Source organism: Dryas octopetala, chromosome 6 (assembly GCF_963921425.1).
Source record: "Dryas octopetala chromosome 6, drDryOcto1.1, whole genome shotgun sequence".
NCBI classification, from domain to species: Eukaryota; Viridiplantae; Streptophyta; class Magnoliopsida; order Rosales; family Rosaceae; genus Dryas; species Dryas octopetala.
The window spans coordinates 1,373,563-1,494,017 of NC_141371.1; the positions used below are offsets into that span (position 1 = coordinate 1,373,563).

Consider the following 120,455-nt stretch of genomic DNA (forward strand, 5'->3'; position numbering starts at 1 on the left):
AGATTATGTTTAAATGAAGAGATCCACCACCCAATCAAGAAAAATAAATTGTTGGATTCTGTTTAAATGAGGTGGAATGGCTGAGATCTTGACTAATCGCATCTTGATAACAGCGACAAGAATCCCGCTTGAAACTCTTTCTGTATATGTATATATAATGAAAATGTTTTAAGTGCAGGTTGGAAAATGAGTGTTTGAACACTTAACGAAAATAAAACTACATGATAAGAGGATGTGGAACACTACTAGTATTCTTGGTCAACTAATCATAGCAGCCTAATACCTAAAAATGCATTAACAATCTTATATTGATTTAGTACAAGTAATCACTTAGTGTAGGCATAGCTATCATGGGTTTTGATTTGTTTCTCCTGATCAGATTTTGCATTGGCTATTTTGCTTTGATTATCAATAGCTTTCTGAGCATGTTCATGGGTTGGTAGTGACTTGTGAACATGGGAGGCAGGCATGAGGTCTTGTTGGTGGGGTGAGATGTGGCGATGATTAATTTGGTTGACAAGTAGAGCAGCAGACAGTAAACGAACTGAAAAGTTTCTCACACTGCCATAGAATATAGTTGAGCAACATCTGAAAAGAAGAAAACAATGATTCAAGCTTGTAAAATACTAGACTTGAATTAATGGTTAAAGAATAAAAACAGAACTTTTATTACTCTGTTATTTAATTTATCATTGTTTTGTACAATCAGTTGGCTTGAAGGAGACCACCATTTTTTCTAGGTCATAACCAATCAAGAAATTTGACTGAGCAAAGTTTCCATAAACACCACCATCATCATCAGTCACATTTTGCATTGCAAAGCAGAAAACCTCATCTTTTGGTGGAATGAAGGTTTGTGTAGGTGTTAACTTAACATTAGCACCACCCTTAAAATGTACTGTCAATACTGGCCCTTTGAGATTAGTTTTGCTTTTGTAGCAAAGCTGAGTTCCCAGACTTGGGTCATTCTCAATGGGTGCCATTGGAATCTGCTTCTTTACTTCTTCCACCAAGCGATCATAAAAATCTTGTGGTATAAGTGTTGGTGGTGTTCCTGAGTCCATGAACATGTTGCCTTCTGAAACTGCCCCTGATGAACTAAAAGGCACAAGCTTATGTCCAACACTAATTCCTTTTACTGTGACAAAATATGGGGTTTGGTCTTCTTTGGACACCAAAGGTGTTGACACCACACCATCACCCCATACTTCACTGTCATTGCCAAAACTGATCTTGCTTTCAATACTAGGATCAGTATGAAATGGCACCAAACAGAAGGAGAACTTTCTGCCGCCAACCAAGGAACCCACTTGAGAAACAAGTGATAGAGGCCCTCCTCCAAGGCCAATTATTCCCATTTCATTTTCATTAAAAGTCCCAGCATTGTTATGTCCACAACCAAACACAATATTTTTCAGGGGAATAGCTTCTCCTGAGGTGGATGTTAAGATGATTGTCTCTTTAGCCAATACCCCTTTGGTCAATGAATCATCTCCATACCCGTAATCGTAGCTGCATACTTGTTGTGGTGAACAAGAATCAGTGGCAATTGTAAGACATTCTTCTGCATCACAAGGAAGGTCACTATATGTTGAAGACTTTTTTGGATCAAACTTTGGATTAATCTGCTCATAGCAGCCATCACATGGCACACATTGTGTCCACAATAAGTCACTGCCTGTATCAGCAATGCCATAAATATCAACTGGTGGATTTCCAATTGAAAGCTTCATTAGATACTCGCCATTGTCAGATCTTATTTCTGATTGTAGAGTGTTTGGAATGAATGGTCTCATATAACGGTGAAAGGCTTTGTTTGAAGGAGTTTTGATATGATCATAAAATGGTGAATTTGGGGAGTCTCGATGGATGAGTTTGATACTGAACCCACCATTGCCTGCGGATGTAGCTGAATGACTTACAAGACTAATGAAAAGAATAGTCACTACACAAAAGTGTGAATGACAAAAGGTAGTGTCTGTGGCTGCCATAAGAGAGAGACCAGAGAGTTACAATAAGAAAAGTGCAAAGAGTAGTTTGCTTAATGGATGGATGCAATTTAAGGCATGAGATATGAAAAGAGAGTACACAAAGCCATATATATATATATATATATATATAGAGGAAATTACAGATTTGGTCCACTTATTTTATACCTAGTTCAATTTTGGTCCATAATCTTTTTTAAGTTCTGTTTTGGTCCACTAATTGTTTCATTTGTTCAGTAAAGGTCCAGATTTGTGACTTTAAATCCTTTGGGTTGTGTTTTCTTCAATTATAATTGAACTATAAGTTATATTTCATCATTTCTTAGTCATAAAAACAAATTTGGAGTATTATAATCTAAAAGAATTGAGATTGGGTGAAGTTTGAAAAATTGGCAGTTTCGGGTACCCTACTTTGGGGTCAATTATCTTGAGTTTTAGAACTCCAATTTGAATGATTTTTATATGGTTGTAAAGAAGAAATACATAGCTTTAAAACAAGTATATGTTCGCTGAATTTGGGTGAGATTTGATAGGATAAAAAGCATGCCAAATTTGAGAAAACAAATATGGACCTTTACTGAACAAGTGGAACATTTAGTGGACCAAAACAGAACTTAAAAAAGATTGTGGACCAAAATTGAACTAGGTATAAAATAACTGGACTAAATCTGTAATTTCCTCATATATATATATATATATATAGAGATAGAAGGTGCAGGTAGGTTTGCATTAATGGCTAAACCTATAGAGATTAGAGAATCAAGTAGTGACAGGAAAATATGGTCACCTACAATGGTTCTGTTAATCTGTGACACAAAGTGACATTGTATTATTACCTACCCAGATTGGAGAAATTCCACTCATCAAAAAAGAAAAAAACAGATTATAGAAAATTCAATTCCGTGCTTCACGTGGGAAATCCTGTAGTCACACATGATTTAACATCACGCCAAATATCTACAAGTTACACACTTACACATGAGGAAATCCTTTCAACTATATTATATTATAACTTACGTACTAAAAAATTAAAGAAATTTATCAGTATTTGATTCACATAGCAATATGATATATGGATTTTAGTGGATGCAACACCATGAAAAATTAGTCATAGCATAAGAATGCCCGCATATTATGTGATTATGTTTAAATGAAGAGAAATCCACCGCCCAATCAACAAAAATCTACTGCAGGGTTCTGTTTCAATGAACTCGAATAGATGAGATTTACAGAAAATAAGAGGAACAATTTACTCAGCACTTCTAAAGTTTGCAATTTTACCCCTATCATTAATTTTTAATGGTAATTCTTTAAAGCTTAAAAATTGAAAAAAAAAAAAAAAAGAGTAGATAGGGCGGCCATCACCTCTTGACTTTAAAGATAAAAATAAAATAGTACTATGAATTACAGTATCCTTTTTCTTTGTTATTTTTTTTATTTTTATACCAGTAATGCTACACTTACCACATTTTTATATCACAATTTCATACCATCTTACATGATATTCATATATTGGACACTAAAAATTAAAAAATAAAATCTAAAAAAAAAAAAAGGAAATACCCTTCCAATAAAGTAATGACACATTAAGTGAGATACAAATATGAAAAAAAAAATGTGGGACAAGCATTATTGTTCTTAAAATGGGTAGTCTAAATAAGTAAGAATTAGTTTGGTAGTGTAACAATATAAATATCGTTGGCCAACTACCATAGCAGCCTAATACCTAATACCTAATACCTAAAAATACAAATATAAGATCATACCGGACGTTGATATATAGTTTCAGACCTCTTGTTACCGTGTGGCTCCGAAACATGATTTTGTCCATCTCTTTTGAGTGACTTGTTTTGCTACTTGCATGCGCCTCTAACATAGTTAAATGGGTTTTAATTTGTTTCTCCTTATTAGCTTTTGCATTGGCTCCTTGGAGATTGCATATTTCTGAGCATGTTCATGGGTTGGTTGTGAAGGATTGATTAATTTGGAGCATGGGAGGCTGGAATGGGGTACTTGCATTGTGGTTGTGTGAGATGTGAATGTGATGATGATTTGTTTGAGCAGCAGACTGTAATTGCACCAGTCACAGTTTCTCACACACTGCCATAGAATGTAGTCATGTATTCAATATTTCAATGGTAAAAGAACTTTTATTCGTATGTTATTTAACTTCGCTTTGTTTTGTGCAATCAGTTGGCTTGAAGGAGACCACCATTTTATCACTTAGTGTAGGCATATAGCTATCATGGGTTTTGATTTGTTTCTCCTGATCAGCTTTTGCATTGGCTCCTTGGTCATTGGCTATTTTTCTTTGATTATCAATAGCTTTCTGAGCATGTTCATGGGTTGGTAGTGACTTGTGAGTGACTTGAGAACATGGGAGGCAGGCATGGGGTCTTGTTGGCGGTGTGAGATGTGATGATGATTAATTTGGTTGACAAGTAGAGCAGCAGCCAGTAAACGAACTGAAAGGTTTCTACACTGCCATAGATATGGTTGAGCAACATCTGAAAACTGTCAAAACTAATGTTTTGGGGTAATTCTGTGTTATTATTTTTCTCTTCATGGGAGGTTTATATAGGAGAAACTCAACAATTCTTAGCTGTATAAATAGCTATGTAGCTCACACAAAGTCAAGAATCTGCCTTAATTACAAATCTCTGTTTTAATTGCAAATCTATGACCTTGAGTTAACTCTGACGCCTTGAGCAGCTAACTCTGACTTTAACAAAAAGAAGAAAACAGTGATTTAAGCTTGTAAAATACTAGACTTGAATTAATGGTAAAAAAAATATTATATTACTCTGTTATTGTATGACATTCTTCTGCAGCACAAGGAAGGTCAGTATATGTTGAAGACTTTTTTGGATCAAACTTTGGATTAATCTGCTTATAGCAGCCATCACATGGCACACATTGTGTCCACAATAAGTCACTTCCTGTATCAGCAATGCCATGAATATCAAATGGTGGATTTCCAATTGAAAGCCTGGAGACAAAGTGACATTGTATTATTATGATAGGAGAAGAATGCCTGCAGATTATGTGATTATGTATAAATGAAGAGAAATCCACCACCCAATCAAGAAAAATCTACTCAGGATTCTTTATCAATGAACTCGAATAGACGAGATTTACAGAAAATGAGAGGAACAATCTACTCAGCACAACTAATTCTTAAATTGTTTTTTCTAAAGTTTGCAATTTTATCCCTCTCATTAATTTTTAATGTTAATTCTTTAAAGCTTACAAATCAAAAATTGAAAAAAAAAAAAAAAAAAAGGTAGATAGGGTGGCCATCACCTCTTGAGTCTCTTGACTTTAAAGTAAAAATAAAATAGTACTATGAATTAAAGTATAAACTTAAAAAAATAACAAATTAATTTTTTTAAATTTTTTTTTGGTTAAGAAGAAAGAAAATTTGATTAAATGTTATTTCTAAAAATGGGTAGTCTTAATAAGTAAGAATTATTTTGGTAGTGTAACAATATTAATATTGTTGGGTGTTGGCCAACTACCATAGCAGCCTAATACCTAAAAATACAAATATAAGATAAGATCATATCGGACGTTGATATAGTTTCAGACCTCTTGTTTACCGTGTGGCTCCGAAACATGATGTTGTCCATCTCTTTGGAGTGACTTGTTTTTCTATTTGCTCGCTGCTCTGACATAGTAACATGGGTTTTAAATTGTCTCTCCTTATTAGCTTTTGCATTGGCTCCTTGGAGATTGCATATTTCTGAGCATGTTCATGGGTTGGTAGTGAAGGATTGATTAATTTGGAGCATGGGAGGCTGGAATGGGGTACTTGGTGGTGGTGTGAGATGTGAATGTGATGATGATTTATTTAAGCAGCAGACTGTAATTGCACCAGTAACAGTTTCTCACACACTCATAGAATGTAGTCATGCATTCAATGGTAAAAAGAACTTTTATTCATATGTTATTTAACTTAGCTTTATTTTGTGCAATCAGTTGGCTTGAAGGAGACCACCATTTTATCTAGGTCATAACCAATTAAGAAATTTGACTGAGCAAAGTTTCCATAAGTGCCATCACCAGTCACATTATGCATTGCAAAGCACAAAAAATCATCATCTTGTGGTGGAATGAAGGTTTGTGTTGGTGTTAGCTGCACATTAGCGCCACCCTCAAAATGCACTGTCAATATTGGTCCTCTGAGATTAGTTTTGCTTTTGTAGCAAAGCAGACTTCCCAAACTTGGGTCATTCTCAATGGGTGTCAAGGGAATCTGCTTCTTAACTTCTGCTACCAACCGAACATAAAAATCTTGTGGTAATTGTGTTATTGGTGTTCCTGAGTCCATCAACATGTTGCCTTTTGAAACTGCCCCCAATGAACTAAAGGGCACAAGCTTATCTCCAACACTAATTCCTTCCACCGTCACGTAATATAGGGTCTCATATTTTTTGGATACCAAAGGTGTTGACACTACACCTTCACCCAATACTTCACTACCACCCCCAAAACTGATATGGCTTTCAATACTAGGATCAGTATTGAATGGCATCAAACACAAGGAGAACTTTCTCCCACCAAACAAGGAACCAATTTGAGAAATAAGTGATAGAGGCCCTCCTCCAAGGCCAACTATTCCCATGTCATTTTCATCAAAAACCCCAGTATTGTTATGTCCACAACCGAACACAATATTTTTTAGGGAAATAGCCTCCCCTGAGGTAGATGTTAAGGTAATTGTCTCTTTAGCCAATACCCCTTTGGTCACTGAATGATCAGCATACTCATAATCGTAACTGCAGACATTTTGAGGTGAACAAGACATTGTGCCAAATGTATCCTGACATTCTTCTGCAGCACAAGGAAGGTCAATGTATGTTGAGGAATTTTTCGGATTGAACTTTGGATTAATCTGCTGATAGCAGCCATCACATGGTACACATTGTGTCCACAATAGGTCACTGCCTGAATCAGCAATGCCATAAATATCGAATGGCGGATTTCCAATTGAAAGCTTCATAAGATACTCGCCATTATTTTCAGCTCTTACTTCTGACTGTGGACTATTTGGATGGGAACTCTTTAAAGGAGTTTTATTAGGATTATAAAAAGGTGAATTTGGGGAGTCTCGATGGATAAGTTTGACACTGAACCCACCATTAATATTGCCTGCTGCTGATGTAGCTGAATGAGATACAAGACAAATGAAAAGAATAGTCATTACACCAAAGTGTGAATGACAAAAGGTAGTGTCTGTGGCTGCCATATATAAGAGAGAGACCAGAGAGTTACAAGAAGAAAAGTGCAAAGAGTTTGCTTAATGCATACATGCAATTTGAGGCATGAGATATAGGATGAGAGTACACAAAATCTTAAATAGAAGGTGCAGGCAGGTTTGCATTTGCCATTTGGCTATATCTATAGAGAATCAAGTAGGGACAGATTGAATATGGTCACCTACAATGCTTCTGTAATATGGCCGCCTACATTATTCTATAGACAATCAAGAGTTGCATTGTATACCTACCCAGATTAGAGAAATTGCAATGAATACAAAGTTAACTAATTCTTCAATTTCATGCATATTATGGAAACTTCACGCAAGAAATCCAGTAGCTAGTCACACATGATGGAAATTTTGTCAGTTATGAACTTATGATTCTCATTGAGTGATATATATGTAGGATTGATTTTTCAGATTTTCCTTGTTCGACTTGAACTATTGTGTAAATGCTGCGTGCCATCTGCATAAAGGTCATCCATTGTGTAAATGCAGAGGACTGCATTGCATAAACTGTATGATAGGGGAGCGCTGTCCCATAAATGATATACATATTGGATACTATTCTGCTTGATTGATGTATACAGAAATGTAGATTGTGGACTTTTATACAATGCAGAGAAGTAAAACAAGCAATCATATAACAGTAAATGGTAAATTGAGAGGGATTTTCCCTTGACAACACCAACAAGAAATCTTCACTGATGGTATTAATAGTTAATAACACCAACAAAAGGCAATTATAGGATTCACACAATTCAAGAAAACAAATATATATATATATATGGGATCCCAAAGTGGGGCTCACTCTACATTGTATTTCAACGATCCGAACCGTCTATTTTTTAAGACTATATTCAAAGATCATCCTTACAAAAAATTAAGCAAATCGCAAAACATTGAGCTATCAAACTTTGATCAAATAAATAGACAACAAAATATTTTCAAATAATTACAAGGACCAATATTAGAACATGTGGAACAATATTAATATTCTTGGTCAATCAAGCAGCCTAATGCCTAAAATGCATACATTAGAACTTTATTGCGTAGCTAACAGAAGGAACCCACCAAGTACAGAGAGTGAGAGAGAACAGATGATGAACAGACTTAGCTTATAAGCTTAATAGTAACTTTGCCACGCATACTATAGGAAGATCAATTCACCATCAGTACCAGAATTCATGAAGTCTTTCACAAATCACTCAAGTTCGAGGCTACCCGGTTAATTTCTCCTGCTTACTCTGCTTTAAAACTCTTCATGCTTCGAATACTTGTCACCTTTCTGATCCTAGTCTTGGCACGTTTAATATAATCTGAAAATGTATCTTTCGTATGATCATCTTCATTCTTTGTAGCATGTGCATCATCTACTTTGGAGTTGGAGGCACTCTTATTCCCACCGACACCAACATTTGTTATAGTTCTGATCTTAATCTTTGCACGGTTAATGTAGTCAGAAAATCCGTCGTTGATATCTTGCTCTGATTTCTGACCCTCTTGCTTACCACCATGTGGTTTGGAAACATGATGTTGTCTGTTTTCAGTGACTTCTTTGGCCCCGTTGTGATTGGCTATTTTGTTTTGATTATGATCATTAACTTTCTGAGAATGATCATGGGTTGGCAGTGAAGGATTTTGAGCATGGGAGGCAGGCATGGGGTCTTGGTAGCGGTGTGAGATGTGATGATGGTCATTTGTTTGACGAGTAGAGGAGCAGCAAGTGAAAGCACTGAAAATTTTCTCACACACTGCCATGGAGTTTGAATGACTGACTAATTAGGACTCTTTCCCTTTGTTATGTTAAAGGGAAAGTTGGTGACTTTCAAGTATGGAAGGAGGACACAACTGAGAGGAGAAAAGATAAAATTCCAGTTTTCTTTGGGGGGGGTTAAATGGAGTGTTAGATGAAAGAAACTAGAGAAAAATCTGGCCAAGATTCCTTATAAAGTAGACTTTTTCATATTTTCCAACTGATATTATGTTTGGGATCATATTCCCACTCAATGCGCCCTTATTTTCTTCACAAAATGGAATCTAACAAGCACACTTCATACAGCACAAACAACCTTAAGAGACTTTATATGCTCTCCCACAGTTTTACACAACCTCAAAGATTAGTTTTAGGGGAAGAAAGGCCATATGACTTCAGGAAAGCATCTATGCTTTCTCCCTGTAGTTTATTAATTATTAGTCGATAAGCCAGCTAATAGTAAGAGGCAGGAATCTGCAGTATTCCTATGCTACCGACGCGAAGAAAACGTGATTCTTTTTTTTTGGCCAGCGAAGAAAATGTGATTCACTTATCATAAATAATTGAAAAGTTTGAAAGGATCATTACTTTCTAGTGGCAAACAATTCTGGGAGAACCTTAAACTAGCTAATAACCAATAACAACTAATACTAAAATTCTTAATCATTTTGTTTCAAAATGTTTATATGGAAACGGCAACATGTTAAAATGATTCTGAAACCACCTATTACATTGTGTCCTGCTCAATTTACCCCTCCAACATGTGATGAACAGGATAATTTGATGCAGGAAGGGTTGGGTATGTGGAATAGGATCTAGCTTTACTGTGATTACTGAGAGACAAGTATACAACACTAAGATGATCAATCATAAAGAGAGATTCCAGCATTTTGAACTACAAGACTTTAGAAGAAGATGATCAATCAAGCAATTACATGCCTACTGAGATTGAAAGAAAACACTTTGTCTGCATAAGAGAGGCAGAGGTGGATATAACTTTTCCTTTGTTAACCTCCAACACCTAGAAAACTGATATAGTGGCAAAACTTACACTATGTGTTAACTTTGAATATGAGGCTTAAATGGCATCAGGACTATGTTGAGTGAAGGCATAGAAACCAACATAGCCTCGAACCTCTAATATCTAGCCATCAAGTGTTTAGTACAAAGATTAATTGAGGCATAACAAACAAATGAACCATATTATTTAGAGGGAGAACATAAATTAAGAACATTGATACAACTTAAACATTCAAACAAACAAGGAAATTTAATTACTGACAATCATCAAGACTTCGACCATAACCTCAGGCATTATGAACACTGTTATTGTACATTATCTATATAAAGCTTCCTTATTAATTTGCACTCTCTTTACTCTCGTTTGAAGGAGAAAATCTTTCTGCTTCCAATACTTGATGTCTTTCTGATCCTCATCTTTGCACGATTAATATAATCTGAAAATATATCTTTGGAGTTATCTTCTTTCTTTGTATCATGAACATCATCTGTTGATTTGGAGGCAATCTTTTCAATGCCAACATTTGACATAGCTCTGATCCTAAGCTTTGCGTGATTAATGTAGTCAGAAAATGCATCATTGTAAGCCAGACTTCTTGTCCTGTTTCCTTTTGTAAGTTGTGCCTCTAATTTAGGCATTTTCTTCTCCTCAACTTTTAAATTAGCCTTGGCATGACTCGGCTCAGCAAGAGCCTTTGTTGGTGGAGCCATCTTCATCTTAGGCTTGTGTTTCTCCTGCACTGAAACATGAGTTGGTGCCGATTTACAAATTGGGCAGGTAATGCCGAAGATTTTCTTGAACAAACAAGTGGAGTTTGAGCTATGCTGACTCTTTGCCATTGATATGTAAGATATTGAAATGAGCAAGATTGTTGTAAGTTTAGCAGATGGAGTAAGATAGTTTAAAAACTAAGAAGGGCTGGAGAGGGAACTACTTAATTATCTTTGGCCGGAATGGAAAGAAGAGAGACCCTTCAACCTTTTGTAAGATGGGTTAATTAAAAAATCTTCAGAGCATGTCCTTGTGATCCTTGGTCGAAAACTAAAAAATATATGCAGAAGTGAAGGGAGAATTTTGGTTTAAATTCCTCATAAAGTAGACTTTATGATTTTCTCCAAATTAAGTGCTATATGGGATCATATTCCCAGTTTCTCTGCCCCTATTTTCTTAATGAAGTGGATCCCAACAAGCACACCCCATTACAGGACAAGTCGATCATTCAAAATTCTCTAGGTATTATTATACAGAACATGATAGCTTAATTTGTTTTGGAAAGAAACAAAACTATAGTAATAGTAATAAGTAATTACTATCATTATGGTGAATCATCTATATTTTAGAAGTTTTTGATTTATCTGAATCGAGCCAACCTACATCTGTAGTTTAGGTAGGATTTAGCATTTTTTGTGATTCTTCTGTTTCAATAAGCAGTAGGAAAATAAAGATGTAGAAGCACTTTAGAGTTGGTTTTGTTTGAATATATATCTTGTTCTCAGCTGAGTAACTGGAAAGTTTATAAGCATTTATGGCTGGCTTGCTCAGGGAATCATTTGACATTGCAGCCAACAAGAATCATATATGGACCTACAGTTTGCTACTACACGCAAAGCATGCAAGGGAAGGACTTCGTTCCTAATTAGATTTGTCTTGTTACACGTGGCTTCCATTAAGAAATTGGATACTTAAAAATGCTCATATTTTTAAAGCCACGTGTAACACTGTCAGGATCCCATTCAGGGCGTGTATTTTTATCATTGATGCAGGAAACTGGTTTTGTTGCCTCATGCTGCAGCTTTATACAACATTGTGTAGTGGTGTCCATCCTAGTATATATGTCTCTATCTTAATCAAGTCTTTCCTTTTTCCCAAAAGTAATTTTGGGCTATCTTCCTCTTTTCTTAGAAGTTAAAAATGATGTTTGAAGTCACATTTTTAGCAAGTCTCAACTTCAGTCAAATAATGCAGTCACGTTTTCCTGAATCACCTGATTTACATGGATACAAGATATATTTCAAGTGGTAAATTATTAGGTCTTCTTCAATCTAGCATTATAATTAGAACAGATATATATATATATACATACTTGTAATAGTCCATGGTCAGGAAACACAATGCATTAAAAACAAGAATGACTTGGTACAATTGACTTGGGAAGACTATACAGAAGAATTAATATGTCACAAACCTGTATAATACCAGAGTACCAGGGCAGAAATATGAGACACAAATAGAAGGGATAACACAATCCATGAACAGGCAGGGAAAAGGTAAATAGCTTGTCCATGCAACAATACAGAAATTGTTGTGAAATATGTAGAAATCTAGGGTTTGTGGAAGAGAGGAGGCAGAGAGAATATGATCAGTCTCTTTCATTCATGTTATAAATATCCTTATATAGAGGTAGGGTTTACTAGGTTTTAAATATTTACTAGTATACCCCTACCACTAATTACAGGAATAGCTACTTAATTATAACAATATATTTACAACACTCCCCCTTGGATATTCCATGTCATTAGTGTTGTCTCTGCTATGCGCTTCTAAGTTGCCTCGTTAAAACCTTGCCAAGTAATAAAAACTCTGTGGGAACAAAAACAACCTTGGTCGAAGGAAAAAGAGTGCAACGCGCTTGAGTGTGGAGTAGTCACATCAGAACCTCGAAAGTAGGTGAAGTCATATCTTCTGGATCATAGGCGAATAGTATGTCAATGGGAGCGGGGTGCATTAGAGTTGCTACACCAAAACCTTGCCCGGTAAACCCAATGGGAAAAACCCGTGGTCGAAGGGAAAAGATGAGCAAATGCATATATATCAGATCAACACATCTTCAGGATGTAGTATAAGTAGGGTGACCATGCCAAGATGTGCCTCATTAAAACCTTGCCAGGTAACAAAACCCAGTGGGACAAAATAACCCTGGACGAAGGACAAAAGAGTACACGATGGTCAAGTGAGTATGCTTCGGGATACTCCCCCTGATGTCGACTCCCCCTGAAGGTTACATACTAGGTAAATCAGCCAATCTACGCAAACCAATACCTCGAACATGCATCAAGAACGTGGACTTTGGCAGTGACTTGGTAAAGAGGTCTGCATGGTTGTCTTGAGATCGGATCTGCTTGACTTCAATCATCTGATGCTCTTGTTGCTGTTGATTGAAGAAGAACTTCGGTACAATATGCTTGGTGTTGTCTCCTTTGATGAAATCTGTCTTCATCTGCTGGATGCAAGCGGCATTATCCTCATAGATAATCGTTGGTTCATCAGTGGTGGAATTCAGCCCACACGTAGTTCGAACATGCTTGGAAACTGCTCTTAGCCATATACATTCACGAACTGCTTCGTGAAGGGCTAGAATCTCAGCATGATTCGAAGAGGTAGCAACAAGGGTCTGTTTCGTTGACCTCCAAGATATTGTTGTATTCCCAATGGTAAAGACGTAACCAGTTTGAGAACGCGCCTTGTGCGGGTCTGATAGATACCCTGCGTCAGCATATCCAACAAGGCGGGCATCGTTCTGAGGATCGAGGGGGTTCGATCCATTCCTTGATGCATAGGGATAGAATAAGCCCATATCTGTCGTACCTCTAAGGTAGCGGAAAATGTCTTTTATGCCATTCCAGTGGCGGCGTGTTGGCGCAGAGCTATATCTAGCTAACAAGTTCACAGCGAATGAAATGTCCGGTCTAGTACATTGAGCCAAGTACAATAATGCGCCTATTGCACTTAGATATGGGACTTCTGGTGCCAATATCTCCTCGTTATCATCTGCTGGATGAAACGGATCCTTCTTAGGATTTAGACTACGGACGATCATGGGCGTGCTAGAAGGCTTCGCTTTATCCTCATTAAAGCGCCTTAACATCTTCTGGATGTAATTCGATTGATGGACTAGAATTCCATCTGCACGGTGCTCGAGCTCCAGGCCGAGACAGAAATTCGTTCTCCCAAGATCTTTCATCTCGAATTCCAACTTCAGGTGTTTAGTTGTTTCCTTGATCTCTTCAGGAGTACCAATTGGATTCATGTCATCGACATAAACAACTACAATAGCAAAGCCGGAACTTGTTCTTAATAAACACGCAAGGGCATAGAACATTATTCACATATCTCATCCCGATCAAATACTCACTTAGACGGTTATACCACCTCCGTCCGGATTGTTTCAATCCATAAAGTGAACGCCTCAAACTAATGGAGAGCGTGTTCCGTGGTCTGGAACTATTTGCATCGGGTGTCTTAAGTTCTTCGGGAACTTTCATATATATCTCTGTATCAAAATCCCCATAGAGATAAGCAGTGACCACATCCATAAGCTGCATACTCAGTTTTTCGGAAACTACCAAACTGATAAGGTAGTGGAACGTTATGACGTCCATTACGGGGGAATACTCTTCCTCGTAATCAATCCCAGGGCGTTGAGAAAATCCTTGCGCCACTAGACGAGCCTTGTATCTCACAATCTCGTTTTTCTCATTACGCTTCCTTACAAATACCCATTTAAATTCTACAGGTTTAACATGGGGAAGGTGTAGGAACGACAGGCCCAAACACCTTTCTCTTTGTCAAGGAATCTAATTCGACATGGACTGCTTCTTTCCATTTTGGCCAGTCGTCTCGACGTTGACATTCATCAACGGAGTGAGGTTCGATGTCATCGCTAGTTATGATTTCGGTAGCTACCGCGAATACAAATATATCATCGATGATAATCTCGTTTCGATTCCAGAGCTCACTTAAGCATGCATAATTTATAGAGATCTCTATGTTCTCGGGAGTGGGTTCTAAAGTTGGAGCGTCCCCCAACGCCGTCTCTTCTGGGACGGACCCATAATCCGGAACTATTTTGTGAGATGGATCGATTGAGATCGCGATGTCAAGGGGACTCGTTTGTGCCAAATGTATCCTCTTCCAGGGATAAGAGTCTATCGAACCTAGTGGTCAATCTCACTTCTGGGCAGGGACATATGACTGGTTAGCCACTATTGTTGTACCTCGTCCATCTGGGACGACACGTCCTCCTAGGACGACACGTCCTTCGGGGACGGATATCCTTGCAGGCACATTTGCAGCAGGTATATGTGATCTCGTCACTTTAGCTAGATCAGAGAATGCGTCTGGCATATTATGAGTTATACTCTGTAGATCTAGAATTCTCCGCACATCACTATCACATTGTGCGGTTCGGGGATCGAGATGAGACATAGTGGGGACATTCCACGTCAATTCACGTCGTTCTTCAGGAACGGTGACGTTCTTATCTCCCCCTAACGGCGGGAAGACTGTCTCATCAAAGTGACAATCCGCAAATCTAGCGGTAAAGAGATCGCCTGTCAAGGGCTCTAAAAAGCGTATAATGGATGGGGATTCATAATCGACATATATGCCCATCGTTCGTTGAGAACCCATTTTGGTACGTTGTAGCGGCGCAACTGGCACGTAAACTGCATACCCAAATACGCGTAAGTACGAAACGTCAGGTTCGTACCCAGTCACCAGCTGTAACGCGGAGTAAGGTTGGGTAGCAGTGGACCTCAACCGGACCAACATGGCTGCATGCAAGATTACATAGCCCCACGCAGAAATTGGAAGCTTGGTGCGCATAACCAAGGTTCGTGAGATCATTTGTAATCTTTTAATGAACGCTCTGCGAGACCATTCTGGGTGTGAACATGGGGAACTCGATGTTCAATATTAATCCCAAGGGGCATGCAATAATCATCGAAAGTTTTCGATGTAAACTCTCCGGCATTATCAAATCTTCTGGACTTTATAGGATAATCCGTGTGGTGAGCCTTCTGGGCGAGAAGTTTAGCAAAAGCAGCGTTTCTTGTGGACAATAGTGTAACATGTGATCACTTTGCCGATGCATCAACCAAAACCATGAAATATTTAAATGGTCCGCATGGTGGTTGGATAAGTCCACAAATATTCCCTTGTATCATTTGCAGGAAAAAGGATGGAGTCTTTACCAGTCTTTGCATATGATGGTCTAGTATTCAACTTTCTGAGCGAGCAAGTTTGGCATAATGTGTCACTAAACACAAGATCCTTATTAGTAAGGGGATGCTCGTGTGATGAATTGAGGATACGGCGCATCATACTTTGACCTGGGTATCCCAACCGGTCATGCCATAGAAAGAAACTGCTCAAATTGGTTAACTTCTGGTTAACTATGTGATTTGCCTCAATCGATCTAATGGTGGTCATATAGAGACCGCTCGATAGGCATTTCAATTTCTCCAATGTACGCTTCTGGCCATACAAATTGGAGGTTATGCAAAGATATTCCACTCCATTTTCCTCAGTGGTTTCAACGTGATAACCGTTGGCTCGAATATCCTTATAACTCAACAACGTTCTTCTGGAACTTGGAGAATATAAGGCCTCATTAATGGTAATTCAGTACCATTGGACAACATAAAAATGGGCTTTGCCATGGCCCTCTATCAGGTTGGATTGGCCTGATATGGTTGTCACAGAGGTATGAGTAAGCAATAAGTTTGAAAAATACTTCCGATCTTGAAGTATGGTGTGCGTAGTAGCACTGTTTGCCAGACAACAAACTTCCCCACTAAACATGCTTATTCATAAATTTAATTCAATAGATCACATGTATGAAAATAACTTAATTGAATTAAATAATATTCGAGCATAACCAAATTTCCAAAACAAATAATCCAAATCATAAATCACCAAAATAATCTGAATAAGAAAAACATTATTCAGAAAATAAATACGGCACAAGCGCCGATCATATCCATGTCATCGAGTTTCTAGTCCTCGAAGTGTCCAGTAGCAGTCTGGAAATCAGTGACCTCTAAGGTGGTATCCATAGGAAATGATCCCTCAACGAGATTGGTCTCTCGAGTTCCGCGACTGGCGTGATACTCATTTACAGCTTGCGCTGATGCACGGCAGGTGCGGGACCAGTGATCAGTTCCTCCACATCGGTAACAGAGATCATTCTGATTCTGATTCTGGTCGCGACGGGCTGGACCAGTGTTCCTCTCATTTCGAGTTCTTAGGGCCGAGGGACCGTGGTTTCTACCACGTGGGCCATGGCCACATTGGCCTCCGTCATACAGGCCATTCCTCTGAGAACCTTTCCTTCCATATCTCGGGCGGTCAGACTTTGTGCCCTTTCCATGACCTCGGTATCCTCTTTCGCGGTTTGAATCGCGATAAGTAACAGCGTTTGCTTCAGGCAATGGTGCTGCTTTAGTACCGACAGGTCGGGCTTGATCATTTCTCATTAATAAGTTGTTGTTCTTTTCAGCGAACAATAAAATAGTGATCAATGCCGAGAACTTAGTAAAATTCATCTCCCTGTATTGTTACTGCAGGACCAAACAGGAGGTAGGGAAGGTGGAGAAAGTCTTCTCCAATAGGTCAGCTTCAGTGAGCTTCTCCCCACAAAATTTAGGGAGTGACCGGATCCGGCAGATCTCCGAATTATACTCATTCACGGATTTGAAATCCTGGAAACGGATGTTCTGCCAATCATATCTTGCTTCAGGCAAGAAAATGGTCTTCTGATGGTCAAACCGCTCTTCCAGAGCAACCCAAAGAGCTCGTGGATCCTCTTCAGCGAGGTACTCAACTTGGAGTGCTTCCTTCATATGTTTCCTAATGAAGATCATGGCACTTTCCTTAAGGGACTCTGCGACAACATTGTCAGCATTAATTGTCGACCTCATCTCCTTGGCAGTCAAATGAAGCTTAACATATTGAGTCCACTTTAGATAGTTTCTTCCGGAAACTTCCAAAACCACAAAATCAAGCTTATTGAGATTTGACATTCTTTGGTTGAAAGGAACAAATAACCATAATTAATGCTTTGGGCAATAACATCCATAAGCAACAAATAAGAACTTCAAGTTCTATAACATGGTATAGACATGTAAAATCTACTGGTTTTATCATGTATGGTGAATTTTATAAAGGAAACTTCAGGTTCCTTATATGGCATTATTGAAGCTACAGGTTCAATATTTATGTATGAACTACTGGTTCATTAATTACCTGCAATTTCTACACATATACTCTAGTGCGAAAATTAAACAAGTAAAATATTCATATACTCAAGAAGAACACAAAATATCACAAAATTGTTTGAACAAAATTGTTTGAATATTTAAAATATAAAAATATTCGTGGGGGTGACGTGGCTGCCTGCGTGGCAGCTAGGTGGCTGCCTGCGTGGCAGCAAGGTGGCTGCCTGCGTGGCAGCAAGGTGGCTGCCTGCGTGGCGGGCCTACTGGGCTGCCACCGTGGCGGGCCTGCTGGGCTGCTGGCCAATTGGGCCTTGTGCGCTGCGCTGCTCGGCTGCAGCAAAGCTGGACCTGCTGCGAGGCTGCTGGCTGCTGGCTGGCTGCTGGCAGCATGCGAGGTGGTGTGCTACGCGCGCGAGGGGCTGCTGCAGGAGGGGCTGCTGGCCTGGTGGGCTGCCTGCTGGGCAGCGAAGCTGCTGTTGGCAGCGAAGCTTGCCCTGCTGCTGGCAGGGTGCAGCGAGAGGCTGCTGCAAGGCGCTGGCAGCGCGCAAGGCAGCGGGGCTGCTGCTGCTGCTGGGAGGCGCTGGCAGCAAGGTGTTGCGCGAGGAGGAGCTGCTGCTGGCAGCGAGGCAGCAAGGCTGCGCGAGGGCTGCTGCAGGCAGCATGGCAGCGAGGCGCTGCTGCGCGCGCGAGAGCTGCTGCTGGCAGCGAGGGGCTGCTGCAGGCAGCGCGCGTGGGTGTGGGGGCTGCGAGGTGCAAGGCTGCAGCGGGGCGAGGCGCGCGAGGGGGGTTGCTGCTGCAGGTAGCGATGCGTGACTGCTGCTGGCAGCGCAAGGCAGCGGGGCTGCTGCTCGGGGTGGTTTTTCGATCACCCAAAAACTCTTCCTCTTTTTAATCATTCAATTCAAGGAAGCATGTATAAAATATATAAACCCAAATAAATCAATCTCATAAATTTAGGGTTCATGCTTCATGGAGGATTTTTCAATCAATCAAAGGTTTTAAAACATAAAATTATTTTATAAAACCTACTTGGTTGAAGAACAAATTGAAGGATGATTCTCTTTCATTTATCGATCCACAATCCACAATCCAAAGAGCTTCTCGTGCTTGATTGATTGAAGAACGGATTGAATGATGATCCTCTTTTGTTTGGCGATCCACAATCCAAAGAGCTTTTCGTACTGATAACGTGTTGTGAAATATGTAGAAATCTAGGGTTTGTGGAAGAGAGGAGGCAGAGAGAATATGATCAGTCTCTTTCATTCATGTTATAAATATCCTTATATAGAGGTAGGGTTTACTAGGTTTTAAATATTTACTAGTATACCCCTACCACTAATTACAGGAATAGCCACTTAATTATAACAATATATTTACAACAGAAATCATTTATTGGCAATCACCATCGCGCTATTATTCATCAAGACCGTAGATGGCTGCTGACCTGCAGTCTCCTACTTCTTAAAGGAGAAATTCTTTCTGCTTCCAATGCTGGATGCCTTTCTAATCTTAATCTTAGTGCGATTAACAAAATCTGAGAACATATCTATAGAATTGTCTTCTTTCCTTGTTCCATAAACATCTTCTGTTCTGGAGGCAACCTTCTCAATGCCAACATTGGAGGGCATAGCTGTGATCTTGATTTTGGTCCGGTCAATGTAATCAGAAAATGCATCATTGCTATCCAGACTTAATGTCTTATTAACTCTCTTAACTTGTGGTTCCATGCTCACCTCTGCCTTGGGCATTTTTGCCATTCCAGTCTGCGCAGCTTCAGCTCCAGACCCATTTGCTAGTTTGATCTGCACATAATTAGAATAGCCAGTATGATCATGAGTTGGTGGTGAAGTGTTTGGGGCAGCAGAGGCAGGGATTGGGTCTTGTTTGTGGTGTGCATGATGATTTGGTTGAGAAGTTGGGCAGAGAATGCTGAAGATCTTCTCACACACACCCTTGGAGTTTGAGTCATCATGACTATTATCCATTGATGTGTAAGAAAACTGGAAGAGGGAAAACTCTGGGAATATGAGTGACAGAATAAAAAGACAGTTTATGGGGTTAACTTGTGACTTGTGAGGGCTGGAGAGGTCACACTATTTATAGTCTGCATGAACGAAGCTAGGGAGAAGTTTGGTTTAGATTCCTAATGAATTGAAGGAAGAACCTTCTCATTTTCTCCAATAATATTCCCACTTTTTCTTCACAAATTTTCTTCGGAAATTAAGGCCTTACAAGCACACCTAATACAGCACTAGCAATTGAAAATGTTATATCTCCAGCTATTTTACATAATATTAAGCTTAATTAGCTTCCAAAAGCAATGAGAAGTACAGGCAGAAGACTTCAGCAACAGAATCTAGCTTTGGAATCAGGTTGAATAATTCAACTTGACATATAAAAAGACCTCTGCTCTTTTATGTAGGTGATCTTAGGTCCTTAACCACAGAGATTATGAATGATAATCCGCCGCTTTATAGTTAAAAGTTTACAAAGAATCATGGCTGTTCTGGTGGAAAACCAGAAAAACGAAATTTTACTCCTTGCAGAAGACCACGCTTAACGAATAATTCTCTTGAGTGGTTAATCGCATTTTTTGTGCGAATTTAAAATTCTGATTAAATGGCTAGGACAAGGTGGATCAATTGACAATTTTAGGGTGTAAGATCGGTTTTGAAATTTAGGCTTTTTTACAAGTTATTCGTATGAATTATGATTCCATTTGCACTTGAGTATTCAAATTAAAAATTGAATAAATATATCAATTTAATTTTAAAAAATTTACAATGTCACATCTTCATCCAATTTGGTCAACTTTTCCGTAAAAAAAGACCATGCGAGATGCCGGTGTCTCTTATAATTCATCTACTAAATTCTATGGTCTAGTACAAAGGGAAAAATGTAAGGAAAAAAGGTATTCCAACTAGAATTTACTGAAAACCTTTACTGGTTAGAAAGATGCTTCCCAAGTTATACCTAATGTCAAAAACGTGAACACCTATTCCATAGCTATTTACATGCATGGAACCTAAAAACTAATCATGAGAGATTCGTTCGTATATTACTGTCTCACCTGGGGTAGTGATGCACTTCCTACAACAATTACTAGCTCACCTGATTTGATTCTACTGATTTGTGTCATTCTAATCTGCATGTATGGTCTGGCATGGTATGGCGCCCCATAGGTTCCCAACATAAACCACTTACCTTTGCAGCCAAAGTATTCCCTATCATTTCTGTCCAGCGATTTTTGTCAACTACTGTTGTCCACAAGGTTAGCCAATTCCATCTAGTTTTTCAACCTTCGCAACTGGAAAGACAATTTTTTTTTTCTAAAAAAAAAGGTTTAAGAAGCCGGTGAATGATCATCTCCAGCGAAGCCTAAAAGTGGATTAATTTCAACAGAATTGAACCACTGAAAGACCCATGTATCATTTCTTTAATTTCAACAGAAATGGGAGACGGGGTGTTACAGATTCAAATATGTGGACTTCAACACAAAGGTAGGCTCTCTCATTTGCATCATTTTCGACTAGGTACGCTCCTAAACGCACCAACAGGAAAACAATAACACAATGATCGAGGGCCTCAAGTTGATGCCCATTTTCAAGCCGAATTACAAAATAAATGCATGTCCATGAAATGAGGGAAATTCCGAGAGTGAATTGGCTCAACCCTATGGTTAGCCTAATGAACACAACAAATCTGACATTTAACTAGTTCAAAATCAAAGTTTGATAATTAAAAGCAAAGTATAGCGATACAGCTGCCCTAAAGAAACTATTCTGTCATTGATCAAGTCACAACATAACGATTTGGATCTCGAGGTTGACAAACCAAATTGAGGTTCCCTATCTAGTACCCATAATGTGTGCCATAGACTGAGCCATAGCCTCCAGTATGTCCTGCATGTCCTTGGTTGGATGGGGGAGATGCATACACAGAACCATGAGCTGCATAGGAATTATAGCCTTGATCTGCAGAGCCAGCATTTTGAGTCTGCTGCGGTGGTGGTGCTCCAGCATCAGCCATGAAATTCTGCAAACAAACAAAGAAAGCACTGTCAAGTCCCGTATTATCAAACTAAACAAGAACTTTTAGGCTAATAGAAATTTACTAGTGTGTATCAACAATTCCTATTATGACCTCAGAAAAATCTAACAAGCTATAAAAAAGCATTGATTAAGATAGAAGAATCAAATGCCAGGACAAGGAGCATTGCCTGTATCAGTTGCTGAGCTGCTTGGACTTGGGAAGCACTTCCACTGATTTCAACAGTCATCTCCCCAGGGACACCCCTAGTCTCTTGTATCGTAACAGTTGCCCCACTAGCTCGTCGAATATAGCTTATACTTGCACCAGCTGTGCCAATAACAGCATCAGCATATGACAGCGGAATTTGCATTTGCTGTGTGATCTGCAAAACAAGAAAAACCAACATCTACATATTTGGACTACTACAAAGAACGAGGACTCATTCTTTCATGGAAACAACCAAAGGTTATGTAATAAGATTTAAACTGATTAAGTCGGGTACATTATTGAAGCATGAGTGAGGTCAGAGTCAGGTTTCAAACCCCGAGTAACGTTTAGACTGAGTTCAAAACAGCTATTTCTCATCTCAAGGCCTGGAAACATATGCCCAACCTGATACTCAATGTATAAATGTCTTCACTACAACTCTATGAGACACAGTCCATGTAAATGATTTCTCTAAAATATGCAACTTCCTCTAACCTCTCCAAGATTTTTTTTTTAAGACGAAAAAGAAGACACAATTTATTGCTGAAAAACAATAAAAGTACAGAGAGCATATACCTTATCACCCTAATTTTGAATAGCTTCATCAATTAATTTTCAATACATTAAAGAAACATAAAAATAACCTGTGTGACCATTGATGGTGCCGACTGTGCATTTGATGATGCATGGACACCCATTGGAGCTTCTCTTCCATAAGCTGATATACCATGATGAGGCTGCTTCTCCATAGGTGGGGGCAAGTCAGCTGGTTGATAGTAATTGTCAATTTGCCGAGGAGGTGGCATGTACTGGGGATTAGGTGGCCCAAATCCAGGACCCCCACCAGCATTGTGGGGAAGACCTTGAGGTGGACCCCATGATTGATGAGGTGGCATGTGCTCCATCTGGGGATTTGCCATTTGCATCTGGCACAAAAATTATGATCACCCCATGCTTCATCCAACACAAATGTTGAGAGTAGGTTTGAATTATTGCAAATGAGAAAGAAAAGAAAACTTACATGCATTTCAAATATTGGAATTATACTGCGGTCAACTAAGAACTTCCTAAGATGAGATGCAATCAGTTCAATTGCTTTGTGCACACCAACTGGCTCACCCACTACTTCAACAACTCTGTCATCTTGAAGAGCAAAAATTGGAAGGTCTTCTGCAGCAAATCATTCAACAAAGTCAGGCAATAAAGCAGATGGGAAACTATGCAAAGGCACAGAAAACAATATATCCAGCTGAACATAGGAATGCAAGACTAAGAGATGGTAAACATTCAACAAAAACACTTTAATTTTCAGTATACGTAAACTATGTAAGATTAGTATCCCACAAATAAAACAATGAATGCTGCCCTCAGAAAATGCTAAATAGCAATATTTGTGCTACAAAACTTCAGTACAGCCACCAAAAATCTAATCTTATATCCATTAAGTAAAATTAACCCTTTAGGTTATACTGAAGAAACACAAGACCAAGGACGTTATAAGATCAGCAACTAAATCTAACAAGACATGCAGCCATGTAGTCTGTGATGACTTTTTTCAGAACTCGCAATAAAATGCTCATCTAATGTACATTTAGAAGTATTTTTGGAAACTAGAAGATATAAGAGATTCAAAATATAATGAAGATAACCTGCTCCAAGAACTCTAACTATGCAGTTAGATGCTTCTTGAATGGATTTAACAGTTCCTCCCTGTTTTCCGATCAAGCTTCCTGCCTGTGAGGCTGCCACCAGCAGCCTTGTGGAGACTTTGCCACCCATGCCTGGAGGAGCATGAGAAGAATCACCATCCAAACCATCAATAATGCGCTTGTGAACCCTCAAAAGGCCATCCATTGCAGGAGGAAGAGAAGAATCAGGCTCCTCCTTGGCAGAAACCATTACCTAACCAAAGCAATAAAAAGCACTATCAGCATATAATAAACAATTTCTTCTACTAAAAATTCATGGTACCTATATAATAGACAAACAGAAATTGTGTGGTGTAGTGGGAACTCTTATAAAATAATACCAGATCAACAATTCTTTGGAACCCCTGTAAAACTGAACTTTGACAAAACAAGAACCACGTGACAAAGTATCATATCCTACAAAAGATAAGTTTCGAAAATTTACAGGGGAATAAAAAACAGATGTACACGCATACACAAGCTTTTAGGTCTAACTCATTCACTCATATTGATTAATTCATTGTGGTTACTTTCACTGCTTAATTATTTTCAGCATATGTATGACAATTTCATAAGCCACTTTAGATTTAACAGTAGTTTACAGCATCACGTTATTAAGGATTAATGATTTCTTTTATGGAGTACACCATCTGCGGCAAGACATCAATCATCCAGGTTCTGAAGTTACCAGAGATAATGCAGAGCTTCGTGGTACAATTGTTCGAATAGTGTATGTGTTTATTCAGATCAACTTTTCAGCACATTGTAATGCTCAATGCTGATCCCTGCAATCTGGACCTTTGGTTCTTCAAGTTTGGAATCTTATTGATGATTGAGTCGTTGCCTTAAAATTTGCACGGAAAAACCTGCACACATTCATTGTTGTTATTACAATAAATGGAACTGTATTCATATTTTGGGGATTTTTGTGATGTTGCTTCCTTTATGTCTTCTTTTTCTTAAACTTTTTTATAAAAAGAATTCCAGGATTTAGTATTTAAGAGTGTCTGACCTAAATTTGTTGTTTATCTCCTTGCACTTTTTTCATAATTCTCATGGATTTTTTCACTCTTCAAAAGAGCAGTGCTAGATATTACTGAAAACTTATATAGTGAATTCTTTTTATTTGAACAAAATTTTCTCCCCCTAAAAATCTTCACAGTTCACAATTTAACAAGAAAAAATCGCATCTATGGATATAAATGAACAAGAAACTAGAATTTTAGAAGAAACGGCAACTATAATCCTTGTCAGACCAATCAAGGATCTCCAATGCAAGATGAAGAATACTTTAATGTGTTGTTGATCTAACATTATGCGTTATGTCTCATTACCTCTTTTCCACATTTTCTAAGACAATTACTACATACTTTTTTCTTTGTCTCAATATTTTTCCGCATTATTCTTTCCTCAAGTCGTTTCAACATTGATATCACCATATGACTGGCATAACTGGTGCACACGTCACTCTGTAATAGTCATGATCATACTACGATGATCAATAAACAATCTCAACCATCCAACATTTATAGCCAACAAGGAACCTTCCCTCAACTACGATCTTACTATCTACCCTCAACAGAATATTAAGCACACTAGTTAAACTATGAATTAAAAATGGCTAAATATAGTCCAAAGCAAAATCATATTATAGAGAATGACATAAACCAATTGATCAAAAACAGGCAGGTATGCAAAATTCATTGAAGGTGGAGCCAATAAAACAACTAACAGTAGCAAGTGCTGCTCTACTACATCCCATTCACACATGTTCAGTAGAAACTTACAGCTCTTTCAGTTGTTCCTGGAGGACCGTCAAGAATTTTAATGCGAGCTCTCGTCTCCTCAACTATCTTTTTAATGAACTCTCCTTTGCGCCCAATTATACTACCAACCTTCTGGGCAGGAACCAACATCCGGAAAACGCTCTCCCCAGGCCATCCAGGCCACTTCTTCTCGCCTCCGCCAGTCGCAGCATCTTCATGGTGCTCTTGGTTCTGTTCATGCTGTGGCTCCTCCTCTTCTACCTGTGCTTGTGCCAGTGCCAGTTCCTGTGCCTCTGCCTGTTCCTGTGCCAGTGCCAGTTCATGTGCCTCTGCTTGTTCCTGTGCCTCTGCCAGTGCTTGTGCCTCTGCCTCTGCCTCTGCCAGTGCCAGTGCTTGTTCTTGTTCCTGTTCCTGTGCCTCTGCTAGTGCCTGTGCCTCTGCTAGTGCCAGTGCATGTTCCTGTTGATGCTCCTGTTCTTGCTCTTGTTCCTGTTCTTGTGCATTCTCAGTCTCAGTCTCAGCTATTTGATCTTCACCATCTTCACCAAAGATTTTATCAACTTCAGCCATAAATAATTGTCTGCATTATTAAACATACACCAACATAATTAATTACATTTATTACTCAACTGCAAGAATAGACAAATCATACTTTCCTATCTTAACACTTAATTCAAAAAAGAAGAAAGAATTTCAAAAAAAGATTTATAACCACCCAAATAAAGAAGGGGCTACAACTAAAATTAAAAAATATCTCACAATATAATACCCAAACACGTCATGAATAAAAAATAAGAACAACAACCACCTTCTTTCAATAGAAAAAACAGCCCTAGAATCCGAAAACAAAGAAAACCCAATGCTAGACCAACGTGAACCATTAATTTACAGAAATAAATCAAGCAAATACCACTCTAAAACGATAGAAAAGTATAAAGAAGAATACAGAAAAAAAAAAAAAACCATATGCATATTTACATGGGTAACGAGGAGAACTAACTGTAGCAGAGTGAACCCCAAAATCTGAAACTGAAGAGTCGAATTGTGGAATAGGGCGAGGGGGATTTGATTAGGGTTTCGAAGGGGTTTAGGAAGAGAATGATTCAGACCGGCAAAGAAAAAAACAAAGAGAGAGAGTGATTTATCTGATTCGTGTGACGGTGTGAGCGTTGGCAAGTAAGTACGGGTACGGTATTCGATTTTGTGGTTTTAATTTCTACGCCCACGCATCTGCTTTTTGGGTCCGAAAAAGTATAGTTCCTATTTGGCTATTTGCAATTTTGCACAGTAATTTTTAAATTGTTTAGATCACCTTTTTTTTCTTTTTTTTTTCCGGCCCGCACCTATTTATTTTATTCTTTTTTCTTTTTCTTTTGGCCAAGACTATTTATTCTATTCTAATTCATTGTGTGGCATAAATTGTCTAGTAACAATAAATAACTTCTAAGAACAAAAATAATATTTTTTATTAGAAACAAGTCATGATAAAAATAAGATTGCAACTGCACGAAATGGGGTTCAATTTGTCATTCTCATCTCTACCCGTAAGATTAACAAGGGTGAAGGGTCCTAGAAATATTTCGTTTTTAATTCCTCGTAAATACATTGTATAATTCAATTGAAATATATTAACACGTACTATATTATAACATAAAATCATAAATTTGCATTTAAAATAATTGGGAAAATTCAAACTCAATGGAAACTAACTATAAAAAATAATATGTGTAATATATTTATTACACATATGAGGGAGATGAGTCCAAAACTCCAAAATTTGGTGCAAATAGAAGCTTTACTTTTCTCTCAAAATCAAATTTTGTAATTTATACACCACATAGTCTCAAAAACAACTTGGGCTTGTAAATTTAAATTTTATGCTTCGGTTATGGTTGTCTGCCATTCTTGGGCCACAGCCCATAATTTATCGTTTTGGGTGGGTTGGCTGTGGGATATACTTAATGTAGCATGAGCCATGAGCGCATGATCGTGGATTGGAGCACAAAATAAAATTACTGACAAAAAATTATCAATCTAATGAATATTGCCTCATCTCAAAATAATAAAAAAAAATATCCTTAAAGATATTATGGCAATGAAAAAATTGTAAAAATTGTGAGTGTAAGGAGAAAAGAAGTTCCCCGACATGTAGGACTCTCATACAGTCAAATTACCAAAATAGACGGTCAGACCGACTCAGACTTGAGTTCATAATGTGCTTTAGAAAAATGAGAAATCTATTATTGTGCTGAATATGAATAAAAATCAATTATTAATGAAAAACAAAATATGTGGTGTCAAACTGTCAATGCAGTATTTGGGTTCTATTCAAATACAAGACTTGTACAGTGTACTTGCTCAACTATAGTCAAGTAACAGTTCAACTCCAGTCCATCCTTGGACTGGAAAATCAACACAAATGAAGCAATTACCCAAGTTAAAAAGTTAATGCATAAAGATCAAGATAAACTACAATTAGATTTTACAGAGAATTCAGAAAAGCATTGAATACACCTCTATAAAGACATACATAATTGTAAGTGACTGCACCAGATTCAATTTTTGACATCAAAAAGGTGGTTCTAATAGAGGTATAAAACCTAACTTTGCAAACAAACTCTAAAATGCATGTATAATCTGCCACGGGTCATAGTTATTCTATCTCTCTTCCTTTTTTGGAGGTTGACATTTGTATTCAGAACGAGAAATTAGTTCAAAACAGTTTAAAAGGCAGACAAAAACATTTTTAAAAAGGGTATCATGTATTGTTCTGAATTTGCTTGTAAGAGCTCCAAAATACAGAGAAAAAGGTGACCCTTCTTTGGTGACCTTTAGATGGATGCATCTGTTTCACAGGTTTATAGCATTGTGCTTCCAACTATCAATAATCTCAGGAAAAGAGTGCTACTATCTGTTGCATAGTTTTTAACTTGTGTAGAAGTGAGGTCTTTCGAGGCTTCTTTTTCTTGGGTTGCCCATGCCAAGGGAAGGTGAACCAGAAGAGGTAGGCAGCCCTCGTTATCGATAGACAGCCATATGACTCAGCCGGAGGGGGAGGGGGAGGGGGTAGCTCCTGCTTTTCCTTATGAGGTTAAGAGAGTGTTAGCGTATCCTTAATAAAGTCCTACGGGCATAATAGAAGGGCTAAAAACGTTAGTTTAAGGAGCCTAAGGTATCTCCCTATTTCAGTGCTATTAAGAAGGGACCTTCGGCCTATAGTCTTTAGCACCCTTAAATTGAAAATACCAAAGTGCACATTCCGAAGAGTATAAAGTCTGCTAATAAAACCAGAAGGTCCATTTTCTAAGTCTAAAACACAAAGAGTAAGAGTAGCAAGGTATTTTTGGTTGCATCTAAGTGTTGTTATTCCTTGGCTCAAAACTTATCAAGCCAACAGAAAAAGAAGTGGTGTTGTAACATTCTGTGAAAGTTTGCAAGAAATCTGACGGCTGAATTTCCTTGTAAACCTCAGTCATCTGTCATTTAAAGTTTGACCTTGTGCTGAGTAGAGACAAGTTAAAACTGATATAATTGGTTGATGAGGGGTACTTAGAACAATAGGCCCTAACTTTCTCTATAATGGTAAATGCCAACAAGCAACAAGCAAAACACACTTTCTTGTTCTTGCAGAATCTGGCATGCAACAAATGACATGGTCACACACACACACATATGTAAGCTCACCACATTAATAACAGAAAATACATGAAAACAAGAAAGTATACCATAAAAGTGGTTCATTCGGATTAACATCAGATGCATACAATCTTAGGACTGTTCAGGCATAAACATATAGCGGATATGGCATAACATCATGGTTATCTAAAAAGTTCAGAAAGCAATGTGTGACACTATGGGCAGCTTCCATCATAAAACTTATTAGGTATAATGGCAACTCCAGATCTAATGGCAAAATGCAGATCTAGTGAAAACTTCAGATCTAATGGCAAAATGCAGATCTAGTGAAAACTTCAGATCTAGTGGCAACTGCAGAATCCATGCTGCTTAAAAAGCGATGCATTAATACTAATACATCTTATAAATGTCATCCAATTTTATAACCCAAGACCACATTAGATACCGCCGTAATCAAGAAAGAAAAGGCTAACAGCAGTCTAAAACAAACAAAATAATCCCAGGTTCAAACAATAATATATCACAAGAGAGCTAATATTTTGTTCACTAAATTCAGATCTATCATCATTTTAGACATGACTAAACAAAGATCAAGATGATATTAGATAAAGAGAAAAAAAAAAAACAAACACTAGCAAGACAATATTTTATCCTTGATGTAAAGCAAATACACAAAGGAAGAACATTGACAATGGCGTAATGGCTAACAAAGATCAAGATTTAACGATACCTAAAGAGATCCTCCGAAGACATTGTGGAACTTCACAGATGGATAAATCCCTATGGTTTTGATAAAAGCCCTAGGAATCGTCAATGGTGGCCAAGCAGTCCAAAGAGAAAAATCTAGTCAATTCTTACTCAGAACCTCAAAATGCCAGTTACCTCTGAACTCTCAAGCGAGAAAACCCAAGTTATAAAACAATGAAAGGACTTCAATGCCAAATTATCTAGAATCTGGCCCATTAGGAAACGACAAACAAAATTTATGAGTGCGGTTCTGGAAATTTGTCTGTGCATGATCCGAGTAAAGGACTTGCCAAAATTGCACTTTACTCAAGAAAACCGCACCCGGTTTTCAAAGTTGGACCAAGTTTTAAAGTCTCCCTGTTTTGCTAAATAGAATCAACTAGTTTATTTTGATTACATTGGAAGGGATCGAACCCTTGACCTATTTTAATCCTAACTCATTTCCTCACCCTCCAAAACTGAGGTTATAAGTAGTGTATAAATTGATATTCCTCAATTTTACACAAAGGAAATTCTAAAATCTAAACAGAAAAACTAAAGATTGCAGAGAATCACACATTTCTTTTTACCACAAGCATCTATTGAGGGTTTTAAATAAGATGAAATTTGACAAATAAAACATTACATCCCATTGTGACTATACAGTCATACATGACAAAATATTGGCACCGTCCAATATGGTAAAACCCATTTATTAACAAACGTCATATTGCTTCAACAAACTCCTGTGTTAAAGAAATATATCTCAATGACATAAGTACAAGTCTCCACCTAAGCCAACCTGCCTAGTCCACTCACTACATTCATATACTTCCCAAAACTTGAATATCATAACATATAAGATGTCAAGGAATGAAATTAGAATGAACTATCTAAGTTCAGCATGCATGTCACTATGTCAGTACAGATATTCAAAGTAATTACCTTATTATGTAATGAATTAAGTGGAATGTCATCCATATGCTCTACCACAAATTAGAAGAGAAATAAAATAAGCAACAAAACATATGAGGATCACAATGAATTTACCTTTAAAGTGTTGCCCTAAAAGTGCTTCTCTATGGAGGATAAGCTAAGCTACTATAAGAGATGATATCAATATGTATATATGTACATGAAGATCAGAATGAATGATATCAAAACAGAGCCAAGCTAGCTTCTACCTGATAATTTATTAGGCTGTATTCAAGCAATCTTTATACCTTATAAAATCTTTTGATGAAACCTGAGTACCTTACTCATCCACTCTATAGGTAATAGTAAACTTAAATCTATGACGAGACCTTTCTACTTCTTTGAAACTTTTGTCGAGGAAAAAACTGCTTGGCATTTACAAACTGAACATGAATGCAATTGTGACTGTCAAACCCATCATGAAATCCTTTTTAATTACCTTTGTAATTCGGTGAGATCTCAGACTGAGAAAACTTAGAAGTTTCAGATCACAAGAGCACAATCTTGTAAGCAAGAAACAAAGAAACCCTTTTTTCATAATTCATATAGATGCTAAGACCTAATTTGAGATTTTTTTTTTTTAAGAAAAGAAAATAAGCCATCACAAATCAAGCAGGCAGATCTGAGAAATAGGGTCAGTATAATTTTTTCCTAATTGGCCATTCAATCATCAACATTTTGTGTGGTATGATGAAAACATTACAAATCCAGAAGGAAACAGTAAGATAACAGAGAAGATCTTTACAATTCTCTGCGGAAGTATGAAATTAAAGAGTAGCGTATCACTGCAACCTCTCTGCACTGCCATCTCATTTATGATAATTGTTTTCTCTACTCTCGTTACTATTTCGTACTAGCAACTTCAAAAGAATCATCTACCTACTATCCTACTTATCTCTACTCAGGCAGAGAGTAAAAAGAATGTGAATATTAAACTACAGCAATGCACCGTAGGAAGCATCTACTGTTTGTTGTCATTTTCTCCCTCAGCGACTGACTCTGGAGCAACTGCAGCAGCACTCATTATAGAGTCAAATTTTTCAGACTTCCCCAGCACAATCTCAATCTAAAATTTAAAAAAAAAATGTATATCAGAAGCCAAATGGAAAGGTCACATGAAATGCTTAATCCAACTTAAAAACCCTAAACTAAAGAAACCCACCTTAGCCTTCTGCACGAAACGACCCTTGTTCTCATCTTTCATGCCAACAGTAGATGTGGACACCCCTGTTCAGTCCCACATACAAAGATAATCAAATCAGCTACCACCATAATTTTGTTACATGCTTGTTGAAATTAAGAGGAATTTCTTACTCTTCTCAATAGCCAGTCCATTGTTCTTCAAAATCTCAGTGATAGTAACAACTGTAGTGATTGCTGTTATAACATAAGTGCAGAATATTAGAAGGACATAATCACAGCTTCCGAACAACAAAAAAGGCAATTAGGAGCAGTTAAAGTTCATTGTCAAATGTTTTCCGTTGGCTGGCAGAAATTTCAGTAGCTCCATTTAGTACTTCAGTGGACACGGTCAAGACTCAAACCATTGTCAATTACAAAATGTTTAGAGCTTCCGGTCACTGTTACCTTTTCAATTAAAAGTAAGTAGGGAGTTCATCATGAAATTACACTGAGGTAATCAAAATAATCAGCCTCCATTTAGTTTCTTAAACAATGCAGGAAAAGAACATAAATTAGAATTTTTATCTTAGTTATCTCTAAGGATTTTTTTTTTTTAAAAAAAAAGGCAACAAAAGTACATTCCACCATGCCCGATTCAACTAGTTAGACTAAGCACACTGCATTATAAAATGAATTCTCTTCTTTTGTGTTACTTTCTTGGCAACCCAAACAAGATTATATAGATACTTCAAAAAAAAAAATATACTGAGAAATTATCTTCAAAAAATGTACCCATTCCCAAGGCAGAGAGCTCAACCTCATTGTGCTGCTCTATATACCTCTGCATCAAATGAAAAACAATGTAAACAAGAAATATAGATCCAAAACACATGAAATACAAGCTCTCCCATCTTGAAATTTACTGGAATCATCCAAATAAATATTAAAGAAAATCTTATTTTCCTTCTATCGCTTCCAAAAGACCATAATCTTTTCCAAAGAACCGATCAATCCTATGGTTTCATAATTCTGATCCGTACATTTCCATAAATTAACTATTGTACTAAATTTTTTTCTTTTGTTAAATAAATTAAGTTCCTAACCAATCCCACATTTCCTACATTTTCTCAACAAGCAAAGAAAACAATAATTTCTTAATATCCCTACAAATTCCCATATTTGTGTTACTCACTCACTCAGAAAATTAACCAAAATAAAATTATGAAAGCAAATCAGCGAGAATAAAAAGAAAAGATTATATATTTACATACCTTAGCAAGATTGACGTAAAAGAAGAGCGGTTTCTTGGTATTGGAAACCTGAATTCTGTTCTTCTTCTGGGTCTCAACGGCTTGCGTGTGCGGTACTGCAGCAACTCTCTGCATTTGAGCTGTCGCCATTTTGCTCAACCTCTCTCAAACCGTCGAGGACGGAATAATTCATCAATTTGCTCGGAAAACGTAGCGGGATTCCGTTACCGGTGGGGGTTTATAATGGCGGGAGTATTGGTGGAGGTCCCAATTGGGAGAGAATACGTGGTGCTCGGTGATTGGCCCGTGGACGGAGTCAGTCTGACAGTTAGGATCCGAAGTAGCGGAGGCCGTTATATTTGGTAGTACATTGTGGGCCTGGTTTTAGGCTTTAGTCATTTTAGTCCCAAAGCTGTGGCGACCTTGTTCCAAAAGCTCAAAGCCCAAACCACAAGTTAGTCCAAACTCCAAGGACACAATTTGATGTTGGGCTAGAATAGAGAATACTTTTGGTTTGAGCTCTTCCCAAAGCCCACTCACCATGTAATTTGGTTGAATTAATCATATTTCCAAGTGTGGAAGATCTCTCAGATAAAATAAAAAAAATAATAAAAAATGAGGAAGACCTCTCTCCCTCTAGTAATGCTACATAATATTGTGTATTTATTGCATGATGTAGTTAATGATGTGATCGATAAATGTGGTACAAATAGTTTTATTTTTGCTTTGAATGTCTCTTAATGTTTTAAGGTTAAGACTTAATTAGAGAGAGTAGTAGTGTAGTACTCAATATACCAAATTGGTGAAAAATAACCAAGGAAATGAAGAAGAAGAAGAATATTTAAAAGTGGAAACCAAGACGTACTAGCTCGTCAACAAAAGAAGAAAACCGAAAGTCTAAGTGTCCATGGAGAAAGATGAGTGAAGTCTTAATAAAATATATGTACTTGGGTGAATGAGATTGACATAGATATATATATATATATATAGAGAGAGAGAGAGAGTTTAAGAAAATGATTTAAGTTTGGTTAAATTAATACATGGAGCCAAACAAGAAATTGTGACAACCATTAATTTTATTGTGAATGGTCATTTTCAAAAGTGGGATTGATGGAGAAGATATGGGGTAGTTTGAAAGGACCTCCTTATGCATGTATATATATATATATATATATAGTGTACTATTGCAATCCTTCATTACCCTTTCAAACGAACACTACTTGGGTCACCCTGAGATACCCCAAAGTTACTCCTTCTCCCAAAATCGTAATTTCAGTAATGTCAGTATATGATCGAAATTGTTCACTTTTTAAATTACTTATTTTAAATCATCTCTGTAAAAAATTAACTCAATCGGAAATCATTTGGTTATATAACTGTTGTTGCTTAAATATAAAAAATCAATGGTTTGGTCAAAAAATCACTTTTTAATTGAAAACCATCAATTTTTTATACTTAATTGACAACCGTTATATAATCAAACGATTTCTGATTGATTTGATTTTTTATAAAGATAATCTTTAATTGGTTATCTAAAAAGTGAAATGTTTCGATCATGCAGCATATTGCCGAAATCGAAATTTAAGAAAATAAGGTGACCTTGAAATACCCCTGGAAGTGACCCAAATATTGTCCTTTTCAAACCAGGCTCAACAATTTGAAATGACAGGCTTATTCATGTATCTTGTACTATTACAATGTGGGATATTCATATTCCTTATCATTCATTACCCTTTTCAAACAGAGAAAACATTTTTTGTTCTTCTACTACACCCCGGTGTAGAGTGATAAAAAAGTTTAATTATAAGATGATATACGTATATAAAATAAAATTAAACACAAATCATTTTAAAATTGGATTATTTTGTTACTCAACACTACCACCTAATAAAAACAACCAAACACAAATTCTTATTTATAAGTTAGAACTCAATGATTTACATATTCATTTATCATAGAAAAGTTTGGAAATTTAATTACCACCTTTTACGAAGACAAAATGCGAAAAGACTTGGAACTTACTAGTTTTTGATGCATGCTTAGCCTTTAGTTTAAGACTTCATATGATCATGATCGATTCATGAAGCTTCCTGGGAGATAGGGAGTGCAAATTCTTATGGTCCCCCATCTATAATGTAAAAGAGAACAAATTAAATTTGCCAAAGTAATGAACAAAAATCATCCATGAGGACCATGACTAGTCTCTGTATACAGAGATTGTTTGTCAACGACCGACAATCTCGACTAATCCTTAATTACTTTAATTTCTTTCATGACCCTCCTTGATCCTCATCATTAAAATTGTTATATTCTGGAAGAAAAGATTTGCAGAAGATTTCTAATAGAAGTTAATTAAGCATCATGATTCTATGTTGGGTCTCTATGTGTTTTATTTTTATTTAACTTTTAATTTTAATTTCAAGTAAAATAATAGTGGATTTACAATTTTTTTTAGTGTGTGTAGACTGTAGAATCAAATGTAAATACACAACTCACTTAATTCTAATGCACCCACAATCTATAAATTGGTTAAGTGGGATCAGTAATTGTTGATGTTACTGGTTCACTTTTTGATATTCATCCATCATTCGTTTGTGTCATAAGTGCCATCATTAATGTGTCCCATCTACTTGAAGTGTTTGAAACATAATGTATGGAACTCCAGGCAGCTCTTTCTTCAGTCTCACCCATAAAGAAACATCAATGCGTTAGCTTCTAAGTCTCTAACCTCTGTGTGTAGTTTATTGATGGCTGATCAGAAAGCAGCCCGATACACCCTAAATTTTATAAGGTTAAGTCTGAACTGAATGTGAAATAAATGGACGACGATGGTGATTTGACAAATTAGAATATACAATAACTATTTTTATGAAAGTCAATCTATTTCCTCATTGGTTTAAAGTTTCAAGTTTAAAGTCAATTTGAACCTTAATTCCATAACCCTCTTGTATATAATTTAAGCAATGAAGTCAAACTAATTATGCCCCCAATTAAGGCTATTGAATTTATCATGTTAACCTCATGATGTGAATGGGAGGAAGCTAGACTTGGCCTAACTATATTAATTAATCCTGAATTATTCTAAAGTCACCCATCAAAGCTAATTAGCTGGTTCACACTGAATTATAAAGCTTCTAGACTTCCCAAAAAATGTAAATTAATTTAATTTACACAACACACACATACACACACATATAGACACAACAGAAGCTATTACAACAACCCATGTAATTTCAGCCAATAAATTTTTAAAAGCAACTTAATTAGGCGAACGAAAAGCTGAAAGAGGTAGATGAAATTAATGTATTCTTCATTTTTTACTGGTTTTAGTATTATAATATAAATTTATAACAATTCTGTTTTATTATTGATCTGACCAAATAAATTAGATAATAAACAATCTGACCAAATAAAGAAGCTGTCGGTTGAAATTCTATAAATTCTATTCATACATGCCCCAGCTTGGGTTTGGTGGAGTCTTCAGGCCGGTTCTGATAATAAGTATACTATGTAATTAATATTTAGATTTTAGACCCACCTTTTTTAATTTCTTCCAAATAAATAAATTGTCAGGAAAGTAGCAAAAAAAAGTACATATAAATAAATACATCAAATTTTCCCCTTCACGTCAATTCCATGAACTAGGTGCGCCATAATTGGCTAGCTTCCTTTAGCAATATAGTTGATCGATATGAAGAAGACTAGCTATTAATGTGGCACATGCAATTGGTCATTGTTCTTATATTTAATTTCAGTACAATAAAATTGATCAAGATTCGGGACCTATATGATGAAATGGGTACAATTTTTTCTTTACAAATAAAAATAACTTAATAAAGTATACTGCTGCAGGTTGTATAGCATTAGTCAATTCTCAATTTCTTTGAAAGTAGGATTGCAAAAATTAAATTTGAATTCTAAAGGAAACAAACAAACATGTATGTTGAGCTTTTTGACTTTATATCTCGAGCCTTTGAAAAGAGGGGAACATTCAAAAGATTGAGCAAAAAGTTGATACGAGATTTGAAATTAAGGAGAGCTGGATTCAAAGTATGATTTAATTAAATTCTTTTTTCAGCCACTCTAATCAGCACCTCAGAAGCTAGCAACGTTGTTGGCTTGGCTTGTTGGCAGGTAGGTTGTTGCTGTCCTCTTGTACCTGTGAACTGAAGCAGCATGCAAAAAATGCCTCTTTATAGTTATATATTATTTGAATTCCTTCATTCCATAATGTTTTGGTCCATGCATTATCCCCTTAATTAGGTTAAAGGGTTTGTGCTAAAAAAGTGGTGCCGTGGCCCTCATTTCACCAGACCTATAAAGCCTAAAACCTTTATATTTTTATATATATAATTTAGCTGGTGAAAGCCAAAACCAAAATTACATGTCCCTACAGTTATATATATGTAAAGCAGTGAAAGCAAAAGTGGTTGGGGGGAAAAATAACAGTGATTCAGTACTGAATGAATTGATCGAAGCAGTTTTCATGACCAGTACGTACGTACGTTGTACGTCCATATATACTCATCAATCATCAATTAATACTAATAACAATGGCCGAAGTCTAAATTTGCTTGCTTTTGTTTTCCACCGCAGTCAACTGAGGCACTGACCACTCTTTGAAAAGCTAGTTAGTCTTCACTATAAGAATATGAAAAATATGATATCTTATATCAAGCTAGCCTAGCGAACTGCTAGTTTGACCAACATAGATACCATATATATATGCACACTTCAAAAATGTTCTTCAAATTCAAAATGAAAAGGGCGGGTTGATATTGGAGGGGACAAAATTTAAAAAGTTGATAAGTACATGGCAAAGGCACAAACTCATGATCGATGTGGGGAAATATGATGACAATGGAGAATTGGAGAGAGAGAAAGCTGCCTAGTGCCTAGATAGAGTACGTACCAAGTTGCATGCCAACCTCTGCTTAATATATCGCTAGCTTCAAATTTAAACACACACACACACACACATATATATATATAAACACATACAAAAAGCAGCAAAGCAAAATCCATCATCTTCTTTACTTAAAGTGACTAAGCTAGCTAAGGCGTATGCATAATGGTACCAACACCAATTAATTGCTACTGCTTTTTCACAAACATGGCATATATATTAAATTAAATCAATATATATGCACAATGTATATATATATATATATTATAGTACAGCTAGATCGAACCCATCACAAACCTCCCATATTTCAGAAATTTCATGTGAAATACATAAGTTGGATTGCAATTAATTTTTCACGGGCTTCCTTATGGATTATAGTACGTGTATTTACTATATATTTACTCTCAGTAGTACTATAAGAATCACATATATATATACTTTCTTCTTGGCTATGTACGTAGTATCGTTGAATTCAATTTTATATATATTCGTGTTTCACCTGCGCACTATTCAATACCTATTTAAGTGAGACCTAGATTTTAAGTAATATATGCTAGGGAAAAAAAATTATAGTAATGAGGGTGGGTCCGAAATATCAAACTCTATATATAAAGATGAAATATTATAGAATGAGAGTTGATCTAAAACAATGATGAGATATTCATTATCAAAACAACTAATTTGTCCTATAGTTCTCTCCAAAATGTTAGAGAAATTTTAAATTTGAATTATCCTCCTTCAGATGAACAAAACTCATCTAACCAAATATTTTTAATAATAATAATCTAGCAAAATAGTTTGAATGAGGGTTTATGTGAATTAAAAATTTATTACATGAACTTACATGTAATGAATATATACATTTATTCTTTCATAATTAATGTTTATATGATTAGCATGTGCATAACATGTTGTAAGAGTGTTGATGTATACACTTATTATATGTAAGTTTTTGTCAAAACATAAATATTAAAATACTAATGATGTATGATTATAATAGTGGATGATCGAAAGAGTATAATAGAAAGTATGTTATATACTTATATGTAAGGGCTTAGGGGCAATATTGTGAGTTCAAAAATAAATTGTCCCATTTGAGGAATCTCCGACAATTTAGCCTAAGAAAAAGATGAGGTCATTGTAACACGTTTTAGGCCTCTGACTCTGAGGTAGAGATAATCTTACAATTTCCTTTTTTTAGATACGATAATCTTGCAAATTACTAAATTACAATTTACAAAAATACAAACAAACATATTAAAATAAGGTAAAATAAATTATTTTCAACAAGATTCCACTTCCCTCCGCATAACGTTGAACGTTGAATGTTGGGCTCATTAGCCGCAGACATTACGGCTTCCACGTTCCCTCTATAGTTTTTTGTGCCCACAACGTCCGTTATAAACTATGCGGTAATAATTAGTTATTAGTTATTACCGTAGGAACTTAACGTATGAAAATTAGTTATTAAAAAAATTAAAGGAAGACTTCCATTTAAGTCTTTTAATTTTATAATATATCGAATAAAATTTTAAAACTTTTAAATTTTTAACTAAAATTTAATAATATTATAACAATTTCATGTTATACAATATTAGTCTATTATTTTTTATTTTTTTCATACATACAAGGCGCCGAGCAGTCGACGAGCAGTTTTTATTGTTCGACAGTACATTTTTATTTTTTTGTTAAGCCCTGGTTTGTTGACTTTATATTATGTTTTAAATATGAAATTTTGGGCTCTAAGAGTTGAAATTTAATTTGTAGCCTCCACAAACCTCATTATATACCTTAGGAATGTATGAGATTAACCCATACTCTATACTCTCAAAAAATAAAAAAATAATAACATATTTCTTTGACAAGGCAATGATCAAAGGATTGTATTTAGAAAAAAAAAGTCATAAGATTTTTTTCAAATAAAAAATGTTAGAAAGACTAAACTGTAATTCTTTCAAAAAATAAAAAAACTCAAAGTTTGTAATAAATTATGCGGTTAAAATTGCACAACTAGGATAGCTAAATAGGACTATCTTCAATCCACACATTAAAACTTAGAAACAAAGTGTATGTTTAGCAAGAATATGCATTGTCCAGTTAAGACAAATCAATTAAAAAAATTTTAATCTTATTTGTATCAGATTAAAACCGTATCAATGGTGTCATATCCAATTATGAGTTGAAATGTTGATACTATATTTCACTCATATCCTCGACTTACATATTAATTCCATCTTAGTCTTCTTTTTGTTGAATATCTTGTTTGTATACATCTTCCCATAAAACAAAGAGAAGATGTCTATGAAAAAAGCAAGTTATTTGTTTCTAGAATATACTCACTTGCAACATCAAAGTGTCCTCTTGAATAGGAATTATCCGAATTAAGTAGGTATGTTCAATTAATGATCACATCTACCTGCCCATAAAGAAGTTTCCCTCTTTATTTGGGAAATTTCCTCTTTCAACATTTTAAAGATTTGTTCTTTTATTCTCTCAACAAAATTCAAATAAATTGGAGTGATAAGTGATGGATGGTTGGCTTTGAATACCCAACCCAACTTTCTGTTTTTCCAGACACCAAAAATAGAACACTGCATTTACATGTCATACTCAATACCACATTTTTAAGGACTCCATCTTTCTTAGAGATTTTCAAACTCCTTTAAAAGTTAAATGTCACAAAAAAAGTAAAAACACAAAAAAAAAAAAAAAAAAAAAAAAAAACCAAAAGCACATCCACAGACATAAAGGCTTTAACGGCGTTTGAAACTAAATAGACCGGTCTATATATAGACAAACAAAGCAGCAGAAAAAACCAAAACAAAACAATAATAGCTTGGAGAGAATTGAGACCCTTCAACTTGAGAGTAAAAAGAGAAAAACAGAGAAAAATACATACGTTTTGCAAGAGAGGCAGGGGGTTGGAGATCTTGTCAGATCGGACCAGAAACTGTAAGATAAATCTCTCACATTCTCGGTATTGTTTTTGATGTGTTTGTTTTCTTGGATTTCTGCAATGTTGGTCTTGATCTCTATTGTTTTGGCTTTCAATTTGAGCTTTTTGGCGCAAAGCTTTGAGCTTGAGGGTCTCTCTTTCTCTTTTACTCATTAGTTTTTTGTTTTCCTTTGATGGTTGATTGGGTATTAGCTGTTTTGTCATTGTTAGCTGCAAAACGAAGCAAGCTTTGAGTTTGAGGTCTCTCTTTCTCTTTTACCCATTAGTTTTTTGTTTTCCTTTGATGGGTAATTGGGTATTTAGCTGTTTTGTCATTATTGGCTGCAAAACGAAGTTTTTCATTTTTGGGGGTATTTTCTTTTGTTATTTTAATGGGATCGTTGGCTCAGAAATGGGATATTTTTTCTTTTCCGACTGTGGGTTCAAATTATTGACCTTTTATTGTCTTCGTTTTTGTGTAGTGAATGTGAATACTAGCTTATTAGAAATATAAAAAAAAAAGCCTTTTTTGGCTATGCTTTTGTGCTTGTGGGTTGTTTTGCCCATATTTGTTTGGTCAATCAAGTTTAATTGCCTTTTTGGTTTTTCCTGCAAATTGAAGCCACCCTCCACCCCTCAAGATTCAATGAAGAAAATAACAATAATAATAGCTCCTCTGTTTATAAGTTTGAGGACCTTTTATTTTAGCTTTTATAATTGTCACTTTAGCCATATTAATTATTATTTTATTTATTTTTCTTGATGCTGGTTCAATTAAATTTAGATTTTTTTCCTTTATTTACGTAATTGCTTTCCTATTTGTCTTCATCAACGGGACTATACTTGAAGATGAATTAATTTACTCCTTTTTCCTTCTTTTTTTTCTTTTGCCATTCACATTTCTTTGGAGCTTCCGGGTGATTTGTACCCTTTTTACTTGTTTTTTTGTTTTTTTTTTCAATGTGAAAACAAAATGGAAAAGAATAGAGTTATGCAAAAATGTGATGATTTCTACGAACACATAACTTTATGTAAGACATTAATGCTTGAATGTTTAAGATTATCGATCCGCCCTGCTAGAATGGAAAATCCTAATTTACAGAGGAATCTCCAACATGAACCCCTCTCTCTCTCTCTCTTTCCAGATCTATACCTTTTGCATAACTTCTCTAGCACATCATTTTCCAGTTAGGCTATGCTTTATAATCTTGTAGTTGCTAGTCATTTTTAGGTTCACCACAGGATTATATTTTGTTTTTGGATCAATTTTTGGGTTGTTTAGGCCTCTCTTTTTTCTTCTTTCTTTTTTGGTTCATGTGTTTCTTGATAAACTTTTGAAGCTACAGGTTTGTAATTATGTTTCATGCAGTATGCTGAACATAGTAAAGTTAGCACCAAATAAAAAAAGTTGCAATGTTTTTTTTTTTAATGTATTATCGGTAAAAGATGTCTTTGGCACTATGACATGGATAGGGAGATGCTTATAGGTCTCAAAAATGTCGAAGTTTAATTTTACATGCTTGGCAGTTGTCAATTGTGTTTGCAAGAGATAAAAATCCATACACTTTTAATAGAAGAATTTGGGATCACTTTGAAGATACATGCAAATCAGTAAATCTGTTGGTTTTGTCATTTTATCTTAGCTCATCAAATATTCTTATTTGATTTTTGTGTCAATGGTAATGTAACTTTCCTATAGTCTCGTGATGCTCAGCCTGTCGTTTCTCATGCAGTGTCATGGGGAGGGAAATTAATGGTGTAAAGGTGGAGAGGAAGATTATTAATGGTGTTGTATTGACCTCAAGTGGTTTTGTTCCTGGTAAAGTTCCTGTTGCTCCCAAAATTTCAGAAGAAAGTATCGAATCCAAGGATCACAAGGTGAAGGACCATGTGGAAGAAAACAAAGTTGTGGGGGAATGTCTTGAGAAGCAAGACGTGCTGGCTGTTAAGAGCACAAATCTTGATGATGACTTGACTGAGGGTAAAAGCGAGAAACCTGGAACTCAGAAGTCGAGTGACAATAAAATATCAAGCTCACCTGCTTCAAAGTCTGCTGCTTTCGGAAATGGGCATTCAAATCAGACTGTTCCTCAGCCCATTGCTCTGGCAACTGAAAAGCCTGGTACATGTGCACAGACCGCTGAGGCTGAAACTACCACTTCAGCAAATTCCAGCGATGCACAGTCTCCTATTGCTACTAAGAGTTCACAGTCTCTTGATGCTACTAAGAGTCCACAGCATCCTGATGCTTCAATGAGTCCACAGTCTTCTAATGCTACTAAGAGTTCACAGGTAAAATTATCAACAAATGCTTTTTTGGTTCACTTTTTTGTTTGACTCACTTTGGCAGTTTCCGATTCAACCTTTGGTGGTTGCTCTGATTTCCAAATTCTTTGCATTTCATTTCAGTCAAATTCACCTCAGTCATCACAAAAGGGCTTGCAACTTGATAGTAAGAAGCATGCTGATGAAGAAGATAATTGGTCTGTTACTTCATCGTATCCTTTGTTGGCGTTTTAAATTTGAGTTTCTTTGATTATATCATCTGTTAGAATTGTTTTACATCCGGTTTGGATTATCCTTATCCAAGCATAGAACTGCTGCATCTGTGAGGACACCTAAATACAAGGTTACAGTTGGACAAGCTCCCTCATTTAGAATCTATGAACGTATTGAGAAAAGGAAGGAGGTATTAGCTTAATTAAACAAGTGACTGATGTGTATCTTGCGAACCAATCATATTGCATCTAACTTATTACTATTATGATTACCTTCATCTAGTTCTACATGAAGTTAGGGGAGAAACACCAAGCTTTGGAGGCAGAGAGAATGCAGTATGAAGCGAGGATCAAGGTACATCACATCATGTAGTATCATTTAATTTATTGTGCATTGTGTCGATTGTGTGTGGGTGTCTTAAGGATCTCTGTTTTCTTTTGGGTGTTTCTTGTTGTGCATATGATGAGAACTGTTTGAAAAATCATATTTTACGTTTTTTTTAATTACACTTTCAGGAAGAGCAAGAAGCAGCCCTCAAGCAGCTGAGGAAGTCCTTGGTGATCAAAGCAAAACCGGTTCCTAGTTTCTATTATGAGCCGCCTCCTCCTAAGCCTGAACGCAAGAAGGTAGGTATCCAAGTCGTGTTGATTTTGTCGACTCCTTTCAAGTTCTAAATTGTATTGAAATTAGCGAAAGAAACTTCTGATACACAGGTTGACTGAAAATAAAAGTAAAGAACGGGTACTTGGAATTAAATGTTTGACAATGCAATTAATCTGTATTCAAGGACTAGGAGTTACCTTTATCTATGGAGATAATCCTAGTCTGAGTGATGTATAGCATTGTGTTTTACACTTCAACTTAAATTTGGAGTTCAATTTGCAATTTAGCACCTGTAGCAATTCCTTGTTAATTCCTTTGTGTGTGAAAGAGAGAGAGTGTATTGAACTCTGCTTTTGTTTTGAGATGAAAACCTCTTATGCTTGTATCTGATGCCAGCTTCCACTTACTCGGCCAAAATCACCAAAACTAAACAGTCTAAGCCGGAGAAAGAGCTGCGGTGATTCCAATGTAGTACATTCGTCTCCAGAGGAAAAGGGAAGAATTTGTCCTCGGGCGCAGCGTCACAGTCTTGGTAGTCTGAAAGAAGAATGCACTGCATCCACGACTCCCAACAGTAAGGCTCAGTCCAATAGACGCCGCAGTACCAGTACTGGCAATAGCAGCAAAGTCAAAGACCAATCGAAACAAGAAAAGGAAGCAACAGAAACAGCCCCTACGAACGCTGAGCAGAGAAATATAAACCTCAGTTTAAATCATGAACTTGAAAGCCTTTTCTAATTTCAAGTGGGAAACGGTTTTGAATTTAGTGGTTACATTTGGATGTACTGAAGGGAAATGCCCTGTTTTCTTTCCTCAACAATGACTTGTTTACGTGGTTTGTGTTGTTGTGAATTGTATATGTTTTGTAAGTTAAACCGGAACTCGTACATATCGTGTTATATATAAAAAAAAGGTTAACCATTCTGGTATGTGCAAAAAATTTGTTTTCCATAGTTTGTGTGAAATAATAATGTCAAGAAAATGCGTTCTCAAACATGTTTCACATAGTTTTTTCATTTTTTGAGATTCCAATAGAAACAATCAAACCAACGAACTCCGTAATGAAATAAAAAATTAGTATTCTTCAGATATTACTAGACCAAAATGCCAATATGCTTAATTAGAAGATCTTATATATTTAATGTGTTTATTTTTCCATCGTGAATTCGTGACAAGAAAAATATATACAAAACATATAGCATTGCATTGTCTCATGAAAGTTTTTTTCGTAGTTAGTTGGTGTTACTATTTATAGTTAAGAGCTTGGCGATAGGGAAATGTTATCTATTCAAGTTTACCAATTTTATAAGATTACAATTTATACCAATTAGTTAAGAGAGTTTTGAAGATGGCTAAAGCCTAAACTGGGCCAAGTGAGCTTTACTCTACAATCTCAGTCTACACCTACCCATCCCTATTGTATAATCTCTCTCCCTCCAAAAACTCTTCCCAAACCAGGTAACCATGCTCTGCTACTTTCACTCTTCTCTCATCCTCCAACCCCTCAAAACCCATAAACCCTTAACTATAACCTTCTCTTCCCAACCCAAACCAACACCCAGAAAAAGTAGCCAAAGACCCACCTCCAGGAACCGAAAAAAATCATATGGTACCTCAAGAAGGTCAGTAATAAAGAAAACATTCAACCAAGAGCAGGTCACTTTCACCACTCCAATACCTGACGACCCCATTGTTGGTATAATTGGTGGAGGCATGGCTGGTCTCGCTTGTGCTCTCTATCTGGAGAAACGCGGCGTCCGCTCCACCGTCTTTGACACGGTTGGCCTCTTATTTCCTTCAAGTTTTTAGCTTTCTGTGATTAGCAACGTTTTACTTATTGTGGGTTTGCTGAAATTTTATCATTTTCGTTTGTGTTTAGTGGGGTTTTCTGAATTTTATCATTTTGGTGTGTGTGTGTGTGTGAATTTTGAGAACGTCAGTTTCTTGCATTGTAGAGAAGAATTCTAATATAATCCCAGATTAGCTTTATTTTTTTACTCTCATTTTCATTGGTGAGAAGCTTACTCCTTTTAGGCTTTTACTATGCTAGTTACTTTTTCTTCTAAAACAAGAGGGTCTTTATATAATAATTCTCTCAATTTCCGAGAACCCAATTGAGTGCTCCAAAATCAATGAATACATATTTAGTTATGATTACCACATTATAATTTTGAAAGTTGGATATGTGGTTCCAAACTTGCCACTAACAATGATTTGCTATCACAGGGGGTTCATGGTTTGGGAGGGAGAATGGGAACCAGGATAGTAGATCCTCAGCTTCTGATATTTGATCATGCAGCTCAGTTCTTTACTGTCAGTGATCCTCGGTTTGCTGAGATGGTTCAAGGTTGGTTGGAGCGAGGTCTGGTTCGAGAATGGCAGGGTACAATAGGAGAGCTTGAAGTGGGTGGTCATTTTGTTCCACTTCCATCTTCTCCTCCAAGATATATAGGTGTTAATGGAATGCGCCCCATTGCTGACTCGTTACTGTCTCAGGTAATTTAACCACCCTTCTAGTTTTCTTGTTTTCTTTTTGTATTTTTTGTTGGTATATTAATCATCATTTTTAGGCATAGAAATGGTATGATGATGGTTGAAACTCAAAGCTTCATATCTGTAAGCATAAAATTTAGTTGCTTCAATGGCATGGCTAGACTTGTTAAGATATGAGAATTTCATTTAGTTGCTTCAATGGCATAGTTGGACTTGTTAAGATATGATGAGTTTATTGATTAACAGCCATTACATTAGAGAAATATATCAGGACTACCTTCAGGAGTTAATACAATAGTCTAAAGTTAGTTATGGCTATAGGCTGAAACTTTATGCTATCGTCAGCCATAACACTTCTGTTAGCATTCTAACCATTCTGCTTTTAGTCCCTCAATTCCTCTTGATGTTCATCATAGCTAATTAAAATGTTGACACTTGGTGCAGACTGACATGATTAATGTGGTGAGACCTTCCTGGATAAGTAAACTTGAGCCGTTTAATGGGATGTGGCACCTGAGTGAGAATGGAAAACCTTGTGGGCAGTTTGATTCAATTGTTATTGCACATAATGGTAACATAGTGCCTTCATGATTACTTTTATGTTTAGTTTTCTGTTGCTACTGTATCTTCACATCATATGGAGACCATGAGTATGGTGGCTTTCCTTCATATTCCCAACATCCCTTGTCTATATTCTTGTGCATGCATATATACCCTTTTATTTTGTTTGAATTTTTAGTTCTCTGCCTCACCAACAGGTAAATGTGCAAACCGCTTGCTTGCAACATCGGGCTTACCCCTAATTGCTGGGCAAATGAAGGTATATCTAAAACCTATATGTTCAGTTCATTTGACACCACATATTCAAATTCAATCACTTTTTGTCATGATTGAATTGTCTTGAAGTGTATCCTTCTAACGTCCTTCTGGAACTTCTGTTATGCTGGTAGAGGCTGGAATTGAGTTCTATATGGGCCCTCCTTGCAGCATTTGAGGATCCTCTTCAAATTCCTGGCAATGGCACATTTCCTTTTGAAGGAGCTTTTGTAAAAGGGGTTGATTCCATATCATGGATGGCAAATAATACCAAAAAACTCCCGGGTTCCCATACTGATGGCCCTCACTGTTGGACCTTTCTCAGTACTGCAGCTTACGCAAAGCGGAACAAGGTTCCACAGGTTTGTTTCAACCCAAATAAAAGCACCTGTTCACTCAAGAGTGTGCATGTCTTGGACCATAACTTGAAATGAAATGAATGTCAGTTATATGGATTCCAATTTAGACCACAGAATTGCCACAGATCATACTTTGTTAGCTGACTGGTAGAACTACATTCGTTTGGAACTTTGGATGATATCAAACTTATTTAAACAACATTATTTCTTTTTGTTTTGATGGCGAGTACCTTGATATTGTGTACTTATAATTCAAATTAGTTTTTTGGTAGTAAATCCTGTAGAATAAGTCCATGAAGCATCATTAACTTAATAAACAAGGAAATATGTTGAAGAATAAGAAAAGAATGAGGATATATCTTTTTCTTTTGTGTGTTTATGTAAATGTGTCTAAATAACTTTTTTTTTTGCCTGCATCCATTATGTTTAGGTCTTTTTCTGGTTACATTTTTATAGAAATAATGTTGCACCAATTGTTGATTAACAGGAGAATATACCAAATGCCACAGCAGAGAAGGTGAAGGCAGCCATGCTTGCAGGTGTTGAAGATGCACTAGGATTACGTAAAGGATCACTTCAGAGACCCTTTTATACTCGAATTCAGCTATGGTGAGAAGCTATACTTTAGCGATATTTTTACTGGATACGTAGTTATCATGTTCAATTGGGTCTTGGTAACTTAATTGGAACCTTGAAGTAAGGCTGTAGAAAATTGTGTTAACTGAGGAATTGTCAAACATGTTAGATAGGTAGCCATGATTTTATTCACAGGATTGATACGTGGTGTTTAATAACCAGAAATATTTTCCAATTAAAACTCATGCTTTGGAACAGGTTATGTATACATACTTATAGGAACTGCTTGTATAATTCAGAATGTTGTGGGATATGCAGGGGTGCTGCTCTTCCAACTAATACACCTGGTATCCCCTGCATCTTTGATCCTCATGGAAGGGCTGGTATATGTGGTGACTGGTTACTGGGTTCAAACGTAGAGTCGGCAGCCTTAAGTGGAATGGCTCTTGCCAATCATGTAAGTGTGCCTCTTCGGTTTTATTTTATCTATTTTTAATTATGAATGAGAATCTCATTACAAGCAAGCTGCGAGTAACATATACATCAGAAATACAGAAAAAAAAAATCTTCTGGTATTGTTTGCATACATTATTATACATATCTTATGGTGACATTGCATACCAGATATACACACACTGCATGGCTTCTTGTTTAGCTGAGTTATGTGTTTCCAGAATGTTGAAGTTGTGATTTTAGCTTCATTCAATCTTGAGGTGGATTGGTTTTCTGAATACACAGATTGCAGACTATTTCCAAAGTAGTGGAGGCCGTCCAGAAGAGTTTGCAGTTGGTTTACAGAATGAGTTTCAACCACTTAAAGGCCACGATATTGGACAGTTCCCAGGGCTGGAGTCTGAAACACAGACAAATACACCACAAGCGCATCAACTTGTTACCACTTAAAAACACATCAGCCCATGTAGGTGGTAGGTTAGCCCATTTAGTGATGGGCCTGGTGGCAGATTCGAAGCCCAAATGAGACCATATGGAGATCAACTGCCATGTTCATGTTCTTCTTCCTCACAGTTTGTGCAGCTGAACGTGGATCTTATACAATGTCAATGTGTACCAAACACTAATCAATATGATTAACCATCACGTTTGAGTCTTCTCTTTGATTTTAAAGAATGTGAACGCCAATCTGGCAAGACTTTGATGTTGTTACTTGTAACATATTATATATATATATAATATGTGAAAAGCATTACTCATCATTCATCAGCCAATTTTGCCAGACTTTGATGTTGTTACTTATAAGTTGTAACATTATATATATATATATATATGATATGTGAAAAGCATTACTCATCATTCATCAACAATTAGCATCTTATCTAAACTCATATTACAAAGTCACCAAACAGCAACCAAGAAAGTTGTTAAAAAAAAAAAAAACTACAAACCCTGTGTCACACGCTATGCTTCTTGTCCATTCCCAGCCTACCCTCACAACCCAAACAAATTTACACAAACTGCCCCTGCCAAACAAGTTTCTCTCGGACACTCACTTCTTGGCCTTCTTCGGCTGAAGCTTCTTCTTCGCCGGTGATTTCACGCTCTTCGGCTTCTTCACAGCTCTCGCCAGCGTTGGCTTCTTCGCCTTCGTCGCCTCCACCTTCTTTCCCGGTGAAGTCCTCGTCGATGTTCTCGCCGCCTTAGCAGCAGGCTTAGCCGCCGCTGGCTTCGCTTTCGCCGTCGCCTTCGGCTTCACCACCGCTTTTGGCTTAGCAGCCGGCTTCTTAGCCTTGGGCTTCGCCGCAACCTTGGCCACCGTCTTGGGCTTAGCGACCGTCTTCGCCTTGGGCTTAGCAACTGTTTTGGGCTTGGGCTTGGCAACCGCCGGAGCTGAATTTTTGGGCTTGGAATCGGCCGGTTTCTCCTTGATCGGAGCGAGCTTGAAGGAGTTCTTGACCTTGACGAGCTTTCCAGAAGCGACAAGCTTCTTGAGGTGGAAGAGAAGAAGCTTCCGGAAGCTCTGAGGCAACTGCTTGTGCTTCTCCTCCACGAACTTGGTGATCGCGTACTGGCTCGACCCTGTCCTCTCCTTCAGCGCCACAATCGCCTCCGTAATCATCTAATTACCAACAAAACCACGCCAAGATTAGCGTCTCCAAACACAGAGCAGAGGGCAAAATGGTAAAAACAACAACAAAAACGAAAACCGATACGATATATATTTACTACCATACCTCGAGAAACGGAGGGTGAGCAGGCGGCGATCTCGGCTTCTTGGCCTTGGCGGCGGCTTTGGCATCGACGGCTGAAACCACGTCACTCTTAGCCATGGCGTAACTCAGCGACTCGAATCGGACCCGATATCTCGGAAGCGAAATGGCTCTTCTTGTTTTTCGTTTATCGGTGGAGCAGAGAAAATGGGATTATGGGGGAATAAACAGTTGGGAAGGTGGCTAATATAGTGAGAAGGTGAATGTAATGCTGAGCGCTGATTGGTCGAAAGCAGTCAGACGCGGATCGCCACCTCGGAAAATATTTAAATATGGGCCTTTGGATGCGAGGCTTATCTGCGGTTGACAATGATAGTTTGGACGAGGCTGGGATTAGGCTTTTGACCGCTTGAGGCTGCCGACGCTTTTGGGCTTGGAACTTTGTAAATGAGTTTTGGGTGTGTTTCTCACTCGATTTGTGATGGCTGTAACTTGGGCTGTAGTTGATGGATTTTAGTGAGGTTTCGAGGGTTGTGTAGGGTAGAACCTCAGCTTTCTAAGGAGTCGTTGTTTGGGGAATTTGGTGTTGGGCATTGGGAGAAATTTGCATTTGAAGCTAGATTGGTCAAAACTAGGGTTTCTTCGGAGTTTGCTCGAGTTTGAAAGGATTTTAAGAAAATCTTTTCAAGAGATTTGCTACTTTTTGGTGTTGAATCATTGTAGCTTCGTAAAAGAGTGAATTGGTTCAAAAATCATGAAATTTCGAAAAGAAATGAGTATTGAAATTTTAATTGAAAAGTCAAAAAAGTTGAACACATTTGAATAGTGTGATAGTTTGTGATGCTTAATTTTGAAATTAGCATATAGGATTTATAACATGACATGATTGAATTGGTTAAACACAAATCTAGACATGTTTGCACTTCTTCAAGTAGCATTTGGCTGTGAATTTAGTTAAAGAGAAAAGTACAAGTTTTGTCTATAAATTGAATATTTGTATGTATGATGTGCTAGACAAATCTGCATGACTCGGCAGGTAACAAATTAGATTCATTAAGTTGAATTAACTCAAATGATTTGGATGTTGAACTTGAATTTGTATATTTGAGGCCTTGACTAGTTTGTTCTTTCTGTAGTCTATTTTTTATTTTTTATTTTCCTTGGTCTGTTATGTTGTTCTGCTCTTTTTGCTGTTTTGTTCTTTCTTATGTTAATTTCCTTCAGTTGTATAATTTGTATTGTTTGTTTTTGCCCTTGTGGCTTTAATGAATTTTACCCATTGGCAACAAAAAAAAAAAGGAAATGGAAGTATATGTAATTATCATACAAGTATACAACCAAATAAATTATCACAGGCGATACAATTTTTATATATTAGTTAAGAAGGAAAGTTCTCTTTAATATAATATCTACATATATAGATTATGTAGACTATAGACCGGTAATTGTGTAAACTAAAGGTGAAGGATTGTATACATGACTTATCTCCAACTGGGAATTAAAAGGTTTATTTTTACATAAGAGGGAATGCAGCTTTGGATTTGTTATAATCCTAGCTTTTTATTATATACGATAGGCTTATATTCATATAAGATATACTTGAATCCTTTCATTAATGGATGAAAGCATCAATGGAAATTCATTAATTTCTCAAATATATCCTTTCATAATATCAAAGGTTCTAATAACTTTTTGTGTGTTTCTATTTCTCTCTTTGCCCATATCCTTCCATTTGTGGTTTGATCCACAATTATATGCAATTGCAAGTATATCTGATTTCGATAGAAAAAAAAAAAAAAGTATATCTGATAGGAATGTATACCTATGGTATGCATACATTATAAAAGCTTCGCTATACAATTATAAGATTAGTTTGATCTCTAATCTAATTTGTTATCAGTTTGACTTGATCCTCAAGTCATAAATTATACAATCTTTGAGGACTTGGGTAGGCCAGTTGGCCAAGCAGTTGTGCTGCCCCCACTTCACTAGGTTTTGAATCCCCGGTCCCCCTTCTAGGCCTCTTTCCTTGGCCTCCGATTGTAACAAAAAAAAAAAAAAGTATACAATCTTCGATAGATTGTAGATAGATAGTAAAATCAGTTCATAGATGGTTATTATTGAGATAAATTATTGATCGGTTAACTTCTAAAAAAATTATGCAATAACTTTTTTTTTTTTGGTATTATGGAGGCCTGAAAGCTTATAAGAACAAACATAACTATGAACAATCCTAAACTTATATAAAAGATAATGAATAGTGAATCATCTATTCATGCTTTATTTCGAATCATAAAAATTAATGAACATTTCGATGAGAATTGGTCTCATTCTCATTATACAAATCTCTAACTTCTGATCTTAATTAAAATCTCAATCTCATTATAATTATAAACAACTACTAATACTTCAATGAGAACTTCTTATTGTCTCATTCCAATTTCTTATCATTTTGATTTATTTTCATTTTGATTTCAAGTAAACATATCATAAGAAAAATATTAAGGTTATCTAATTGGAAATAATTTGGATCGTTTATTGCACATGTGAGCAAGCACTACACGTGAAATCCACATGTACATCACAAAAATAATAGGTTGGTCCAACTGGGCAAGCCCATTACCGACTCACCATGCCAACACCAGGCTTGGGCCAAAAGAGGGCCAGAACGGACTGATACGAATAGTTGGGCTGGACCCAGCTGCCACCAACAAATAACCCATTATCTCAATGACGTATATAACCTAACCACAAAAACCCTAATTTCCATACCTCTACTGCCCACTTCACCAGTCAGTCGCCGATTCTCTCTCTGCGAGTTAGGGTTTTTCTTCGTCTTCAGCAAAAATGGTGAGCTCAAGCCCTTTCTCTAATGACAGATTTTAATGAAGTTTTCTCCTTTTCAATTCTCTACTTTCTATGTATGTTTTTGTCGGGAAACAAACTGAATGCCTCTTGTGATGGTTTGTGGGTTAGGCGGATGTGGAAGCTGATGTTGCGGTGGCAGGAGTGCCGAAGAAGAGGACGTTCAAGAAGTTCAGCTTCAAAGGCGTCGATTTGGATGCTCTTCTTGACATGTCTACTGATGAGCTCGTTAAGCTCTTCCCTGCCAGGGCTCGTAGAAGGTACACTCAGATATGCATCTATGTCTTTTAACTCTTTATGCATTGGGTATTAATTATGATTAATCGAATTCTTTTTATGTGCGTGTGCTTAAAATATGTATGTGTGTGTAATTGATATGTGCATATGTATCGGTAAGGGTGTAGCATGTGTTCGTATCTCTTTATGTATGAGTATATGCAGTGGATGCTGGTTATGGCTAATGCAGTTTTATTTTTGTGGGTGATGGAATGGGTTCAGGTTTCAGAGGGGTTTGAAAAGGAAGCCAATGGCATTGATCAAGAAGCTGCGCAAAGCTGTAAGTACTCTTACCATGTGTGTGCGTGCTTGTGTTTTACCTTGTCTTTGGCTGAATTTCTGAGACATTGTTTGAGTTTTTTTAGTGTTTGGTATTTTTAATTATGGGTTTAAATTTGTAATAAATTAGATGTGTGTATTATCAACTTATCAATTATTGTACTTGCAACCTGGATTGCTGTGCTCCTGATGATTAATAAATTCATATAGAATTATTGTAGAAATGAGCAAGATTGGAGGTCAATTTTGTTGGTTTTGGTGGATGTTTGGAATAAATGAAAATAAGTCTTTTGTAGCTTTAGTGTTGAAGCAGATGCCTTTCTTTTGCATCAAGGGATGTAGGATACAAAATGTCTACATGTTCCACAGAAAGTTTCCGATTGGTCTTCATTTTAACTTGTTTTCCTGTTAGTATATGCAATAGAACCCTTATTTTAAGTAATTCATGTTCTAGCAAATATTGCTAACAAATTCAGTTTCTGTAATGATATACTTTTTTTCCCGAAAAATATTGAATATAACATCATTCATCTCTAAGACTGTTTTTTTCTATCTTCTTTGTTGCATTTCCATGTTATTTATTTTAAGAGTAAACTTCCCATACATTACATTTTTTCTCACATTTTAGAGAATATTTTCTTTCTAGTATAGAACTAATATAAGATTATTATATTTGTTTTCTACAACTGATTTTTCCATCATACTTTTTTCCTTGCTGCACATGAATATATCATGCTGTTTAATAAATGGGGGAGGGTGGAGGAACTTTATTTTTATTTTAAAAAGGTTTGATTGATTTGACTTTCTTGACTTGCCGGTTTTACTCTGGATTGTTGCATTTGTTGGTTCCTAGAAAGTGGATATTAATTGGTAAAAGAGTGGAGAGTCCTCCAGTGCATGACCCAAGTCAGCATTCTTGAGACGATTATTTATCCATTCCACTCCGAACCCTTGTTTTCTCGGCTGGGCCTCTGGGGCTTCTTGGGAGTTGTATGTGATGGTAGTGGTGAAATAGCATGAAATTGGTTGAGCTTCCATTGTTCCTTATTTCATTTCTATGGAGGGATAGCTACATAGGGACAATTCCAAATTTGGCGGTTTATGCTCTCTTTTTGAGTGGATGACTTCTGTTTTTGCTGTGCTTGACCTATTGACATTTTTGTAGTGATTTTACTTGTAGTTTTAAATTCTTCAAACTCTTAGTATTACTTCTTTGTCAATGTAACGACTTGTTTTATGAAATTACGCATGACTTGTTATTTAGTTTTAAATACGCATGACTTGTTTTAAAATATGTCTGTCGTTGCATGTGGATAATGTTCTGCTTTGAGAAGCATGCCGGTTTAGTGTCTGCATATATTTGTGAGTGCAAATTTGTATTTATTTTGGTTTTCCTGGTGATTAGAAAAGGGAGGCCCCACCTGGTGAGAAGCCGGAGCCAGTCAGAACTCACCTTCGGAACATGATCATTGTACCTGAAATGATTGGGAGCATTATTGGGGTTTACAATGGCAAGACATTCAATCAGGTTGAGATCAAGCCTGAAATGATTAGCCATTATCTTGCTGAGTTCTCCATAAGTTACAAGCCTGTCAAGCACGGAAGGCCTGGTATTGGTGCTACTCACTCTTCCAGGTTCATTCCTTTGAAGTGAAGTTCCTACTTCCCCCCTGATCACTTGTTCCTTTATCAGACGTTGAGAAGGCTTTTATTGAGTTTGGATTTGGATTTCCCTTCTTAGATATTTGTTGCTTGTTTTATTTTGTAAACAATGACAAAGTCAACCGGCTTGTAGGATTTTATTGAAAGTTTTTATTATCTTCAAGTTTATTATTAGTATCGGCATTTGTGCCATTAATTGATTGCTAAATTGGAGCAAGCACAGATATAATTATGACTAAAACTTGGGTAAAAATGACTAGTTCAATTGACATGTCTTTTTAAGCTCTACCAATTTGTAGATGTTTGAAAAGATACATAGCTATGGGAGGTTTTTTCGGTTTGATGGTGATGGGCCTGATGGCACTCTGGTTCATTTTATAAGTTATCGCTTGTGAGTGGTCCAAATTAATTGCATCTTGATATAAAAGATTTGGTACTCCGCAAAATTAAATTACTTCATCAGAAACCATTCCACGAAATGTAGATACCAATTACACAAATTATACACCGGTGCATTTCACATGAAAATACCAGTCGGGTTTGAGCAGTTGGAAGTTAAGTTTATAGTCATTACAAGATACCAAAGACACTCAGACTAATGGGCAGATTGTGAATGGCTATGCTCACCTTCGTAGGTGACTATGAGCATAGAAGGGTCTTCAAGGGATCTCTCAACATGTTTCCTTGCTGGGCAGCCTCTCATGCTGCTGCATTTATAGTACCCCCTACATTAAAACCCTAAACAATCAGATTGATGATTTCAATGATCAGAATTCAGGGTAATCTAGGCATCAAAGATTTTTTTTTGACCAAAAAAAAAAAAGATTTTCGAAAAGAAAAAAACCCATCAAAGAGCTAGACTTGTAAGGATAATTAGTGTTACCAACCTGCTCTTTCTATTGCGTAAACACTGATATTTCGGCAAGCGTAATCAGTTTAATAGATAACAGAAAGTAAATTTAAAAAAATTAATTAACGAAAGAGAGGCGGTAAACCAATTCTCATGGGCGGAAAAGTAAATTTGGAAAATAAATGACTGACCATTGGATTTAAGTCAAAACGATTTCAGTTATTTGAACCCGGAAATAATTCAAAAATCATTCTGTTTTATTATATAGATGTTTGAATATAGAAAATAAAAGTAGTACCTAGGATATGGGGAGCCTTTAATTGGTTTCTGCCCATATTTCCTCCACGAATACTCATCAGCAGGAATGTCTGCAATCTTGTCACTGATGGCAGGAACCTTAAAAGATCTTTTCACCCTCAGTTTCCTATTTACAAAAACAAGAGTAATTTCTTTAAACAAACAAAGAGCACCCACTTGAAAGCATAAATTTAGAATAAAAAACTGACCTCTTCTTTGAATGATGACATTTAACACTACTGCCACATTTTACACTCCCATTTTCCTCCATACCAGTGCACCTCCTTCTTTGTTGTGAGATCTGATCAGATGACTGAGGCACACCACCAATTAATTGGAAGGAATTGCTGTGAAGGTCAGCCACACCACCATCCATGCTCAAACATGATATGAATGATCTGGGGGATGCCATGGAGGTTGTGCAGCTAGGCCTGTCAAATGCAAGGTTTATGCTACTGTTTCTCCTGGAGTACATTATACCAGCCTGATATTTTAACTGTTGGTGCTGAAATTGTTGCAATCTTTGCATCTCTTGCTGATTATCATGCTGCTGTTCAAGAAACGGATATCGTTGTAATGGTTTTGTTTTGGCAATTTGGAGAGGAAACTTGATATTCATATCCAATACTGGGTTTCCAAGAACCACCTTCTGGTTCTGGCTGTGTGTATGCTGCAGATAACTTCCACACTTTGAATCCTTTTCTGTGGGTGGGTTTTCAGGAAACTTAGCTGGGAGCAGTTGGAGGGCTTTTGTTGAATTATCTGATCTGTAATTTGGGCCATCTAGGAAGATGTTTTGAGGCAAAGGTGACTTAAACCTCTTCAACTTTCTCACTCTTCCATGACCTAAACCACTGCTCAGAAGAGACACAACTCTTTTGAACTTGAACACAGCTTCCTTAGTCTGCACCACTAAACTTTTACAGTGAACCTGATCTTTAGGTTGACACAAGAGACTGAGAACTCCATGGCAGCTCTCAACGGCTGCTTTGTTAGCTGCTTCAACCTCCTCCATGTTCACCCAAGCCCAAAGAAATCAGTCCCTAAATCCTAAAAACCCTGTCAACCCAGATGAGAATATCCATTTGGATGGTTAGAAAGTAAGAAACCAAAAAAGTAGAGAAAACCGTGTACACTTGGGGCAGTGAAACCCAACGCTATCTAAAGGTGTGAAGGTGAAGACTTTGCTAGTGTTGCTTTGTCTTTGGGAATAAGTAGAAAATACATTAAAACAAAATCAAAGTGTTCCTAATCCTTCCCAGTCCCGATTGGCCCAAAAATGAAATCTTCTTCCTTTAACCACAAGTTTATATATATTTCAATGAAAAAATGTGTTATATATTTTATCAATGAATGACTGTTTCCAACAATAAAAAACCTGCAAGAAAGAGATGGTGCTCTACTGCTCTGTTCTGAGAAAAGTGTAAAACAGAAGACTTGAGGCAGGTCTGACGTCTGAGAAAGAAAAAAAGTAAACCAAGTCTCTGTCAAAGATCCTAAGAGAGGGGACCCACTTGATGACCTCGAATTTCTAGTTTGTTGCATTTTTCTTCGCTTGGGAATTTATCAAGTACAGTAATACCTCTATATTTTACTGAGTGAGTCACAGACGTCCATTCTGGTCTCTCTAGTGCAATCTCCAAGCAGCCGCTGCCGACTGGAAGAAGACAGAGATGTGGACACATGGAGGTAGAAAATGCACTCTGGCAAGAATGTGGGATACAAAATTTGTGGGACCCACATTGTTGACCTTGCATTCTTTTGGCCTTCCTTTTTCTGCTGCTGCTGAGAGTGCTGGAGGAAGATAAACATGGAAGTGGGATTTGGGAGGCTCCTCAATCCTCGATGCATTTGGGGTTAGGTAAGGATCTTCATCTTGGGTTCACTTTTATTCTTCATATACATAAGATTTTGTATATTAAATCCAATGGTTAGAATTGAACTGTTAGGTGTAACAATCCACAGTAACCCTCAATAAGAAAATCACAAAACGATGGGATTAGTAGTAGTTAATGGGTTTCTTTCATTTGGAATCCTCATACACTAGTTGTTAATCAATTGGCAAGTGAATGCATAATCTATGTGTTAGGCAAATGAACACTAGCCTACTAAATTATTGGTGATGAGAAAAGTCTCTCACCTTTTAATCTTTCGGTTTTCTTTGATGGATAAAGAGGAAATGATTTTTGAAATGACCTTGGTGAAGAGTTTTGTCATCCTGCACTAATGCCCGAAAAAGATGGATTTAATAATAAGGTTTTTGAGTTGAAAGCGTGGATAAATAGTTAAAAACATTAAAACACAACTACATGATGGTCCACAATATTAGGCTGGTTATATAATGAGTCTTTCAAAACGAAAAGCAAGTTTAGCATCTTGTATGTATGTCATTTGCTTAGTGGAGTATCATTGAAAGTTGCATATGTATAGATTGTCAAATGAAATATAAACAATTGGGCAAATAAGTACTAATGGAAGTGCCAATTTGACAACAAATCAAGGATTTGAGCACGTATTGATGTTCCAATGGGGTTTGTTGTTTGTCGCGTCACAGTTGATTCCTTTCTCAGACTTGTACACAACCCTTTCTAGTTTTAAGATGCCTTTTGCACGCCACCCATTACATTAAAGATGCTCTGAAAGCTCATGATTTTGATTTTTGAGTTTGATATATATATATATATATATATATATATTCATGCTGGTATAGCCTTAAACACTGTCAAAGTGAAGCATCTTTGAACTCTCTTCCTTTTTTACTGCAGTGCAGTGTGTTATCATACAACAGAATCAGATTTTATTTTGCAACCTGTTATATGTGTGGCAGTGTTCCCTGCTATATAATAGTAATGACCTGTATTAATTTTTTCAGTGAATCTTGACAGAGAGATGAGTAAGACAGAGAGATGAGTAAAACATAGAGAAACCAAACTATATATATGTGATATCAAGCTACATTAGAAGAAAGGCTATATATAATGTGAATATAAATTTGTTACCATATAGAACAGCAGGCATAATAAACTTGACTCTGTATGAACTTTGTTTTTGCTATAGAATCATAAGCCTGTCCAATATATAATAGATACAAGTAATATATAGGAAAAAATTAAGAGTAAACAAGTAACACATACAATGAAAGCATCAACCTCTGAAGTAGTTAATCTAATAAGCTGGTTTTATATGCTTGATTAATCCCATAGCTTACATTTACTGCAGCAAAATCATTAAGAGCGTTTCCCTCATCGGCCTTTTGGATTGACAATCTGCGAGAAGATTTCGGTGGTGTCATTTGCTGTGGTGCCGGCATTTGCGGCGGTGTCATTAACATCGCCCAAGTCACTGTCACTTCCAAGGCTGAGGTTGCTGTAATGTATTGCCATCATGTTCTGGTTGCTTAGACTGGCATCTTCTGAGTCCCTTCTCTCACGTCTTGAAGAACCCAAGCCTTCTGACTCGTCCTGCAACTGGAGAGCAAACTCAAGATTCCACAAGATATCATTCAAAGTGGGGCGGTCAACTCCTGCATCAGACAAGCACTTCTCAGCTGTATCTGCAAACTTCTTGACACTTTCCATGTTGACTTTGCCCTTGAGGTGAGGATCAATGATGTCCTCCAGAGTTCCTTTTCTTTGGCAAAGCAGAGCCCAATCTGCTAGACTAACCTGTTCCTTTGGCAGGCTAGGATTGAGAGCAGGCCTTGCACACAACGCCTCAAACAGGACAACCCCAAATGAGTAGACATCAGATTTTTCAGTCAGCTGTTGCCTCTTGAAGTATTCAGGATCCAAGTAGCCAAAGCTACCCTTCACCACTGTACTAACATGGCCAGCCTCCAAATTTGGACCAGTCTTTGAGAGCCCGAAATCTGAAACCTTGGCATCCCAACTCTCATCCAAGAGAATGTTTGTTGTCTTAACATCCCTATGAATGATGGTCCACCTAGCCCCTGTATGCAGGTAGTGCAATCCCTTTGCTGCTCCAATGCAAATCTCCAACCTTTTCTTCCATGACAGCTGACCTAGAGATTTGTTGCTCTTGAATAGATGCTCCCGTAGAGTCCCGCGTGACATGTAGTCATAAACCAAGCACATTTCATTGTCTTCCTCACAGAATCCAATCAGAGAGACCAAATGTTTATGCCTCAACTCTGAAAGCATCTCAATTTCAGTCTGGAATTCGTTAACTCCTTGTTCTGATTGTGGGTTAGACCTCTTGATGGCCACTTTGAGTCCTCCATCAATGACTCCCTTGTACACCTTTCCAAACCCTCCAACGCCAATCACATTAGATTCCTCGAAACTCTTAGTAGCCTCTTTCATCTCAGCAAAGGAGAAACGCCTGCAACGACCTTGAGCAGCCGACGAGAGGTGGCAACTACCATTACTCTTGCGTGAATTTGTTGATTTGCTGGCACTGGTATGGGAGTTGCCATAGAGTGGTAGCCAGCTAGACGTGTGTGATTCTGTTCCTGCGATTTTTTTCTTTCTTTGGTACATAGCAATGCACACTACAGCCATTATGCCAAAGGCTGCAGCTCCTCCAGCAGCACCACCAATCACATGACCTTTATTGGTTCCACTTTGCTTCTTCTCACTCTCAAAGCTTTTCGTCTCATGCTCATACTTTTCCATCATATCCGAAGGCCTAGGATTGGGACCTGCCAAGTTCTTACCCATTTCAAGCTTGAATATCTCCACCCCATTGAGGAATGCATCAAAGTACTCAGGATTGGCTCCTTTATATGGACTCAAAGTTAGCCAAAGCTCACCATTACTGGTCTCATTGACTAATATCACAAAATCTTTGTATGAAGGCACCCCCTTTCCTCCCGACAATAGAATAACATCCATATCAATCTGGGCAGTTTGGTTGTTGATGCTGGCAGTGAAAACTACCTGATTGGCCTTGGTGAAATAAAAGTCACACAAGTGTAACCTCACAAGGTACATGAATTTGGGATCAACCTGGTTGAACACCCATGTGAGATTGGTTTGCACGTTGATTGCCTTGTCATTCGCCATTGATCTCGAGGTTCTGTAGATATCAACAGGAGCAATATACTCTGGCACATTTCTGTAATCAATTTTAAAATCTTTGGGAGCCTCATTGTTGAGCCCAACGTTACCGCCAAATAGATAACCATAGTCATGATACCATGTCCTTGATAGGCCACCAGAGTCTTTGGTTGGTGGAATAAACTGTCCACCAACATTCACTCTATACATGGTCTGAAAATTTGAATCCCTGGTATCAAAAATGGGGTCTACTGCCCCAACCACTGAGGCCTGGTTGAACATTTCAACCGGCGTTGGAATCAGCTCAATCCCATTCACAAAGGCGAAACCCTTGGAAGGCGCAAAGGTGACCTCTAGAGAAGCAGAAGTCTGGGGCGCTAGGGAGTACTCTTTAATGATAAAACCTTGTGTAAGGGCCTTACAAGTGATTGCAGCACTGAAATTTTGCAAGAGAGTGATTCCATTCGCCACAACTGCAAAATAGGACTCTTCAGCGTTGTTGCTGCCATACACTGCCGGATAGAAATGGAGTCTAAGCATGTACCGACTCTTTGAATCCACAGGAAACTTGTATGTTGCATTGGAGGTAAAAATTCTGGCCTTCATGTATGGAACCGCAGAGAGAAGCGCAGGGTCCTGGTATCCGGCTTCAGACGAATTTGAATTCCCAGAAATGAACTTTGAGTCGGGTTTCCATGTCCTCCCATCTGCATCTTTGGCTTCATTGTCTTGGCCACAGCCAAGGATCAACGAATCCGAGCCCGGGTTTGCAGCATGGAGGCCATTCAACACCAACACAGACGCAAAAGCAAGAAAGAAAAAGATGTGGGTTTTGATGTACATGGCTAACTAATGAAAGGAAACAAAGAGAGAGAGAGAGAGAGAGAGAGAGAGAGAGAGAGAGAGAGAATGCTCTCTCTATGGCGTACAGGAAAACAGAGGATGCTGATCAATGAAGGAGAACAGTAAGTTTTCCTGTACGCCTGAAGAAGAAGCAGAAGAAGAAGGGTTTTGTTGTTTTTGTTTTTGTTTTTCTTCTTGGGTTTCTTTGTGTTCCTACGGGTCTCTTAACCTAAGCCATACCTAATCGAAATAATTAAAAGCGTTAACAGGTCTTACCTGGATGTCAAGGGACTAGACCAGGCAAGACAGAACAGAGAGAGACAGAGATGGTGGGTTTTGTGTTTTCTTTGCTGCTTTGTTTTGATTTCCATTTCTGGGGTCCATTGTTGACAACCGTTAAGGTTGTTGGAAACCAATGATGGTGAGCAACAATCGTAGATTGTAACATGTTTGGTTGGTTGTGACACGGTTTCATCAATGCCTATTAGCCGTAAAAGAATAGACTAAATATAGCATTTCTTTTGCTAAGTAATTTGCAGTTAATTGTTGAATCAGCCACTGAAATCGGATGGGAGCTAGAAACCCACCATTAATTCCTTGGACTTAGATGACTTGGGTCTGTTAATTTCTATATGCATGTCATACAGCCTAGACTTGTTACTTTGTTAGAGCTTGAGAAACAACCAACAAACAGAGTAGACGTACTCGTTTCAAAAGGTTCCTAGTAAACGTTGTTAATCAATATTTTTAATGACGTTATGGTTTTTATAATAATGTTAATTTTCAGGATTAGAGACAAATGTGCTTATCACTACATCATATATGCTTATGAGTTCAATGCATATCGATAATGCTCAATGCATGCCTAATTTTCTCAAGTATAGATAATGCTCAAATCAAACATTAAATTAAAATTTAAACTAAAAGAAGCAAAGAACCCCGCAAAGTACAGAATGAGCTTCAAGAGGAACAAACATGAGGTAAATTACTTAAAAAGAGCTAGCTTCTGATCAGTTCGTTAATTCAGAGCTAGATTTCGGCTGAAGTCAATGATAGCTAGACCACCAAATTAATTAATTGAGTACCGCATCATACACAATGGCAACTTGGCAAGACATGTATAGATCGATTAGGTCATGACGATTTTCTTCAAGAGTATCATCCTAAAGACACCAAAACCAAACCCAAAGTCAGTGTGACACTGTTAAACGTACTTGTTATATTAGGTAAAATATTATTATCAGTTTATTTATCACATTATAAGTATGTAATTAAGTGCACGATAAATTTGATCCACACGATCGATATGTATTCATACAAATTAACGCGAGAGGAGCTAGCTAGTTTAAAAGGTGGAAAGGCAATTAATTAATTTAGATTGTTACTAGTAAGTACGTACCCTCCAAAATTAAGCATGGGTTTGGTGCAGACAGTTAGAAATAGATGGTGGGAATGGCAATGGATAGGCGCGAGCACCGCACGTCCACCCGCCCTTACCATTCTCCATTAAAGCCCTTCACACCACCTCTGGCTTGAGCTGGTCGGGCTGGTGACGTCACACACCGGAAACTCTATTCCTCAGAGTGTATCTCCTACTAATTGGGACCCACGCCCCGCAACCCCATCCCGCTTCCCTCCGCCCCTTCATCGCTGCCTGGCGCGGCAGCAGCCCCACCCGCGCGCGCTGCCGCTGCCACCACAAGAATACGACACAATCATGACAATGAAGGACGACCAAATATTAATGTCACTATCACCGTCACCGTTACCGTTACCGTCGACGCCGTCGCTATCCCATTCAGGGTCCGAGGAGGAGCTCCAGAACATGCCGTTGGTGCCGCCCAAGGCGCCCTTGAACAGCAAGCGCCGCCTCTCCAAGCAGCTCTCCCTCTGCGTGACCCCGCGCGACCTCGCGTGGGAGAAGCGGCGCCGCCAGATTCTCATGCAGGAGAGGCGGGGGGACGGCACCGCCGAGTACTCCGACGAACTCACCCTCACCGACGAGGACTTGCATGAGCTTAAAGGGTGTATAGAGCTTGGCTTTGGGTTCAACGAGGAGGAGGGTCAAAGGTTGTGCCCTACTTTGCCCGCTCTTGACCTTTACTTTGCCGTCAACCGCCAGCTGTCGCCTAGTCCCGTCTCTACGCCGCTTAGTGGCCGTCATTCTACGTCGTCGTCGCTCGGTGGACGGTGCTCGTCGTTCGGAAGTCCGAGGAGCGACACCGATTCGTGGAAGATTTGCAGTCCAGGTATTCTATACTTAATTATACTTCGTGATCAAGAGTAAAGCAAATATGATATAAATGGGGGGAGTTTTGTACGTTGCAGGTGATAATCCTCAACAGGTGAAGACCAAGTTGAGGCATTGGGCTCAAGCAGTTGCTTGTTCAGTGATGCAGTCTTCTTGAAGCGTACGTACCTTGAGATGGCTTTGGCTTCTTGTACAGAGAAAAACAGCTTGTTTGTTGTTCTTGTTGTTGATGATGTTCAGTACGTGGTGCAGTCTTATTGAACAAGGAAGTGTGTGTACGTGAGATGGCTTTGTACAGAGGAACAAGTTCTAATTTCTAGAGAGATGCAGAATTTACACAAAAACACAAGAGAAGAGGTCGATCGGCTTAAAGCCTTAAGCTAATTACAATTAATTAATGTTTAGGGCTTTCATTCTTTTCTTTGACCTATTAATTACCAACAAATTAATTAACAATTATGTTGGGGCATGCTTGCCATTGCAAACCCAAGAACAAGTCCATTGGCAATTTGGTTGCACTCACGAGAGACAATAGTACGTTAATTTGTTTAGAGGATTATTACGCTTAATTTTACGTACATACCCCCCTGCTTATATTTTTCATTTTTCAAAATCAAAATTCATCTCTGGCACACAACATACATATTATTACATAAACAGTTCATTTTTCTGTCACATGCGCGCAGCTATGTTGATGTTGATGTTACATATGAAAATGGAAATTCAGGGATATGTACTATGAAAAACAATTTACCTTTAATATTTAGAATAATTTTGTTAGATTATTGCTTATTTAGTGTAAGTAATTCTAGATTTATATTGTAATGAGTCCTTTAATTTCTTTATTAGATTGTAATAACTCAATTGGTATTATATATCTTTCTTAAAAAGGTCACTCACTTAGTTCAAATTCTTCACACAAATTGATCGAATCATGTCAATCAATGAAAAATTACATTTAAATCAATTCATTCATCAGTATTTTTAAAATACCTTCAACCTAAATCTTATTATTTCCTTTCTCTTCTTAATTTTGAATAATGTTGACCATCGTTTTCATAAAAATATCAAACCAATGAGCTATTAATCTAGTTTCCTAATATTTTAAAAAATGTTCAAAATTTTAAATAAATAAATAAATAAGGGTTGCCTTCCATAGCACCACTGCCGAATAGACACTTTTTTTTTTTAGTATTAAGCACGTCTTTCTCAATAGTTTTATGGATGCTAAAAGAAATAATTCTATGGAAAGAAAAGGATAGGATGGTAATTTGGGTGAAGATAATGATACTCCAAGTAAAACACATTAATCTGACAAAAAAAGGGTAAGTGAATCCCACTAAAAAAAATTCTCGTTTGCAAATTGACCTGTTTTTTTTCTTCTCTATTGACCAGAAAAAAAAAAAGTTAGACCCTTTTTCTTTGCTTTTGCAATTGCCGTAGTAGGCAACTAGGCATAAACCATAAACCCCCGAGACTTGGGCTCTCTCTGTCTCTCTGTGCCGTCTGAATACAACTTCAACTTCCTAAACTCAGTCCCTACTGTTAAAGCTTTCAGAAACCGAACGAAATCAACTACCTTTCCTTGTGCTTCGGCTTGCCTACTTATGGCTCCTGACGCTTCTGCTGCCCTTGCAGGTTCTTTCTCTCGCTTTCTATACTCTTTATTTAAATCTAGTTTATATGGTCTCAGGCTAAAGTCCATTAATTTACAGCCGAACATGCTTATATAATGATGCGTAAATATATTTACTTGTCGAATTTATGTCACCTTTATATCTTATAAGAAAGAATGTAATTCCTTGACTCATTGCAGTGAGGGAAAAAGTACAACAATTTCTGAATGCTGCTTGTACTGGGAATCTCGATCTCTTAAAGAGTGAGTCGGTGTGTTATTTTTTAATAATGAATTGGGTTATGGTTGCTTTTAACTGCTGATGATTGTTTTACTGGGGTTGAATTGAATTGGGGTTTTGCTTTTGAGTAGACTTGGCACGGCAACTTGATGAAGGAAAGGAATTGGCCAAAACTGTGGCTGATATTAAGGATGCCAACAAGCGAGGGGCGCTTCATTTTGCAGCGAGAGAGGGCCAGACTGAGGTGTGCAAGTACTTGCTGGACGAATTGAAACTCGATGTTGATACAAAAGACGAAGACTGTATGTGCTTTATGTTATTCATTATACATTATGTTATTTTTTTTTTCTTTTACTGGTTGATGGATTTGAAAATTCACTGAAGAGTAAACAACAGTACAACAAAAGTTGAGCTTTATGCTTTAGCTCCCAAGCAAAACAGAACGCTAAGCAGCTCAAAACAAACGACACAAGCAATTTTGTGACCTTAGAAATCACAAATCAACTCTTTTGGATGTAATGGAGATTCCTAATGCTTTTCGAGTGCAAATTATCCATTTTATGACTCAAACCGCAATTTAAAGAGAATCAGATGCTAATGCTATTGAGCCATAAGTGTTTCACGACATCTTTTATTGTGAGTTGATAAATTAACCTATATTTGTGTGATTAAACATATGCTTGTGCATCTTGTTTGGTACTATGGAAAACTTAGGAAGACACATAATCTTGTTTGGCTAGAGCTTTTCACTTATTGTTCTATCATAATCATGCAGCTTATCTTTTACTAATTGTTAATGATTTGCAGGTGAAACTGCTCTTATTCATGCTGCCCGGCAAGGCCATACTGATACTGCAAAATACCTTATTGATCACGGTGCCAATCTTTCTATAGCCAGTGATTTAGGGGCCACTGCTCTTCATCATTCTGCTGGATTGGGTATGCTTCCTTTTTTTTTTTTTTTTTGCAAATTTCCATGTTATTTTCTTTGGGGCGGGGGTTTACTGTATGGGCATGTGCTCCTATAATTGCATTTCATATTTGGCTTAATCAAATTGCAGGAATCATATGATTACATGGAAGTTCTAGATGAATTCTTTCTCTTAAATTCCACTCTCATTTGAGTCATTTTGGTTGTGCTTGTTTACAGGAGACATTGAGTTGCTGAGATATCTAATTTCCAAAGGTGTTGATGTCAATTCACAAAGTGACGCTGGCTCTCCTTTAATTTGGGCTGCTGGTCATGGCCAACAAGATGCTGTGAAAGTTCTGTTAGAACACAATGCTAATGTAAGCTCTCATTTATGTTCCTCATTTAAATTCAACTTCAGCTTATCATTTCAATTAATTTAGAAAATTCTGAGTTCTTCTTTTTCAATTTAAGAAAAGGGTCTTCAGATCGGTGCTTATTTGCTTGGTGGTGCCGCAGAGAGAGTGCCTATCTTGTAGGTATCTCTTCTTGTCATAGAGCATTCCTCTTGATTTTGAGAGGAGACTCGAGCATCATCTTTTTTCTGGTTGGGGAGTTCCCCATGGAATATTTTCCATTAATTGTCCAAGGCTTTTGCCTTTTGGTGGAGGATTGAGTCTTTACCTTCTAGGAAAGTCGAAGAGTCATTTTCTGCACTAGAAAGATATTCCTTCACATTTTTTTCCTAGCTGGTCACCTTGTCTATTGTTTCCTGTCCAGTTTGCTTGCAGACTGGGTATCTTGGCCTTTAAGGCCTTTTTGAGCTTGTAAGGCTTAGCTGAGGATAACAGAACCTTGTCTATGTTTGCTTGTACCCCCTTTTAGGCTTTTAGGTCCTCCATTTGTTCTGCTTCATTTTTTTTGGTCATATGAACAATAGGGAACTCATCTGCAAAACATTCTCATTTATGCCTGATATAGTATTATATTCACTTCTACAACTCTCTTTTGTGGATTTTGTCTTCACATTCCATTCTCATACCTGGCTCACTTTAGCTCTTGTAAAGAGTTCCTGGATAATAATATTATAACAAATTGCTTTCTCAATATCACTAAAATGTGAGGGGAGATTGTCTTATATTATTTCATTTGCTTATTGTTGTTTTGCAGCCTAATGCTGAAACTGATGACGGTATTACGCCATTGTTGTCATCTGTTGCGGCTGGTTCACTGCCATGCTTAGAGTCATTGATTCAGGTGTAATTTCTTCCCTAATCTTCTGGTAATGTAGCAAAATAAATTTTCCAAGTGACAGTCAGATGATTTCTACATAAATAATTTGAACAATTGAAATGAAAAAGAAAAACCCATATATATTAATACATATATTTTTTTTGTTTGGGGGGGTTGAAAATCTTTTGATAAGAGAATCTGTAAATGTTTTTATCAATTTATCTGTGAATGTGGATTGGATTTTTATTAGTAGGGAGATGGCACACATTCTGGATTCGTCCTGTCCTTTGGTACCTAATGTCGAATCTCTATTGAGAGCATGGTTATTATTCTTCATTTTGACTAACACCTAAGAGATGTCTGTAATATTTTCAAGCAACACAATGAACTTCTGGTCTTTAATTTAAATACAATTTCAAATTTTGAAGGTTCACTTTAATATGTAGCAAGACAATCTGATATATGGAATCCTTTATCAATAATCAATCTATATAATGCTTTATGTGTCACATTCCCAGGGCTACAGTCAAGTTCTAATGTTCAAAGTTTATTTTGTAATTTCAATGCTTTATTGATGTCTGGGCAGATGTGGCTGTGTAATAGCAATCATTATATCATCATATGACTTGCAACCCTGGCTTTTGCATTTTTTGTTAATACAGGCAGGTGCCAAAGTAAATATTAGTGCTGGTGGAGCAACCCCTTTGCACATTGCTGCTGATATTGGGAGCCCAGAGATTATAAAATGTTTGTTAAAAGCTGGAGCTGATCCCAATATCACTGATGAGGTGAGGCTATGACTATGCTATTAAAGAGTATTCGCTTTCTTGCAATTTTCTCATGTTTATCTTTGCATTAACTCTTAGAAGTGGGGGAAACTTGGTTTGGTAGTACTTTCTGGTGTAAATACCTCACGTTAAATGGTTAAACGCTTGAACTTATGACCAGATTCCTTGGTTAGATATCTGCTTATGTTCAAATACCATTGTTTTGAGTCAAAACTTGTATCTTAAAAGCACTCATAGTTTTTTTTTGTCTTATTTAGATGACGTTGTTGGCAATTGGCATTATGAGAGCAATAGATGCTAGGGGCCTATGATATGCTTAAAAGGTTGAAGAAATAATTCAAGTTGATCTTATCTAGAGTAGTCCACCACACCTAATGTATGAATCATATTTTCTGATTAGTAATCAAAGGCTTAACTGCTTTTGCTAATTTAAATACTCCATTTTGTGGAAGTCAAGCTCTACATGAAGTGCTACATATGGATGCTTAGTGGCAAGTAGAAGTTATTCCAATCCATCCATTAAAATCAATGGTGACTAGAAAAACCAAATAAGTTAATGGTGACTGTTTGTACCACAGGATGGTTTGAAGCCAATACAGGTTGCAGCTGCAAGAGGGAACCATAGTGCTGTTGAGATTCTCTTTCCCTTGACGTCAAAAGTTGAAACTATCCCAAAATGGACGGTTGACGGCTTATTGGAGTATATGCAGTCTGAAACAAGCAGACAACAGGTACCAAGATGTTGACATTTCTTTTCCCTTGTGAGGGGACTAAAGGAATTTCTCCAACCTCTTAATTTTGAGAGGACAAGTATCTTACTAGGTTTCCTTATTTCTTGATCTAGCCTATGTAACATTTGTACTGTTTGTTGGCATTATACATGCTCAAAAGTAAACATAAAATATTGATTGGTATTTGTTAAGTACAGTTGTTCATTGCGATAATTAGACCTTTACCCATTATATTCTGGATCATAATGCAAGATGTGATTACTTATCTGCAGTAATCTATGTATTTAGGGCTCTTTTCAAATCTTAGAAAATGAGTTTTTGGATGCCATTTTTGAGGATACCAGATTTCTAACTTCCAAGGGCAAAATTTGCAGGAAGAAGTGAGAAATTTTAAGGACCTTAATGTGTCAAAAGACTCTACATCACAGAAGCAAGAGCTCCCTGAGGTGCTAACTCATACCCTGTATTTAATGCACCCCTGCTGGTTTGTGTATTCATGTGCTTTGTAGAATGTATTTTGACAAAAATTATGGGGGCATCAACTCTTTAGCTACTGTAGTATGGAAAATGTGATTATCATGCTTATAGATGTCGTTTTTCATGTCAATTATATGAAAATTTGATTTAGCATTAAGATTAATATAGTCTTACATTTGCGTCTAACGACTTATCCAGGTGACACCTGAAATGAAGAAGAAAGCTGCAGAAGCAAAATCAAGAGGAGATGATGCTTTCAAAAGAAAGGATTTCCTTATGGCTGTTGATGCATATACGCAGGTGCACTATACATCTTTCTTTGTTATTACTATTAACTTTTCCTAGTTGTGTGGCAAATTTATGATTAATATTTGGTTGGTCCAATGCATTGCGACAAGTTTATTGAATGGCTGTGGTTACTGTTCTATATAGTATAGTCTAAGCAAGCTACTCTGGATTGTTGTGATAACAAATGATAAATAGTTCAGACTACTACTTAGTGACATGAGCTGTTGATTGGTAAACAACTCACCCTCTTTGCTTTTGAAATACTACTTAACTCTGTGTTTGGCCATGCATTTACAGGCAATTGATATGGACCCCACTGATGCTACTTTGCTTTCTAATCGAAGTCTTTGTTGGATCCGTCTTGGTCAACCTGAGTATGCCTTAGCTGATGCAAAGGCCTGCAGGGCATTAAAACCAGATTGGGCAAAAGCTTGTTATCGAGAAGGTGCAGCATTGCGCCTATTGCAGGCAAGTACTCACGCTCCCATCTAGTAGCTCATGATGTTTCAGATGAAGTTTTATTTTATTTTTCTTGAAAAACGAAAGAACAAAAGCCATAAGTATATCTATTATTGCAGAAGTTTGATGAAGCAGCCAATTGCTTTTATGAGGGTGTGAAGCTGGACCCTGAGAATAAAGAAATTGTAAATGCTTTCAGGTATTATTCAAAAACAACTCTGTTTTCACCTCCCCCATTTTCTTGGTTTCAGGTTGACTATGTTCAATCCAATCAAGTGCAAATTGTATTGCTTGTGTTATAATAAGGGGGTTTATATCTGCTCTGGGTTGCTAGTTCTAACTTCTAACCACATTTCTTTTACAGAGAAGCGGTTGAAGCTGGAAGGAAATTTCATGGAGAAGATAAAGAAAAATCATAGTTTGCCAAATGCTAGTAACCTAAGAAGGTAGTCAAGAGGACCGGATCAATCCCTCTTATTTTATGAGAGTGGGGTGTGGTTGTTCTGAGGAACTGTTAGATAATTACATTATTTGTTATTATAAATGTAAGAAAAATTTTGCAGTGACTGCCTTGATCAATTTTGTCAGTGCCAGATGTATGTGATTTTGTGGTAGATTTTATGGGTAGACTTTGTAGACTTATTCTGGGTAATTTACAACCTTTTTATTTGCTTTGGTTAATCACTCTCTCTCCCTCATTTTTCATGTTTTAGATTTAGATTTGGAAACCTTACTATTTGGACTTAGCTTGAGGTCATTGGATATTTCTTGCCTGACTTGAAATTTTTCTGTGGTGTTCACTTCTTGAAACTCTTCTTCATTTCAAGGGCTCGGATGGCCTAGACTGACCAAACTATTGATCTGTGGAATTACTTTTCTTGTATATGAAATGAAAATTGAAAATGAGCTGGAAGCCTAGAATTAGATAGATTAGGGTTTGATCAATTCTAATGGAAAAACGTAGAGAATGAGTTTAGTTTTGATTATTCTCCAATTGTTTCACATCTCGTATTTATTTTCTTCTTTTTCCCCTTTCGTATATTTTCCTTATTTTTTTAAACCAAAAAACATAACTGAAATGAGCTAAAATAGCAATTTTTGGTCCAAATAAGTTAAATAACCTCTTAATCCAAATAACAAACTGAAACATTGACGTCATCAGCGCTGTTTTTAACAAAAATCCAGGTGTAATTTCCAACAAGCTTCGTTTTTTACTAAAGACGATTAAAATATTTACTCTCTTCAATTTCCTATGAGTTTCTTCTACCTTCTCGTCTTCTTTTAATGCCACTGTTTCAGTGTTTCTGTCTTCTGAGAGAGAAGAACCCCTTCAAATCCTCTCCCAGGGTTAGGGTTTCTCTCTCTCTCTCTCTCTCTCTCTCTCTCTCTCTACTCCTCAATTGATCGAGGGCTAACCTCCCTCGCCCACCCTAATTTCTATTCTCATACTCAAATTTCCCAATTTCTACCACCAATGTCGCTAAAACCAACAGCGGGTTACGGCACCATCACCACCACCACCTCCACCGCCGCACAAACCCCCAAAGACCTCACCTTTACCTCACGCCCCAAGCCCCAAGCCTCCCAGTCCGTGTACCCCACGCGCCGCCCTTGGCTCGAGCTCTTCTCCCTGACCTCCATCTCCGTCCCGAACAGCTATGGCGAGGCTATGACCCGCGTGAAGCACAACATCAGCTACTTCCGCGTCAACTACGCCATGGCAATGCTCTTCATCCTCTTCCTCAGCCTCCTCTGGCACCCGGTGTCCATGATCGTCTTCTTGATCGTCCTGGTCGCCTGGCTCGCCCTCTACTTCTTCCGCGGCGGCCCCGTCATTTTGTTCGGTCGTAGCTTGGACGACAGAGTCGTGCTGGTCGTGCTGAGCTTGGTGACTGTCGTAGCGCTGGTGTTTACGCACGTGGGGTTGAATGTTTTGGTGTCGTTGATCGTCGGGGTTGTGGTTGTGGGGCTCCACGCTGCGTTTCGGGTCTCCGAGGACTTGTTTCTCGACGAGGAGACTGCTGCTGAAGGTGGCTTGATATTCGGAAGCCAGCCCTTGCGTCCCACTTATACCCGGATTTGAATTCCGGGTCGGTGTAATTCTGTCAACTTTATGAGGATTTTGTTGATTCAGATTCTTGAACAAGTGTAAAGATATTTCAAAGGGAAATAGTGTTATTGAGGGTTTTGGATATTTTTTTTCTGGGGAAGTTTGGATTTTTAGAGGCACAAACAATGCAGGGACTGCAGCATCAAGTGGGAAGGTGATTGCTTTTTTGATTTTCAAATCATATGGTGGGTCAAGTTTGACTACTAATTTGTAACAGTTTGTGATGTATTTTTGCCATTAGTACTAATTGGAATCACTACTTTATTGTACCATTTGCTTTGTTACTATAAACACAAGAAGGTGATGATACATTTTATGATTGGTTTAAACCCTGAACTAAACCTGGTGTGTATGGGATGCCTATGGATGGCAGCCATGAGTTGCCATCAATGAAGTTGGCCACTGTAAACCCATCAGCCTCGGATGGGTTTCTAATGACATGATAACCCGGCCACTTGACTCGGTCTGGAATCGCTGCACCCGGCCCATAATTCCTGTACTCACCATAATACAGAGTGTCAAGCCCAAAAGTCCCATTCCATTCAAGCCAACCTTGTGGCACTATGCCATTGCTCATGTATGATTGCATGTATACTGTTCGTGAAAATTTGCCCCAAGGTCGACCAAGGTACATGGCTGTAGTAGTAGCTTTCACATTACCTCTTAAATCGGAGGACTGCATTGAGACGTTACAGAATTGGAAGGAGAAGCCTGATGGGTCTTTCCGCGCAAACCGGCCGTGAGCCGTGACTACGCTCCTTCCACCTACTACATTTTTCTTGATAGAAATTCCACAATTTTGGAAAACTGCGGTGCCAAAGCCAAAGATGAAGTCGACAGTGCCACTGATTTGGCATTCTTGATAGAACTGACGACCGGTGTGCACGAGCAGTGGGTCTTGGTATCCACTTATCTTGCACCGGTAGAAGACCGAACGATCACCGCCAGATAGAAGTGCAACTGCCTGCATATTTTCCGGTCCAGCGGTGTTCTCAAACCCTATGTCCACTGCAATCAATCCTTGGGCCAGTGCAGCTAATAGAGAAGGAATTGCATTCACATCACAACTAAAGTCAATTAGTTACGAAATGTTATATTATTAAACGGTCAATCAAATAAGAATTAGAATCATTCAGTTTGATCATTCTCTAAGTGAAGTCAACCATGCCTAAATGTATGATCTTAATTGATAATAATTAAAGTTTTAGTGTCTTACCAAATGTTGCTGAAGAAAATGTTTTCCAACCACCACCAAAGCTTCTATTGCCAGATATGGTAGTAACATCCATACCCTCTCCAACCAAGACCAGATTTGACTTTTTGCTATCAATGTTCACGTATTCATTGTAAACTCCTTTTTTAACGAATATCACAAAGTGATTTGGGGAATGAATTGGTGCGGCCGCGACGGCATCCATTATTCTTGTAAAATTCCCACACCCATTCTGACAAACCGTGAGATTTGGTGCTTGCAAAAGTTTCATGCCCTCACCAAATAGAGCATTACCATCATTCTTGGCATTTTGATGTTGCGGTTGCAACATATTAAGCAACTCATGGATCGTTGTGATCACTTGCTTGAGCCTCTCTGCAACCATGGAGTATTTGGTACCATCAAACGCTTCCATGCATGTCTCTTGGCTTCCAAGACTAGCATTCAACCATGTTCTTGTATGGGAAAGGATATCACCTGTGCCATTAATAAATTGACGCTTCAGCTTTAGTCTTTTTTTTTTTTTTTTTTTTCTTGTTCAAGTGAAAGAAATGAAGAGAGAATTAAGAATTTAAGGATAATGAACCTTCGAGATCTTCCAGATGAATTGTTGAAAGGGACCAATTTAAGACTTGGGCAGTTGAAGTAAGCAAATGTGTACAATGGAAAGTAGCAATATAGAGATTTCGGTCATCATCTTCATCAACATGGATGTGGGACAGGGTAGAGGTCACATTGTGTACAAGGTCCATGGTTGACTCCAATGACTCTTTGAAAACAGGCAAGGGAACAATTATGAACTGGGAGCCTACATTAATATAATTAGCAAGTGGGTTCATGGATAGAGCACATAAACAAATGATGAACAGAATGAAATAGTTGGAAAACTTCATCTTCATCACCAATGGACTCAGTATGAGTGAATCAAAATGTAAATGATGAAGAAAAGAGGGCAAATTAAGAGAGAGAAGCAAAGAGTGAATCAAACTATATGAAGAAGAACCTCCTACATATATATATATATATATGCATGTATAAACATGTATGCAGAAAAATGGTAGCGGTAGTCAGGGCAAACTTTGAGGGTCTGATTGGAGAATTACCAATTATCAATTATGGATTGTGAGATATTATGAAGTTAACGACTTTCTTGGAATTGTTTCTTGTTTAAGCCGAAGCACTTATGTATGTCCAAAACTTTAATTTTATTTTTCCTTGTATGTTTCAGTAGGATTAGTCTGAATGCATTGATGTTTAATATTGTTGATTAGTCCGAGTGATATCGGCATACAGATGCTTACGATTATTGTTGGAATTATTATTAGTGCTTCTATTCCCACACTACTACAAAACTGATCAAACATGATACTCAAATACTCAATAGATGTCAGACTTCTTGTGGGTCTTGTAGCTTTTAGTAGCAAAGGGCATTGATACTCAATAAATGACAGATTTCTTGTAGGGCTTGTAGCTTTAGTAGCTAAAAGAAAGATGACGGCTTCTTATGAAGTTGTCTTTTACTTTTTTATGATGGCCGGCCTATCCATTAACACACATGCAACTCAATTTTCAGAAATCAAGGACTAGATGAAGACAAACAAGACCAACCAGATGGTAGGAACAAGAAGTTTCTTCAGGTACTAAAAATATGAGTAAACAATTTCTTCAAACAACACAGCAACAACGAAAATCATATCAACAACAAATCACGCTTTTAATCCTCCTCTAGATTGATGGAATCCTTGAACTTTCCGTACAAAATTTGCTTCAACTCAGTCATCTGTGCAAGAATGGACTCTTTCTCTTCCTTAAGTTTCTCTAAATTTTTTCTAGTCGTCTCTTGCATCTCTTCAATCCTGCTCTCAACTTCTTCTTTTGGCACATGGGCAAAGACTTCACCTATCTGGAACCTGACCACCTCCTCATCTGTGAGAATCAACTCATTGCTTGCATCGTCTAGATTATCATTTGATTCCTGGACAGAAAGATGACAAATAAATATACAGGCCAGTCAATAGAAAGTGATGTTTAAGTTCAACTGTTACCACACCAGGATGACAAATACAATTTTATCTAATTCAAACATCAACCTTTTGACTTTCTCAAATTTATGTGCATTGCTAAACATTGAATTCATTGTTTTATGAGTAGTTTGTGAAATCATTTAGGTACAACAGTCCCACCAAACCCAGAAGACTAATAAGCAAGTCAAACAGCCATTTCATTTAGCTTACTAGCAGCAGGGCAATCCCAAACAGCCATTTCATTAATTTCTTATCAATTAAACAGACCATTAGCTTAGTGGCCAAAAAAAAAAAACAGACCATTAGCTTTTCTTCTCACTCCACTTCACTTCAAAATTTCAAATCATGATCTCCTGTCTCTGTACTCTCTTAGTTCAAAACATGATACATCCTCTCTTTATTGTAGATATGAAAATATTTTAAATGAGTGCAATTCTAACTTCACCAACTTCAAGACAAAACAGAATCTGGAATTCTTTGAATTTTCACAATCCATCTCAAATTTTAGAACAAATCTCAGTACTAGGAATGGAGTCAAATGAATCATTAAGTAGAAAGAGTTTATATTTAAAACACAAGGAATCCAACAAGAACAACACTAGGTGCCCATCAAATTCAAAACAGGGACAAAGCTGAATATATCCTACCAATAAAATCTATACCATAATAAACCCATGAAAATAGAGCCAAAATTACAACTTGGGTTAGACAAATTTTCAACCCCATCTCAAGAAATGCAACGCTATTTACCTTCTAACCCAAAATGAAACTAATACAAGAAATCAAACGAAACCCATTAATATATATAAGCCACTAAACGTATACAAAAATAAAATACCGTGGCAATTTTGATCTCGTCTTCGAGCTCGTGAAACCGGTTATTTAATCTGCCAAATTTGTTGATGTTTTGCTGGTCCTCCCATGTCACCTCCGTCTCAGATCCTCCACCCTTTGCCCAAACAACAAAATTATAGATAAATAAGAAAGCTTTTGAATGGAATTATTAAGAACAAATAAATTTTGCGAATGAAACATTAGGGTTTTGGATTCACCTGTTGCATGTTTGATTCAAGAAGTCGAACAAAACACAAAGCAGCTCAGTGAACTCTGAAGAGTGAAGTCTGAAATAAGGGCATTGTGGGCATTTTCCTACTTATACCTAGTTAGTCAACAATTTCGGTTCTTGGGCTATTACCAACCCACGTTCGATATTGGGCCTCACATTGCCTCCTTTTGCATCAAACTATTAGGCCTTTAAGAAGCCCATTTCAAACAATATATGACCCTTATATGGTCCAATGGACACAACATTAACACCCCACTAACAGATTGATATCTGAAGCCTGTAAAGGAAAATAAGAGTCATAAGACTGTAATATTGTTTTCTTTTTTTGGTCTGAAAATTAATAAGATTATAAGAATGCCTTATTAATAAGTCTAGGGAATCACATAATTCTTTTATAAAAGAAATAACTTATAATAATTATTGTATTATATGATACATTTTCTTAAAATATAATTTTTAAGATATTGTTGCTATGTATTTTTTTGTCATTTTCACATATTGGTACCAAATGCATTTTTCATTGTTTTGTTCTCATAAAATATTTTCAGATTATGTTACCAAACGCATTCATGAATCTTGAATATACATAATTTAATTTCTCATTTTCATTTTGTAAAATAGTTTTTTAAAAATCGTTCTGTAAAGATGGGCCCTTAAGAATTTAAGAAATGTTTCTGTTTTGGCCTCAGAAATGTCAAACTTCTTTCTTTCTTTCTTTCTTTTAGTTTGGGTTTGAAGAAAGGTCGAAATTCAAGACCCAAGATATCAGGCTTTGAACAGAAGAACTGCGTCTAATAAAACAATTTTAGTGGTATAGAGTATTTTCCAGAAAAACGTGGCCTGGGGCCTCTCCCAAATTTTCTAAAAACAAAAATGCCACTGCCAGCCACCCTAATTGAGCCATTGTAGATAGATCATGACCATGTCTCCATGTGTGACTAGCTAATGGATTTTTAGCCATTAACACAACCCTACCACCTTCCATATATTTAAGGATTAATTCATTTGTACACACTCTCTTTTTCTTTTTCATATCTCCTTCCCTGAAATTGCTTGTATTGCAAGCAATTTCTCTTATGTATGGCAGCTGCAGATAGTAATACCCTTTGTCATTTAGAATATATTTATGGTATAGTGTCTATTTTTTTCATCTATCTTCTATGCAATTCAGCTAGATCATCATCAGCAGCAGGCAATACTGATGGTGGGTTCAGTGTGGAACTTATTCACAGAAACTCCCCAAATTCACCATTTTATAATCCTAATGAAACCACTCCTACTTCCTCAAACAAAGCTAATGTTTGACGTCTCATGGAGCCAAATACCCCAGAATATGAAATAAGACGTAACCGGGATGATAATGAGGGATCCCTACTTATGAAGCTGTCAATTGGAACTCCACCATTTGAGATTTATGTGGTTGCTGATACAGGCAGTACCCTTTTGTGGACACAGTGTGAACCGTGTGTTAGTTGCTTTATCCAGAAACATCCCAAGTTCGACCCCACGAAGTCCTCAACATATACTAAGCTTTCATGTGATGCACAAGAATGCAATATCAAAAATGAGGCTGGGACTTACTCTTGCTCACCTGATGATCAAGAGCTTTGCAATTACAATTACACATATATGGATGAGTCAATGACCCAAGGGGTACTGGGTAAAGACACAATTACCCTCACATCCACCTCTGGCTCTGAGGAACCTACAACAAAATCCCTCAAAAACATTGTGTTTGGTTGTGGGTATAACAACTCTGGTGTTTTCAGTGAAAATGAAATGGGGGTAGCTGGGCTTGGAGTTGGGAAGATGTCATTGATTTCTCAAATGGGTCCCTATGTAGGGGGCAGAAAGTTCTCCCAATGCTTGGTTCCATTTGATTATCATCATCCCAGTAGTGGCAGTGCAGGCAAGATGAGATTTGGGAAGGGAAGTGAAGTGTTGGGTGAAGGTGTGGTGTCAACACCTTTGGTCTCCAAAGATGGCAGGAACCAATATTTTGTGACAGTAGATGGAATTAGTGTTGCAGATAAGTTTGTGCCTTATTACAACAAATCATATCAGGATGAGTTTCTAATTCCAAAAGGGAACATGTGTCTGGACTCTGGAACACAAATAACAATGCTGCCACAAGAATTTTATGACCGATTGATATCACAAGTAAAGAAGACTATCAATTCAATGTTGAAGTTGGAACCCGTCGAATTGGAGTACCCTAAACAAGAAACTCCGGTTTGCTACGATACCACAAGGAATGATCTTAAAGGAGGACCAACATTGACAGTGTATTTTGAGGGTGGTGCTAAAGTGCAATTAACACCAACACAAACCTTCATTCGACACCAAGACGATGATAAGTTACTCTGCTTTGCAATGCAGAATCAGTCCAATAGTGATGACGATGCAGGTGGAATTTATGGAAACTATCTACATTCCAATTTCTTGATTGGTTTTGACCTTGAAAAAATGCAGGTCTCCTTCAAGCAAACTGAATGCGCCAAGAGTACCAGTACTAGTACTAGTACAGCTGATATTGCCACTACTCCATTTTCCTATTTCTTCACCTACTTTTTAAATATTCTTTTAATTGCAAATTTGTGCTACTAGAAAATTAGTTAAAAGAATATATGTGAGCATTAATGGAGGTGACCATGAAAATCCATGTATATATGACTACTTGACTTACTCCTCCTCACTAACAATTCATATGCAAAGGGTAGTAATATGGACATTTTGGTATTAGAAAGAAAGTCAAAATTCAAGAAAACGTAGAGTCGACACCTTTAGTAACCACGTTTGTTTCAGAGCCAGATGATAAGAGCCTTTGGTACCTTACGAATTTATGATACAGAACCACAGTAGTGTTGGTACTGATGGTATTGGTGTATATGGAAGCTATTTTCAGATTGATTTCTGGGTTGGCTACGACCTTGAAAAAATGGTGGCCTCTTTCAAGCTAGCTGATTGCACAAATCTTTGGTTAATTAAGAGTACATGACACAGTTAAGTGGCCCTAGTCATTAACAAATTTTTGGGGTAACATTCTAATTTTCCTTTCATGCATGATCTAAATGGACATCAACAACATTAATGTAGTTGATTTTCTCTGTATATAGAATAGCTGAAGCATTTATGTAGGTGATCATGATAATCCAAGTATGAGTACTACTTTATTTTCCCTGCGGATATTACTTGATTTTCTAGATTTAGCAATTAATGCAAACCTACCATCTTCTACATTAGGCTTTGTGTACTCTGTTGTTTATATCTCATGCCTGCAATTGCATGTACGCAAGCAAACACATTGCACTTGTTTTCTCATAACCCCCTCACTCACTCTCTCTCTCGCTCTCTTATGGCAGCCCCAAACAATTCCATCTGTCATTCAAACTTTGGTTTTGTGACTATTCTTTTCATTTATCTTATTGTGTGTTGTCATTCATCAGCTATAGCAGGAGGCAATGGTGGGTTCAGGGCCAAACTTATACACCGAAACTCCCCAAACTCGCCCTTCTATAATCATAACAAAACTCATTCCATGAGGAGGCCAATATTCTATCCAAATACTCCACACTCGAAAATAATCCCTGAGAATGGGGAATATCTTTTGAAGCTTTCAATTGGGAATCCATCATTTGATATTTATGGCATTGCTGATACAGGCAGTGACCTATTGTGGACACAATGTCTACCATGCGATGCCTGCTATAAGCAGACTGAACCCAAGTTCGATCCCAAAAAGTCCTCAACATATAGTGACCTTCCTTGTGCTGCACAAGAATGTCATTTTATCCCCACTTCTTGTTCGTCTCAAAATGTCTGCAATTATGAGTACGGGTATGGAGATGATTCCGTGACCAAAGGGGTATTGGCTAAAGAAACAATCACCTTGACATCCACCTCAGGAAAGGCTATTTCACTGAAAAATATTGTGTTAGGTTGTGGGCATCACAATACTGGGACTTTTAGTGAAAATGAAATGGGAATTTTTGGTCTTGGTGGAGGGCCCATATCACTTATTTCACAAATGGGTTCCTTGGTTGGAGGCAAAAAGTTCTCCTACTGTTTGGCGCCATTTCACACTGATCCTAGTATTGAAAGCAAGATCAGCTTTGGAAAAGGCAGTGAAGTATTGGGTGAAGGGGTGGTGTCAACACCATTGGTGTTGCAAGAAAATGCCCCCTTTTATTTTGTCACAGTGAAAGGAATTAGTGTTGGAAATAAGTTTGTGCCTTTTGATTCATCAGGGAAAGTTTCAAAAGGCAACATGTACCTAGACTCAGGAACACCCTCAACATACATATCAACAGATTTATATGACCGATTGGTGGCAGAACTGAAGAAGCAGATTCCAATGACACCCATTGAAAATGACCCAAGTTTGGGAACTCAGCTCTGCTACAAAAGCAAAACTAATCTCAGAGGACCAATATTGACAGTGCATTTTGAGGGTGGTGCTAATGTGCAGTTAACACCAACGCAAACCTTCATTCCACCAAGAGAGGGGGTTTTCTGCTTTGCAATGATAGGTGACACTAGTGATGGTAGTATTTACGGAAACTTTGCTCAGTCAAACTTTTTGATTGGTTTTGACCTCGAAAGAATGACAGTCTCCTTCAAGCCAACTGATTGTACTAAACAATAAGTGAAGCACCATAATAATAATAATAATAATAATAATAACAAAAGTTCCTATCTTAATACAAGAAACATAAAGGTTCCTATCTTTTTTTCTTGATTTTCTACAGTGATCTGTAGATTAATCATTAGTAGAAAACAGCCAAAGTGGACAAGAAGAGACTAATAGAGGGTTGCAGACTGTACACATATATATGGTCAATAAATGTAATAAAACAATCAAAGAAATTTTATTTTTGGTAAAAAAAAAAAAACAATCAAAGAATTTATTTGTATGGATCACATGCATAGTTCAAACACATATGATGTATCAGAGCAGATTAACTTAGTTGATAACCCGTAACATCCGATAACAGGTAACTATAAAACTGAAATTGTAAACTATGAAGACAACAAAAAAGAAAACTTTCTTTTAGCTCTTTCAGGGATTTTGGACCCTACGACCATATGAAAGGACCATCACAAAATCTTTAGCTGAGGAGCCAACTGCTGCGGGTACCTTTTTTGCTGTTGATGCTGTTCGGAACCACATATCCACTAGGTTTTGTAGTTGCAATGTTGGATCCACTGGCTGACCCCGGCACATTATCTCCACCTACAAGAGAAGAAAAAAATAAACTTGAGCGATTCATCTCATTAGTATAAAAGAAAAGCCAGGTCCTATCACTTCTTCTACTGAATATAAAGAGGAGAAACATTCATCTCAAAATGCATACAATATACATAGATTAAAGGTTTCATGCCCTAATTAAAAAGACCCTTCGTGCAGGACATGTATAATGTATTACAATACACCAAGATAATGTTTTCTCAAAATACCACCAAAAAAAAAACCCAAATCTTCTTAACTTTGTTGCAAGGCAACAAGGATATACGCACCTCTGCTTCACTGGTAAGTTCAAGTTTCTTCGCAAGGTACTTCTGGATATATGATACAGGCATTTTACCATCCCTGTGAAAGAAAAAGAAAGTCAATACAACTAAGCCACAAGTAAATTTTTGACCTTTATTATCCATCACAAAACCAAAACAAAAGTTTTAAATTATAGGCTACTTAATAACCAAACAGCATTTTAGCTACCACAATGTAGTTATAACTGCAGGATTTCAGGATAACAAGTATGAAACCGTTCAAAATTAGTAATATTGTAAAATTTAATATATATATATATATTTTATATATGGCAACCAATAACTATCCCTGACAGTAGGTCAACCGAGATCTATAATATTTCTGAAATCAAAATCTTGAACCCATTAGTTATCATGCTCACTAATAAGGAAGTAGTTAACTCAACAATGATTTGTTTTAACTTTACGGTGCAGACATATTCTCACCCAATAATAGTATCACTAACAAGTAAGTAGTTCACACACACAATGACACGAAGATGAACCCAAATTCTGACACTGGTTGCTCTATCCTAGACATGTTGAGATGATTGATTAAATCGCTAAGATAAGACAATGGATTAGTAAGCAAAATAGCAGAACTTCAAAGCAAGAAACGGGACTATAAAACTCACTTTATTCTCAAGTAACATGCTGGTATTTGTGGCAAGGAAGCATCTCCTTTCCTGAAGCCATTTAAAATAATATCAGAAATCAACATGGAAGAAATCACAAATAGAGCTCCCCAGATACATAAAACCACATAACTAAATAAATTTACTACCAATGGAGCATCTCACCAGTGTTCAGATGCAACCAAGGAGAACCAAATAGGAATATTTCTTCTGCTATGGTTAGCCCCACATGCATCTAGCATAACTTGAGCTGAGGCACTTGACTCCCCAGATGGAGCTACCTTGTTACGATTACCTGCACGCAACCTTTTTCGTTTCACTGGTCCCGCAACCGTTGTTCCGTTACTGTTATGTTTCCCTCTCGCACTGTGTTCGGGCTCCTTCATTTTTGTTTTTGGCATATATACATCATTATCTGGAGCATTTGGCAGATCTACTTCTGTCTTACTTTCAGGCATATAAAGTTCATTATCAAGGGCATTGAGTGGCTCTGATTTGGCAAGGAACAACCCTTGTGAATTTGACTTAGATGACTTGGTTCGGTTAGCAGCCTCTACAAGACAGTTTAATGGTTTCCACAGATCAGCTTTCCCTTCTGTTACTTCAACATCATTTTTCTCATAGGAAGACTCAGGCATGGAAGAATCCTGCATTAGTTGAATAAGCATGCAAAAATCCTAATAAGTATTGGAGAATAAAAATATATTGTAAATAAGATCCTTTGTCAGTTTGAGTATTTCCTAGCTTGTTTAGGGGTGTAATCAAGTCTTCAAAAATCATTTAAACTTCCGAACAATAAGTCGTTTGATAGACTTCCCCACATTATATATGTATATATATAATAATGTCGTCATATTGTTCTGAAGAGTTTTTGTTTTTTTTTTTTGTTTCATCATCTCTCTCGTTGGTCAGTCCAATTGTCGTTCATCACTCATGGTGCGATCTTCTGACATCATCCACCACTTCTCATCATCTTTTACTGATAAATATCCGATTTGTTCACCAACATCCTCGACATCTTCCCTAACTTTTCGGCATCTCTTCATTCTATTATGCTTTATAGTTGTGTAACAAGCTGGGCATGATCATCATCTTTGCTCTAGCTTGAGGGAGCATGTTGAAGAATAAAAGTGTATTGCAATTAAGGCCAATTAGAATATTTTGTTTCCTAGTTTGTTTAGGAGCGTGACCTAATTTCCTAAAATTAAAGTCCTTTATTTGTAATTAGGATTGTAATTTACCTAAAATCCCTTAAAGTTATGAGTAACATATATTATTTTCTCACTATTCTCAACCTAAAGCATTGGACTTGTTTGGTTTTCAATAAAATCAAACTTAAACCCTATGATAAAGCACAAAGAATCAAACTCCTGCCCCCCTTTTACCTGCATCTTATTTCGAGCGACTTTATCAAGAGAATCAGGTGAGCTAGAGCTCATTAGATGATCTTCTCCAGAATCTTCTCTCCTCACAGGTTCTTCAGCAGAAAAACTGCATCCCCGTAAAGCAGCAGCCTTTCTTGTCAAAGCTCTTGATCTCTTTCCAGTCAAGCCAGTCTGCATTGGAACTTTGGGGGTGCTGACCACCAATGAAGATAATGATCTCTCCTTCCTTTTTACTGGCACTGGAGTTGAAGGTGTAACCTCAGGGGCATTGATTTTCCTTCCTTTAAGAGGAAATATCTTGGCCCTTATATCTTGCAAATTATGGTCTGGCCTGCACATCATTAACGGCAAGCATGTGTGAGAACATTTCCATGTACAGCTCTAGCACAAATTTACAAAAATATGATGGGGAATCTAGTACAATGAAATTCAGAAACTGGTGACCCAACAAAGCATTATTTATGGGGAATAAAATCCACCTTTATCTCAGTCTGGAAAATTTCAAACTGTTATGATGATTGACAAAGCATCAACGTTGTGAGTAAAAGAGTTTTTCTAGAACCATTTACCAAATCTACTTTTTTTTTTTTTTTTTCTCTTAGTAAAACCAGCGTTAATGATAATAATAAACAAGCAGCAACATTTGGATATCTTTCCATGCCTGGTAGGTTCAGCCGCTTAATTACATGATATTTATTCGAGTGACAAATATGGTCATTTGCTACAAATGTGCATAATGCAATATGTTGTAGGGGTGTGTACGTGTGTAAGTGTGTACGTGCGTGCATGAGTGAATCCGTGCCTGCGTGCGTGCATGAGTGCATGCGTGCGCAGTCATTTTAAGAGACATTAAATATACACAAGGGTTCCACCAATTACATATCTATAGGTTACCCACTTTCTAACAAGTTCAGTACATCTCTATTCAATGATCCAAGGAACCAACAACACCATGCAATTAGCTGTAAACCAGTTGACCAATATGTGAACCTGTAAGCCAAGGAAAAAGAAGTGTCTGTTCAGAATATAGCTACAATACCTGAGTTTTTCAACTGGTAGACAACCCAGATCAATATTGCATACAGGGCAGCAATCCACCTCCTCATCTGAGAGTTTCTCATATATGCACTTCCTGCAAACTGGTTTAAAAATCAAGATTTTATACGTTAGCAGTGGATTACAGAAAGAATCGAGAGCATTCTTAGAAGCAAAACATTTCTTCAATTCCATGGGGATGCATGGTAACATTTTAAAGAAAGATAAATTTCGTAATGTCCTCCGGTTAAACAATCAACAAAAAGAAGAAAAATTGTGTCAAGGCAAGCAAAAAAACCAATACATAGAATTCAAATTACACGCCGATTTTCAAAATGCAAATAGAAAACGGAATAATCTGAGAGAAAATTCAAAAAATCGCAAAATAGACGAAAACCCCAGATAATAAAAACACGAAATTTGAAGAACCAGAATTATAACATGCAAAACAAGAACAGACCCAAATCAAAAACAAATACTACGAAATCAAGAAAATAAAAAAATTGATCAGAGAGAGATTAAATGGACACTAACACGTATGGAGGCAGAGAGATATTGTTGTAGCCTCCTCCAACAGCTTATTACAAAGAGGGCACGTCATGCATGCCTCTAGTGCCTCCCTCTTAACTTTCACCACCTGATCACTCATCCCTTCCTCCTCGTTATCTCTCTAAAAAACTCTCCCTCTCCCTCTCTATCTAAACCACATTCAACTCCAAACCCAGATTATATAAATATGCGAAAAAATCAAGAAAGACCGAATCTTTGTTAAGGTTTATGGGACGTGGTGGAGGCGTGGATCTGAGAGAGTGAAGAAAGTGGGGGTTTGGGTGTGAAATTGAGAGATGGGGTTGGATTGTTTGAGGGAAAATTACGTGGGGTTTGTTGGGTTTAGGACAGAGAACGCGTGGTGGGTTTTGTTTCAGGAGGTTTGGTTTGGACGAAAAAACATTAACATGAGTTGTGAGCGAGAGATGTTGTGTTAGAATTTAAAGCCTTTTTGTGCGTGCAACGGTGCAACTGCGTTGCATTGTGTCTTGTCTGTCACTCACTCTTGCGCTGCAACGCAACACACCCACAGCTTCATTGACTTCGACATTGACCACTTTAGTTCTTCTTCTGGATATCAAAAAGTGCGTCGTTTTGAGACAGCCACGTCATACTTTCATTTTATTATATTTTTTGTTTTTTTCTAGAAGGAGAAGATTATTAATTTATTGATTTGGATTTTGGTCATTTTATTTTTTCCTTTTTTATGCCATGCCAGATTATCACAGATCAGAATCATGGGATAATACACTGTTCAAGCTTCAAATTGAAGTTTGTCCGTTGTATATAAATAATTAATGTTAATTTGAAGTTTTGAACTATGAATACGTTTTAAAATAAAGTGAAATTATCAGTCAAATGAACAATTATTCCAACCCTTTTCTAGAGTCTGGAAAATAATCATTAATGGGTATGGGCCGGGTACCATACATGTTCCATTCAAACAATGGGGCCTCTTTAGCTCCCTCTTGTGAACATGTTGTGACAACTTGCCATACATATGACTATATGAGATGGAAATTAAATACAAAGAATAAAAAGAACCATTTAAAAGCTGTGGTGTCATGTTTTATCACTTATGAAAAAATTGCATAGAAAACTATACAAGGGGTTGTACTATGAAGCTCATGTCTTGAGCAAAAGGATATATAAAACTTAATTAATTTCATTAATAGAAGTGATTTTATTACTAAAAACAATATTTGTATAGCTTTTACGAATACGTAATAATTAGTATTTACGAGTACGTAAATCTAGTTGTCTTGAGCAAAAGGATATATAAAACTTAATTAATTTCATTAATAGAAGTGATTTTATTACTAAAAATAATCTTTGTATAGCTTTTACGAATACGTAATAACAAATTTTTATGAGTACGTAAAATTTTTACGAATACGTTGTTACGTACTATATATGTGATGAAGAAATTAAAGGTGATCAAGTGTAGGAAGAAATTGTTACCAACATGATCAATCCTAGTGTAAAGGGAAAGAGGGTTTCAAGATAGTGAGAATTGAGATGTAATGCATTTCAAAATAATTCAATTAGAGTCCATATGATTCAACATTATACTAATAACATCAGACCCATATCTCAATTTTATTCAGAAAGTGGAAATTTACAATATATCAATAATAGTGATACACTTCTTGTTAGTATCCAAGAAGCAATTCCACCTTCAGTTTATTCCGCCCATAATAAACTTTTTTTATTAATAATTAATTAGTTATAATTCCCTACTAATCAAACCACGCGAATAGACTGGCTGCATGGTTTGGGCTTTAGTCACCACAGTCGACAAAGTCGTAGTTGACAATAAGGTGGCCTTGAGCATAGCCAATTCCGTCCGTGTCAATTTGGTTAAATACATTCACGTCCAAATCCAACCCTCCATTGCTGCACTGATCAACAATTCTCACTGTTGCCTGAGCTCCTGTCCCAGTGTTCGTCACCTGCATATCGATCATTTATATACAAATTAATGCATTAATACTGTACATAAATATTAAATATATACAACGTACATATATGAACATGCAGCTTCAGGTGTAGACGTTGGTTGACGAGTATTCAAATGCTCTTACCTGAAGTTTTTGGTACATATAAATGTAATGAATTGGTGTTAATTACGTACCAGGAGGCACTTTCCACAAGCAGCTTGACCAGTGGGGCCAACAGGTCCACAGAAGGCAGTCCATCCATATTTGCTGCGCCATTCGAGTGGCTGATCGGCATCCCATGTTGCGCAGAAGACACTGGCAGTGAGCAAGTCCCAGTTGATTTGCTGTGGATTGTAGAGGTGGTATGTGGCTCTCACATTTGAAGCACTTTGGGCTGAGGCACTGCCCACTACGCACATCATGATCATCGCCAATAACACAACGCTCATGATCTTCCCCATTTTGATAAGCTTGAATAAAAATAGGATCTATACTTGGTACACAAGGATATGGGAGATGAGGGAATTAAGTGCTAGCTTGAATTTATAGGCAGGGGGGTTCGTATTAGAATTACTAGTCTACGGTCTACCACTCTACCCTTGGGGATCGATGCTGGAATTCTATGGCTTCAAATTGATCGAATTGTCTACCACGTACCACCACCTTAATTCACCACGTACACTCATGACCCTAATGACCTTGACTGAATTACATACATGACCTTAATTAGACCCAAATACATGTATACAGGACTTAATTCATGAATGACTTTTGCATCTGAATTGGACACAATATATAGAGCAGCCTAGACGACCTAATTACATATAAGACGTAGCAAAGACGGCATATAGCACATGCATGGGGAGAGAGAATGGTCTAAAATAGTGGCTTACCTCGACCTTCTTGTAAGAGCCAAGCTAATACTAGTTGGCATTGTAGAATATGGTAGTATGGTACATGGGCTATATGTTTAAACATCAATCACGGAAACAAATCAGGTAGAAATTAGGAATCTTTTTTTTTTGGTACAAAGAAAGTAGGACTTTGAAGATAAGGTAACACTAAGTTTTTTTCTAATCAACAGAAATTATATAATTAAGTTAGATATTAATTTGTATAACCATGAAAAAAAGAGAGAACCATCTTAATTATTCTCTAGTAAATGTGATTTTTCTCTTCATAATATATATATATGGCTCTCACCATATAAAGGTGTGTCTTACGTACATATATGTTGTAGAAGGTAGATCGTATGACCGCCACATACAAAAAAAAAATTCATGCCTCTTATTGATGGTTTGCACTCCTTTTTGGCAATTCTTCGATTGGATCTGGTAGTCGAAGGCACAAGAGGAGACTGAAACTGTAGACTAACAGCAAAACAGACTGCATCTGCAAGAGTAGGAAGTGGTGAGCGATGTAATATAGATCCTCTTAATGGTTCAAATTCATCTCGTAAGGCCATTAGGAACTGAAAAAGTAAAAAACGGATTTTCACTGTCCAAACTACTCAATTTGATGGTAGTACATTCTTTTTTTATTATTAGTTAATTGTCGTTCATAAGTTTTGAAATACTTCAGATTTATTCTGACAAAAGAAGCCTAAATTTCATCCATTAGACCAAAGGTCATTAGACATTAGTCATACTAACACATCATAAATACATCATTAATCATAGTAAATTAATCTGTGCTAAATATATGTTGACGTTTCCCTTACAATTCTAAAATAAACGGGGGATTGAAAATTGAAATTATGGTATGAAGGTAATTTAACCTTATCTAAGAGTAGTGCTTAATCTAGAAGCAGAGGGAAGATATTCCATTTGGGGTGAGTATATTTTCTGTGAAAATTATGCCACCGCTGATGTCCATGCATGTGCAACATGACAAGCTTGGCTTGACCTTAAATTAAGGTCATAAATAAGACAAACAACCCCGCCAGATACTATCACTATCGCATGCTGCTATATGTATATTTGCTTGTATTGTACGTAACGTTATGATGTTACATGGCAGGCTTGCATATATGATATATCACACCCCGTATTTTTAGATTCTTGGGCCCATCTCAAAATAATCAATCAAATTAACAAGAATGCCGGAAATGCAGAGCCAATTAAAACCCAAGTGAGAAACTACTGTTCCGTTAACAAGATTAATTAATCCAAGTAATTAAGCTGTGAGAAAGCTTAAAAATCATCATCTCTTAGTTAATTAATTTACGTTAATTGAAGGTGACATATTATGATCATCGATATATATATATATATATATATAGGCTCCTTCTATTGAGGTATACCTCAACTTATTTATGTTGAGATATACTCTATTGGGGCCCACACGAGTCGTTTGTGTCGATCCGAATCGTTCAATTTTTACATCTTCATTGATAGATCATCCTTGCAAAAAATTAGCCAAATCAGAAATCATTTGTCTATCTAACTTTGATCAAATAAATGGACGAACCAAATATTTTCAATGAAACCGTTCATTTGTTTGATCAAAGTTAGATAGACAAATGATTTTCGATTTGGCTAATTTTTTGCAAGGATGATCTATCAATGAAGATGATCCTTGCGAACGGTTCGGATCGACACAAAACGACTCGTGTGGACCCCAACAAGGTTATACATCAACTTATATATATACATGCTCCTTCTATTGAGGTATACCTCAACATAAATAAGTTGAGGTATGACCTTGTTGGGGCCCACACGAGTCGTTTTGTATCGATCCGAACCGTTCGCAAGGATCATCTTTATTGATAGATCATCCTTGCAAAAAAATAGCCAAATCGGAAATCATTTGTCTATCTAACTTTGATCAAACAAATGGATATTTTCGATAAAACCGTTCATTTGTTTTATCAAAGTTAGATAGGCAAATGATTTTCGATTTGGTTAATTTTTTGTAAGGATGATCTTTCTATGGAGATGTAAAAAATAAATGGTTCGGATCGACACAAAACGACTCGTGTGGGCTCCAATAAGGTCATACCTCAACATAAATAAGTTAAGATATACCTCAATAGAAGGAGCATGTATATATATATATATATAACTTGTTGAGTAAGTTTGTTTTTAATCTATTAATTAACTTAAACTTAAGAGACAAATTGATGATATAAATATATCTGTAACTAATTAGTTCGTTTGCATAACGTACAAGGGCATTGTCTGCTGCACGTTTGCCTCGGTAATTTGGAAATCAATGCATGCGAATATTGCCAACTCATCACGTTCAACTTTTTGTATGTTTCATTATGATGATAATCCAAATATTAAACCCCAAATAAGTTGATATGATAGAAAAGTTTTGAAATCTGCTTAGATACGTACCATTAATAATTTGCTTTATTTATCAATTAAACAATGATATTATTCCTATCAAATCTCTTTCTTAATTTGCTTCCTTATTAGATACATCGCAAACGCGTAAATATTAAACCCCAAATAAGTTGATATGATATTAAAGTTTTGATATCTGCTTAGATACAGAGTTACGGACCATTAATAATTTGCTTTCTTTATTAATTAAACAATGATATCATTCCTATCAATCTCTTTCTTATAATTTGCTTCCTTATTAGATACATCCCAAACGCGCGCCTATTGTGTGTGCAAGATTATTGGAGTATATAGAATGAGATCGAGTGAATTGTTTGGGAAAATTATAAAAATATATGATAACTATAGATCGAGTAGGTAGTAAGTTAATACGAAGCTAACTATGTTTTTGAGTCCACTATATAACTAAGGTTATAATCTAAATCTTCAATTTTTTAAGCTATACTTCAAAGATCATCATTGTAAAAAATCAACTAAATCAAAAATCATTTAGTCATTTAATTGTGATCAAATAAATAGACGATCATTGTTTTCAGTAAAAACATATAAATAGTTGTTATTATAATCAAATGGCTAAATGACTTTCGATTTTGAAGATTCTTTACAAAGATGATCTTTGAAGTAGGGCCTAAAAAATGGAAGATTCAGATTTTGAGATTACATTGTGCAGTGGGCCTAACAAAATAGTTAGCTTTATATTAATTTATTAACTAGTTAGCTTTAAAGCATTTTTAACTATAGATAATATATAATAATTAATTAGAAGTCCAGAAGATGGGAAATGATAATTGGGCCCAAGGACTTGCCACAAGCTAGCTGCTTGTCCAGGAGGCCCAACCCAACTGATCGGCTAAAGACATTAATGCATGGTCCATCCATCTCTGCAGCCAGTGTCGATGTTAAATTACTAATTTAACCTTACTGTTGGAACTTGGAAGAAACTATAGCTGGTAGGAATTTTTCCATTTTGACTTCCAACCTTGACTGGCTTACTTCAGCAATTTCAATTAAATATCTGTTGCTGATCTAGTCAAGAATTTTGATACTTATCAGTTTGGCTGCAAAGTAATTAAGGTACCCTTTTGTGGGTATACATTGAACTGAAAATAGAGAGAGAGTTGAGTGCGAGTCTTCATAAGGCAGTACGTGGAAGCCTGGAAGGTTCATATGGGCAACTAATAAAGTGTACCATCTGGTCAAAAAGCATAGCTAATAGATAAACACAAAGGAAAAGAGCGAATTGGCATCGAACACTATATTTATGACACCATAATTATTAACCTCACCCCATTGGATTATAGTTCATAAATTAATTAGTGCAGAAATTAAATTCTACTGATCTTCAACAACATGAGAAAGCAGAGGATTATTAAAGCCATCACCACAGTCCACGAACTGGTAATTCACAATGAGGTGACCTTGTGCATATCCTCTTCCATCAGTGTCTATTTTGTTAAACACATTGACATCTAAATCCAAGCCTCCGTTACTGCACTGGTCCACAATCCTCACTGTAGCTTGAGCTCCAGTCCCCGCATTTGTAACCTTATAACATATCAAACACAAACACAAAATCAATGTCAATTAATTAATAAGATTCTTGTATTAACTATTAATTACGATTATAGTAATTAAGATTGACATGCTTATTGATTTCTTACCCTCAAGCATTTGCCACAAGAAGCTTGGCCACGAGGCCCAACAGGGCCACAGAAAGCAGTCCAACCATACTTACTTCGCCATGAGTAGGGCTTGCCAGCATCCCATGTAGAGCAATAAGCACTCACTGCACTCAAGTCCCATCCATGTTGCTCTGGATTATAGAAATGATAAGTTGAACGCACATTAGATGCACTCTCACCACCACCACCACCACCACCACCACCACCGCAGTTGCTTTGGCAGCCCTTGGAGGCCGAGCAGTAGTCATCGCTGGTGCCACAGTAGCCATACTGGCTGCAACATAGGTTGCCGGAACATGTTTTGCCACCAGCTTGCCTACCACATTGTTGGGCCATTGCACCCCCAATTAGGCACAATAGGACCAAAATGAAACCGCTAAGAATACCCATGTTTTAATGCTTCCAATATCCGGATGGGTTGTGCAAATTATAATCTAAGATTGGATTGGGTTTTATATATAGCCAGGTGGTGGAAGTGAAATGAATGCTCATTATGATGGTATGGACAAAGTTTGGTGGAGTTTAGAAGCTTGAATAAGCAGCCAGCAGCCGACATCTTTATCTATCGAGGAAAAATCTTAGTTGTCTTATACTCTTATCCTGCAATCTAGTTTCGTGTTCCAAACAGTTTATTTTCTTAATTATTATTTAAAAATTAATTTTATAAAAAATAAATTAAAAAGATTATCTTATCAAATATATAAATTGTGAATTTAACTATTTTTAAATTGTCTATTTATTTGATAATTGTTAAATACTTAAATGATTTTTGATTTGATAATCGTTAATATTTAATTTATTTAAAGAATAATATAAAAATAAACAATTTCAACCATAAAATTACGTTACAGAATATATATGAATAGAAAAAACATGAAGATAAGAAACTAGCATTTCTCATGTTATTATTCTTATCCCTTTTATTTCATTACCTTAAAAAAAATGAAATATAAAGATTAGTCCAGTTCACGTGTTTGACTTATACCTTGGTACTGTATACATTTTATTTATTTATTATCAAATTTTAGGAATATACTGTCCCGTTTTGGGGAATTGAGCTTTGTTTCTTTTTATTATCCAAGTCCTTCTCTAGATGGCCCCAAAATCAATGGGGCTTGTACCTGATGGGTTTATTAAGCTTAACAATTAAGTTCATTTGTGTGATTGCATGGTAATTAACGGGGTACAAGCTTCTTCTCTCAAAAAAAAAAAAAAAAAAAAAAAAGGGGGAATAAGCAGAACATCATGGATTATGGTTCTAGTCAATCCATTTGCAGGCTTATGCTTAATAATTTAATCTATGATTCCACTACATCATACTCTTTCATGACCCATATGTAAAACCTCGAAGAAACATTCGTTTCATTAATGGTCTCAAACAATAAAAGGGACTCCCAATTTCTTGAAATTGAGGTATAACTATAAAAACTAAGTTTTTTCAAAGGTTTAGTGGGCATCATTGTCTCTCCAAATAATTGAGCGTTGATGTAAAAACACAATGAGATCCCCCAACTTTATGTTATAAGGTTCAATTATCCAATGCAAAGCACCGATGACAAAAGCATATGGAGGTTGAGTTGAAAAAAGAGGCCCCAAGTCACTAGAAAAAACACTAAGACTCTTCCATGTTCCCCTAGATATGAGTAAACCTTGAAGCAAACTGTAATTTTCATCCAGTACGTGATTAAAGAAAATCGAACAAATGATCGTTCTTAAGACCTTATAATCATTGGTCCGTGAGTCATAGCCAAAGGCATGATTTTCCTCAAAATACGACAAACCAATGTCAGGAATAATACCAGGCTTAGGAAAAATCACATACTTTCTAACTTAAGGGTTCCAAATTATTATGGTGGTGTTTTCATAACGGAGACGACTACCGTTTTCAGCAAGGCATATGTGTTAGGACCATTAGGTTACTATTATTCACTGTCTTGGGCCTCTGCCTTACTATTATCTCTTTGTGAAAGTGAAACCCTAGGACTAGGAGGTTGTTCTTCTTCTTCTATCTTCAACTCTATCTGTGAGAGTCAAACCCTAGGAGGTCGTTCTATATAGCATATATTTATCAGTAATGCTACACTTACCACATTTTTATACCACAATTTCATACCATCTTACATGGCATTCATACATTGGATACTACAAATTAAAAAATAAAACCTAAAAAAGAAAAAGGAAATACCCTTCTAATAAAGTAATGACACATCAGGTGGGATACAAATGTGGGAAAAAAAATGTGGGACAACTAGCATTATTGTATATTTATTAATAACATGATTCTTTTGGGAGCCCAACTTGGCAATGTCAGGCCTTCAATTCAACCTTTGTTAGCTGCAAGTCGGCCCAGGACAGTAGACCCAACCAGGTGTTCAATCGCCAGGCCCATACAACCATATGCAAGCAACATTTAAACTCAAGTACAATGTATATATCATTATATTCCATCTATATGCAACATTAAATTAATTAAAATGATTTTTGGTTGGATTAAATTACCAAATTATATAAAATTACAAATAAATGAATAAAACATTTGAAAATTCATAATAGTTAAAATACAATTACATAGTTTGAAAATTCTTTTGTGTTTTTGTCCTGTGGTTGATTTACATAGTTTCTTTTAATTTTACTTTTGAAAAAAATCATTGACTAATTTGTAATATTAAAAAATATTTATCGATTTTTTTGTAATTAGAGGTTAGACCATTAAATTTTTATTAAACTGATTATTGATAAACCATGAATTAAGAATCTTACAAACTACGGAAGAGACAATTAATTTTGCAAATCCCAAGTTTTGTGTTGGAGACTGAACCGAGGAAATTATTGAAAAAAAATATTGCATCTATGTATATGCAAATCCCTACTTTTGTGTTGGAGATCAAGGAGATATAGGTATATTCCCATTTACCATATAAAAATGTTGAGTGATATTTTATTCAATGCATGCATCGTTAGGCATATTTGAAAGGGTAATTGAATTTCTGAAATCCCAAGTTTTATGGTGGCGGTGGTCCTCTTGCAGTTACACAAAGAAACCACCATGCCCAGCATTTCTGCAATAATATATGCATGCTTTTAATAGTTTATTCTACTGTTCATTTGTCTCTCGTGGTCCGATTCAAAGGCATGAAATATTGAAATGTGCATATATGCATGAATGAAGGACATGATCCATACTTATTTGAATGTCAAGTTAGGTCTGCAACAATTAATACATTTTCTACTGGAGCCTGGAGGCTTCAATATATTATATATGAGAGGTTATTCCCCAAACTCCAAAACCTAGCTACGATACTGGTTCAGGCTTTAATACAAAATATATCGTCAATAAGTGGAAAAACTTGTATTCACCAAAAAAAAATTTAAAAAAAATATCCCAACTTAATAACAAGTCAATCAGTGGATCGACTAACCAACTAAATTTTGATTTAACGGTACTTTCTCCATATTGGAAAAAATATTAAGTTCGACTTCCTCCTTTCTCAAGAAAGAAAAAAAAAAAGTTCAGGTGAACCTAAGTTTATATTCAACTACAAGCTTTTAATTTATTTATTTATAAAAAAAAATATATTAAACCAGCAACCAACAGACAAAACCAGCATATATGACAATGCATATACGTAATGTATTAATTTTCAGACTTTTTTGGTTCCTAGCTCCTTCCTCCCGGTACAAATGGTGTTATGGGTCGACAGCTTTCGTTTGTTACGCATAGCTGTCCAACTAAAACATGCCAATATATACATATTTATATAAACACATATAATTATTCAATCAAAATTAATAAATGCCCCCAACAATCTGCACATGCCCCTGCTCCACCTTATCACATGCTTCATGGATCTTATTCATATATTGTCTTCTCTTCTCAACGAGTAAATATAAAATATAGAAAAGATAAAATTTCTCGTAAATTATAAAATAAACTTTTCTCGCCAAATATATATATACGATGTATATTGTTATATTATAAATCAGGAGAGTTTGACAATGTATCAAAAACAATCTAGTATATATGGAAATATTTTCGATCAATCATGATTGTGTAATTATATTCGAAGAATATGTAGTCCCTATTATAATGTAATAACGTAATATGTCATATATACAAACTAGAATTAATATTTGTAAATATACATATATAAAAAAATTAAAATAAGAGAATTACATACGTAGTGCAGAGAATCTTACCATATACAAGCCATAGGCCCATAATAATGTACATGCCATTCAAAATTTGGGGAGAAATTAACAAACCACTGTTGACAGTGAGTAATTAAACATTTGACATTATTATTAAGCAAGCCAGCCAGCCATGGACAATAGGTAAAGTAGCACATGAGCAAGGTACTATGAACATCTTTATATCAATGGCCAAAAAAAAGGAACATCTTATATATATATATTATTGCTTCTTCTTGTCCCTAACAAATATCTCCGAATATAATAACATCTTCATTTCAGATAACTTTAAAAACATTTATAAAAAGGACCCCAAAAATAAAAAACATGGTACAGACAGACACATCCAAACTCCGTGCTCCATCGCTGTAGATAGATCGAGCCGGTCTGCTTTCATTTGATTGTGTCCATGATCAGAGAAATCAACCAAGCAATGAAGCAACTTCAACTTCAACTTCTGTTTTTGCACTTCTCCACAGCTCTGGGTGCTGCAAAAATTAAAAATTTATACAATAAGAAAACCTCTATTTTCAATGAAATAAATATATATACAAACTTTGATATATGTTAATGGGTTCCTGTTAATTCTGAAGGTACTAACCAAGCCCAATGGCCTCAGATCCTTTCATTATCCGCAAGCGTTTGCATGAATCAACAAACATCCTGTTAAATCCAAGAAACTAAAATTAGTAATGTTGTAATTCATTGTGATTCAATTCAATCTTTGCAGGTTAATTAATTTAATTTCAAAGTTATAAATAATCAAAAGAATAAATAAGAAATTAAGAAATACTTACTCCCATGGCACATCCCCAACAAGCATCCAATCTCCATCTTTGTCCTCATAAGTAGGCACGTACTCAGAACCATTCAGAAGGTCTATCAATTTGCTCTCGTTCATGAAATCCTTCATTCCTTGTGACCCGCAATTACCTTCATTCAAAAATTTAACAAAATTAATTTAAATAACTATATAAATGTAATTAACTACTAATTAAACAAACAAAAAAAGACCAGTTTTAGGAGTTAATTAAAAAACGTGACTTGAGCAAAGATTATTATTAGGTGGGTTTGAAGCTAAGCTAACTAGCTAAGCATGATTAATTACCAATAGTGAAGGAACTGAACATTTTGGCCAGGGCATTAGAAAGGTCTTGGTAGCTTTTGTACAACTTCAAGTCCACTTTACGTAAATAGGGTGCTCCATCCATGCTCACTTTAACAAACGCTGCACTAGTGGTACTGCTGCTGCCCTTTTGATCAGCTCCCTCATCTGTGCTACTCTTTTGGACGGCCACGATGTTCTTCCGGAACGATCGGACGGGTGGCCAACCCACAACTTGAGCCCTGTATAGTTCAATTATGTATAGTAATTTTGTTAGGTGAGCCAGATGGTTTATAAAAGTTTTTCTTGTCTAATATTTGTTTGGTGGTTGAGAAGAAGAGCAAATAAGAATCCATTTGTTTGATTATTTTCTTTGGTCTTCCCGACAACCAAACAAACCAAGCATTCAAAAAATACCCAAATTTAATTGTTACAAAAAGATTTGGTTATTCATTAATTTCTCGTATACATACATATCTAGTGAGTAGTGAGTCTAGTGACCAAGCATATTATTGAAAAAAGAAAATAATGTATTAATTTCAACCACTTGGGAGTTGGGTCATCAGTTTTTTGCATGTAATTCATGATTTTGTGGCCATTTTAACATTTTTAAATCAACAACTCTCCAAGTCTCTGACCAAAAATGAAATCTAAGAACAGAGAAACATAGGAAACAGATGAAAACTTACTTAGCTTCAGAGGGCTTAGAAGGGTCACTTGTGCGAGGAGTAGGAGCAGTAGCAACAGCAACAGCAGCAACATTCTTTTCCTTGTTCATGGTCCCCACTTGATCTCCTCCATCAGAACCTGACTCAAGATGGAGCTTCAAATCAACGGTCTCTGAAAAACCTCTCTTCCCATTACTAATCTTAGCCCCTTGATCACCATTTAATTTCCCACCAGGCAATCCCAGACGAAGTTCAGTCTCCTCAAAATTTATCAAGCTGTATTTCTGTTGCTGCCCATGATCTTCAGTCACACTACTCATCTTTCCCACCAACATAATTCGATCACCACCAAAATTTCGATGAAATTCTATAAATACCCACCTTTCCCTTTCTCTCTCTCTTTCTCACACGCCCTCTGTTTTTTGTGTTTTGGGTGTAGCTTTCTTTCTCGATCTTAACTCTGAATGCTGGTGAAGAGGGTGCAAGTGGAACACTATAAAACGTGCGACTTTGGAAGAAGGCCCAATTGGGTCCGATGTGGGCACATATATGGATGGTGCTCTGCGTCTCGAGAATCTCTCTGGGGACTGTAGACCGCTTCGATGCCGCCACGTGGAGGGTTCAGTTCGCTGGATCAACCGGGCATTGTCGGGAGACTGATGTCATGAATGACGTCACGCTTTTGAAGAATGATTGTGGTGACTGGTGAGGCAAGTGGACACAAGACAACTTGGCTCTGCTTCCCCTTTTATTTGTTTCCTTCAAGAGTTGGCTTGGCTCCACCTCTACCAATAATTAATCACTAATTCCAAACTAAAAAAAAAAATTATTAAAAAAATTATTTTTAAGAAAACTATTTTTAAGTTTTTTGTTGCCAAACTTTACTAATGTTGATTACAAAATGTTTAGCCCTTTTTTCTTTTTGGGAACAATTAATGGTGGATATACTTTAGTCTTTTTTTTCGGTTATGAAAAGTGCTGCTGTCAATTAGTGTGATCTAATAATGAGACTAATCTCAATTAATAACTCATAGTGTCAGTCACCCAAACCTTTTACAATTATATAAATATGGATGCTCATTCTCAAAAAGACATACAACAATTCGATTCGAGAGCATAAGAACATTTTCTGAGGGGAAAAAAATGTGTGGTCCCCATTGTGTGTAAATATCCTAGAGATATTTGTCCAATGTAAATGCTTGTAAAGTATTTTACTATCTAAAAGTTGTGAATCGAATGAAACGAACTCTCATTTTATTGAATACCCATGATTTTGTGGACTAATGCTCAACAAATCTGACACTGGCATTTAAAATATATTCGAAAATGAACTAGTTTGATTCGGGTGAATTAAAAAGTAGGAGAAAATTTTATGGCCTCAATTATTACTTTTAATTTTAGTTTGAGAGTATTTAAATAAATAAAAAAGGGAGAGACCAAGCATATTCTTTCTTGTATAATCATTGATGTATATTAAATCATTAAACATCATAGAAAATAAATAAAATATGGACACTCTTTGAAGCTTTTACCTATTTAAATCCAATCCCATGGGTATATGACGCTATCATCATCCAAATAAAGTTAAAGTGAGGTAGCCTATATTGTTTTAAAGGAAGAATGAAAGGGAAACTAAAGTGATCCAAATCCACCACCACCACCACAGTTAGACTGTTAATTACAATAAAATGTATATAGAGACACAATTACTCTTTAATATAAGTTGATGTGCTTGGTGATGTTGATAATCTAGCTAGCTAGGTAGCCCATAGCTCTTTTTTTCTAAATTTTATCCATCTACTTTTGAAATCGAACCCTAACCCTATGCTACGCAAACCCTTTTTGTTCTGAGTCCATCAAAGGAACCAACATGAATAAATGAATAGCAGTCCTAATTATTTTGGCTTCTGAATTTGCATACCTTGGAAAAGTGAGGCAACACACACTAGTACACTACTTATAGGACAAGGGCCTTGTCATAAGGCAAATCAATGCACGTACAATGAACATAATAATAGAACCAAAATAATGGACAAAATAATAGAAACAAATAGTGCATAGGGTAGTGGTGTGTGAATCCAACCTCTATGAATAGCTACTTAGTTAGCCTATAGCTCAGTACTGTAGGATGAGTAATTGCTCAATATACATGTTTGCGTGAAAAGTTAACTTTCTGCATATATTAGAGGGACAGCTCCAAGAACCAAGAATTGCATCTCAAAATCTTTTCAATTGGCCACTCTGTGTAAGTGTGTAGTAGCCATCAAAGCCACCTACGTCATTCAAATTTTTTGTTCACAAAAATAGCTAAACAAATAATAACTAAATTTCTGATTTGTTTTGTTAAATTGGTAGAGCATATTATACACGAAGAAGACCAATCATATTGCATTTTTCTTTTAATTTGGACCAACCATATAGCATGTTGAGTATAATTTTCGTTTGGAGCTTATATTAATTATGGTCGTTGATTCTGTTTAGTTTGCATGAAGCGGATGGCACAGATTTAGCAAATATGCGAAGCTCCAGCGAATCGAGGGAGGAGAGCGAGGGAACGCGTAGGGAAAAGTCAACTGTGGACTGAGGGAAACCATGTGCTACGCTCTGCACTTGGAATAGATAGGGGCCCACTAACCACCAGAGCCAGAATGCCAGATGCCAGATGCCAGATGGGACTTCTTTCTTTTTTCTTTTTTTAATTTTTTTTCCTTTGACAGAGACTTCGTCACTATCATGTCAACTAGCTTCATCCACATCCTATAACAAAATATATTAGTAAATTATTATAAAATCTATTTTACAACTCTTAACAATAAATAAATTTATTTAAAAAATTATAATGATAAATAGATCCACTTTGTATAAAGAAATGTCATATTATGTATGTTTCATGTTTTTTGCTATGAGCGTTCGGTGAGTGGTTTTTTTTCTCGCAATTCAAATAGTTACATTTGTACAGTAGTAATTATTGTCATTACCTGATAGTGGTAATTGTTAAATGCTCTGTGGACAATGCCGAGCACTTGGTGATCATTATCGAGAACTCGGTAACTTCTGTGTCACACACTTCTTGTTAAAGTGGATTGAGTGAAATTTCTTATAACAAATTGGCTGAATTATCTGCATTATTTATGAACCAGACTTTAAAAAAAATTAACCAAAAAAATATATATGTATTAGTTTGATGGTTTTTACCACTATCATTATCTTTCTACTTTTCACAAAGCAAAAATAAAATAATGAAAATCAGCTTTTTGGTTTTTGTTTTATGGGTAAGAAAGTGTGAATTTTGGTATGATGTGTGCTTAAAGGGGGGTTGTAAACCAGTAATAATGATGTTTGAGTTTTGCAATAATTGCAACATATTTTAAGCATGATCTTGTTGTTGGATTTCTAATGATTCTAGATAACACATGAAACTACTTCAACTATACTCTATCATATTAGTAGCTAATATATCTATTTGTTAATTTTGACACTTTGAAATATATACAAGATTCATGAAAAACTATTGTGTGACCGTAACACAATGTCAACATGTGGTGTTTTTAATTCAATTAAAATATAACACATGTTATTGGCAAAAAAATAAAAATAAATAACACGTTTCAATAATAAATATTTAAAATTATATCAATATACCACATAATATTACAATCATATACACATATTCATTTATTGTATTTGACAAGTGCATTCTCAAATGAAAAAGTAATTGATATTCTAATTGGTAAGAATTTGTTGTAACTGTATAATAAATCATAATGATGATTGTATTCTTACATTTATGTTTATAATGCCTAGCCATGCTCAGTTTTAAATACTATAATTAACATGATGTATATGTGGGTTTTTGAAAAGTGAAAACCCCATCCGATAGAATGTTCATGAGATTCCTACAAATCTACTTAGTCCACAAAATATACACTTCCTTATGAAAATGAAGGGTACCACCTTATTAATTAGGAACGGATAAAAAGCAAAATATGATTATTGATAGTGATGAGTTTATTCTTTCTTTTTTTTTTTTGTACAAATAGTGATGAGTTTATTCAATACGGGAAATAACAATATTGTTTCAAATTAGTTAGTAAGTTATGTTATTAAATCGTTCAATCTTTTATAAACATATTGATTCTTTTTCGTATATTCTAATTTTCATTATATGATATATGTCTATGTATATATTTAGATATATATATCATAAATTTTCATTGTTGATAAGATTTAGTCCCAAAACATTACAATTAATAAGCAAAAATTAATATTCTACCAATTCAATTAAGCTAAGCAGACACCTTCCCGATAGTGATTATAAATTATAATGATTCTACAATATTACAATTGTTAATTAGTTTTATGTTTTTTGGTATAATTAATTGATTGGATGTTGATAGAGTTTATAGACATGGCCATGTTGGTTTGTGGGCTGATACCATGGATGGCCAACAAGGAACAAACTTCTCCATCCATCTTTATGGACTTTATTCAATAAGGTTAAAAGCTGACAAAACAGTGAAAAACACAGAAAGCAAAAACGACAAGGACCCTGCCATTTACCACCAAACAAAACGTCGGAACGACGTCGTAGGGGTCCATCCATGCCAACAACCAATCCACACTCACAGGCCCTCGTGTGTTGTGGGCCCTTTCCTTTTCGGCCCATGGTCACCATCCCCACACCCCTAGACCCCACACGTGTGCAGTTATTACAAGAATCCATCAGCTGCATCAGCATCTCACAGGAGGACAGACACCACACGTGTGACATCAATTGGCTTGAATGCCTGATAGCTCCATTTAGCGTTTTGTTTCACTCGTGGGTCAGTGACTCACTGAGTCAGTCACTGTTTTCTGAGTTTCGCGTCCTTATCAATCTCTCACCGTACTGTTCCCGTCCGTACCGTCCGGCAAAGTTTATGTGGAGTGGAAGATAAGAACAAACAATCGACGGTACTGTTTTACTGTTTAGTATGCGCGGATTCTGCAGCACCGTTGGTTTCTTATCTTATTGCAATCTGTATAATTCAATTTTTATAAAACGGATAATTAGTGTTAAAAAAAAAAAAACAAATGAGACCAACTAATTAATCAGTATCAAAAGTTTATGCATGAAGTGTTTGAATTGGGAATCAAGAGCACATCACACCTTTCAATTACTTGTTAAGCAATAGAGAAAATCAAAACACAAAGCATATAACGTCTAATAAAAACCAGTTTTTCAAGCAGTCTTTTATAAGCTTGACATCAAATCCCTTATTGAAAAAAAAAAAAAAAAAAGCTTCACATCAAATCCAAAAGGCAAAAATGAAAACATAAAAACCTCAACGTGGCATTGTTGAGGTCACGAGTGGATTGTTCCCCTCCCACCTTGCCAAAAAATTGAATGCGATAGCGAACCCTTCAAGAGATTCAATGAAAAAGTAGTACTAGTAGCAACTTGCAAAGGGTTGAATGATTATATCCATCCCTATCCCTAAAATGCTATATCAATTTTAACAAGTAATGATAATTGTGTAAAATATATAAAGGAAAAATATAGAATTTCTATCACACACAACTTCAACTACTATATTTAACCTAAGGTCCCAATATAGAATGAACTTGTGTTTTATAGCTGAAATTATTATTTGAGACCTACATTCTTTGAAGTTTGAATAATTTAAAGAAGTGAGTTATATCTTAAGCAACAAAATACGAACCAAGTTTAGATGTAAATTCTCATATGGTGAAGCTTATCGTTACTTAACTCATGATGTACATGCTACACATCATTATTCCAAGAAATTAAAACATTAGAAAACGTAGTAACAACGATAAAATGTTGGGAGAGAACTAACAACTAATAAAACACAAGAATAGATAAGGCAAGGATGAAGATGATTGGCTGGAGATGGGGTTGGGAAGGCCCATTTTGGTCGGGGATCCAAAACTGTGGGCCCTCATTAATCGCCCATTATTGGTGGGGTTGGTGAAGTGTGGACCCCACCCAAAGACTAAAAGCCTAAAAGAAGACCTCATTCGACTAGACTAGTGGGCCCTTTGTGTCTGTTTTTTTATTAATAGAAAAATAATATTGAATGTAACACAATTTAGTCTAGTCACAATTATTGGAGGATAGGACTACCGACTACCTTCTCCCAAATGTCTAGGGCCATTTCATAATGTCAAACTTTGATATAAAATGAAAAATATATATATCAATAATAACAATTCATATATTGTGCGAATAAATCAAATAGTAATTTGCAAATCTAAATGTTATTGTTAAAAAAGAATTCCACCATATTTAAGACTATAAAAATAGACATATTACATACCGACTTTTTGTTATAAAATGTTGCTAGAAGAATTGTCTAGCATGATATTAGATGGTGTTAGTTAGTGAATTTATGTTTAAACTATTTATTAAAATAATATGTATATATTAGAGGTTTTTAAAACTTTCATTTAAAAAAGAGAGACAATAATTTTAAAGTGGGTTATTGTTGAAATAGATTTAGGAAATGATTGTTTATAGTGTAACAAAAAAAATAAGACGGTGATTTTGACTTCATTTGTTAAATATTTGAATTTTGATTAGAGAGAGAGATAGAGTTGTGAAAATGGTGAAAGGCAAAATGAGAATAATACGTATTGTGGTGGACTCGAAAGAAACGGAGGGCATTAAGGCAAAGGCAGATGGGGCTGACCATACGGTCCATACCCACATGGATAGCTGCCCTAACTTTAGCCCCAATTAAAGTCATGCCCACTCCATTCCCTACCCATCATCGACAGCCCATGTGGGCCCAACTCACATGGGATGTACCCACCACCCTCCTCTTGATCCGACGGCCCCGCATTTGTTTCCGCGGATTCCATGGGTAGATCCTGGTCCTTCGATTTGGTAATCAAAGTCTTCAATATGGGCGGCTAAGGTTTGTCCCAGCCTTGTCTCGAATTGCAAGGACAACCGCCTCAAATGTGCTGCTCCTGTCACAAACACCTTAGCTGCCCATGTCCAACACCCTACGGTACTCTTCACACACTCTCCTATAGCGTGTGACATCCACTTTCTCATGAAAGAAAAAGAGAGCGTTATGTGTTGTGCACGCGCTAAAGAGAGCGAGTGGAAGTACTGGTTTGTTACTTTTCCTAGACAATTGCCTTTGCCTTTTTCTTTTTGACTTCATCTATAAAATACCTTAGAATCCAGTTTGGCCTATCACACATTTTCTACATCTCCCAATTAAAGCCTTCATCAAAGGAATAGAGAAGTAGAGTTGATAATCTGATTGGAATTAGCATTTGGTTATTGCTCTAGCTGATCATCAATTCAAAGCTTGTGAAAAAGGTCAATCTGAGATCATCAAAGTTTAGTAAAAGGTAGCCATGGAATTTGAGCAGAATCTGAACCTTGAGGCCACAGAGCTTAGATTAGGCCTCCCAGGCACTAAGGACTTTGAGACATCTTCTAGCACCACTGTCACTACTGTAATAAGCAGGAGCAACAAAAGAGCACTCCTAGCTGACATGAATGTTATTGGGGACTCTGAATCCAAAAGATCATGTGACCAACAAATTGCTCATCAACCTCCACCACCCAAGTAAGCAATTAATCCAAGCCACCATAATTCTGATGACCCATTTTGTTCTTCCAGCTAATTAGCCTATTGATTTATGTGGCTGAAATTCTGAATACTAATATGGTATGTGTATGTGTTTTGGTATTGCAGGGCACAAGTTGTGGGGTGGCCACCAGTGAGATCATACAGGAAAAACTGCTTCCAAGCAAAGAAAACAGAGGAATTAAGTGGTGGGCTTTATGTGAAAATAAGCAAGGATGGGGCTCCTTACCTTAGAAAGATTGATTTGAAGGTTTATAGAGGATACCCAGAACTGCTTAAGGCCTTGGAAGACATGTTCAAGTTCAAAGTTGGTGACTACTGTGAGAAGGAATTGGGGTTCATGAATAACAACAGATCAGAATTTGTGCCCACTTATGAAGACAAAGATGGGGATTGGATGCTGCTTGGGGATGTTCCATGGGAGTAAGTACTACTTAATTCTCTGCTATTAAATTAATTTATTAATTAGTTAATTAATTCCTTTAATTAAAAGTAGTACAAATTGCTGATCATATGTTTTGTGTCAATTTCAGGATGTTCATTATTTCTTGCAAGAGATTGAGAATTATGAAGGGTTCTGAAGCTAAAGGCTTAGGTTGTGCTGTGTGAGACCAACATATCAATGAAGAATTCAACAAATACAAAGCTAGTGACCCATATAGCTATATAGCACTTTCAGCTTGGGCTCTCCATGAAGAAACTCAGAGATATCGATTTTGGTCTTCCATTGCTGGAGTTGTAACAGAAAGAAGCAATTGTCAAAAAAAGAAGAAAAATAATTTCATGTATAGTTTGTGATCAGTTCTCTTCAATAGGAAGAAGTATTGTAAAAAGAAAAAAAAAGGATAAAGGAAAAGGAAAAAAGAAGAAGAAAGTCACACAATTTTTTCTTTTGCATCAATGAGGAATTAAATTATATTGCATCAAGTTTTGAGTGATGATATTGGATGTAAGATTGTTGATGTTCACCTACCAATCAAATTGGGTTTGAGATTAGGTGTTTCTATTTGCAACTTAATTTTTCTCTGGCTTGAGTGATATCCTTGCCATTAAAACCCAAACATACGTACTAAGCTTGCTATATCGTCCATATCAAGGAAATAAACTGGATAGGGCATTTTATTGTCATAGCTGACAGCAATAAGAGAACACCATAATCAAGGGAAATCACTGTTTTGGAAAGCTTCAACTAAACAAATATGGCATGAAAATAAAAAACACAAATATAGCAGGTTGGGTAACAATATTGGTTTTGGTTAGTTTAGTTCGTAATTACAGTATAATATTGTTCCAAAGTTGCTGCTTAGAGTTATGTTTTTCAGTCCAATGATAGAAGTGCACCTTCACTAGGAAATTTATGGGGTGGGAGAGAACTACATTAGTAAAACTAGTTGCCATAAAATGGAGATTTTCTCATTTGGTGTTCATATATCTTGTTTTTTAAAAGAGAAACGCTATTCACATTCTTGTTTCTAAAAGAGAAACGCTATTTACGCTTCTATAAATTTCTGCCTTGCTTTCGCTCTCGCTCTTGCTCTCATTTCTGTATAGAGTGTATTTATACTTTCAAGTATGGAAATGTGAAAGCTCAAACAAAAGGGCGAATAAGATTCGCTTATAAATCTTTCTTATGGCTATCATCAATGGAAAACACATATAGTGTTTCCCTTCAATCTATTTCGAGTTGAAGACGCTACTACAAAAGAAAAACTTAAAAGGATGGCTAAATTAGTTAATGAGAAGGCTTTGGCTGTTGGGCTTGAATGTTTGTTTTTGTGTGGAAAAAAATACTACATTTTCCAGATAAGCGAGACTGTGAGAGCAATTCACACCCTTAAACGTAAGTTCATGTAGTTTGAAGGTCAAAAGTCAAAACTACATACCAACAACAGTACATGAGTTGAACAAATACAAGTTTTTGGACAACCCTCGCTTGTTCTGAACAGTTATTCTACCGCTAAAATATACTTCTTCTAAATATTCTTACACAATTTGATAAAAACACATCATGCCCTTTTTTAAAGAAATATTAGACTTATTGCAAAACAACTCTTTCACCGTTTTTATTTTAAAATTAATGACATATTATTTGGAAAAAAAGTGCATCAAAATGTTTTATTTACTGAGTTTTTTTTTTTGGGATTTTATTTGCGAGCTTTTAATCTCTCATTTGTAGAAAGATGTACTGAATTCAAATCATAATATAAAAGAAATTGAAACATGAAAGTAAACAAAATGGTTAAATATAAAAATGGTCCATAAACTTTACAGTGAATCTCAATTTGGTCCACTATCTATAAAAAATGTCAATTTGGTCCATGAACTTTGTAAGTTGTACCAAAGCAGTACAAACGTTAACTTTTATCGAAAAATTTAACGAAACTGGTCATGTGCATAGCAAGTGACCGCATTTTCAGAGGCATTTTCGTCCGTTCATCACATTTTCATGTGACCAATTCCGTTAATTTTCGGATAAAGTTAGCGTTTGTACTGTTTTGGTACAACTTGAAAAGTTTGTGGATCAAATTGACACTTTTTATAGTTAGTGGATCAAATTAAAGCTCATTATAAAGTATGTACTAATTTTGTATTTAATCCTAAACAAAAAAAGAAAACTTCATTACTCACCTTCTTCATTGCCACGTAGCAACTATGGTTATTAATAATACTTGCACACCAATCAGTGCAAGACTGCAAGCAATCGGCAATGTCTTTAACCAATGACCATCTTTGATCTCTTTCTCTCTCTCTCTCTCTCTCTCTCTCAAAAATCGAAGTCCCAAAGTTAAAAACTCCGAAACCCGAATTCAGAACTTAAAAGCCACACACGAACACAAACAGACATACAGATTCTGTATGGAGAGAGAGCTGAAAGAACGACAGAGCTTCCTTCTCTCTCTCTCTGAAACCCTAATCTCAATGTATGTTTGACCTTTTCTAGTATCTAGAGGGATCTTTAACCCTAATCCGATTTCTTAATTCGAAAGCAAAAGAAGAATGGCGTCGGAGCTAGGGCAACAGACGGTGGAGTTTTCAGCTTTGGTCAGCCGTGCCGCCGAGGAATCTTTCGTCTCGCTCAAAGAGCTCGTGGAGAAATCTAAGGCGAACCCGGACCAGTCCGACACCGATAAAAAGATAGGGCTGCTCAAGTACTTGGTCAAGACCCAGCAACGTATGCTCCGCCTCAATGTCCTCGCCAAGTGGTGCCAACAGGTCTCACCCTTTCACTCACTCACCCATCTATTCTGGGTTTTCTTTTGGTGCTCAATTGATAATTACACATTCTGGGTCTTCTTTTATGAATTTGCGTTCAATTATGTGAATTCAGGGTTTTTTTTTTGGTTGGAGCATATGAATTTGGTTTCTTTCTTTTAAGTGAATTTATGCTTCAAAGGGTTCTTGGTTCGAAGACTGTAAATTTTGGAATATTTAAATTTTCAGCTATATTGTTTGTTATACATGCTTTTCCATTTGCAGGTCCCGTTGATACAGTACTGCCAGCAACTTGCTTCCACTTTATCAAGTCATGATACGTGTTTCACTCAAGCTGCAGATTCGTTGTTTTTCATGCATGATGGGCTACAGCAAGCTTGTGCTCCTGTTTATGATGTTCCGTCTGCAATTGAAATCCTCCTAACAGGGTCATATCAACGTTTACCGAAATGTGTAGAAGATGTGGGTGTTCAGAGTTCGCTAAGTGAGGATCAGCAAAAGCCAGCTTTGAAGAAGCTGGACACGCTTGTGCGGTCTAAATTACTAGACATGCCAATCCCAAAAGAAATTTCTGTGGTTAAAGTTTCTGATGGTACAGCAATGCTTCGTGTAGATGGAGAATTCAAGGTTTTAGTGACTCTAGGCTACCGTGGACACCTAACAATGTGGAGGATATTGCATTTGGAGCTGCTTGTTGGTGAGAGATGTGGACTTATAAAGCTAGAACAGTCGAGGCGACATGTGCTCGGGGATGATTTGGAACACAGAATGGCTGCTTCAGAAAATCCGTTCATGACATTATACTCAGTTCTGCATGAGCTTTGTGTTGCACTCATCATGGACACTGTCATAAGGCAGGTACAAGCTCTTCGACAAGGGAGATGGAAAGATGCAATTCGATTTGAGCTCATATCTGATGGCAGCACTGGTCATGGAGCGAGTTCTAGTTCTGCTCAATCAAATCAAGATGGAGAAACTGATTCATCTGGTCTACGAACACCAGGGCTAAAAATTGTATACTGGTTGGATTTTGATAAAAACAATGGTATTTCTGATTCGGGATCATGCCCGTCTATAAAAATTGAACCAGGCCCAGATCTTCAGATAAAGTGTCTTCATAGCACATTTGTCATAGATCCTTCGACTGGAAAGGAGGCAGAATTATCTCTTGACCAAAATTGTATTGATGTTGAGAAGTTGCTTCTGAGAGCCATATGCTGTAATAGATATACTCGTCTCCTCGAAATTCAGAAAGAGCTGGGGAAAAATGTTCAAATCTATCGAGGTGCAGGGGATGTTGCTCTTCAGTCTCATGTGGAAGAAGTGGATGTTGACGATAAAAAGGTTGTTTCACTTTTGCTTGTTATGTGTTTCATGGTTCTTTCATCTGGTTATTCTATTCTTCAATGTATTCTCAGGATACTGTTTTTTCATGCATGTCTTTTGCAGTTCATTTTCTTCATATTTTGATTTCCCGAATTTTTGATGTACAGAAAGATTGCAAGTCCAATGTCAGAGAATATGAAGGGCAGGAAGTATTACGTGTACGTGCCTATGGCTCGTCATTTTTTACCCTGGGAATAAATATAAGGTATCCTTTTTTGCTTATATTGTTATCAGTATACTAGTACAGGATACTATGAATTATGACTTGCCCCAAGGTAAGCCAAGAAAACTGTTCTTACAGCTAATATTGCTTCTGGTTAGACATTGGAACAAGTTCTTGATATACTTTCTAATAGTTTTTCTGATTTTAAGAAAGAATCTTAGGACATACTTGGTGGTGCTCTAGGATATAACTTTGATGTTCTTCTTTTGAATCTCTTACATAGCATCTTTTACTTACAGGAATGGCCGCTTTCGTCTTCAGTCCTCCCGGAATATTCTTTCTTCTTTAGCATTTTTGTCTGAATGTGAAGATGCTTTAAATCAGGGAAGCATGACTGCAGCCGAAGTCTTCATTAGCTTGAGAAGCAAAAGTATTTTGCACCTATTTGCATCTATTGGCAGGTTTTTAGGCCTTGAGGTAAACATTTCCTTTCTTCTCGTTTGACATTTTTTTGAGAAGAAAATTCACTGGGTGCTGCGTTTAGATTGTTGAGGATTAAATATATGTATGGATTCACCTAATGTTCTCAAGATAAGACATGAATTGTATTCTTGCAGGTATATGAACAGGGCTTTCCTGCAGTTAAAGTACCAAAGACCATTTTGAATGGTTCAACTGTGTTGCTAATGGGCTTTCCAGATTGTGGGAGTTCATATTTTCTGCTGTTTCAACTTGATAAGGATTTTAAACCCTTGTTTAAATTGCTTGAGACTCAGCCGGATCCATCTGGAAAAGCTGAATCATTTAATGACCTAAATCATGTGATGCGGATCAAGAAAATTGATGTTAGCCAGATGCAGATGCATGAAGATGATATGAATCTAAGCTTGCTTGACTGGGGAAAATTACATTCCTTGTTGCCCAGTGTTGGGGGTTCTAATCAGTCTGAAAATGGTCTTCTTTCGGGTATCAGCCTTCAGGGTTCTATGCCAATTTCTGGGTGTCCACCATCGAGCTTTTCTTCTGTTGTTGATGAAGTGTTTGAACTGGAGAAAGGGTCATCTGTACCTCCTTTCCCTGTTCAGAATGCTTCCCATTTTGTTCCGATGAGTCTTCATACCCTAAAAGCTGGTAGTCCCTCTCCTAAATGGGAGGGAGGTATGCAGATATCACAGTTAAATAATGTTGTGAATGTTTCGAGCATGGCCACTCATTATAATGGATCTATATATTCATCAAACAATTTGAAGGGCCCTGTACAGTCCGCTTCTCTTGGTTCTGTATCTTCTGGCCCAGGAAGGAGTGCCTCTGTGAGGAAACTACCAGTTTCAAAGTCTGATCAGGACTTGACTTCTCTTAGGTCTCCACAGTCAGTTGAGTATGGTTCGGGTACTTCAATGGATGAAGATCAGCTGAGATTTCTGAATGATACTTCAAAGGGTGCAGTATATGGGATTAGATCCCCCCGACTATTATCTCCACCCCAGTCCACTGGCCCCCGAATCTCAGGGCCAGGTGTGAGACCCAATGGATGTTCACCTACTGGTCCTCTAACTGGATCTTTCAGAGCTGCTGGATCGAACTCATGTGCATCAACTCCCATATGTAAGATACTTTCTCTGTCTATATTAAGTGGGGGTATATGCATTTTAATTTAGTACTAATCGTACCTTTTACCTAGCCTTATAATACTAGAAAAAGACCTTTTTTTAATAATTATTTTTAATTTTTTTTTTTCAGCCCAGGCACCAGACTCTGGGGTATGTCATAGCCCTAATCATGATAGAAAACCTCAAAAGCGTACACTTTCAGATATGTTGAATTTGATCCCATCACTTCAAGGGGTGGAAGCCAGTTCAGGATTTAGTAAGAGGAGGAAAATTTCTGCAGTGGCTCGTCATCACCAGTCTTCATCACAGGTGCTTATGTCAAGGGATATAATTTCAAAAACTGCTATGTACAGTTATGGGGATCTTATATCTGAAGCTAATAAGGGAAATGCACCTTCTAGCATTTACATTTCAGCTCTTCTTCATGTGGTCAGGCACTGTTCACTATGTATTAAGCATGCTAGACTAACTAGTCAGATGGGGGCTCTGGACATCCCTTATGTTGAAGAAGTGGGTTTAAGAAGTACATCTTCAAACATATGGTTCCGACTTCCATTTGCCAGAGGTGATTCATGGCAACACTTATGCTTGCGACTTGGCAAACCTGGAAGCATATATTGGGATGTCAAAATAAATGACCAGCACTTCAGGGATTTGTGGGAGCTTCAGAAAGGAAGCAATAGTACACCTTGGGGTTCTGGTGTTCGCATTGCCAATACATCTGACATAGACTCTCATATTCGCTATGATCCAGAAGGTGTTGTTCTAAGTTATCAGTCTGTGGAGGCTGATAGTATAAAGAAGTTAGTGGCAGACATCCAAAGGCTTTCTAATGCAAGAATGTTTGCCCTGGGGATGCGGAAACTGCTTGGAGTAAGAGCAGATGAGAAGCCAGAAGAAAGTAATACAAATTCCGATTTTAAGGCACCTGGAGTCAAGAGTTCTTTTGAGGCAGCTGATAGATTATCTGAACATATGAAAAGGGGATTCAGGATTGAGGCAGTTGGACTGATGAGTCTGTGGTTCAGTTTTGGATCAGGTGTCCTAGCTCGCTTCGTTGTTGAGTGGGAATCCGGTAAAGAGGGTTGTACAATGCATGTATCTCCCGACCAGCTTTGGCCTCATACCAAGGTACATTCACAATCTCTTAATTGTTTTCTGTTTTTATCACTTGTAGCAATTTTATGGATTTGAAGTTTAATTTATGTGAAATTGATTAGCCCTACTCCTACAGATGTCCTTTGACATTTGTTTTCTTCAGTGGTTATGCCTCGCCTTGCCATCGTTACTGAAATTGATATAAGCTGTTTTTCTTAAAATTTTGTACAGTACAAAATTTCAAAATATAAATTTCAACTTTTAGCCAGTGGTGCCATGCCAAAGTTTGGATTATGTTTTTTCTTTTGGTGAAAGAGGGGGCCAAATTGGATTGTGTTTTTGCTGACTTCCTTACAAAGCTTTTCATAACAGCAGAAAACATTTATAGATTACAGACAGAGGGCAAATTTATATCAAAGTTATTTTTACCAAGGATTATGTATAATTTTAGTACCACATTCATTTCGAATTAATTTTTTTTTACAGATGCATTGAAACAATCTATATTTATTGCCTTTGGCTTGTGTATTACATATATACCTTCATATTTTTACCCCAATTTGTTTCCTATTATAAATATTTGCATTCATGAAGGTAGCTTTTTCTGTTCTTTACAGTTTCTGGAAGATTTCATAAATGGAGCTGAAGTTGCATCACTTTTGGACTGCATTCGCCTCACTGCAGGTCCCTTACATGCGCTTGCGGCTGCAACTCGACCTGCACGAGCCAGTCCTATTCCAGGGGTCCCTGGGGTAGCCGTTCTCTCTTCTGTCCCAAAACAGGCAGGGTACGTACCATCCCAGGGCCATATGCCAACCAGTTCAACCTCAAATGTCAGTCAGTCTCCTTCTGGCCCTGCGGGGAACCCTGTTTCATCTATTGCTACAGGCCTTCTTACAAATCATAGCCTTCATGGGGCTGCAGTGTTAGCTGCTGCTGGCCGAGGTGGGCCTGGCATTGTACCCAGCTCACTGTTGCCCATTGATGTTTCTGTTGTGCTACGTGGCCCCTACTGGATCCGAATCATATATCGGAAGCACTTTGCAGTTGACATGCGCTGTTTTGCAGGAGATCAGGTTTGGTTGCAACCAGCAACGCCACCCAAGGGGGGCCCTTCAATTGGAGGGTCATTACCTTGCCCTCAGTTTCGTCCATTTATTATGGAGCATGTGGCCCAAGAATTGAATGGTTTAGATACTAATTTCACTGGTGGTCAACAGACAGGACTAGCAAACTCAAACAATCCAAACCCCAGTTCAGGTTCCCAATTGTCTGTTGTTAATGGAAATAGGGTTAATCTTCCTAGTTCTGCTGCAATGTCTAGGACAGGCAACCAAGTAGTTGGTTTAAACCGTGCTGGAAATGCTCCTCCAGTGTCCTCAAATTTGGCTGTTGTGAGCTCAGGGGTTCCGTTACGTAGATCCCCAGGTCCAGGTGTCCCTGCTCATGTGAGAGGGGAACTGAATACAGCCATTATTGGTATTGGAGATGATGGGGGCTATGGAGGTGGTTGGGTTCCTCTTGTTGCTCTTAAAAAGGTGCTCAGAGGTATTCTCAAGTACCTTGGAGTGCTCTGGCTATTTGCGCAGCTACCGGATCTTCTGAAAGAGATTCTGGGGTCAATTTTGAAGGACAATGAAGGTGCACTTCTAAATTTGGACCAGGAGCAGCCTGCCTTGCGTTTCTTTGTGGGGTAATTATTCATATCTCAGAAACTCTTATTTTCTAATTCTTATTCTTAGTCATAGGATGGCGTGTGGTGATGGTTGGTATGCCATGCAGATCATTTGAGCTTTTTTTTGTTGTGCTTGATGACTTATGTTCATGTTATCTTAGGAAAAAGAAAAATGAATATAAGGTGCCAAAAAAAGGAAGTGCTTTTCTAAGGAAGCATCCAGAAAACAGATAGGCTATAGACACTGCCGATATTAGTGGTACATAACCAGCAACAAGATGGAAACACAAATTTGTGATAACTTTTTATAAATATTAAGAACTTCCCGATTTTATGTCCAATATCTATATAATAAATTTCTAATCTGACCAAAAAAAAGTTCTGATTTTTTTTAGTGCCAGAACTTTTAAGTCTTACATATTGGCCTTCTGTTTTTCTCACAATATGGCAAAAAGTGTTGTATCTTTGAACTTTCAGAAATATGGATGCTTTACTCATTTACAAGGTATGACTGTATGTGGCTCTTGCACTGTTATCCACATTGAGTATACATGTTCAAATTCCACAGATTGTATAGAAGTAATAGAACCTTCTAACGCTTATATTCTTTTCAGTTAATTATGTTATATTGTCTGATAATGGTCACCTCTAACCTTAATGGTCCTCTGAGACAGTTTATCTATAGAGATTTTCACTAAATACCTCCAAGCGTAATTATGGCATGCTCACAGAGTTCTTTAATCTGATTGTTTGTGTTTCTGCAGTGGCTATGTATTTGCAGTAAGTGTTCACAGAGTTCAACTTCTTCTTCAAGTACTGAGTGTGAAACGATTCCATCAGCAGCAGCAACAACCGCAAAACTCAACCACTGCTCAAGAGGAATTAACTCAATCTGAAATAGGAGAAATATGTGACTACTTCAGTCGACGTGTTGCGTCAGAGCCTTATGATGCTTCTCGTGTTGCATCATTCATTACTCTTCTCACCTTACCCATATCAGTTCTAAGAGAATTCTTGAAATTAATAGCATGGAAAAAAGGACTAGCCCAGGCACAAGGTGGAGATGTAGCTCCCGCTCAAAAACCCCGTATTGAATTATGCCTTGAAAATCACGCTGGGTTAAATATGGATGAGAACTCAGCGAATTCATCTGTTGCTAAAAGTAATATCCATTATGATCGGTCCCATAACTTGGTTGATTTTGCACTGACTCTTGTTCTCGATCCTGCTCACATACCTCACATCAATGCTGCTGGTGGTGCTGCATGGTTGCCTTACTGCGTCTCAGTGAGGTTGAGATATTCATTTGGTGAAAATCCTAATGTGTCCTTTCTTGGAATGGAAGGAAGCCATGGAGGTCGAGCTTGCTGGTTGCGCATTGATGATTGGGAGAAATGTAAGCATAAGGTTGCTAGAACTGTGGAAGTTAATGGTGGTTCAGGAGTGGACAATAGTCAAGGAAGGTTGAGAATAGTTGCTGACTGTGTGCAAAGAATGCTACATATGTGGCTTCAAGGGTTGAGAGATGGTGGTGGGGTTAGTGCAAGCTCCGGGGCAACATGATTGGTTGGGTCACTCAGAGATACTCTTGAATAATTTCATCTGAGGTTAAATCTCAACGAGTTTGCACGGGATTGATCATGGCTTGTTTTCCATTTTTGGGTTCTCTCACTTTTTTGCAGGAGAAACTTGTAGTGATAGGGTGGAGAGCAAATCTGGCAAAGTTAATATATTGAGATAATGTTTGAATGGCGCTTGAATAGTTGACAGGGAGAGAGCGGCCTATTAGAATGATGCACTTGCTGACTTAGTGGGGTGAGCGATGGTGTGAGGGGGTTGGATCTTCTGATAGAGGTAGGATGTACGATATTTTGGATGTTTTCTGATTATTAGGAAGATCATTTTGTTTTTAAAGACAAGGTTATTGGGTTGTTGCTGTACAGATCACGCATAATTGAGCAGTCTCTGTAAAGATTTTGTTCCGCTGGAGTAGGTCAGTTCCCAATGGACACTCGCAAACTTTTTAATTTTTCACAAGCTCTTCTCAAGGAGCTGTCCAAAGATATGAGAACTCTAATTTCTAAACTGCTGTATTCTTTTAGAAACTTTTGCAGTTACTGTAGAAAACTGAATTCAATGTCTCATCATTATATGTTGTCTTCGTTTAGCCTTGGTGACTTATTGTTGCAATTTGACTACTATGACTGCATTTGTAACTTGTTATTGTAAGTAGCTTTGATTATTAGTAGTCGCCAAATTTGTTTGCAAATTACATAGAGCGTTTCATTTATTCATATTTTTTTAAAATAAATTTGGTGAAAATTGGGTTATTCCAAACATTATTGTTTAAGATTTGTGTGGGGGGTTAGCATTGCTTTGTTTGAGAGGATGAAGAATCTTCATTTTTGGTCCTTATTTAACTCAGAGCCTTGAACGTACTTGGTCAATAAGAGTTTCTAGCCAAAAATAAGTAACGCTCTGATCAAGTAGTAACCAAAAGACTGATTCATTGGACAGTTTTGGTATGTACGCCTGTGCCATCGCTACATCAACATCAAAATGAATTAAGGCTCTAAGTTCGAATAAAAATAAACATGATTGATGGGTCCACCAACATTGGCAAAAATGTAAGTGATTGGAAATCAACAACCAACATCAAAAGGTTAGTCAAAAAGTAGCTGCAAAATATCAGAAACATGGTTTGTATTTTGTACTTGCTAGCGTGCTCGGAAGAGAGAGATCAAAGAGAGAAAAAGATGTGCATATGTGGAGCTAGATAGACCATGTGATCGATCACCAGTACTGCCAGCCATTGTTTGTAATTTGAATACTTGGGAGTGCAGTGGCAGTGCAGTAGATGGCTTTTACATTTAATCATTGGCCTTTTTATTCAAATATATAGTGGTGTACTTTCGTACTGCTTAAACTTTTTTTCTTATCAATTTACCACTTAAAGTTATCAATACATGTTAATATAGTACCATGTGCCAATTACATGTCATTCAAATTTTTGTTTGCATAGCACCATGTGCCAATCACTTGTAGTTCTTTATTAGGGCAAAATGATCTATTCAATTTAGATTTTATCTTTTTTTCTTTACACACCATTTTTCTGGTTAAATTTAAATGAAAAATGTGTAAATTATCATAATAACCTTTGCAGTTTGCACAAATGTTTAGTTAATTTTGAGTACCTGACACAATTAAGTGACCATAGTTATTAAGAGAATCACTGTGCAATCAGCTGGCTTGAAAGAGGCCACCATTTTTTCAAGGTCGTAGGCCCTCGTAGCCAACTCAGAAATCAGTCTGAAAATAGTTTTCCATATACACCAATACCAACACCAACCTTGGTCCTTAGC

The 120,455-nt window shown here is 36.9% G+C and overlaps 21 protein-coding genes and 4 pseudogenes across 23 annotated transcripts; 10 read left to right on the forward strand and 15 right to left on the reverse strand.

Moving 5' to 3' along the window:
• Nucleotides 1-689: 689 nt before the first annotated feature.
• On the reverse strand, nucleotides 690-1,934 carry LOC147280786 (aspartic proteinase CDR1 pseudogene; annotated as a pseudogene).
• Nucleotides 1,935-5,949: 4,015 nt separating this feature from the next.
• On the reverse strand, nucleotides 5,950-7,191 carry LOC147280787 (aspartic proteinase CDR1 pseudogene; annotated as a pseudogene).
• A 10,171-nt stretch (nucleotides 7,192-17,362) lies between these two features.
• Nucleotides 17,363-17,725, reverse strand: LOC147280788 (uncharacterized). Its single transcript, XM_086246389.1, has one exon. The coding sequence runs from the start codon at nucleotides 17,723-17,725 to the stop codon at nucleotides 17,363-17,365; it is 363 nt and encodes a 120-aa protein (XP_086102515.1).
• A 1,751-nt stretch (nucleotides 17,726-19,476) lies between these two features.
• On the reverse strand, nucleotides 19,477-20,055 carry LOC147280789 (uncharacterized). The gene has a single exon (XM_086249350.1). The coding sequence runs from the start codon at nucleotides 20,005-20,007 to the stop codon at nucleotides 19,477-19,479; it is 531 nt and encodes a 176-aa protein (XP_086105476.1). The 5' UTR covers nucleotides 20,008-20,055.
• A 1,580-nt stretch (nucleotides 20,056-21,635) lies between these two features.
• FLK (RNA-binding KH domain-containing protein) lies at nucleotides 21,636-26,896 on the reverse strand. Of its 2 annotated transcripts, none has more exons than XM_086246887.1 (7): nucleotides 26,694-26,896; nucleotides 25,737-26,295; nucleotides 23,911-24,163; nucleotides 23,283-23,431; nucleotides 22,906-23,187; nucleotides 22,242-22,436; nucleotides 21,636-22,057 (listed from the first exon to the last, which is right to left on the reverse strand). In XM_086246887.1, the coding sequence occupies exons 2-7, from the start codon at nucleotides 26,283-26,285 to the stop codon at nucleotides 21,875-21,877; spliced, it is 1,611 nt and encodes a 536-aa protein (XP_086103013.1). In that variant the 5' UTR covers nucleotides 26,286-26,295; nucleotides 26,694-26,896; the 3' UTR covers nucleotides 21,636-21,874. The 2 variants fall into 2 exon arrangements, with proteins under 2 accessions (XP_086103013.1, XP_086103014.1); XM_086246888.1 differs by having other exon boundaries at nucleotides 21,681-22,057; nucleotides 23,283-23,428; nucleotides 26,694-26,890.
• A 4,805-nt stretch (nucleotides 26,897-31,701) lies between these two features.
• LOC147280791 (uncharacterized protein At2g34160-like) lies at nucleotides 31,702-33,684 on the reverse strand. Its single transcript, XM_086246889.1, has 5 exons — nucleotides 33,446-33,684; nucleotides 32,967-33,015; nucleotides 32,367-32,429; nucleotides 32,215-32,279; nucleotides 31,702-32,118 (listed from the first exon to the last, which is right to left on the reverse strand). Exons 1-5 carry the CDS (start codon nucleotides 33,572-33,574, stop codon nucleotides 32,014-32,016), a joined length of 411 nt encoding a protein of 136 aa, XP_086103015.1. The 5' UTR covers nucleotides 33,575-33,684; the 3' UTR covers nucleotides 31,702-32,013.
• A 7,454-nt stretch (nucleotides 33,685-41,138) lies between these two features.
• On the forward strand, nucleotides 41,139-45,288 carry LOC147280792 (uncharacterized). The gene is made up of 7 exons (XM_086247295.1): nucleotides 41,139-41,282; nucleotides 42,999-43,557; nucleotides 43,675-43,763; nucleotides 43,861-43,954; nucleotides 44,047-44,118; nucleotides 44,280-44,390; nucleotides 44,764-45,288. Exons 2-7 carry the CDS (start codon nucleotides 43,003-43,005, stop codon nucleotides 45,103-45,105), a joined length of 1,263 nt encoding a protein of 420 aa, XP_086103421.1. The 5' UTR covers nucleotides 41,139-41,282; nucleotides 42,999-43,002; the 3' UTR covers nucleotides 45,106-45,288.
• A 421-nt stretch (nucleotides 45,289-45,709) lies between these two features.
• Nucleotides 45,710-49,832, forward strand: LOC147280793 (FAD/NAD(P)-binding oxidoreductase family protein). The gene is made up of 8 exons (XM_086247741.1): nucleotides 45,710-46,146; nucleotides 46,594-46,863; nucleotides 47,305-47,431; nucleotides 47,619-47,680; nucleotides 47,811-48,038; nucleotides 48,523-48,644; nucleotides 48,930-49,068; nucleotides 49,350-49,832. The coding sequence occupies exons 1-8, from the start codon at nucleotides 45,832-45,834 to the stop codon at nucleotides 49,512-49,514; spliced, it is 1,428 nt and encodes a 475-aa protein (XP_086103867.1). The 5' UTR covers nucleotides 45,710-45,831; the 3' UTR covers nucleotides 49,515-49,832.
• Nucleotides 49,833-49,892: 60 nt separating this feature from the next.
• Nucleotides 49,893-50,980, reverse strand: LOC147280794 (histone H1.2-like). Its single transcript, XM_086247742.1, has 2 exons — nucleotides 50,801-50,980; nucleotides 49,893-50,685 (listed from the first exon to the last, which is right to left on the reverse strand). The coding sequence occupies exons 1-2, from the start codon at nucleotides 50,894-50,896 to the stop codon at nucleotides 50,116-50,118; spliced, it is 666 nt and encodes a 221-aa protein (XP_086103868.1). The 5' UTR covers nucleotides 50,897-50,980; the 3' UTR covers nucleotides 49,893-50,115.
• A 2,549-nt stretch (nucleotides 50,981-53,529) lies between these two features.
• On the forward strand, nucleotides 53,530-56,035 carry LOC147280795 (small ribosomal subunit protein uS19x-like). Its single transcript, XM_086246613.1, has 4 exons — nucleotides 53,530-53,626; nucleotides 53,753-53,901; nucleotides 54,140-54,197; nucleotides 55,602-56,035. Exons 1-4 carry the CDS (start codon nucleotides 53,624-53,626, stop codon nucleotides 55,848-55,850), a joined length of 459 nt encoding a protein of 152 aa, XP_086102739.1. The 5' UTR covers nucleotides 53,530-53,623; the 3' UTR covers nucleotides 55,851-56,035.
• Nucleotides 56,036-56,407: 372 nt separating this feature from the next.
• On the reverse strand, nucleotides 56,408-58,023 carry LOC147280796 (putative WRKY transcription factor 74). Its single transcript, XM_086246811.1, has 3 exons — nucleotides 57,215-58,023; nucleotides 57,007-57,132; nucleotides 56,408-56,583 (listed from the first exon to the last, which is right to left on the reverse strand). The coding sequence occupies exons 1-3, from the start codon at nucleotides 58,018-58,020 to the stop codon at nucleotides 56,454-56,456; spliced, it is 1,062 nt and encodes a 353-aa protein (XP_086102937.1). The 5' UTR covers nucleotides 58,021-58,023; the 3' UTR covers nucleotides 56,408-56,453.
• A 2,224-nt stretch (nucleotides 58,024-60,247) lies between these two features.
• Nucleotides 60,248-62,905, reverse strand: LOC147280797 (receptor-like protein kinase ANXUR2). Its single transcript, XM_086246167.1, has one exon. It carries the CDS (start codon nucleotides 62,864-62,866, stop codon nucleotides 60,248-60,250), a length of 2,619 nt encoding a protein of 872 aa, XP_086102293.1. The 5' UTR covers nucleotides 62,867-62,905.
• Nucleotides 62,906-64,583: 1,678 nt separating this feature from the next.
• Nucleotides 64,584-65,274, forward strand: LOC147280798 (uncharacterized). Its single transcript, XM_086246390.1, has 2 exons — nucleotides 64,584-65,115; nucleotides 65,195-65,274. The coding sequence occupies exons 1-2, from the start codon at nucleotides 64,584-64,586 to the stop codon at nucleotides 65,272-65,274; spliced, it is 612 nt and encodes a 203-aa protein (XP_086102516.1).
• A 1,311-nt stretch (nucleotides 65,275-66,585) lies between these two features.
• TPR10 (ankyrin repeat family protein) lies at nucleotides 66,586-72,489 on the forward strand. Its single transcript, XM_086247519.1, has 13 exons — nucleotides 66,586-66,755; nucleotides 66,934-66,996; nucleotides 67,105-67,275; nucleotides 67,781-67,912; nucleotides 68,124-68,263; nucleotides 69,054-69,140; nucleotides 69,779-69,904; nucleotides 70,483-70,635; nucleotides 71,010-71,081; nucleotides 71,311-71,412; nucleotides 71,698-71,868; nucleotides 71,979-72,058; nucleotides 72,224-72,489. Exons 1-13 carry the CDS (start codon nucleotides 66,725-66,727, stop codon nucleotides 72,276-72,278), a joined length of 1,383 nt encoding a protein of 460 aa, XP_086103645.1. The 5' UTR covers nucleotides 66,586-66,724; the 3' UTR covers nucleotides 72,279-72,489.
• Nucleotides 72,490-73,083: 594 nt separating this feature from the next.
• On the forward strand, nucleotides 73,084-74,197 carry PRA1.E (prenylated RAB acceptor 1.E). The gene has a single exon (XM_086248829.1). It carries the CDS (start codon nucleotides 73,334-73,336, stop codon nucleotides 73,940-73,942), a length of 609 nt encoding a protein of 202 aa, XP_086104955.1. The 5' UTR covers nucleotides 73,084-73,333; the 3' UTR covers nucleotides 73,943-74,197.
• Nucleotides 74,198-74,282: 85 nt separating this feature from the next.
• On the reverse strand, nucleotides 74,283-75,934 carry LOC147280801 (pectinesterase/pectinesterase inhibitor PPE8B-like). Its single transcript, XM_086246409.1, has 3 exons — nucleotides 75,769-75,934; nucleotides 75,186-75,659; nucleotides 74,283-75,004 (listed from the first exon to the last, which is right to left on the reverse strand). The coding sequence occupies exons 1-3, from the start codon at nucleotides 75,932-75,934 to the stop codon at nucleotides 74,283-74,285; spliced, it is 1,362 nt and encodes a 453-aa protein (XP_086102535.1).
• Nucleotides 75,935-76,794: 860 nt separating this feature from the next.
• On the reverse strand, nucleotides 76,795-78,334 carry AIP3 (ABI3-interacting protein 3). The gene is made up of 3 exons (XM_086248603.1): nucleotides 78,259-78,334; nucleotides 78,045-78,155; nucleotides 76,795-77,157 (listed from the first exon to the last, which is right to left on the reverse strand). Exons 1-3 carry the CDS (start codon nucleotides 78,265-78,267, stop codon nucleotides 76,897-76,899), a joined length of 381 nt encoding a protein of 126 aa, XP_086104729.1. The 5' UTR covers nucleotides 78,268-78,334; the 3' UTR covers nucleotides 76,795-76,896.
• A 1,018-nt stretch (nucleotides 78,335-79,352) lies between these two features.
• On the forward strand, nucleotides 79,353-80,879 carry LOC147280803 (aspartic proteinase CDR1 pseudogene; annotated as a pseudogene).
• A 931-nt stretch (nucleotides 80,880-81,810) lies between these two features.
• Nucleotides 81,811-82,917, forward strand: LOC147280804 (aspartic proteinase CDR1 pseudogene; annotated as a pseudogene).
• A 204-nt stretch (nucleotides 82,918-83,121) lies between these two features.
• On the reverse strand, nucleotides 83,122-87,838 carry LOC147280805 (E3 ubiquitin protein ligase DRIP2-like). The gene is made up of 7 exons (XM_086247219.1): nucleotides 87,391-87,838; nucleotides 86,861-86,960; nucleotides 85,822-86,152; nucleotides 84,602-85,083; nucleotides 84,437-84,487; nucleotides 83,790-83,862; nucleotides 83,122-83,505 (listed from the first exon to the last, which is right to left on the reverse strand). The coding sequence occupies exons 1-7, from the start codon at nucleotides 87,503-87,505 to the stop codon at nucleotides 83,332-83,334; spliced, it is 1,326 nt and encodes a 441-aa protein (XP_086103345.1). The 5' UTR covers nucleotides 87,506-87,838; the 3' UTR covers nucleotides 83,122-83,331.
• A 1,093-nt stretch (nucleotides 87,839-88,931) lies between these two features.
• LOC147280806 (pathogenesis-related protein PR-4) lies at nucleotides 88,932-90,004 on the reverse strand. Its single transcript, XM_086247155.1, has 2 exons — nucleotides 89,540-90,004; nucleotides 88,932-89,357 (listed from the first exon to the last, which is right to left on the reverse strand). The coding sequence occupies exons 1-2, from the start codon at nucleotides 89,804-89,806 to the stop codon at nucleotides 89,187-89,189; spliced, it is 438 nt and encodes a 145-aa protein (XP_086103281.1). The 5' UTR covers nucleotides 89,807-90,004; the 3' UTR covers nucleotides 88,932-89,186.
• A 3,974-nt stretch (nucleotides 90,005-93,978) lies between these two features.
• Nucleotides 93,979-94,851, reverse strand: LOC147280807 (pro-hevein-like). Its single transcript, XM_086247459.1, has 2 exons — nucleotides 94,357-94,851; nucleotides 93,979-94,240 (listed from the first exon to the last, which is right to left on the reverse strand). Exons 1-2 carry the CDS (start codon nucleotides 94,765-94,767, stop codon nucleotides 94,028-94,030), a joined length of 624 nt encoding a protein of 207 aa, XP_086103585.1. The 5' UTR covers nucleotides 94,768-94,851; the 3' UTR covers nucleotides 93,979-94,027.
• Nucleotides 94,852-98,754: 3,903 nt separating this feature from the next.
• IAA16 (indoleacetic acid-induced protein 16) lies at nucleotides 98,755-100,849 on the reverse strand. Its single transcript, XM_086249305.1, has 5 exons — nucleotides 100,360-100,849; nucleotides 99,674-99,912; nucleotides 99,363-99,498; nucleotides 99,167-99,228; nucleotides 98,755-99,053 (listed from the first exon to the last, which is right to left on the reverse strand). The coding sequence occupies exons 1-5, from the start codon at nucleotides 100,671-100,673 to the stop codon at nucleotides 99,016-99,018; spliced, it is 789 nt and encodes a 262-aa protein (XP_086105431.1). The 5' UTR covers nucleotides 100,674-100,849; the 3' UTR covers nucleotides 98,755-99,015.
• Nucleotides 100,850-107,556: 6,707 nt separating this feature from the next.
• On the forward strand, nucleotides 107,557-108,886 carry LOC147280809 (auxin-responsive protein IAA4-like). The gene is made up of 3 exons (XM_086246162.1): nucleotides 107,557-107,927; nucleotides 108,057-108,371; nucleotides 108,482-108,886. The coding sequence occupies exons 1-3, from the start codon at nucleotides 107,713-107,715 to the stop codon at nucleotides 108,555-108,557; spliced, it is 606 nt and encodes a 201-aa protein (XP_086102288.1). The 5' UTR covers nucleotides 107,557-107,712; the 3' UTR covers nucleotides 108,558-108,886.
• A 1,808-nt stretch (nucleotides 108,887-110,694) lies between these two features.
• On the forward strand, nucleotides 110,695-119,362 carry SWP (RNA polymerase II transcription mediator). Of its 2 annotated transcripts, XR_015122851.1 has the most exons (9): nucleotides 110,695-111,161; nucleotides 111,426-112,505; nucleotides 112,655-112,752; nucleotides 113,010-113,187; nucleotides 113,328-114,315; nucleotides 114,451-115,451; nucleotides 116,036-117,111; nucleotides 117,858-118,947; nucleotides 119,037-119,362. XR_015122851.1 is itself a non-coding variant. In XM_086247042.1 (8 exons), exons 1-8 carry the CDS (start codon nucleotides 110,946-110,948, stop codon nucleotides 118,654-118,656), a joined length of 5,436 nt encoding a protein of 1,811 aa, XP_086103168.1. In that variant the 5' UTR covers nucleotides 110,695-110,945; the 3' UTR covers nucleotides 118,657-119,362. The 2 variants fall into 2 exon arrangements, 1 of the variants encoding a protein (XP_086103168.1); XM_086247042.1 differs by having other exon boundaries at nucleotides 117,858-119,362.
• The last annotated feature ends 1,093 nt before the right edge of the window (nucleotides 119,363-120,455 follow it).

Excerpts from the sequence above, each read along its gene's own strand:
- LOC147280792 (XM_086247295.1), top strand. The coding sequence starts at position 43,003 with ATGGGGAGGGAAATTAATGGTGTAAAGGTGGAGAGGAAGATTATTAAT. Across the intron at positions 43,764-43,860 it reads AATTGGTCTGTTACTTCATC|AACTGCTGCATCTGTGAGGA; the intron begins GTATCCTTTGTT and ends ATCCAAGCATAG. Across the intron at positions 43,955-44,046 it reads GTATTGAGAAAAGGAAGGAG|TTCTACATGAAGTTAGGGGA; the intron begins GTATTAGCTTAA and ends ACCTTCATCTAG.
- LOC147280796 (XM_086246811.1), bottom strand. The coding sequence starts at position 58,020 with ATGGAGGAGGTTGAAGCAGCTAACAAAGCAGCCGTTGAGAGCTGCCAT. Across the intron at positions 57,133-57,214 it reads TGTCATCATTCAAAGAAGAG|GAAACTGAGGGTGAAAAGAT; the intron begins GTCAGTTTTTTA and ends TTTTGTAAATAG. Across the intron at positions 56,584-57,006 it reads AAAGGCTCCCCATATCCTAG|GGGGTACTATAAATGCAGCA; the intron begins GTACTACTTTTA and ends GTTTTAATGTAG.
- IAA16 (XM_086249305.1), bottom strand. The coding sequence starts at position 100,673 with ATGTTGGTGGGAAAGATGAGTAGTGTGACTGAAGATCATGGGCAGCAA. Across the intron at positions 99,229-99,362 it reads GTTGGGGATGTGCCATGGGA|GATGTTTGTTGATTCATGCA; the intron begins GTAAGTATTTCT and ends TGGATTTAACAG. Across the intron at positions 99,054-99,166 it reads ATCTGAGGCCATTGGGCTTG|CACCCAGAGCTGTGGAGAAG; the intron begins GTTAGTACCTTC and ends TAATTTTTGCAG.
- LOC147280793 (XM_086247741.1), top strand. The coding sequence starts at position 45,832 with ATGCTCTGCTACTTTCACTCTTCTCTCATCCTCCAACCCCTCAAAACC. Across the intron at positions 47,432-47,618 it reads AATTGTTATTGCACATAATG|GTAAATGTGCAAACCGCTTG; the intron begins GTAACATAGTGC and ends CCTCACCAACAG. Across the intron at positions 49,069-49,349 it reads GAATGGCTCTTGCCAATCAT|ATTGCAGACTATTTCCAAAG; the intron begins GTAAGTGTGCCT and ends CTGAATACACAG.
- SWP (XM_086247042.1), top strand. The coding sequence starts at position 110,946 with ATGGCGTCGGAGCTAGGGCAACAGACGGTGGAGTTTTCAGCTTTGGTC. Across the intron at positions 111,162-111,425 it reads TCGCCAAGTGGTGCCAACAG|GTCCCGTTGATACAGTACTG; the intron begins GTCTCACCCTTT and ends TTCCATTTGCAG. Across the intron at positions 112,506-112,654 it reads TGGATGTTGACGATAAAAAG|AAAGATTGCAAGTCCAATGT; the intron begins GTTGTTTCACTT and ends TTTGATGTACAG.
- FLK (XM_086246887.1), bottom strand. The coding sequence starts at position 26,285 with ATGGCTGAAGTTGATAAAATCTTTGGTGAAGATGGTGAAGATCAAATA. Across the intron at positions 23,432-23,910 it reads AGTTAGAGTTCTTGGAGCAG|AAGACCTTCCAATTTTTGCT; the intron begins GTTATCTTCATT and ends GATTTGCTGCAG. Across the intron at positions 22,437-22,905 it reads CACCATCAATGGTCACACAG|ATCACACAGCAAATGCAAAT; the intron begins GTTATTTTTATG and ends CTTGTTTTGCAG.
- LOC147280788 (XM_086246389.1), bottom strand. The coding sequence starts at position 17,725 with ATGAGGTCGACAATTAATGCTGACAATGTTGTCGCAGAGTCCCTTAAG.
- LOC147280797 (XM_086246167.1), bottom strand. The coding sequence starts at position 62,866 with ATGTACATCAAAACCCACATCTTTTTCTTTCTTGCTTTTGCGTCTGTG.
- TPR10 (XM_086247519.1), top strand. The coding sequence starts at position 66,725 with ATGGCTCCTGACGCTTCTGCTGCCCTTGCAG. Across the intron at positions 67,276-67,780 it reads TGATACAAAAGACGAAGACT|GTGAAACTGCTCTTATTCAT; the intron begins GTATGTGCTTTA and ends AATGATTTGCAG. Across the intron at positions 69,905-70,482 it reads ATCCCAATATCACTGATGAG|GATGGTTTGAAGCCAATACA; the intron begins GTGAGGCTATGA and ends TTTGTACCACAG.
- LOC147280809 (XM_086246162.1), top strand. The coding sequence starts at position 107,713 with ATGGAATTTGAGCAGAATCTGAACCTTGAGGCCACAGAGCTTAGATTA. Across the intron at positions 107,928-108,056 it reads CATCAACCTCCACCACCCAA|GGCACAAGTTGTGGGGTGGC; the intron begins GTAAGCAATTAA and ends TTGGTATTGCAG. Across the intron at positions 108,372-108,481 it reads CTTGGGGATGTTCCATGGGA|GATGTTCATTATTTCTTGCA; the intron begins GTAAGTACTACT and ends TGTCAATTTCAG.
- PRA1.E (XM_086248829.1), top strand. The coding sequence starts at position 73,334 with ATGTCGCTAAAACCAACAGCGGGTTACGGCACCATCACCACCACCACC.
- LOC147280794 (XM_086247742.1), bottom strand. The coding sequence starts at position 50,896 with ATGGCTAAGAGTGACGTGGTTTCAGCCGTCGATGCCAAAGCCGCCGCC. Across the intron at positions 50,686-50,800 it reads CTCACCCTCCGTTTCTCGAG|ATGATTACGGAGGCGATTGT; the intron begins GTATGGTAGTAA and ends GTTGGTAATTAG.
- LOC147280806 (XM_086247155.1), bottom strand. The coding sequence starts at position 89,806 with ATGGGGAAGATCATGAGCGTTGTGTTATTGGCGATGATCATGATGTGC. Across the intron at positions 89,358-89,539 it reads CTTGTGGAAAGTGCCTCCTG|GTGACGAACACTGGGACAGG; the intron begins GTACGTAATTAA and ends ATCGATATGCAG.
- LOC147280807 (XM_086247459.1), bottom strand. The coding sequence starts at position 94,767 with ATGGGTATTCTTAGCGGTTTCATTTTGGTCCTATTGTGCCTAATTGGG. Across the intron at positions 94,241-94,356 it reads CTTGTGGCAAATGCTTGAGG|GTTACAAATGCGGGGACTGG; the intron begins GTAAGAAATCAA and ends ATATGTTATAAG.
- LOC147280791 (XM_086246889.1), bottom strand. The coding sequence starts at position 33,574 with ATGGCGACAGCTCAAATGCAGAGAGTTGCTGCAGTACCGCACACGCAA. Across the intron at positions 33,016-33,445 it reads TTTACGTCAATCTTGCTAAG|AGGTATATAGAGCAGCACAA; the intron begins GTATGTAAATAT and ends CATTTGATGCAG. Across the intron at positions 32,430-32,966 it reads GCTCTCTGCCTTGGGAATGG|CAATCACTACAGTTGTTACT; the intron begins GTACATTTTTTG and ends ATGTTATAACAG.
- AIP3 (XM_086248603.1), bottom strand. Across the intron at positions 77,158-78,044 it reads ACGAGATCAAAATTGCCACG|GAATCAAATGATAATCTAGA; the intron begins GTATTTTATTTT and ends CTTTCTGTCCAG.
- LOC147280795 (XM_086246613.1), top strand. Across the intron at positions 53,902-54,139 it reads CCTGCCAGGGCTCGTAGAAG|GTTTCAGAGGGGTTTGAAAA; the intron begins GTACACTCAGAT and ends GAATGGGTTCAG. Across the intron at positions 54,198-55,601 it reads TCAAGAAGCTGCGCAAAGCT|AAAAGGGAGGCCCCACCTGG; the intron begins GTAAGTACTCTT and ends CCTGGTGATTAG.
- LOC147280801 (XM_086246409.1), bottom strand. The coding sequence starts at position 75,934 with ATGGACCTTGTACACAATGTGACCTCTACCCTGTCCCACATCCATGTT. Across the intron at positions 75,660-75,768 it reads TCATCTGGAAGATCTCGAAG|GTGATATCCTTTCCCATACA; the intron begins GTTCATTATCCT and ends TTAATGGCACAG. Across the intron at positions 75,005-75,185 it reads ATTTTCTTCAGCAACATTTG|CTGCACTGGCCCAAGGATTG; the intron begins GTAAGACACTAA and ends CTTCTCTATTAG.
- LOC147280789 (XM_086249350.1), bottom strand. The coding sequence starts at position 20,007 with ATGGATAATAGTCATGATGACTCAAACTCCAAGGGTGTGTGTGAGAAG.
- LOC147280805 (XM_086247219.1), bottom strand. The coding sequence starts at position 87,505 with ATGAGTGATCAGGTGGTGAAAGTTAAGAGGGAGGCACTAGAGGCATGC. Across the intron at positions 86,153-86,860 it reads CTACCAGTTGAAAAACTCAG|GCCAGACCATAATTTGCAAG; the intron begins GTATTGTAGCTA and ends AATGATGTGCAG. Across the intron at positions 83,863-84,436 it reads GCATGTTACTTGAGAATAAA|GGATGGTAAAATGCCTGTAT; the intron begins GTGAGTTTTATA and ends TTTCTTTCACAG.
- LOC147280798 (XM_086246390.1), top strand. The coding sequence starts at position 64,584 with ATGACAATGAAGGACGACCAAATATTAATGTCACTATCACCGTCACCG. Across the intron at positions 65,116-65,194 it reads GTGGAAGATTTGCAGTCCAG|GTGATAATCCTCAACAGGTG; the intron begins GTATTCTATACT and ends TGTACGTTGCAG.